General features: G+C 44.4%; 3 protein-coding genes across 3 annotated transcripts; all 3 read right to left on the reverse strand.

The window, feature by feature from the left end:
• Positions 1-26,266: 26,266 nt before the first annotated feature.
• LOC148526764 (F-box only protein 2-like) lies at positions 26,267-85,237 on the reverse strand. Its single transcript, XM_088469827.1, has 6 exons — positions 85,217-85,237; positions 45,940-46,008; positions 44,324-44,450; positions 40,887-40,982; positions 35,166-35,295; positions 26,267-26,416 (listed from the first exon to the last, which is right to left on the reverse strand). Exons 2-6 carry the CDS (start codon positions 45,974-45,976, stop codon positions 26,267-26,269), a joined length of 540 nt encoding a protein of 179 aa, XP_088325953.1. The 5' UTR covers positions 45,977-46,008; positions 85,217-85,237.
• A 6,322-nt stretch (positions 85,238-91,559) lies between these two features.
• Positions 91,560-104,617, reverse strand: LOC148526765 (interferon-inducible GTPase 5-like). Its single transcript, XM_088469856.1, has 2 exons — positions 104,562-104,617; positions 91,560-92,925 (listed from the first exon to the last, which is right to left on the reverse strand). Exon 2 carries the CDS (start codon positions 92,910-92,912, stop codon positions 91,707-91,709), a length of 1,206 nt encoding a protein of 401 aa, XP_088325982.1. The 5' UTR covers positions 92,913-92,925; positions 104,562-104,617; the 3' UTR covers positions 91,560-91,706.
• A 32,665-nt stretch (positions 104,618-137,282) lies between these two features.
• Positions 137,283-138,485, reverse strand: LOC148526766 (interferon-inducible GTPase 5-like). The gene has a single exon (XM_088469857.1). The coding sequence runs from the start codon at positions 138,483-138,485 to the stop codon at positions 137,283-137,285; it is 1,203 nt and encodes a 400-aa protein (XP_088325983.1).
• Between the last annotated feature and the right edge of the window lie 5,694 nt (positions 138,486-144,179).

Here is a 144,179-nt window from a genome sequence, read left to right on the forward strand (position 1 = left end):
AATCTAAAAGTAATTCCTCCTTGCCATTCCATATAAAAAGGATATACCATCCACCCTTCTCAAACCCGTTAAGTGTGCCTTGCTCCATAAGGCCCTATAAGGTACACAGGAACCACGTTCATTCGGGGATCCCTTTATTTTTCTGAAATTTTTTGCTGTTTTTAAATGAGATTTGTTATTAAACTTATACTGGTACTGCACCATATGGGATTTCTATCATCTTTTCTTTGAGGTATTGCCTTATCCAAGAAGCGGCCATAGGTCCTGATTCAGAGGCACTCGCTATTTGAGAGCGCTCGCTCTGAATCAGGGCGGATTTTTTAATAAAAAAATTCATCTCCAGGCCACTCACATAGCTGTGGGTGACCACCTACAACTTGTGCGGGTGGCCTGGCGATGGTGGCGATTATCGCGAACATCGGGCTTGCGACGAGACCCTTGTGGTAGGGTCTCATCCACCGCAAGCCCCAGTGAACTTCCTGCTCTAATAGAGCAGTAAGTTCGCTACTGACATCACGTGTGATGTCAGTAGCGCCCCCCACAAACGGCAGGCATTCCTTTGGGAACGCCTCCGTTTGTGCAGCCACTCCCCCCACCCGCCTACAAATGGGGCGAGCTGTCGATCAACATCGATAGCTGCCCTGTTTTGCTGCGAGCCCCGAGTGAGTGAAGTTCTCACTAGCTCCAGGGTTCGCGTACGCGCAGTGCGCATGCCACGCGTGCTCACTGCCCGACCATCGGCCCGCTTGCGAGCGCTATGCGCTCACAAGCGAGTCTGAATAAGGCCCATAGTGTGTTAACACACCCAGCATCAAGCATTAGAACCAGAAGAACCCCACTATTAAGAATTCAAGACTGTGGTAATAAACATTATATAGTGCCACCACATTCTTTCCTGACAAGGGGCGCGCTTTTCCTGAACTTTCACTCATCTTCTAGAAGGTGTTAGTTAAATGTTAAGTAGAATCCGATTGGTTACTATGGGCAACATCTCTTCTAAAACTCAATTCTAAAAACTCTCACTTTAGTAAATTCCCCCCCCCCCCTTGACTCTATACCAGTGGTTCTCAAACTCGGCCCTCAGGACTCCACACAGGTCACGTTTTCCAGATCACCCAGCAGGTGCACAGGTGCATTCATTACTCACTGACACATTTTAAAAGATCCACAGGTGGAGCTAATTATTTCACTTGTGGAAATGTGAGGAGACCTGGAAAACATGCACTATTTTGGGGTCCTGAGGACCTAGTTTGAGAACCTGTGCTCTAGTGTATATCACTGGAGTTTTCTGTAAGGGATACCCCTCACTGTATTTTATTTATTCCTTTTTATGTACAGTACTGCTAGTTTTGGAATCACTTTGCCAATGCAAATTCTAATCTTTCTATGCTTGTTGAACAATACGTGTATACACAATTTATTATTGCTTAGATTTTCATAGATTGTTATAGCCACTCTTATTCTGTATATACCAGTGTTACTTTATACTCACTTTTTGACTGATTCTTCCATCTAGTGGTATATTCTGGTTACTACGGTGACTTGCAGCCTGTCTGTGCAGAACACCGATAGTGCGTCTAAAGGCAGTAAAGCAGCGTCTCTAGAAGTTGCGAGCAGGCATCTCTGCCTATGAATATTTGGATGCATGCTTGTACACAGGGGAAGGGAATGTTACTGGCATAGGCATAAGTAACAGACTCACAATCAGGCCCATAGAAGAAATAATCTTTGCTTCATCAGGATGGCGGAGTTCATTACAGTCTCTCTATCAATTCATTTCCTTAGTATAGGCCTCCAGCAGCTCTAGGGATTAATGTGACATTTCCCACACCCCAGATTCAGAGGGCACACAATATACACCAACAACAGGTGTGGGGAAAGCCTAAACTATTAATAACTACGTTTTTAGACTACAGGGCTAAGATCCTGCTCCACTCCTGCATGTCTCAAACTCTCTCACTACAGGATCATAGGATTCTGGGGCCTATTCATCATACCTAAAAAATTGATGGAGGTAATTAGATTTAGAACTCGCATGGAGTTCTACCTAATTACTGGAGGAATTCATCATTCCTCCTCCCCGTAACCATTCCGAAAAGCTGTGATTTTTGCGATGACGCTTTTCGGGAACTAGTTTTCCCTCTCTACACTAACTTACTGCAGCTGGAATCTGTGCTGCGCATGCGCTGCTACATTCGTAAAACCAGCGTATGCTCAGCACTGCCTACAGCTGCGGTAATTTTGTGTCCCCCTACCCCCTCCGCAGTGGCGTAACTAGGGTATTTGGAGCCCAGGGCAAATTTGAATAGGGAGCGCCCCTCCCCCCCCACGTGCGCGCGGCGAAGGCGCGTGCGGCAAAAAATGGGCGTGGTCACTTAAAAATGGGGCGTGTCAACATGACACACCCCTTTATTTTCAAACTGAACATTCCTATCCATATGCACCTTAACCCCAGTAGTACCCCCAGTATGCAGTTGTGGTCCCTCTCATGCAGGCCCATAGTAGTGCCCCTTATACAGTATCTCCAGTAGTGGTCCCTCTTATACAGCCCCCAATTAGTTCCCCTTACTCAGTACCCCCAGTAGTGGCCTCTCCCAAATGCAGTGCCCCATGTAGTGTTCCCCCTTATGCAGTGCCCCCAGTAGCAGTCCCCACAATGCAGTGCGCCCAGTAGCGGTATCCACTTATGCAGTGCCCTTTTATATAGTGCCCCCAGCAGTAGTCCCCCCCATGCAGTTTTCCCAGTAGTGGTCCCCTTATGCAGGCACCCTGTAGTGATCCCCCCTATCTAGTGCCCCCTGTTGTGGTCCCCGCAGTGCCCCTAGCAGTAAGCCCCTTATATAGTGCCCCCAGAAGTAGTGTCCCCCCCTCCCATGCAGTGCCCCCAGTAGTGGTCCCCCTGATGCAGGCTCCCAGTAGTGACCCCCCCCCCTATCCAGTGGTCCCTGTAGTGGCCCTTCCTATTATTGCCCCCATTAGTGGTCCCCCGAGTGCAGTGCCTCTAGTAATACTAGGCCCCTTTTAGAATGCCCCCTGTGGTAGTCCACCCTCCAAGTAGTAGTCCCCAGTAGAGTAGCCCCCCAGTAGAGGTCCTCTCAATGGCACCCCCAGTAGATGTCCCCCCCAGATGTCCCCCCCAGTAGTAGCCAACCCCTCCCCCGTTGTGCAGATAGGTAAGGTTTAAAAATAAATAAATATATATAAAAATATACTTACCTGATTCCACGCTGCTCCTGTCCGCGATGCCGATGCCGCTCCCGCCCTCCAGTCCGCCCGGGCTGGCGCGCTCAGCATTATGGGACTGACGTCATGACGTCAGTCCCATTACCCACTGCAGGAGCCGGACGGATGCAGAGTGCCACAGTACCCACCATATACATAATAAAGAGTGCCGCAGTGCCCACCATATAATGCAGAGTGCCGCAGTACCCACCATATACATAATAAAGTGTCACAGGGCCCACCATATAATGCAGAGTGCCGCAGTACCCAGCATATACATAATATAGTGTCACAGTGCCCACCATATAATGCAGAGTGCCATAGTACCCACCATATACATAATATAGTGCCGCAGTGCCCACCATATAATGCAGAGTGCCGCAGTACCCACCATATACATAATAAACAGTGCCGCAGTGCCCACCATATAATGCAGAGTGCCGCAGTGCCCACCAGAGCCGGTCCTAGCCAAATTAGTGCCCTAGGCAAGATTTTGGGTGGTGCCCCCCTCCCCATGGGATCCTGAAAAGGAGTGTGGTCAGCACAGCATGGTTTCAGCACCCACCCTCACCAACCTACACCATCCCAGCAGACCACCCCTTTCCCAGCAGTGAGCACCCCAGCCATCTCCCAGTTCCAAACTTACTTTACTTGAGCGCAGCCTGCAGAGCTGTCCGACTCAAGGTAAATCAAGCTGTGGGCAGCGGACCCGCTTTTCCCATCTCTGACTGGCAGGCCGCAGCTGTGTGTGATGATTGCTGGAGGCGGAACCCAGAGCCGTTAGGTGTGACTACTCCAAGTTCCGCAAAGGCCCATGGTGCAGCAGCCCTCCTACGACAATTTACTGACAGTCCTGAATGAGCCTCTGCCCATGCATAGAAGCTCATTCTGATTGTGTGATGCCTCAGAGCTGGCCCGGCACTAATCACTAGCCGCCGTCCAGGTGCTCCGCCCCCGCAAACTGCTGCCAGCTATTCAGCTGCTGCCCGCTCACTGTTTGCTGCTGCCAGACCCAATCAGATCTGTGAGCTGAGCTCCGATCGTGGATGCTATGCAGCTGCAGTAGCAGCTGCCAGAGTCTCTGCCCAGCCAGCAGCAGGTGCCCTGGCCGTGCCTGCACCAAACTCTGCCGGTCCTAGGCAGGCTTGGATGCCCCTAGGCATTTGCTTAGTTTGTCTATGCCTAGGGCCGGCACTGGTGCCCACCATAAAATACACAGAGTGCCGCAGTGCCCACCATAAAATTCAGAGAGTGTTGCAATGCCCGCCATGTAATAGAGTGCCGCAGTGGCCACCATATAATGCAGAGTGCCACATTGCTCACCATATAATGCAGAGAGTGTTGCAGTGGACATGATATAATACAGAGAGCATCAGTGACCCACATACAATATAACACGAAAATGAATACACCATTTACACATGCAATATTAATTCACCCCACCCTGACACACACATACAACATTAATATACCACCATAGCCAATATTAAATATCCACCCTCTTCATCCCCAAATACCAACCCCCTTAGATAACGCAAACATTTTTGACACCACCAGCCACACTTACCTGCCCAGATGGAGGACATGTCTCTCAGTGATGGATGGACCTGGCTCCTCTGCTCTGTGTTTGTACACTGCAGTGACCGCCTCCAGCAGCCTGGACTCCTCCCCCCACTGGCTGCGCATGATATCACAGGGGAAAATGGTAGGAAGAACCTACTGTACCCAGGAAGTGGGCGGAGCTTCGTTGGCCATAGGCAGGGCTTTGGAAGGCCAGGGTCTGGTGCTTCAATCGCCCATTTTGTTACTCAGGCCCCTGATGGCACCGTACCCCCGTTCGCGGCCCGCTAAGTCCCACCCCCTAACAGAAAGGGGCATGGCCACAATGTACTGGGGCCCACTGGGGAACTACCCGAATCCCTGGCAGCCCAGTCTAAGCCTGACTGTTTGTCATTTATTATTCTGTATTGCACAAGAAGAATCAGAAGAATCCAAATCCAGGCACCAGTGGACCCTTAGTTGCCTGGACCTTTCGTAAATCCGTTTCCAAAGTACTGCAAACAGTGGCCCTGAGAAAGAGCGTTCGCTCTGAATCAGGGCTTTTTTTTTTTGTGCGGCCTCCTGGCTGCTCGCATAGCTGTGGGTGACCACCTACAGCTATAGCGAGCGGCCAGGCTGATGGTTGCGATGGTCAAGACCATCGCAACCATCGGGCTTGCGACGAGACCCTTGTGGTAGGGTCTCGTGGCCGCAAGCCCCAGAGAGATTTTGGCTAATAGAGCCGGAATCTCTCCACTGACATCACTTGTGATGTCAGTGGGGCCGCCCCCAGACGGGGGCGAATTGTCACTCAACATCGACAGCTCGCCCCCTTTGGTGCGAGACCCGGAGCGGCGGATTGCCGTCGCTAGCTGGGTCTCAAGCATGCGCACAACGGATCTGGCTCCATCGTGCGCATGCGCTGTGGGCCACCATCGACCCGGTTGCGAGCGCTCAGCGCTTGCGACCGGGTCTGAATCAGGCCCAGTTTTATTTTGGCTTAGGGTGACTTAGCAGTGCAGGTTTTCCTCCTTACACTAATATCCCTTTCACCAGCTGTTTTAACTGTATTAGTGCTATCTGCAATATTATTAACAGAGTTAATGGGTAACATCCATAGCACTTCTTTCATTTGTATCAGAGCTCTTTATAGCGCTATCTCCATTTATTGTACTGACACCAGCGTCCTTCACAGGGCTTTAATGTATTTACTAGTGATTCACATTCCGGTATCTCTAATGTTATATCAGAGCTATGTAAGATGCTGTGTCCTTATAAATATGGTAGTGTCTGGTTGCCCTTCAAGGAGAGGACCCTGATGTCATCAGCTACTGTCCAACATCATTCCCTACCAACCATCCACGTGGACATAGAGGGGGAATATAAATCTGTGGCAAGCAAAGTCCACCTTCTTAAGGTGGACTTTATTGCATGGAATCGCACTTGCACCCCAACTGCACGTCACTACCAGGTCCTTAGCGCAAAGAAGAAATATTCTCTACCTTATAAATATCTTTCTTTTGCCACTTTAGTCCCATTAGTTGCACTAATACCCAGTTACATCAGCTGACCATGTATCGGCATTGGATATATTCAAAGGTAAATTTGCTTAAGCAGCACCCATTGTTACATTAGCTGTGTGGTGTGTGTAATTCACATTGCCTGATTGGTGCTGTTATACAGACCAGGGCATTTCATGTATTCACACATGCACTTGCTACTGCTGCCCTCGCTTTGTGTGTTATACGGTGTGTTATAAATCACTTCCTCTCGTCAGTGCTGTCATACACAATTACATGAAGCCGGGGCACCTTATGCATTAGTTGGTGCACATATTACCGCGGCCCCGCTCTGTTAGCCATGTGGTCTATGTAAATCACACCGTTTAAATAGCGCTGTTACACAGAACCCCATCGCTTTTATCTTAGACAAAGATTATAAGGTGCATGTTTTATATATCAAACTTAGGACAAGATTATACTGAGACCATATTATTGTATTTAGAACAGACATCGGTAGGTATGGATGATGTCATAGGGGTAGTTTCAATTGCTGTGACCAATCACAGGGAGAGATACTGTAGCAGATAAATTGATATGGAAACGAGGAATTGGGTTAATGCGTTGAAAAAGCCTTTAGGTGAAATGGCCGTTGGCAGAGCTGTGACCGATGTGTTTTTAGGCCTTTTTGTCAGATGTTACTATGGTATACTGAGGTAACATTACAGCATTTCATAAGTGTCAAAGGCTTTTATTGACAATTTAATTAACTTTGTGCAAAGAGTCAATATTTGCAGTGTTGACCCTTCTGTTTCAAGCCCTCTGCAATTCGCCCTGGCATGCTGTCAATCATCTTCTGGGCCACATACTGACTGATGGCCGCCCATTCTTGCCTATTCAATGCTTGGAGTTTGTCAGAATTGGTAGGTTTTTGTTTATCCACCCATCTCTTGAGGATTGGCCACAAGTTCTCAATGGTAATAAGGTCTGGGGAGTTTCCTGGCCATGGACCCAAAATGTCGATGTTTTGTGCCACAAACCACTTAGTTATCACTTTTGCCTTATGGCAAGGTGCTCCATCATGCTGGAAAAGGCATTGTTCATCACCATACTGTTCTTAGATGGTTGGGAGAAGTTGCTCTTGGAGGATGTTTTAGTATCATTCTTTGTCCATGGCTGTGTTCTTAGGCAAAATTGTGAGTGATCCCACTCGCTTGGCTGAGAAGCAACCCCACACCTGAATGGTCTCAGGATACTTTACTGTTGGAAACAGATTTATGAAGGTCCAGGCAACTAGAGGACCATAAGTGTCTGAATTTGAATTATTTTGATTCTTTCACTGCCATACAGAATATTAAATGACAAACAGTTATGAATAATTAAAAGTACTGCATCTAATCAAGGAGACTCTGAAAATATGGGACAGGAGTGACATCTAGTGGCAAAAGGAGAGCTCATAGCATCAAGGCGTATGCAACAATTCTGAAACATTGTATATAGATATTATAGATAGAACAAATGATAACTAGACTTTTTATATCTATGGGAAAAAAACAAACAATGGTGAGACTCAGATAAGAGACATAAGGCCACTGAGCAAAAACCATTGTAATTATAAGAAAGGGCAAATTAAGACAAGAGGCACAGCATTGAATTTAATACATTTTTATTTCTATAAACACAATTTTCTTATCTTTATTTGACACTCTATAAAGGATTTTGAATATTTCACCTTTTTGATATCAAGGTTTTTTTTTAATGCATACTAATAAAGAAATATTATTTTAACTAATTGCTGGTCCTAGTGCTCCCTGACGAATGCTCTTCTTTTTCTTGTTCTCTGTGATGACTCTTCTCTATGAGCTAAGGGTAGCACCTCTTAGACATTAATCTAAAATACTATCAGACTGATTGAATGTGAAATAATAGGAGTATGAGACCAAAGAAACAACATTAGCTCTACTAAAACTGGTGCAAGATTGAATGTTCTAAGTTTGACTGTGTGTAGTTTCTTCCAAAAGTTAAAAAAAACATAAATAATCTTTTTTGAAACAAAAACAAAAACATAAATGTATGTGTGTTCACTGGGCAGTGCGCTATAAATATTATAAAATAACGTATAGTGGGTGCAGTCTACCATTAATATCAGTGCTGTGTGTAGTTGTCATTTCTTCCAAAAATAAAAAAAAAAACATAAAAAATATATTTTTTTGTAAACCGTGTGTGTGTTCAGTGGGCATTGCACAGTAAATGTACTAAAATAACATATAATGTGTACAGTCCATCGTTAATATCAGCTCTGTGTGTGTCATTATGGATCATGATCAGTCGATAGAAGAGCAGGAGCAGCAACAAAGCAACCAAGTACCGCTGCAGCTGCTGCCAGTCATGATGATACTAGTCATTTACCATCTACTAAAGCTGGTGCTCAAGGTCACAGTGGGAATTAAGACAGGGCACCTGAAATCAAAACTATAATTCACAATGCTAAAGAAAAAAAATCACCTCTAATAATAAAAGGAAACTTTTCTGATGAAAAATATAAAATTGCCAACATGCTATACACCACACGCAGTGGCAAGGAAAGGCTCAGGCCTTTATTTGTGAGTGGTGGTTTTGCAACTGCTGTTAGTCAGGCATCTTCTTCTGTAACCTCACATGACAATGCGACACCTTCTCACGCAGAGTCAAGAAGAGATATCAACATTTCAGAAAAAAACACTCAGGCTATAGAATAAACTGCATGTTCAGAAATGTCACAAATCCCTGAAGAGAGCTTAAAGATGTTCACGAGTACTATGTGTGAGTCTGAGATTTCTGTTACTGTATTCATAGAGAAGCCTCCTTCCACTATTTCTGCACCCTCTGCCAATGTGGGTATGAGCAGCACAAGTAAAGATGGTGACATAGAAATTGAGGATGCTATGGAGGAAGTGCAATATGATGAAGGGGATTTGTGTAGCTGATGCTGGTGCTAATGAGGATGTTGATGAGGATGTTGGTTAATGTCTATGATAAGAAAAAGGCCATTGTTAAGCCTGGGCATAAGACTAAAAAATCCTCCTCTTATGTGTGGAATTATTTTTGGTCAAATCCTGACAACAATTGTCAAGCCAAATGTAGCATTTGTAAAACCAAAGTAAGTATAGGTAGGGGCATTAACCATCTAGGAACCTCCTCCCTGTTACATAATTTTTAGTAAGTTTTTGCCAAAATCTGAAAAGTTTTTGGCAAAATTTTAAAATTATGCTAAAGTAATAACAAGTAGTCTAGCATCAGTTAGCTGCCATCTCTCAGCTAGATCCCGGAACTTGCAATCTCCACTGCCAATACCTTCATCATCAATATTCCCATTAATGGTCAGAGGTAGTGCTGCATCCAATTTGCTAAGGCTAACTGATTCTCCTCTCCAGGATTCCTCATAAGAAACCTTGAGTGCTAGGCCTGTTGCTGGTAGGGGTGAATCTTCACCCCAATAGGGGACCAAGAAGACTACTAGCAGTTTCAAAAAACAATTGACTGTGAAACAATCCTTTGCAAGAGGAAGCAGTATGACTGCTGCCATCCAGTTGCACAGTGGATCACTGAAGCCATGACAGCTATGCTAGTATTGGATCTGTGTTCAATATCTGCCAATAATGCATCTGGTTTTAGACATTTACAGTAATTTAGTCCTGTGTCCCCGCTACCAAATTTAATTTGTGTTCCATTTTACCAGAAAAGCAATTCCTCACTTGTACCAGGACGTTAAAGAAAATCTAATTCTTGGACTACAAAATGCCATTGTACAATATGGTGAATTTCAGCAGGGATGAGTTTATATTGTGTGATGATGATTATGTTAACACTGATGAGGATGAGGATGATAATGATGTAATCTTTCCAGTGTAGAGATCATTAATAAAGCTGTTAGCTACCTTAAGCCCATTAGTAGCTTCTTTTGTGGGGGCACAAACACACCAAGAACTTTAACCACAAAAGTGGTAGTCCCTGTTGCTTAAGTGCTTGGTTTGTTAAACTGTGCATGTCCTATTGAATATACAACAATAGAGTGTGTAGAAGGGTCCAAGGAAAATTCCATGGTGCCCCACTTTTTGTTATGGGCTTTGTCAAGATTGTGTGTGTTTCACAGAGAGTGTATTTTACTGTACTTTACAGAGTTGTTTTGTATCTTGCAATGCGATACTTTTTGGGTGTTTGGTTTTTAACAGCATTTTCCATTTTTCTGATTGATTCCTCCATGTCCTCCTCCCTTATGCTGGAGTAGATATGACCACAGAGGAAGCTTCTGTGGTGAACATGTCCAAAGATGTCTATATATTGCCTATACATCAGTATTACACAACAGAGATTCCTCATCTCCATGGACAGTCCTCTTGGGATTATAAATTACAGATGATAGTGAAATATTGGGTGCAGTCCTCTCCCCCTCCTACTATTGCAGCTAAGAATAGAAATACGGTTTATAATTACAGATGAGCAGTTCGGGTTTGCAAAAAAAAAAGCACACAAAAAGTTGGGGTTCTGTGTAGTGGCGGATTTTACCTAAGGCTGTGGGACTGCAGCCCCCCAGTAATATCCACCACCCGTAGGGACTGCCTAGCTGTGGTAGTGACTTCTCATTGGAAGCACTCCCTGCTGATCACAGTCAGACAGGCAGCCCTAGGGGAAGGTGTTTTCTCCCCCTGGGACTTTCAGTCCAGACTGCAATAGTAGAGAGAGTGCTTCCCATTGGGGCTGTAGCTCATGCAGCCCCTAAAAGCCAGTCAATCAGCAGGATGGCAGAGAGAGGAGGGCTGCATTGACTGCAGCCTATGATGGTGTGCAGATCCCCCAGCCAGACAGGTAAGGAACCACTCCTTTATATTCAGTCTAGGGGCAGCTGGGGTTAAAAACACCAATTGTTAAATGCACAAAGTGTGATTACATAACAGTTAATCAAACAGTTACCCTGCATGAATATGGACTAATCATCTGTTTATTTCATTTCATCCCTCAGGTATGTGATATTTCATCTCTCATCCTGCCTACTGCATATATACTCTGCATAGACCTTCATGCAATCATGTGCAGTTTTTAAATGTATGTGATATTTCATCTCTCATCCTGCCTACTGCATATATACTCTGCACAGACCTTCATGCAATCATGTGCAGTTTTTAAATGTATGTGATATTTCATCTCTCATCCTGCCTACTGCATATATACTCTGCATAGACCTTCATGCAATCATGTACAGTTTTTAAATGTATGTGATATTTCATCTCTCATCCTGCCTACTGCATATATACTCTGCATAGACCTTCATGCAATCATGTGCAGTTTTTAAATGTATGTGATATTTCATCTCTCATCCTGCCTACTGCATATATACTCTGCATAGACCTTCATGCAATCATGTGCAGTTTTTAAATGTATGTGATATTTCATCTCTCATCCTGCCTACTGCATATATACTCTGCATAGACCTTCATGCAATCATGTGCAGTTTTTAAATGTATGTGATATTTCATCTCTTGCATAGAATTGTTTTTACATGTATAGTCTATATTGTTCAGTGAAGCATAGTTTATGGTATATATCTGGCCTGGCTTTTGCTCCAACTCAGAGCAAGTTATCTCCTTTGATCAGCAGAGCAATTGAGTCAGTTGTAGCCTGTCTTAATCAAGGATACCACTCCTTTATATTCAGTTTAGGGGCAGCTGGGGTTAAATGCACAAAGTGTGATTACATAACAGTTAATCAAACAGTTGAACAAACATTGACCAACATCTAAGGTAATTTCAGATTAAGAAACTGATTGCTTTAAAATTTGACTAAAAATAACAAACCTAAAACTCACCATGTACTACACATTTCTTTTTATCAACTCTCTCCTTTGTATTTTCTCTAAGGATATAACATCCCTAACTCTCCCTGCATCTCCCCTCTCTGGGCACACTGCCACCCTAATGAGTCACTCACCTCCTCTAAAAACGAATGAGCTTTCTTTTTATCAAAAATTGACAATTACAGCCTCATTGTGTCACTATAAAAAACTTTTACACACCTACAACTATATCTACTTCTCCATCCTTCTGCTTTTATTATCTGGTGACATATCACCAAATCCAGGCCCCTCACACATACAGCGGATTTACTATGGAATATATATCCTGCAAACCTCACATGTCTCCCATCACACTCCAAATCAATAAATGTGCCTTATAGAATTCACACTCGATCACAACTTATTATTTTACATCTGAACATCTCTTTACAATAACTACTTTCACCTATTTTGACATTTACCTGAGACTGCTGGTTCACACGTTAACCACACTCTCTAAATAGCCCCAGATGAAGTGGCTTCTGCCACCCGTCAGACTTCACGTAAACTGATATAACAGCCATGGCTCTCCACAAACACCTACAAAAACTGCCTCTTAAAGTAGAATGTCAGTGGCGTAAATCTTAATTCAAATGACTTCCACACATACTGTAAAATAGGAATCCAGCCATCTGTCATCCTAACCCTCTGTCCCACGCTCACTGTCTACCCCATCTGTGTCACCCCTGTCTGCCCATCCCCTTTAGAATGTAAGCTCTCACGAGCAGGGCCCTCTATCCTCTTGTGCTTATCCTTTCTTTACTTATACTATCTGCTCTATACTCAAAAGCACCTAACCCGTGACTTTTGCCATCCTGCTTCTGTTGCAGCAGTGTTTATATTCCATGTACTTGTCTTGTAGTGTCTTAAACTGTATGACACTGTTTTCTTGTTCTGTTCAACTGTTTATGTACTATGTTTCTGTACTATGTAAGGCGCTGCAGAACCCTTGTGGCGCCATATAAATAAAGGATAATAATAATAATTGTTCTGAGTAAAGATATACTGTTTGTTTTTTTTAAAGACCAAACAAACCAAACTTTAGGGTTCTGATTCAATCCAGTTCCTGGCTCGGTTCACTTTGGGAACTGATCTTGATTCTAAAAAGTGAATTTTGCAAGTTTTTGATGGCTTGTAGATCTATTCCTCATGATTTAAGGTGCCATTTCATACCGGAAATTACTGGAAATGAATGTTATTGATGTTCTTATTACTGTAGGAACTATAACAGGTCCAAAAATGACAGTTTTAGCTGTTTTTATAAATTTGAAATAAATACAAAACCAAAACTGAAATTGAACAAAAACAGTGAAGGGTGATTTTTCAAAACCAAAACACAGGTTTCTGCGCACATCTCCAGGTACAAATCAAAATGAGTCCCAGCTCGGATCACTTTCAGGGTTCCGAGTAGAACCAAGTCCAAGCTTGGGACTACATGTATGTTTGGATGTTCGGATCTAAAAAACGGATCTCGAGATGCATGCAAACAGGTCCAAATTACATGGTTTTAGCTGTTTTTATCAATTTCAAAATCAAACCAAAACCCGGGGGTCTGCGCACATCTCTATTTATAGTAGAAATGGGAAAAACAGTAGCTACAGATGGGCCCAGCTAGTATGTTGCTCCATAATCCATGTAGTGCACCCTGTATCTAGCGCCATACAGTACGCCTTAAGTCACGCCATTCAGTATTGATTGCAACGGAACGTACCGTGGCACTGGAAAAAGTAATAGTGTGTAATACAACTTTTTGTCCACCGGGTGTTGCTTTTCCTAAACTACACGCGCATGCGTCAGATAGCCAATGCATTTTCTGTATCACTGCCCAATGATTGGCTGACAGAACCTGTGATTCGGTACACTATAGGATAGCGTTTATCATCATGGAATTAGAGCTGTAGGCGAATGTGTAATAAAGTTTTAAAGCATTACACTATGTGTGTGAGTCCTGTACTTTATTTTAAATATATTTTCTTTATATCATATTTGTAGTTCAGCCTCCAATTACTGTCTGGACATAAACTACAGTACAGTATGTATTGTATGAGATTCTGAGACAGGCTGGGATTTGTAGTCTCACTGAAAACGGACACAGAACTATTGTATACAGTAATAAGATGCAAGTCTGCGTCTGGTGCAAAGCAGCCAGGGGCATTGATCAATGTGATTTTGTAATGGACATCAATGAATATTATTTTATCTACAATAAACTGTACTGTATTTTTTTTATCTAAGTTTTGCACTGCACTGCCATATTTAACTTGTGCAACTGCTTTAGTGTATAGTGTCTTAGTGGTTAAGGTGCATGCTTCACATAACCTTCACTTGGGGATAGGGTTTGGTCAAAAGGGCCAAACAAAAATGGTCGACATGTGATTATTTTTTATTTTTTTTTTAGATTTTGTGTTTGGTCAAAAGGTCAACAAATAAATGGTCAACACATTATTATTTTTCTATTATTATTATTTAGGTTTAGGGCTTGGTCAAAAGGTCGACACAAAAATGGTCAACACAGAAAATGGTCAACACCAAAATAGGTGACTCATGATGTATTTATTTAGGGTTATGGTTTGGTCAAAAGGTAGACACAAAAATGGTCGAGACAGGAAGTGTTGAACTTTTTTTTAGGATTAGGCTTTGGTCAAAAGTTCGACACCGAACTGGTTGACACATTTTTTGGTGGTGTAGGATTTGTTCAAAAGGTCTATACAAAAATGGTTTACACAAAATTGGTCAACACCTGGTTACTTTATATTTTTTTAGGTTTAGGGTTTGATCAAATGGTCGACACATAAATGGTCGACACATGATTATTTTACATGTCAACCTTTAGTGTGTTGATCTTTTTCCTGTTGACCATTTGTCCCTGTTGACCTATTGACTGTCTACTGAATCTGTTAATCCACACCAGTACCCGAGCATTAGTGAATATTAATCCATCCCATCTCATTGAATGTTGTGACCAGATTTGAGCGCCTACACCCTATAACTAAATGGGTGGGGTGTCATTTCAGGGTGACGGGGAGTTGTGCAGCTATGAAGAGCCTTCGATACAGTCCAGAAACATTATTGAACAGAAAGTCATGTAGTCTTATTGAAAATGAGGCTGCGTTTCAGTCCCTGAACCCCAAAACCTGTGGGTGCATCTGAAATCCGACAGTCAGGGAAGCATAAAAATAATAATAATGATAATAATAATAAAAATGTGTCTTCATTTAGAAAAATAGTACATGTAAATACAGTACCCCCACCATTAGTGAAATTAATGAATCCCGTCTTATTGAAAGCTGTGCGTACGTCTCGTTAATGTATCGGTTATACCATCATAACAACACACCAATTACACTACTGTATAGCACTGTATGTGTACTGATTTGCATCCCGTTCAACCTGCTTCTATGATATTTTTAAAAAGATTGGTTGTGCGAACATGCAACATGCAAATACACTGCAGTAGATTGGCCTGCTTGTCAGTGATCTCCATCCACTTCTATGGTATCGTATTCAGTAGTGTAAATTTCGGGTTTCCGACTATAGATAGACAGTAATTAGTTAGATATTGGGCAAAATTTACTAAGCGGCGGTTTGACAGCGGGTTCTATTCTGCTTTAAACTCCGGGGGTTTGGTGACGGTTTCTATTCTATTCTAAACCGGGGGGTTTGCTGGCGGTTTTGCAGCGGTTTCTAAATGACAGTACTGTTCTATTCTATTCTAAAATTTGTTTTGATGGCAGTTTTGCAGGGGTTTTGGCCTTAGTAAATCTGCAGAAAGCAAAACTGTTGCCAAACCACAGTCAAAACACATTTTAGAATAGAATAGAACAGGGCTGTCATTTAGAAACCGCTGCAAAACCGCCACCAAACCCCCGGGGTTTAGAATAGAATAGAAACCGCCACCAAACCCCCGGGGTTTAGAATAGAATAGAAACCGCCACCAAACCACCCGGGTTTAGAATAGAATAGAAACCACAGTCAAACCGCTGTTTAGTAAATTTTGCCAAATGTCTAGATAGACACCAGGGTGTAAATTTACTAAAGTGAGAGTTTTTAGAAGTGAGTTTTAGAAGAGATGTTGCCCATAGAAACCAATCAGATTCTAGCTGTTATCTTCTAGAAGGTGCTAGTTAAATGATTAATAGAATCTGATTGGTTGCTATGGGCAACATCTTTTCTAAAACTCACTTCTAAAAACTCTCACTTTAGTAAATTTACCCCCAGATGTTAGACAAGGATAAAAGATCGACATGGAATAAAGTTAGGCACACTAAAGTTAGAAATGTAAAAAGTTTGACAGATACAAAAGGTCAACAGGGTCAAAAGTTCGACATGAAAATGATCGACACAAAAATGGTCAACATAAATATATTTTTTTTTTAGGATTTGAGTTAGGTTTAGGGTTAGGCACTTACTGGAGGGTTAGGGTTTGGCACTTACCCTGACGGTTAGGGTTAGGCAATTACCCAGATGGCTAGAGTTAGGTACCAGGAGGGAGTGTTAGGCACCAAAGGGAGGGTTAGGGTTAGGTAGCTATCCAGACGATTAGGGTTAGACACCAGGATGGAGAGTTAGGGTTAGGGTTTTGGTGAAGATTAGGGTGTCCATCATTTTCATGTCGAACTTTTGACCCTGTCGACCTTTTGTACCTTTCAAACTTTTTACGTCTAACTTTAGTGTGTGTAACTTTTTCCCATGTCTAACTATTGACTGTCTAACATCTGGTGTCTATCTAGACATTGGCCTATCCAAATACTGTCTCTCTCTTATACCACACTCGTAAATTTCTTCAGTGGAGCACTCACCACCTACTGGTTAAGTAGTGTATTGCATGCCGTGGACTCTTACGTTGTAGGACGCTACGGTACGCCACAGTAAAGCTATCACACAACTTTCCAAGGTGCGACTTAGAAGCCTGAATGTTGCGCTATGAGCAACAAACTAGCTGGGCCCATCTGTACAAAGGTAACGTCTGTAATAACATTTCTGATCATTGTATTGTACATGATTCTAATTCCACAAGAACCCTTACATTTTCTTTTCTTTGGTTTCTAGTAATATTATCTGCTATAAAGCAATAATGATCATTTTGATACTGTATTACATTACAGTAACCTCCTTCATCCCAGATATTCACCCCTCATCCCCCTCTTTTACTACTCGTCCTTTACCCCTCCTCACTATGATCCTGTTGGAGAGTGTAGTGCTTTCCTGTGCTGTCTCCTTCTCTCCTCTGTGGCAGTGACCCTGGCGGGATGACATCACTGCACATACGTGACCCAGGACAGGCCACTGTATTATTGAGTGTCCCAGTACTGCACGGCTTGCAGTAATTAGCTCCTCAGGTGAGACTTGTATATACCTGCTATTACCACTGTTATGGCCTTTATAGTCACCTCTGCTGTTACTGCTGTGTACCCCTGTTACCAATAAACCTGCAAGCATGGTTAAAGACCCTCTTGTGGAATAACCTCCATTTCACATTCCACTGGTACCTACTGTATCGTAACCACTCAAGTTCTAGACCAGGGGTAGCCAACCTCGGTCCTCGAGAGCTACTAACATTTCACGTTTTCCAGACCGCCTAGCTGGTGCACAGGTGTATTTATTACTCATTAACACATTTGAAAAGATCCACAGGTAGAGCTAATTATTTCACTTGTGATTCTGTGAGGAGACCTGGAAAACATGCACTGTTGGGAGCTCTCGAGGACCAGGGTTGGCCACCCCTGTTCTAGACCAATAGTTCATATTAATAGATCCTCCCTTACCCATTTATATTATTACATACTAGGGGTGAGCGGGTTCGGATTTCTGAAATCCGAACCCCCCCGAGCCCCCCCGATCCGAGTCCGATCCGAGTCAGGCTCGACTTTTCCCGCCTGACTCGGATCTGAAATCGAGGCAAAACGTCATCATACCGCCTTCCGAGTCTCGCGGGTTTTGGATCCTATATAAGGTACCCGCGTCGGCGCCATTTTCTCACTCGGCTGTGGACAGTGAAGAGGGAGGGTGGGAGTTAGGGCTGTGTAGTGTAGTGTAGTGTAGTGTAGTGCTGCTGTTGTCCACTACTTCAAAGTCCATAGGGGCTGGCTGTGTTGTGCTGTGCTGCTGTTGTTAATAGGGGCTGTGTCCACTACTTCAAAGTCCATAGGGGCTGGCTGCACTGTGTTGTGCAGTCAGTTCTCCATAGGGGCTGTGTCCACTCCAAAGTCCTGTGCAGTGTCCCAGACCTAAAGGGGTGCTGTAGTGTTGTCCAGGGGGTGCTCTGTCCATCAGGGGTGCTCCCCCCAAGTGCTAAAAATATAATATATTTTCTGTGTTTGTGAATTGTGTGCGCAGTAGCCGCACGTGCATCAACAAAGTAGTGCCAAGCGTGCGCCTGTGTCATAAGTAAAGGGCCGGCTGGCTTGACCGTTAAAGGGTGCTGTAACCCCCGAAAGTACACTCCAGTCCAAACCAAAAAAAAATTATTTTCTGTGTTTGTTAATTGTGTGCGCAGTAGCCGCACGTGCATCAACAAAGTAGTGCCAAGCGTGCGCCTGTGTCATAAGTAAAGGGCCGGCTGGCTTGACCGTTAAGGGTGCTGTAACCCCCGAAAGTACACTCCAGTCCAAACCCAAAAAAAAATTATTTTCTGTGTTTGTGAATTGTGTGCGCAGTAGCCGCACGTGCATCCACAAAGTAGTGCCAAGCGTGCGCCTGTGTCATAAGTAAAGGGCCGGCTGGCTTGACCATTAAGGGTGCTGTAACCCCCGAAAGTACACTCCAGTCCAAACCAAAAAAAAAATTATTTTCTGTGTTTGTGAATTGTGTGCGCAGTAGCCGCACGTGCATCAACAAAGTAGTGCCAAGCGTGCGCCTGTGTCATAAGTAAAGGGCCGGCTGGCTTGACCGTTAAGGGTGCTGTAACCCCCGAAAGTACACTCCAGTCCAAACCAAAAAAAAAATTATTTTCTGTGTTTGTGAATTGTGTGCGCAGTAGCCGCACGTGCATCAACAAAGTAGTGCCAAGCGTGCGCCTGTGTCATAAGTAAAGGGCCGGCTGGCTTGACCGTTAAGGGTGCTGTAACCCCCGAAAGTACACTCCAGTCCAAACCAAAAAAAAAATTATTTTCTGTGTTTGTGAATTGTGTGCGCAGTAGCCGCACGTGCATCAACAAAGTAGTGCCAAGCGTGCGCCTGTGTCATAAGTAAAGGGCCGGCTGGCTTGACCGTTAAGGGTGCTGTAACCCCCGAAAGTACACTCCAGTCCAAACCAAAAAAAAAATTATTTTCTGTGTTTGTGAATTGTGTGCGCAGTAGCCGCACGTGCATCAACAAAGTAGTGCCAAGCGTGCGCCTGTGTCATAAGTAAAGGGCCGGCTGGCTTGACCGTTAAAGGGTGCTGTAACCCCCGAAAGTACACTCCAGTCCAAACCAAAAAAAAATTATTTTCTGTGTTTGTGAATTGTGTGCGCAGTAGCCGCACGTGCATCAACAAAGTAGTGCCAAGCGTGTGCCTGTGTCATAAGTAAAGGGCCGGCTGGCTTGACCGTTAAAGGGTGCTGTAACCCCCGAAAGTACACTCCAGTCCAAACCAAAAAAAAATTATTTTCTGTGTTTGTGAATTGTGTGCGCAGTAGCCGCACGTGCATCAACAAAGTAGTGCCAAGCGTGCGCCTGTGTCATAAGTAAAGGGCCGGCTGGCTTGACCGTTAAAGGGTGCTGTAACCCCCAAAGTACACTCCAGTCCAAACCAAAAAAAAAATTATTTTCTGTGTTTGTGAATTGTGTGCGCAGTAGCCGCACGTGCATCAACAAAGTAGTGCCAAGCGTGCGCCTGTGTCATAAGTAAAGGGCCGGCTGGCTTGACCGTTAAGGGTGCTGTAACCCCCGAAAGTACACTCCAGTCCAAACCAAAATAAAATTATTTTCTGTGTTTGTGAATTGTGTGCGCAGTAGCCGCACGTGCATCAACAAAGTAGTGCCAAGCGTGCGCCTGTGTCATAAGTAAAGGGCCGGCTGGCTTGACCGTTAAGGGTGCTGTAACCCCCGAAAGTACACTCCAGTCCAAACCAAAAAAAAAATTATTTTCTGTGTTTGTGAATTGTGTGCGCAGTAGCCGCACGTGCATCAACAAAGTAGTGCCAAGCGTGCGCCTGTGTCATAAGTAAAGGGCCGGCTGGCTTGACCGTTAAGGGTGCTGTAACCCCCGAAAGTACACTCCAGTCCAAACCCAAAAAAAAATTATTTTCTGTGTTTGTGAATTGTGTGCGCAGTAGCCGCACGTGCATCAACAAAGTAGTGCCAAGCGTGCGCCTGTGTCATAAGTAAAGGGCCGGCTGGCTTGACCGTTAAGGGTGCTGTAACCCCCGAAAGTACACTCCAGTCCAAACCAAAAAAAAAATTATTTTCTGTGTTTGTGAATTGTGTGCGCAGTAGCCGCACGTGCATCAACAAAGTAGTGCCAAGCGTGCGCCTGTGTCATAAGTAAAGGGCCGGCTGGCTTGACCGTTAAAGGGTGCTGTAACCCCCGAAAGTACACTCCAGTCCAAACCAAAAAAAAATTATTTTCTGTGTTTGTGAATTGTGTGCGCAGTAGCCGCACGTGCATCAACAAAGTAGTGCCAAGCGTGCGCCTGTGTCATAAGTAAAGGGCCGGCTGGCTTGACCGTTAAAGGGTGCTGTAACCCCCGAAAGTACACTCCAGTCCAAACCAAAAAAAAATTATTTTCTGTGTTTGTGAATTGTGTGCGCAGTAGCCGCACGTGCATCAACAAAGTAGTGCCAAGCGTGCGCCTGTGTCATAAGTAAAGGGCCGGCTGGCTTGACCGTTAAAGGGTGCTGTAACCCCCGAAAGTACACTCCAGTCCAAACCAAAAAAAAATTATTTTCTGTGTTTGTGAATTGTGTGCGCAGTAGCCGCACGTGCATCAACAAAGTAGTGCCAAGCGTGCGGCTGTGTCATAAGTAAAGGGCCGGCTGGCTTGACCGTTAAAGGGTGCTGTAACCCCCGAAAGTACACTCCAGTCCAAACCAAAAAAAAATTATTTTCTGTGTTTGTGAATTGTGTGCGCAGTAGCCGCACGTGCATCAACAAAGTAGTGCCAAGCGTGCGCCTGTGTCATAAGTAAAGGGCCGGCTGGCTTGACCGTTAAGGGTGCTGTAACCCCCGAAAGTACACTCCAGTCCAAACCAAAAAAAAAATTATTTTCTGTGTTTAGCCGCACGTATATATCAAATCGATATAACATAAATGGAGGACCAAACTTTCTCCGATAAAAATAAAATAGAGAAAGATCAAGAACCACTTCCTCCTAGTGCTGAAGCTGCTGCCACTAGTCATGACCTAGACGATAACATGCCATCAACGTCGTCTGCCAAGGCTGATGCCCAATGTCATAGTAGAGGGCACATACAATCCCAAATGGCAAAGTTCAGGAAAATGACCTTGAAAAAGACATTTAAATCAGCTGAAGAGAAACGTAAACTTGCCAATATGCCATTTACGACACGGAGTGGCAAGGAACGGCTAAGGTCGATCCCTAGTATGTTCATGACTAGTGGTTCAGCTTCACATGACGATGGAAGCCCTCCTCCCACTAAAAAAATCAAAAGAGTTAAGCTGGCAAAAGCACAGCGAAGAACTGTGCTTTCTAAGAAGATATCACAAATCCCCAAGGAGAGTCCAAGTGTGGTGGTGGTTGCGATGCCTGACCTTCCCAGCACTGGACGGGAAGAGGTGGCTCTTTCCACCATTTGCACGCCCCCTGCAAGTGCTGAAAGGAGCACCCACAGTCCACTTGCTGATATGCAAATTGAAGATGTCACTGTTGAAGTACAACAGGATGAGGATACTGGTGTAGCTGGCGCTGAGGAGGAAGTTGGCGAGGAGGATTCTGATGGTGATGTGGTTTGTTTAAATCAGGCTCCGGGGGAGACAGTTGTTGTCCGTGGGATGAAAAAGCCCATCACGGTCATGCCTGGGCAGAAGACCAAACATTCCACCTCTTTGGTCTGGCAATATTTCTATCCAAATCCGGACAACAACTGTCTTGCCATATGTACCATATGTAAAGGTGAAATAAGTAGGGGTAGGGACGTCAACCACCTAGGAACATCCTCCCTTATACGGCACCTGCAGCGCGTTCATAAAAAGTTACTGTCAAGTTCAGAAACTTTGGCTAAGACCGTAAGCAGTCCAGGGACACCTAAATCCCGTTGTCCTGTTGTATCCAAGCGCCTGCAAACCACACCGTCAACTCCCTCCTCGTCAATTTCCTCCTTAGTCAGGATCGGAAGTAGTCCTGCAGGCCATGTCACTGGCATGACTGACTCTCCTATCCGGGATTCCTCTGGAGGATCCTGCATTGCTACGCCTACTGCTGCCGCTGCTGCTGTTGCTGCTGCTGGGAGTCGTTCATCATCCCAGAGAGGAAGTAGGAACACCACTACTTTTACTAAACAATTGACCCTCCAACAGTCCTTAGCGAGGAGGATGAAGTACGACAGCAGCCATCCTGAAGCAAAACGTATAACTGAGGCCTTGACTGCTATGTTGGTGTTAGACGTGCGTCCGGTATCCGCCATTAGTGCAGTGGGATTTAGACAATTGATGGAGGTAGTGTGTCCCCGGTTCCAAATCCCGTCTAGATTCCACTTCACTAGGCAGGCGATACCGAGACTGTACAGAAACGTCAGAAAAAGTGTCCTCAGTGTCCTGAAAAATGCCGTTGTACACAATGTCCACTTAACCACGGACATGTGGACAAGTGGAACAGGGCAGACTAAGGACTATATGACTGTGACAGCCCACTGGGTAGATGTATCACCTTACGCAGCAACAGCAGCAGCGTCACCAGTAGCAGCATCTCAGAAACGCCAGCTCGTTACAAGGCAGGCTACGCTGTGTATCACCGGTTTCAGTAAGAGGCACACCGCCGACAACCTCTTAGAGAAACTGAGGGAAATCATCGCCCAGTGGCTTACCCCACTTAGACTCTCCTGGGGATTTGTGATATCTGACAACGCCACCAATATTGTGCGGGCATTACATCTGGGCAAATTCCAGCACGTCCCATATTTTGCTCACACAATAAACTTGGTGGTGCAGAATTTTCTGAAAAGCGACAGGGGCGTGCAGGAGACGCTTTGGGTGGCCCGAAAAATTTCTGGCCACTTTCGCCATTCAGCGACTGCGTGCCGAAGACTGGAGTGCCAGCAAACACTCTTGAACCTGCCCCGCCATCACCTGAAGCAAGAGGTTGTGATGGGGTGGAACTCAACCCTCTATATGCTTCAGAGGATGGAGGAGCAGCAAAAGGCCATACAAGCCTATACATCCACCTATGACATAGGCAAAGGAGGGGGTATGCACCTGACTCAAGCGCAGTGGAGAATGATTTCCGTGTTGTGCAAGGTTCTCCAGCCCTTCGAACTTGCCACACGTGAAGTCAGTTCAGACACTGCCAGCTTGAGTCAGGTCATTCCCCTCATCAGGCTTTTGCAGAAGCAGCTGGAGAAAGTGAAGGAGGAGCTAAGACGGAGCGATTCCGCTCGGCATGTGGGACTTGTGGATGAAGCCCTTCATTCGCTTTGCCAGGATTCCAGGGTGGTCAATCTGTTGAAATCAGACCACTACATTTTGGCCACCGTGCTCGATCCTAGGTTTAAAGCCTATGTGGTGTCTCTCTTTCCGGCCGACACAAGCCTGCAGAGGTGCAAAGACCTGCTGGTGAACACACTGTCAGCTGAAGCGGAACGTGACACGTCAACGGCTCCTTCTTCATTTTCTCCCGCAACTGGGGCTGCCAGGAAAAAACTTAGGTATCCTAAGCAACCCGCTGGTGGTGATGCAGGGCAGGCAGGACCAAGTTTGGACATCTGGTCCGGACTGAAGGACCTGGCAACAATTTCTGACATGTCTACTGTCACTGCATATGATACTGTCACCATTGACAGAATGGTGGAGGATTACATCGGTGACAGCATCCAAGTAGGCATGTCAGACAGTCCATACCTGTACTGGCAGGAAAAAGAGGCAATTTGGAGGCCCCTGTACAAAAAAAAAGAGGCAATTTGGAGGCCCCTGTACAAACTGGCTCTAGTTGCCCCCCCTCCAGTGTGTACTCCGAAAGAGTGTTTAGTGCAGCCGGGAACCTTGTCAGCGAAAGGCGTAGGAGGTTGCTTCCACAGAATGTGGAGAAGATGATGTTCATCAAAATGAATTATCAGCTCTTCCAGGGAGACCAGCCTCCAGAAGGTACAGAGGGACCTGTGGTGGTGGATTCAAGTGGGGACGAGTTAATACTTTGTGAGGATGAGGATGTACACACTGAAGAGGGTGAGGAATCGGTGGATGAGGAGGATGAGGATGACATCTTGCCTCCGTAGAGCCAGTTTGTGCAGGGACACATTAATTGCCAGCTTGTTTTGTGGGGGCCCAAACTAACCAATCATTTCAGCCACAGTTGTGTGGCAGACCCTGGCGCTGAAATGATTGATTTGTTAAAGTGTGCATGTCCTGTTTATACAACATAAGGGTGGGTGGGAGGGCCCAAGGACAATTCCATCTTGCACCTCTTTTTTTTCTTTGCATTATGTACAGTTTGGGGCCTAGTTTTTCTAACTGCCATCCTGTCTGCCACTGCAGTGTCACTCCTAGATGGGTCACGTGTTTGTGCCGCCCACTCGTGTTGCTTAGCATAGTCATCCAGCTACCTCGATGCAACCTTTTGGACATAAAAACACTATTGTGAGGTGTGAGGTGTTCAGAATAGACTGGAAATGAGTGGAAATTAAGGTTATTGAGGTTAATAATAGCATAGGAGCAGAAAAACCTACAAATTCTGTGATTTTAGCTGTTTTTATGCTTTTTTTCAAAAAAATACAGATCCAAAACACAAAACCCAGAACCCAAAACACGGAAGGGTGGTTTTGGCAAAACCAATCCAGATCCAAAACACGAAGAAAGATCCAGATCCAAAACCAAAACACAAAACACGAAAAGTGGCCGGTGCACTCCCCTATTACATACACAATTTTACTTAAAGAAATGACACATTCAATACATGTTAACTGCAGATTGTCAAACTGTTCCTTTTTATTTTTGTATTCAGTTTATAAATGCACATGCTGGACATGGTATTTTTATTCCTTGAAATAAAAATGATTGTTTACATTTTTTTTTTTTATTTGTACATTTTCTTTTTGATCTATAATCTATTGTGAAAGGCAGTGTTGTAATTAGCTACACGGTCACCAACTGTCTTTCTGCTACTGTGGTCCAATATCCACCCAATAATCACAAGGTCAACCAACAATACAACAGAGGGCCTGATTCAGACCCGGTCGCAAGCGATGAGCACTCGCAACCGGGTCGATGGTGGCCCAGAGCGCATGTGCACGACGGAGCTGACTCCGTCGTGCGCATGCACGAGACCCGGATAGCGACGGGTAATCAGTTGCTCCAGGTCTTGTACCAAAGGGGGCGTGTCCTGTTGATGTTGAGTGACAGCACGCCCCCTTTGGTGGGCGGGCCGGGGGTGTGGCTGCCCAAACGGAGGCGTTCCCATGTGAACGCCTCCGTTTGGGGGCGGCCCCACTAACATCACGAGTGATATCAGTGGGAGAGATTTTGGCTCTGTTTGAGCCGAAATCTCTCTGGGCTTGCGGCAACGAGACCCTACCACAAGAGACTCGTCGCAAGCTCGATGGTCGCGATGGTCTTGACCAGGAGGCCATTCTAAAAAGAAAATAGCCTGGCCCTGATTCAGAGCGAACGCTCTGTCAGAGCGTCCGGCTCTGAATCAGGGCCAGAGTACATATCTAAGTTTCTTAGTTTTCAAAGTTAAAGCAATGATTTAGGATGCTCAGGGTGCCAACTGTCCATTTCCCAATAGCTCTATGTCAATGCAATTCTTGGATTAGTGTTCTAGCTTTTAGGTGCTTAGTTATTAATCTGTTGCAGCAAATGTCATTCCCTCTGAGAAGTGTAAATTTACCTAGAACCACTGTAGCCTATAGGTTATATATGTAAGGAGATGGTCCCTTATGTAATTATTGTACCATTTCCAGTGTTTGTTTCTTTATTGATTATTTCCCAAGATTCCTACACCCTAACAATCTCAGTGAACCTAAACATCAGTGGGTCAGGCCATTTCTAGGCATGTTTGTTAAAACCTTCAATCTTCACGCTGCTTTTGGTGATCCTCACACCATACCAGCCCTTCCAGGTTTTAGAGTCTTTACCAGAATGCTTGAAACGAATGAAGCGCACCCCAGGGCCATATCTGGAGAAAGTATGGCCGATCTGTAGTCAAGGAAAAAAATCCAGAGAATCAGACCTACAATCACTTTATACTATTCCAGTTATGGTAAATTGCCATTTAGATGAGAAAGATCAAGAATTATCTTATGTCATTGCCAGCTTATACATTTAGTGACTAATTACTAATAACATACAAAAGTGCAATGGCCAATAGTAATTTCTAGGCAAGCATTGTAGGATTATGGTTTAATTATGAACTAATAAAAAAAACTTTGGATCACTAGTGATCAGTTAGAACATTCTGCTACAGCGGACAGACCAGTTTGTAAGAGCACCATCCTGACACAGCTTTCATTTTTATTATGAGTCTTGTGTTAATTAGTAGGGCATGCTGGGTAATGTAGTTTTTCAAAACCAGGTGTATAACTGATTGGTTCGCGAACGGCGCCAAAATCAAATTGCACTGGCACTGGCTTTAGCTGGTGGCCTGGCACCATCTCCACACCAGCTGGCTCCCGCTGGCACACAGGGGGAGGTGAAAGGCTGCTGGAGGGACACGGGGAGAAAAGTTGCTGGGGGAGCATAATGTGTTAGGGGTATAACTGTGTGGCATAAAATGTAAGGGGTACTACTATTGTGTGGAATAATGTGTTATATGGGGCACTGCTGCTGTGGCATAATCTGTAAATTGCATTATTGTATGGTATAATGTGTAAGGGGAATTACTGTATAGTGTAAGGGGCATTACTGTGTGGCATAATGTATAAGAGGCACTATTATTGCATGTCATAGTGTGTATAAGTGATACTACTGTGTGGAATAACCTTAATGGGGTAGGTGTGGAATAACATAAATGTGTTCTGTGTGGGGGCAATTGTATGATTCTTTCTATCTCTGGGGGGCCCTTATAAAATCTTGCTATGTGGCCCGCAAAGTTCTACTTACACCCATGCATGCAAACACAGAGGGCTGACATATATATATATATATATATATATATATGTTTTGACACAGTTGGGTTAGGGGTCCCTCTCCTGGGGTAGATGGACTCCCTCTTTACACAAACAGCAGCTGTAGAAACAGGATACAAGTCAGGGGCTCTCGTACAAACTGGTCGGCGCCAGTCTTTATTGTGCCAAATGAATATAAACATAAACAAAACAAACATAAGTCCTAGCCCGGCTGGGCAATAGCTACACAGCAGATTCCCTCTCTATAATAAAGGTAGAGCCTATTGCCCTCACCATCAACAAAACACGTGCACAGGACATACAAGGATTATCACCAAGTGTCTCTGAACAGGCTAGTCTGCCTGCTCTCCCAGGTGTGAGACACTCAGCCACAAACAATGTGATAGTGAGCCTGTTACCAGGCTGAAAGGCCCAAAACCTGGAGTGGCTTGTGGATGGAGCCCTCCCTCTCCTCACATCCACACCCCCAGGACCCAAACCGGCTTTTCCAAAGCCGACACTCTGGCCTGCTTACAAAACAGACTTCTCCTGGGGTTTTTTAGAACACAGACCAAAAACATAGGACAAATGTACCTGCCATTGACCACTTTACCAGTGCTTCTATCAAAATATTATAATATATATATATATATATATATATATATACACTTTAAAAAGGACTAACTCTGGATTTAATGTGAACTTGCATGAGTCAAAGATTGTTCAGCCTGTGCAGCAGTGGACTGGCCCACAGGGGTACAAGGAAAAACCTTGGTGGGACCCACCCCCCCCTCCTCTAGGGGTGGAGCAGGATCATGGCTGATCTTGGGTGTTTAGTTTGTTTCTATTGAAACTACACCAAGATTAGCCCTCCTGCCAATCAAAGTAGGTAGTCCTGAAAAACCCTGTCCCCTCTATATAAAGGGGCCCTGTTCTTTGCATGTCCTCTCTAGTGGTTGTCCAAGTCCCCCCTGTGGTGACTGGCCACACCAGAGCTGACCATACCCCTTAAGCTTTTACCCTTACCACTGAATTCCCTGTGGGCCCTTCATGACCCAGTCCAACACTAAGCCTGTGAGATAAAAATTTCCACTTGAGCCAGTTCCGGAACCTGTATAATGTAATGGTGCATATACACGGGACGATCATCAGCAAAAATGAAATGATCGCCATGCACCTTCCTGGTGTGCTGGATGATCGATATCAATCATCCAGCACAAAACCAACCCACCAACGATGGGCCAGCGATCCTCGATCGCGGGTCCCTATGCAACCTGGACAAAATCGTCCAGGTTGGCCTGCATGCATGGGCAATGGGCGATATCGTTATCGCCCATCCGTGGCCATGCAATGGTGGTTGTTTGTGGGTTGGAAGGCACCAAAAAATGCACGATATGAATGATAAAGATATGATCGATATCATTATGGTGCATATACATGGTACGATAAAAATGCACAATATGAACAATAAGAGTGTTCCCATTTTTAGAGATTGTGTGTAGTCCTGATGAGGTTCAAACCTAGGCAAAAACCTGATCCTGGTCAAACTGCACCATCATGCCATACTTGGTGTCCGTGCATAAACACAGACAGACAGACACGCTTGCTCACGTATTATATAGCTTATAAAACCACAGACATGTGCTGTTCATTCTGTAACAATTACAGTAAGCGTGTGTCTATGATGCCATGCATCATGCCCCAGTACACACATTGCACTGGGACCCTATTGCATCCTGGGTAATACATGGTGGCCATGGTGTCCTCTCACATCCTGTCCTGCAATTTACAGTACATAATGTCAGAAAGGAGACTTATGTCTTACCTGGTTAAGTCCTTTTCTTTGAACTCAATAGGGGACACAGTCAGAGAGCCCAGTAGACAGCTCAAAGTTCCAGGATGTTGATGGGATCCTAAGCCATTTATCGACCCTGGAAGGACTGCTGGCAGGTCACTGCCCCCACCCATGAAGACTTGCATCCATGGTGAAGAGGATCCATTCCTAAATCCATAAGGGGCAACCCTTGTCTAAATGGGAGTCCTATAGCCACCACGCGAGGGAGAGATGGACCTCCTGAGATAGGATGATTGTTTGCAGCTTGATTTGGTGATGTGATCCATTCCAGTGAATCATACTTTTGACCTGGAAAGGCTGGGATTGAAACTGAGCGCACTCCACCATGTCAAAGATGGAGACCAGTGAACCCAGGATCCACATGCAGGGGTGTATTGACTCCCAGCAATGAAAATACTTTTGTCTGCTGGGAGGAAAAATCTCTGAACCTTGGAATATAACAGGGCCTCCAGGTGGGGCATCTGCTGGGATGGAGTCAAGGAGGACATTTTCCAACTGATGATCCATCCATGCGATTGGAGAAGATCTATTGTCAGACAGGTGCTCCCTGAGCATGTCCAGAGATCTGGCCAGGATAAGAAGATCATTCAGGTAAGGGAGAATTCTGATACCCTTGCGCAGTAAGTGAGTTGCCACAACTGCCATGACTTTCGTGAAAATACAAGGAGCCATGGAAAGACCAAAAGGCAAAACCCAAAACTGGTTGTGTTCCTCCCGGACCACAAACCATAGGATGCCCTGGTGACTGAGCCAGATAGGAACATATAAATTAGCATCCGGGATGTCATAGAGGCCATGAAATCATCCAGGTCCAGCTCCAGAATGATTGAGTGCAAAGACTCCATACAGAGCATGGGGACCTGTAAATACTTGTTAAGGAATTTGAGGTTGGATTGGTTGAAAGGACTCATTCGGCTTCTGAACCAAGAAAAGGCTGGCATAGAAAATGGAGCCCTTCTGAGCCAGGGGGACAGGAAAAATCACTCTGGAGGCTAGCAGAGAGTGAATGGAATCCTGCAGCGCTTTTGCTTTTCCCAAATTGCTAAAGGATGTTTCCAGAAGGACAGAGCAAAGCCCTTTGAGACTACCCCAAGTACCCAGGTATCCTTCATGGTCACCAGCCAGGCTTCAGAGAAAATCTGGCCTCCCACACTGGGGGGCCACAGGTAGCAGCCTGCCCTGTCAATCAGTAGGCTTGTCGGTTGGCTTAGCAGCCAGGCATCTAGTAGGCCAGGATTACTTGCTTCTAGGCTTTGTGGTCTTAGACGAAGAACCCTGGAACCTAGAAAAGGACTGTCCCTTGGCCTTCCCCTGTTGGAGAAAGGAACAAAAGGAAGATGTGCTACTGAAGGCAGAAATGCTGTCTTGAAAGCCGCCACAGTGGCTATGATCTAATCTAATTCTGGATGAAAGAGAACATCGCTGGAGTAAGGAAGAACCTCAAGGGCCTACACAGAGTCTGAGTCAACACACCAAGAGCACAGCCAGAGGGCCATTCTGCCTGACAGATGAAGCTGACATACTGGAGATTAAGATACCAGTGCCAAGGGGAGCTTTATCAGGATAGGAAGTGGCCTGTTTAATATGCGCCACAAGAACCATTAACTGGTTTCCATGGTCCCCCGATGAAATGCTGTCTTTAAGGGCATCTTCCCAAGAGCCAGTAGCCTTGACCACCCAAACAGATGCAAGCACCAGACGGGCTATTACACCTGCATAAGAATAAATGACCTTAAGTAAATTTTCCAACTTCCTATCTATTGGATCTTTAAGAGAGGCTGTATTAGGAATATAAATGGTAGAATTCTTGATAAGGTGGACAATATGTGCATCAACTGGGAGAGAAGATTCCCACTTGCTACGCTTCTCAGCAGGGAGTGGGTACAAAGATGCAATGTGCTTGGAGACCTGAAACCACCTGTTAGGAGCAGCCCAAGCCTCCCCTATCATTTCCTCAAGCTGTTAAGATTTAGGGAATTCTACAGAGACCCTTTTCTGATGCTTGGATACCGAAGCCTTGGATCTAAAGGCTGGCTCTTTGTCCCCAATAGAGAGGACCGATCTAACTGCCCTAACCAAGGTACTCACATCCACCTGAGGGAGATACTCCTCCTGGACAAAAGAGGTCTCTTCCTCTGAGGCACCAGAAAATCCTCCTCCTGGTCTGAGGAGATTTCCAAATCTGAAACATCATCCAGCTGGGGGGTAGTGCTCTCATGCCTGAAAGTTCTGTACCCAGGAGCAAAGTCCTTATCCAGTATCTGCTGACAGGAGATGGACACCTGTGCTAAACCCTGTACTGACTGGGAGAATTTGTTCATCCATGAGGGTTCTAGCGCAGCAGCTGCAGATGAGACTGTATAATAGGGGCAGTGAGCCCCCAAAGCAGGTAGGACAGGAGCTGTATGGTGATCCACCCACTGCAACATTACCTGCAATAGGTTGGTAGCTCATGCCAATTCTTGGCTGGAAGCTGTAGATGAGACTCCCACTGAGTGCCTGTGCAACACTGGATACCAAAACCAACCTGGACCTCGTCCTGTGTGAAAAGATCAGCAGAACAAGTTTTACATGTATGCAACAAAGGACCCTCCACCTCCGTGGGTGCTTTGTTCTTGGGAGACATGGTATTGAATTCCAAGATAAGTTCCACACACCAAGTTATATAAATAGTATAGATGAGAGGATCCGGTTCTGTGTGTGCTGTACCCAACATCATTTGTTTGTTGATATGGAGTTCGATCAGTTGAGAGGAGAGCATGAACCACATACTAGGGCTGGAGCTGCTGCAAGTGCCACCAGTCATGACGATACTAGTCCATCTATATCATCTACTAAAGCTGATGCTAAAGGACATACAGGGCTTAAGTCAGGGCATCTAAAATCAAAGAACCAATCTTTTACATTGGCAAAGAAAAAAACGGAAAGACATAAAATTGGTAATATGCCTTTCACGACATGAAGTGGCAAGGAAAGGCTAAGGCCTTGGCCTCTACTTATGACTGGTGGTTCTGCTTCTTATGATGATGTAAGCCCTTCTCCCTGTAGACATTTCAAACAAATGAAAATCGTTAATGCACAGGAACCAACTGTGCGCTCATAAATGTCACAAATCCCTGAGGAGAGTATAAGCATGTTGGTGGGTGCCATGTGTGGGCCTGACCATTACAAAATGATACTCAAAGAGGAGCCTCCTTCCACATCTTGTGCATCCTCTGCAAATGTGGAGATGAGCAGCACAAGTCAACATGCCGACATAGAAATTGAGGATGTGCACCAGAATGAGGAGGATATTTGTGTAGCTGATGTTAATAAGGAAGTTGACGATGAGGATGCTGATGATGAGGATGTTGTTGATGAGGATGTTGTTTGTGTAAATCAAGCCCCAGTGGGAACAGTTGTTGCCCATGATAAGGAAAAGCCCATTTACATGCCTGGGCATAAAACAAAAAAATCCACTTCTTATGTGTTGAATCATTTCTACACAAATCTGGACAACAATTGTCAAGCCATCTGTACCCATTGTCACATCGAGTAAGTAGAGGTAGGGACCTTATCCATTTACGAACTTCCTCCCTGTTACATCAAATACAGTGCATCCATCAAAAGTGTTTGCAAAATTCAGAAACTTTGTTTACAAAAGTAACAACAAGCAGTCCAGTATCAGCTAGCTCCATTCTCTCTGCTATATCCAAGCACCTGGCATCTTCACCCCCAACACCTTCATCAACAATATCCTCAATCATGATCGTAAGTAGTCCTGCATCCAATTTGATAAGTCCTCCCCTATCCTGGATTCCTCAGAAGAATCCTTGAGCGCTATGCCTGCTGCTGCTGGGAGTGGATCTTCATCCCGGAAGGGGACCAGGAAGGCTACTAGTAGTAGTTCTAAAAACAATTGACTGTTAAACAATCCTTTGTAAGAGGGAAAAAGTATGAAAGCAGTCACCCAGTTGCACAGCGGATTACTGATGCCATAACATCTATGCTGATATAAGATGCACATCTTATATCCACCATTAGTGCAGTGGGTTTTAGACAAGTATTTGAGTTCCTCTGTCCCTGCTATCTAATCCCATATAGGTTCCACTTTACTAGCAAAGCAATTCCCAGTCTCTACAGGGACGTTAAAAAAACTTAATTAATGTTTTTATGATTTTTTAGAAATAAATACAGGTCCAGAACCAAAACAAGGGTGGTTTTGCCAAAACCAAATCCAGATCTAAAACACAAAGGAGATACATATCTAAAACCTAAACCAAAACACGAGGGTCGGCGCACAGCTCTAATAAACAGGTGTGCAATAAGGAACAATGAAACGAATGTAGGGGCAGCACAAATGTAACATTGAGTGGGGCTTTATAGAGGGGGAATTAACCCCTTAAACAGGTACTGTCAGAAAAACAGAACTGAGTTTACAATTGAAAACAAGCTCAGAGTCACATTCAATGCATAAAGATTTAGCAGGCAGATAATGCTCAACAATCCAAACCCCAGTCAGCTGGATGGAACTAGACTGTATAACCTGATCTGAGGGACAGCATACAGTTAGACAAGATACAACCACTCTGGAGACTAACTGTGGCAGAAATGGCCAGTCAGTTTCTGTCTGAATTAGGAGAGAGTATGAGTAACCCGATGGCAGGTAGCCTCCTTGTGGGGAAGGGGCTAATGGGGAGAGCCTATCTCCCCCTGCTGACATAGAGCACCAGGACAATGGCCATTTATTGAGTAGTGTCACTCTCTGCCTGAGTGCTCTGGTGGTGTAGCAGGTAATCCAGCCACCCGTTGTCAGCACCATTGGTGGTCCCACGCAATAAGGGAGCTGCCTTACCTTGCTTTCCCTGGCGTCTGGTTGTTGCTGGGATCCTCCATCTGCAGTGAAGAACCGGCTGAGGTCACTGACCCACTCGCGGGGTGCCGTAGTCACCGGTGTTGGGGGTTGGTGGAGCAGCAGCACAGGCATCCCATGGGACAGCCCCTCTATAATGGTGCCTGCTCCTGTGGCATCAATCTTAGACTGGCCTGCCTGGGGCAGGGTATAGGGGAGGAGGAACCTGGGCTGTTGGACTGTGAAGATTTTAACGGTTTAGTGCCCAGACATCACCTGCCAGCCTATACCCCAGCGTAGTCCCTGTGTCCCCTTTGGGGGGTGCAGAAGAATTATTGTTATCTTATAGCTCATTGTGATATCATGTAGCTGTAAGAATCTGTTACACATTATACCAGGAAGATCTGAGGTGACAATGCATTGATAATACCATACTGGGTAATGACATTATAATATATTAGATAATTTAATTGTCTAAATGGGATACATTCAGCATCCTGGTGCTTACGTAACTGGCAACAGGATTCCAGCTGCCAGGATATCGAAGGTAAGTAGCGGGGTTGGGGGGAGGGCTAGGGTTAGGTTTAGGGGTTAGGGTTAGGCACTAGGGGGAGGGTTAGGGTTAGGCACTAAGGGGTTCCTAACTGTCATGTCACAGGCTGTATTTAAAAAATGACAGTTAAGAGCTGATTGACTGGTACTTTATCTCCATCCAAGGCTTAGTAAATAGACCCCTAAATTCCTAAACCTCTCATTAACTATGACGTAATGTCCTGGATCAATATGTATTTTCCATAAGATAAGATTTATTTTAAAGTCCCTTTTTCTAAATACTAGATTTATGTATATACATAATATATATATAGATAATTGTTTTTCTATAGATCCACCAACAGTTTGGGAACATATTTTTTATTTTTTCCAGAAAAATAGCCCTGATTATTATTATTAATTATTATTATTATATAGTACCACCATATTACCCAGCAGTGTATAGCGAATAATCATCACCCCCTCCCCATCTGTGCTTAGAATGTAAATTCCCTAATACACTGCCATGCACTAGTGTTCATTTTGGTGAACCAGCAGTAACTGTCTGAACATCCAACATGTAAATACCAGTCCCTTGGGATTAGTCCCATGTTTCCCTCTCACCTGCTGCCAGTCATTGTCCTCGGGGATAGTGATATTGCCGCTGTTGTGCTCAGTGATCAGCTCACGTTTATCAGACAGAAGCTCTACATTCAGCTGATACTGACCTCCGCAGTCACTCCGCGTTGAGTACCTGCAATTATCCAATGTACTGTCATTAATGTCTTGTGAACCTTACACAGTAGATTATGGGAGGAGGGCTGGAAAGATAAGTAACCAGAGCATACTATACTACATCTAGGGCATAATGTGATTATGAGAAAGTTGGTGCTGGCATGCAAGAGATCTTTAGATCTGAGACTTCATCTCCAAAACGCATGGATGCCGCTAATACTATAGACCTGAGACACGTGTGTGAGAGACGGCATAGTGAGGACCTGCTGTGGTTACATCCCCGTCCCTTAAAGGGAGCTGCACGCGGCCTTTTACAATTATCCGTATGGATGAATAAATCAATGTTTTCTGCATACATCGGTCCTGGTTTATTGTTATAGAAGTTTGAAGCTGCTACAACTACATGAACTCTCTATACACAGGCCTTGATTCCGAGCCGGTCGCTCTGACAGAGCGCTCGCTCTGAATCAGTGCCGGTCTTTTATTTATTTTTTTTCTGTTAAGAACGCCTCCTGGTCGCTCTGATAGCTGTAGCGAGCGGCCATGATGATGGTCGCGATGGTCAAGACCATCGCGACCATCAGGCTTGCGACGAGACCCTTGTGGTAGGGTCTCGTGGCCGCAAGCCCCAGAGAGCTTTCGGCTTGTGATGTCAGTGGGGCCACCCCCAGACGGTAGGTGTTCTCATGGGAACGCCTCCGTCTGGGCAGCCACCCCCCCCCGGCCCGCCCACCAAAGGGGGCATGCTGTCACTCAACATCGACAGCACGCCCCCTTTGGTGCGAGACCCGGAGCGATGGCTTGCCCGTCGTATCCAGGTCTCGCGCATGCACACGACGGAGCCGGCGCCGTCATGCGCATGCGCTCTGGGCCACCATCGACCCGGTTGCGAGAGCTCAGCGTTTGCAACTGGGTCTGAATCAGGCCCACTGTTTCCAAGCAAGAGAGGAACGATTTACATAGAAACCTTTATATGACCATCTGCTAGAATTACAATGTGTCGTTTCTTGTAAAGTTTAGATCTCAAGTTGCATAGCTGCCAATGAAAGAAACCTTTACGAGTGTGAGGGTGAGAGAGAAAGTGTATGCAAGCACTGGGGGCACTAGGGGGGTGAGGGCCGCACTGGGTTACACCATCCAAGGGGGTGACACCAAAATAGCAGAGCTGCTCTGATATTTTGGTGTCGCACCGTCGGATGGTGTCACCGTGACATGGAGAGAGGAAGGGGACAGATTGTGGGCTGCCCCAGCAGCTGCAGGAGCACTGGGGGAAGTCTACTGTGTGCAGAGAACGGGAGGCATTAACACCTCCCGGATCGGCACACATGGGGGGCGTGGCTTCTCAGGCAAAGCCACGCCCCCTATCACAAAGCCACACCCCATTTCGAGCGCGCGCCTGTGGCGTGCAAAGCATTTCAGTTCTGACGCACCGGGTGTCACAGAGGTAAGTGACGCCTCTGATGTAAGTGTCAGCTTCTGTGTATAAAATAACATTTGGTGACAGCCAACTATAAATGGGGATGTAGTCGGCATCCCGGCATGCGGAATGCCAACGGTCTTAATACGACGCTGAAATCCCGTCAGTTTGGGATCCCGGCACCAGTATCCCGAAGGTAAGTATCGGTGTGCAGGGGGAGGGTAGCGTTAGCTAGCAGCGTTAGGGTTAGGCACTAGGGGGTAGGTTAGGGTTAGGCACTAGGGGGAGGTTAGGATTAGGCACCGGGGGGGTTAGGTTTAGGCACTGTGGAAAGAGTGTTGGGTATAGGGTGCGGGGAGGGGGAGGTTAGGTTTAGGCACAAGGGGAGGGAAGGTTAAAGTTAGGCATCGGGGAGAGGGTGATAGGATTAAGGTGCGGGGAGGGGGAGGTTAGGTTTAAGCACTAGGGGGGGAAGGTTAGAGTTAGGCACTGGGAAGGGTGGGTTAGGGTTAGGGTACGGGTTACAAAACTACTCACCATTCAGTACTATGGGTGTCGGGATGCCGCTGTTGGCGTTAATGATATCGTTCAGCGGCTGTGCTCAATGTCATGAACGACATTGAGCACAGCCTGCCGGGGACAACACTACACGATATCGCTCAGGGAGCATATCGTGTAGTGTGTACCCACCAAGGCCCTGATTCAGACCCACTCGCGAGCGGCTGTCCGCTCGCAAGTGGGTCAATGTTGTGCACTGCGCATGCGCACGACGGCGGGAGCTCCGTCGTGCGCATGCGCCAGACGCGACGAGCGAAGGAATTTCCTTCGCCCGTTGTGTCTGATCAAAGGGGGCGTGCTGTCGATGTTGATTGACAGCACGCCCCCTTTGGTGGGCGTCCCGGGGGCGTGCCTCCCTGACGGGGGCGTTCCCAAGGGAACGCCTACCATCAGAAGCCGGCCCACTGACATCACTAGTGATGTCAGTGGGAGTGATTTTGGCTCTGATAGAGCCAAAATCACTCCGGGCCTTGCGGTTGAAAACCTCAACCGCAGGCTCCGGCTCGCAGTGGCGATGGTCGCGATGGTCAAGAACATCGCGGCCATCAAACTGCACGCTCGTATAGGCTGTGGGTGGTGACCCACAGCTATACGAGCGTCCAGGAGGACTCTCCATAATTATGGAGGGCGGCCCTCATTCAGAGCGTGCGCTCTGCTCAGAGCGTACGGCTCTGAATGAGGGCCCAAAAGGCATTAGAGACTACATAAATGACCTGTATCACCAGGAGAGCACAGTCTTCATCCCTCGTTATAGGAGTATAAAGAACACTTTACAGGAACATGTCTGATCCTGGCTGACTGTGATTTATGATGCATACACACGGTCAGATTTGTCAGATGAACGATTGAACAATTTCTGACTGCATTAAAATGAATGGAGTCATCCAAGTCTGACTGCAAACACATCAGATAACAATATCTGACATCTGACCATCGGGAACGCGCATCGTTCATCGTTCAGACATGTCAGATTATCCTTCAGATATGAACGATTGAACGATTTTTTAAATAGTTATCGTTCAGATCTGAAGAAAAATCTGACCGTGTGTATGCTCCATAAGATATAGCCAGTGAGTCTGTGACATTGCATAAACCCTATGGAGCAAAGCAAAGAAATATCGCGCGCCACCGAGCTCATAATCTGAATTGAACCTTAGAGACATTCAGCGGAAGTGTGTAGTTTATACTGCAGTATAAATATAATTATAGTGAGATAGGGGTTAATGTGTTTAGTGGTGTTATGTAATAGAGTATTAGGCAACGATATGACACAAAACAGTTTATGGTTTTAGATAATTTGTCATTATTGAATTTTTGAAAATGTATTGTGTAACGCGTGTGCCATAAACTATTACTGTAACCAGAGAAGACGTCTGTGCCTCTGTTTCCTGACAAATAAAGAAAAACTATTTGTAACTGTTGTGTTCATTACCTGTGGCTAAGTAACCTAAGGACTTGTAGCGGTACTTGCCTCTCTGAAATGCTGGGGTAATAAAGGGAGGTAGCAGGAGGAAATTGGATTTACCCATCACTTCATTCTAACGGATCTATTAGCCACTATTTATGGTGGGCGGGGGCTTCGGGTCACCACATTATAAATGTTGAGTAGAATTTTTTTGGTTGCTAAGGGCAACATCTCCACTTCTAAAAACCTGCACTTTAGTAAATATATCCCTAAGTGTCAGTTTCATTGGTGTGAATGTTCAAAGAGAAAAATAAATGCATAAATGAAGAAAGCCATTATCACATAGATTTATCTGGATAGAATCCCGACACCCATATCTAAGTATAGTAGCACTAACCCCTACCCTAACCCTTCCTCCCCTGTGCCTAAACCTAACCTCCCCCTCCCGCACCCTAATCCTAACCCTCCCTCCCTGGTGCCTCAACCTAACCTCCCCCTCCCGCACCCTAATCCTAACCTTCCCTCCCTGGTGCCTAAACCTAACCTCCCCCTCCCGCACCCTAATCCTAACCCTCCCTCCCTGGTGCCTCAACCTAACCTCCCCCTCCCGCACCCTAATCCTAACCTTCCCTCCCTGGTGCCTAAACCTAACCTCCCCCTCCCGCACCCTAATTCTAACCTCCCCCTCCCCGCACCCTAATCCTAACCCTCCCTCCCTGGTGCCTAAACCTAACCTCCCCCTCCCCGCACCCTAATCCTAACCCTCCCTCCCTGGTGCCTAAACCTAACATTTCCCTCCCCGCACCCTAATCCTAACCCTCCCCTCCTGCACCCTAAACCTAACCTTCCCCTCCCCGCACCCTAAACCTAACCCTCCCCTCCTGCACCCTAAACCTAACCTTCCCCTCCCCACACCCTAAACCTAACCTTCCCTTCCCCACACCCTAAACCTAACCTCCCCCTCCTGCACCCTAAACCTAACACTCCCTCCCTGGTGCCTAAACCTGTACTTCCCCTCTCCAAACCCTAAACCTAACCCTCCCCCCTTAGTGGCTAATCCTAACCCTCCCCCTAAAGCCTAGCTCCTATCCCTAAACCTAACCCTCCCCTAACTCCCCTTTGGGAAGGCGGCAATCGACATTCTGGAGCTGGGATCCCAATGCTGACGGGAATTCGGCGCTGGTATTTAGACCATCGGTATCCCGCATGCCTGGATGCTGACTCCATCCCGTTATAATATCATGTTATCATTCTAAGACATTTTCAGCTAATGGGGCGCTGGTTTTTTACCTGTCCAGTTGTTGTAGGGAGAGAGCGTGATCCCTTTTAGTTTACCAGCTGTCTCACACATTCAGGGATGCGCAGGTTGGATTATCCTTGTATGGCTGACTATGGGCCTAAAGTGCACTTTAAGAGCTCCATATACCTCCCAAGCCTCCTGATTCCAGCGGGACAGATACACTTTTCGGGCACTGTCCCACCCGCAGCCCACAGTGTCCTTTTGTTGGGTGGAATGTTGGGGGGGATCACTCAATCACTGGCACTACTCTGCAAAGTGATAGGAATGGAGGCGTGCCACAAGGCCATACCCCCTGAGTCACCTCCCTGTGACTCTGTTTGCCCATTAGATAGAGTGAGTTATCCAACCCACACCCCTTACACGGTTTGTTGGTTCATTGCTCTGCCCGATTCTCAGTTACACTATATACTGTACTCCCTTTACAGAGCTATGGACACTAAATGGTGCCTTAAAAATAATAGGTAATAATAATATATATATATATATACGTATATATAGCTATGTCATGATAATCGCTTTCTCCATTTACGTATTCAACAAATGCTTTGGATAGTTTGCATGCAGGTCCTGTGTCAGTTCTTGCCGAGTTACTGGTATATTCAGTGTGAGTGTTACAGGAGATTGGAAGTGACACAGCAGGTTTATTGCTCTGTCAGATTCTCTGTTACACTATACTTTATATGCCCTAGAGTTGTGGACACTATGTGGCGCCTTAAAAATAATAAGTAATAATAATAATCCGTATATAGCTATGTAATGACAAATGCTTTGGATAATTTCCATGCCAGTCTTATGTCAGTTCTTGCTGAGTTACTGTTATATTCAGTGTTACAGGAGAGCGGAAGTGACGCAGCACAATCATGCAAGCTGATATCTGATTGGTTGTTATATTGTACAGCGTTACCATCACTGCAGAGCCTTTCATCTTACCAGTCGCTGATCACAATGCACGGCTGGCTCTTGTCCAGTATCTCCTCTGTATATCCTTCATGAAGGAGATCAATGAGCTGAGATTTAATGCTCCACCTGAAAGTCAGCAATCACATGGAAATGCATCTGTCACCGTGGATGTACAAACTATTGCACGTATCTTATTTTATTTATCCATCTCATACACTAAGGACCTGATTCTGAGTCGCTCGCAGCTGCGTCTGTGTACATATGCTAATACCGTTACAAGCCTTTCCCTGGCGTACATCTGTGTATCTAAATGTACAAGGACTGAGACATCCACCTTAGGGCGCTGATTCTCTGTCTAGGTATGGCCTCCAATGTGAGCGCTTAAACGCCTGTGTACATAAACACTTCAGTGACACGCATACGACCCTCCCAGAGGATGGATCATCTGTGTGCATCTGATTAGCCCAATGTTTTTTCAATACACGATCAGGAGGCTTGTGCGGTAAGACTTAGATGAACGCGCAGCAAAAATAATTAGCTCAACTACTGTATGTCCAACATCAACATTGTGCGTTACTCAGGACCAGGCCATAAGGGTCACTCTTCTTGATCGTTAACGGTCTCCAATTTTTCTGTGGCAATAAATATACTAGAAGGAGATCCCCCCTTTCTCTGATTTCTACCCCCTATGTAACACATAGCAGGAGGCGCTGCCATTACCCAAATGCTGGGAGACCTACTGCGCAGAAACCTGCGGAACATGAGCGCGTCTATGGAAGAGAACTTGCTGTCATCAGCCTCCTGCAAGGTGCAGCGCAATACATCTGCAGAAACAAAAGACATGAAGTGTCTGTCCCAATGAATAGACCGATCCCTATTTTCTATATGGGACTGTTGAGAAAGGGGCTAGGTTTGTACATAAATAGACAACCACTTTATTATATAGGGTCAACTCTAAAACTAGTAATTTAATTTTAGTTTTATATATTATACATACATTTTCATTACTACCCTGACTTCCTTATTTGCTCCACCTCGTGTCATGAATAAGTAAATACAGTGTAATTAAAGGAAAAATTGCATATTCCTTACAAAATGAAATAAAACATTTTACTTAAAAATCAAATGACAATCTTCTTTTCAGTATTTTAAATTGATACAGTACGTATGTCAATTAAGTGTTTTGAATAGATGACAATGACCTCATATAATATAGCTGTAAAGCTAATGATTTATGTACTATTAGCTGAAGGGGTCAATAATCAGCCAATCAGAACAGCTACCTACAGTAGTGCTGCTGATTGTCATCCAACAAACACAAGTCTCCTAGTCCTATTAGGCATATCTGAGGATGCACCCAATTGCTGGACCACTCCCTGTACTTATTCTGGTATACAATCGGGAAACCAGCAGCCAGCTTCCCGACTGTCATATCCCGGCGAGGGTGAAATGCCGGGCGTCTAGATGTAGACGCCTGACATTTCCCCGACGCCGGGAGACCGGTGCCCGGCATCCCGATCGAAGGGATGCCGGGCGCCGCGAGCGGACAGCCGTGCGGGGGGGAGGGTTAGGTTTAGGGCACCCGGGGAGGGGACTTAGGGTTAGGCACCCCCCGGGAGGGTTAGGGTTAGGCTAGGGGGAGGGAGGGTTAGGGTTAGGCACCCCCGGGGGGGACTTAGGGTTAGGCAGCGGGGAAGTGGGGGGGTTAGGGTTAGGATTAGGCACACCTGAGGGGGGTTAGGGTGTTAGGTTAGGTAGTATATACTTACCTTATGACGATTGGGATTTCTAGCGCTGTCGGGCTTCTGCTGCCGGCGGTATTTCATACCGATTCCCTTATTCTGCACTTACTAACCCAGTCCCAGCCCTGATCCACCTCTGCATCAGTAATCACATGCAAATCAAACATATGCAAATGTCTACATATACAGTAGATCTAACTGCAGATACCCAGGACCATACATAGAGTGTTCTCGCTAACGAAGAGACTGAAAGCAAGTGAAGAGACAAGGGAGAGAGCTTTCAGGATGACACATCAAGTATCACAGACTCAGCATGTAGATCAGCAATACATTGGGCCTGATTCAAAGATAGACGGATTTGTAGAGCCACACGCAAACTTGCTGTGCAAATTCGTCCATCTCCAATGCAAATGCAGAAGGTGGTGTCAGACACCTCCTTGCTGCAATTGCAATCCCAGCAATGTAACTGAAGTCGCAGGCTGGGGTCACCAATGGTGGCGATGGCTGCTCCTATGGTCATGCTGCGGGAGCTGAAGCTTCCCGGAGTCTGACTGGGTGCTGGCCAGGTAAGAAGCCAGGAAATTGCATCCATTGATGCAGACCCTGGCATCGTCCCTCCTGGAAAACGGGGTGGGCACAACCCTGTTTCCGTGAATGGTGACCACACATGCCCCTGCTCCACCTCCCACACACACTGCAGCATGTCTATCATGCTTCAGCTTGGTTGATCTTCGAGTGAGATTGCAGGACATGTTCTACACATGTGAAGAACGGATCCTGCACAGGCACAGACCCCCTAACACTCATCGTCGCATGAACATACAGTACATATCTTAATCAGGTCCATAGATTGTGTTTAAATTAGGATGTGCAGCCCCAACCCCCTTTTTTTCTGTGTATGCGTGTATTTAAGGTACACTTGTTGGTGAGACCCCTTCTCCTGGGCTAGGACTCCTCCTACCTGCCCCAGGTGATATTAATTAGTAATGGTCCTGTGCATTGCAGTACACACATGACCTATGATAGATAACCTATGATAGGTAAGTCCTATATAAATTTATACTATGTGTCAATACTATTGATGTTAGGGACCCACCTGATGAGGTTCACCTTGATGTGGTAGGTGGGCAAGCATTTTTGGCCAAATATCTACTAAGAACCTCAATTTAAAACCATGTCTGTTGAGATATATATATATATCTATAGATATCCAGTGTTTTTAGTGCTTAGAGTGTGCATCTGCTTTCCTCCCCTTCCATAGATTTTGATACAAGACCATTGTCGTTCTTATGTCATTACATAAATTAGATTGCGAGATAAAAAAGTAAAGAAGGTGCTATGTACAATAGAGAAGACTTCTTTCTATGGAACCTTTGGCAATAAAACTCATCACAATTCCAGGTGCCATATGATGGGGTGGCACAGTGGTAAGCTTTGCTGTCCTGTATCCCCCAGGGCAATTCTCACCAGGCTGCGTGAAATAAGGATTTCCGCCAGATGCTCTCGTTTCTCCCATTATACCAGGACACAGTGGTAGGTCGATTGGCTTCTATTAAAGTTGACCCTGATGTTCTGTGTCTACAGTAGGGTAATTAGATGGCAAGCTCTACTAAGGCAGTGACTGATGTGCTTAATAGTAAGGAGCTGTTACATAAATAAATGATGATGATGAAATAGTAGATGTATGATTGGTTACTGTTAATGCTTTGTGTGTAATGTACTTACGAACAGGATGTGGCAAAGTATTTCCTGACTGAATCAAATGGAAATTTCACTCCACACTCTCCCAGAAGATCATCAACTTTCCATCCATCTCCACCAGACTGAGTGACCTCCCAATACTGTAACCCAACTGTAAAACACAGGGCATAGTGTTTACTGTATGTCCTAATACCTTGATAAGAATTGAAATTATAATTAGGTTACAGGATCCTTGAGTAAACCTGTGATTGAGGCATAAATTTGTTCACTTATTGCCAAGTTTCCTTGTTAGTTACCTATATCCTCCGGGGGGAATCAGTATGTAATACCACCGGCTGCTAACCCTATTCTCCCCCTAACCCTCCTTTAGGGGTGCCTAACCCTAACCTCCCCCCTAGTGCCTAACCCTAATCCCCCCTTCCCCGCCACCTATACCTAAGTCCCCTGGGGGTGCCTAACCCTAAGTCCCCCCCAGGGGTGAGTAACCCTAACCCTCCTCCCCGTAGCCTAACCCTAACCTCCCAGGGGGTACCTAACCCTAAGTCCCCCCCAGGGGTGAGTAACCCTAACCCTCCTCCCCGTAGCCTAACCCTAACATCCCGGGGGGTGCCTAACCCAAAGTCCCCCCTGGGAACCCTAAACCTAACCCTCCCCCCCACGACTATCCGTACTCGTGGCCCGGCGTCCCTTTCGATCGGGATTCCGGGCGTCGGTCTCCCAGCATTGGTAAAATGACAGGTGTTTAGATTTAGACGCCTGTCATTTAACTCTCACCGGGATTAAGCAGTCGGGAAGCGGCTGTCGGGATTAGGTCCGCCGGCTTCCCAACTGTTTACCGTTGTACCCTCCTTCCGGTCTGGTCACTGTGTCTGCAGATTGCCTCTCTGTCACGGTGTGTCCTACCTCAGCTATGGGGAGATTGGCCACCAAAGCTACTAACCCTAACACTCCTGTAGGGGTGCCTAACCCTAACCTCCCCCCTAGTGCCAACCTAACCCTAACCCCCCCATCCTTGCAGCCTAACCCCAAGTCTCCCGGGGGGGGGGGGACGTGCCTAAGCCTAACTCTAACCCCCCTTCCCCTAGCCTAAACCTCCCCCGGGAGCCCTAAAACCTAACCCTCCCCCCCACGACTGTCCGCACCTTGCACCTGGCTTACCTTTATTCGTTGTGCCGGGCGTTGGGCTCCCGGCATAGATCTAATGAGAGGCGTAGGGATTTCGACGCCTGTCATTAGTACCTTGCCGGGATTTGACAGTCGGGAAGCCGGCGGTCAGCATTTCGACCATCGGCTTCCTGACTGCATGAGTACAGGTGAATACAGTGCTTAGAGTGCCTTAGTTTGCGGGGGGCACTCAGACCACTAGATACACCCCTGCCTCTCAGATATAAGGGAGTGCAAATCAGAGATATGCAAAACTCTAATACTTGGGTGCACATATGAAATACATGCATGCTCATATAAAGTCTTGGTGCAGGAAATGCATATTTCACACACTAAAAAAAAATAGACTTTTGCTGAACTCTATATGATTACTTAATATGCTAGAAATAATAATAATAATATTAATAATAATAATACAACATTATCAAAACTGCAATAAACATGAAACGTCACGTAATAGAAAAGATCTGGTTTACCTTCCCCGCAGCTATTCTTGATGAGATTTCTCGCCATCGTGTTCTAGATGTAGCTGTGATCACTGATGTCTGTTCCAGAAAAGCACCCTGGTTAGCACTTCATCTGACCATTCACCAATATAAGCACAATAATAAATATCCACAATTGTGTCTTATATGCACAGAATGAGTAAATGTACTGTCTGGCTGTGGTTTCTGTTATTTTGGAGCAGCAGATGATGACTTTGCCACATGCAAAGGATCAGGCCAGTGTCTGCAGCCATAACTATACACGGGTGAGATGCATAGTCCTGAGCTTTCGTGCTTTGATGTAGAACTTAGGGCCTGATTCGGACCCGGACAGTATTTGCGGACGGTCGTCCCAAAAAAGGGGCCGGCTACTTAAATTGAGCGCTCGCTCTTTGCGGTTTGTTGACGCCTCTATGTCTGAGCGAGCGAACGAAAAATGCGCTCGCTATTTTGTTAAGACGCCCCTTTGCCGTTCGCAACACACGTCATCTCCAGTATTTATTAGATTAATCGGGAACATCGAAAGGAATCAGAACTGCTCGCAGTGGTTATGGTAGGATTTTCCTACCGCAATCACTGCGAGCAGTTCAGGCTAAAAGACAGCCAAGTGACGTGGTCGATGACGCTCCTTTACTAATTATGCACTCCCATTAAACGCCCTTTTTACCGTTAGGCACTCCTGCGTTCGGATCTCCACTCCCCCGTTTTGAAGCACCTTCCCCTGTTACCACCCACAAACGGTACATTCTGTCAATCAAATTAGCAGCCCCTCGCTGTTTTGCGAGCGCACGATTTCCGACCGCAATGACAGGTTTGCGCATGCGCATTACGACCCATACGCATGCGCAGTTGTGCGAACATCGCTCAGAGCAAACGAGCGGCCGCTTACGAGCGGCTCTGAATCAGGCCCTTAGTTCCCTGTCAGTCCTAAAGTAACTCTCATACTTGTCTGTGCAGGTTATTTACTACCTTCTGTATGTGTTACAGTGTGAACCCACTGAACAGTTCCACTTCTCTAATACCTCTTTTCCACCAAAAACCCAGGTCCGACCTGGGTTTTTGGACATGGTTCGAACCCTGGTCAGACCCAGGTCAGACCCATTTATACTGCACCTTTTATCTGGGTTACTCCCAGGTCAGCCCTGTTCACACTGAACTGAGGTCTGCCCTGCTAAACCTGTGAGGTCATAAAAAGTGGGAGGTGAATGATCCACAACCACCAATACGCTCATTTTAGGCATGATCCAGGTCAGATAACCCGGGTTGCACCGTTTACACTGCACCATTACCTGGGTCCATCCTGGGTCCAACCCTGGTAGCTACCTGGGTTGGATTGCAGGGTCACTTGACCCAGGTTATTTTTCAGGGACCCTTTTACACTGAGCTGCGACCCGGGTAGACCCAGCAAAAACCCAGGTTTTTGCTCTGGTGTAAATGGGGTATTAGTGGCATATTTAATTTGGGGAGTGGTTTAGTGAGGTAAAAAACCTCCCACCACTCATGCCCAAGTTTGGATAGCCGTTGGTATGCGCGCTCCCAATACCTGCGGTATCCAGTAAGGAAAAAGTAGTCACAGGGTTCTCAGAGCTGAAAACCCTGTTGCATGTGAGAAAAAATATACTTACATGTCTGGGGGTCTCTGGTGTTCTCTGTGGCTCCAGGTGGCCTCCACTCTATCTTGTCAATGGGGAGAAGGCTGCTTGGAGTCCTGGGGGCTGTTTGGAGGCACAAGGGCTCCTGAGAGATGTAGTTACAGTGGGAAAATACCCCTACATATGGGGGGAGGGTCACACACACCAGGGGTCACTTATACACACACACACACACACACACACACTCCCTGCTGCTGAAGACCCGGCTTCTGATGCTGGATGTAGAAGACACCGATCGGAAGGTGGTTAATTAAAGACTAATTAAGCTAATTAGAAACTTCCAATTGCTTAATTAGTCCTCAGGGGGGTCCCGCCGGGGTCCCAAAGCAGGTCCCGCTGATTTTTCCTAAAAAGAACAATCTTAGGAAAAATCAGACTTGCTCTGGAGGTGCGGGAAAAAAAAAACCTTCCGGCGCTAAAAAAATGAAAACCCCCACACCTAATTGCGTAGCAGAAATCCTGCAGCTGCAGGAAAATATTCGCAGTTGCCGGATTTTTGCTATTTTCACACCTTATTGAATAATTGAATTTGCCCCTAAGTGTCTCTCCTGTTTTACTATGATATGCAAGAAAATTGTCCTGTACACAGCTCTTATAAGGTTATATCATTTTACTGACCGCTATTATTCTAAACACCAGTTACAAAGCCCTATAGTCATGGACTACCACAGCATATAGATGTAACGCCCACCTATAGGTTATACTCACATAGAGACCAGCAGCTGGTAAATGGTGTAGGACACTGGGCTATCTTCCTGATACTGCAGCTTTCTCCTCTTATAGGGCTGCTTCTAGCAAATTACTCCACCTCCCCCATCACCGTTATCTCTTAAGAAAAACTATTCTATAGAAATTGAATGAATTTTCCATGGAAAACACAAAATATGACGTGTGATGTTTCCAGAGTACTGTTAATTAAATGATATTGCGAAATAAATAAGTGACAATGTAAAATTGTGGGTAAATATAAAGCACTTGCTAATTCTAGGTGTTATAGTTTCAGTGTAACATGGGTCCTTCTCCATGTCACTGATTAATCCAAAAAAATCCAAAACAGTAAATAATATTGCACAGTGTGGAAGCAGAGCCAGATTGGAAGTGGGTTATTGGATGTGAGTACCCCTAGGGCCCCCTGGGTGGAGCTGCTCTGACCCTGCTCTGGCACTGCGTCTGGCCTCTCCGGCTGGAGACAAGCAGAATCTGTCCCAGCGCTCCACCTACTAGGTGTTTACATCTGATCCCAGTACAATAAAAAGGAGCTAATGAGCCAATACAACTTGTTACTTTTTGTCTACACACTGTGGATCACAGATTGTGGATCACAGCCCACATAAGCCCATAGTCAGTGGCATATTAGCTCCCCCCAGCTTTAGACCTGCTTAACATTAGTACTATAGACCTGTGGTACCCCCATAGTTATGGGGTTACCCCTTAGTAAATTAGGGAGACACTCAGGTGTTCTATAGCCACTGTCAGTTGTTTTTTTTTACATAAGACTATACAGCACCATTGGCCCCATAGGCAGGTACATTGAACTCTCACTGACCCTACTCTCCCTGGACCTTACTGAGCATGTGCAAATAGGGGGGGAAGAAAATGCCCCTTGGTCAGTAACCTGTTTTTGTGGGAAAATCCTGCCCCACTCATTGGTAGCCCTGGTGTCCAGGCAGAAAACCCTGAGGGTGGCCTGTTGCTGGGGTTCCTCTGTCCATTCATGGGAGCAGGACAGGCTGGGGCGGAGAAGAGGGGTAGTCCATAAATATGGCATCCCTAGAGAGGAGAGGGGCTGTCTGTAATGAGTTTCTGTGGAGTGCCCTTGGGTCTGTACAATTAGGGAGTGTGCGTTCTCCCCTGTGTTGCCCTGGATTACAAATACTGCACTTGGTGCAGGACAAGAAAACCCCTCTGGATTACAGGTGGAAGCCTCTCCATAGTGACAGGCGTGTATAGCCACCTATCTTCTATCCTGCCAGCGGGATAGTGATTTATGCTGCCGGAAAAGTAAATGCACGGGCAGATTATCTATCACCCTGGAAGTATAACTACACTCCCTTACCTGCTGTGTACCGTGCCCGGGGTTTCCACCTCTGCTTGACGGGAGTGAAGGGGAAGCCCGCTGTCCGCAGCCCGGGTGTCGTCAACGCAGAGAGGATGTCTCCCGCAAAGTGCTGCTGGGAGCAGAAGATTGTCCCGGCAAGAGGACCCCATCTGCGCTCGCCTGGAGGAGACTGCTCTAAGACTGGCTTGGAGGGCAGATTCCGGAGGAAGCCCCCTGGACTTGTGACTTCCCCGCAAAGTGCTCATATACCAGGACACGAGTGCCTACAATGAAGAGGTGCTACCCAGGAAGGAGGACTCATCGCCCCATCGTAGTGTGTGGTACCCCAGCAGAGGACAAGGTCCCGCGAGTGACGAAGAGGTCCATCAGCCCATGTGGCCAGAAGAGAGGACAACCCCGGAAAACACGCGATGACCCTTGGAGCTTAGTTTGCCCTGTCTGACGGAGCCTGGGAAGAAGTGAGATGTGACACACTCTCCTACTTGCCTATCTGGAGTTCAGTGCGCGGAGCTTTGGTGCGGTGCCTTGCATCCCGGAGCTCCAGTGGATATCATGGAGGCTGAACAGCCACTACTAGCGGTGAGACTATACCAACCCCCCTGTACCTGCTCCTTCCCCTGAACTGCTCCTAGCCATACCCCTGGGATTTACTAGTTAATTATTAAAATTTTTTTACCCTCCTGCTTGTCCAGAGCTAGTTTGAGGTCCTGCTTCACTAGCTCTAGTTAAATTGGGGAATAGGAAGTCGTTTTGGGGGTCAGGACAGGTCCCTGGTTTGCATTATCCAGCTGTGTGAAGGAAGTAAGGAATAGGATGCGCCCACACTCTGTCTAGTTTCATTACTTGTTGGGTGTATTATTTTTCCTGTGAACCTCCAGCTCATGCAGGGAGGGGACGTGACTTGGTTAATTGCGTCAGCTCATGTCTGATGCAATTGTGATTAATGTAAATGCTGATTTTTCTTGCCATGAAATGTATATGTATTGCTGGTAGTGGTGTGAATGTAAATATCTTTAACGCACTGCTTGTTTGCCGGTATTTACTGCAGGGACAGTCTATGCTAATGTAATGTATATCCATCCTGGCCTGTTATACATTTTAAATGCTGGGTCTGTAATGCAATGCATATGAATGTAATGTTTCTTTAACCCTGTGTAACCCCAGCTGGCAACTTCTGTGGTAATAGTGTGTGGCATATGCATGTACTGTATGTATTTTTCACAGCAAAGGCTCAAAGACTGTGTTTAAACTGTTGCAAGTTGCTGGTGAACTACTGCTTCTAGCATAGCCTAAGTGTTGTCCCTATTTTTCTCAGCAAAGGCTCAAAGACTGTTTAAATGATTGCAAGTTGCTGGTGAACTACTGCTTCCAGCATAGCCTACGTGTTATTCCTATTTTTCTCAGCAAAGGCTCAAAGACTGTGGGCCTGATTCAGAGCCGAACGCTCTGACCAGAGCGCTCGCTCTGAATCAGGGCCCTCCTCCATTAAAATGGAGCGTCCTCCTGGACGCTCGTATAGCTGTGGGTCACCACCCACAGCATATACGAGCGTCCTAAAAGATGGTTGCGATGGTCTTGACCATCGCGACCATCGGACTTGCGAAGGAGACCCTGCGGTAGGGTCTCCCAGCCGCAAGCCCTGGAGTGATTTTGGCTCTATCAGAGCCCAAATCACTCCCACTGACATCACTAGTGATGTCAGTGGAGCCGGCTTCAGACGGTAGGCGTTCCCATGGGAACGCCTCCGTCTGTGCAGCCACGCCCCCGGCACGCCCACCAAAGGGGGCATGCTGTCAATCAACATCGACAGCACGCCCCCTTTGGTGCGAGACCCGGAGCGATGGAAAGCCCGTCGCTCGTTGGGTCTCGCGCATGCGCACGACGGAGCTCCCTCCGTCGTGCGCATGCGCAGTGGGGAACATCGACCCGCTTGCGAGCGTACTGCCGCTCGCGAGTGGGTCTGAATGACCCCCTGTGTTTAAATTATTGCAAGTTGCAGGTGAACTACTGCTTCCAGCATAGCCTGTGTGTTTATCTATTTTCCCAGCATAGGCTCAAGTATTAGCAAGGACTGTTTTTAATTGCTACATTCTGCTGGTGAACTGCTAGGTCTAGCATAGCTTGTGTTTTTCCTAGGATTGCTCACTTCTTCAAAAAGTTTGGTAACAACTGTGTTCCTGTAGTTGACCTTTACTTGCCAGCTGGGGTCACTGGTAGAGGACAGGGAGGTTTTAAGTAATTACATTGATATTGAAAGCTGTGAGTTTGTATTCTGTCCATGGTACATTTTATACTGCTGTTATTCACTCACTTGTAAAAATAAAACTGCGTTGTACCTTCGTTCTGGTCTGGTCACTGTGTCTGCAGATAGGGGAAATTACTAAGGCTTGCCTCTCTGTCACGGTGTGTCCTACCTCAGCTATGGGGAGATCGGCCACCGAAGCTTACCGAACACACCTGAAGCTGGTGCTGGTGGTGCATCATTATAGAAACTTTCAGAGCATCACAGACCTGCTATAAGACCGCTGATGTAGATTAATAAATATCAGAACAGTACAAAAGGGCAAATTTAACAATAGTCACATTGTAAATGCGATCTGAGTGCAATACTAGTGCCCAAAGGTGTCTAAATATTTGCAGCATATTCCCAGAAAGCACCTGTTTTTGGGGGATTCTCTGAATGCATCACAGGGAGGAGCTTCTTTAGGAGTCCAAGGGCCATTTCTATGTGCAGCCAAACCATACTTAGAGAGTGGGGGAACATGGGTGCATGGATACTATTGAGAATGTCACTCCCAAAATGGCCGCCGCCTCAGAGGAAACAATTAGAACCGGGAGATTCCTATGTACTTCCAATGGATGTTAGAGAAACAGTGGTACCCTATGAATAGGGAAGGGTACATGTGTGAACAACCGTAGTGGGAAGTGCAGGGACCATTGACTGTGGGCAAGAAACAGAGGGGGGTGGGCATGTTGCACATAAAACCCCTGACAACGAGCAGGAAAACAAATCTGCCATTGAGAAATTTTACAGATTGCTGTTGCCTTGACATATACTATGTAGCATAATGTATAAGGGCATTAAGGGCATTACTGTGTGTGGCATAATATGGTATGTTGGTGTTGCATTGACATTAATACTGTGTGGCATAATGGTGATGGGTACAAGATGCCAGCACTTGGGATCCCGCCATTTAAAATCCCAAACTCCAGCATCCCGCCAGGGTTAGGATACCGACATAGGTCGGTCGATATCTGCACAGATACCAACCTTCGGGATGCCGGCACCAGGATTCTGATAGGTGTCGGGATTCTGGCATCGGTATTCTAAGTGCCGGCATCCCCTTTGTAGAGATACTGAACCTATCCCCCATAATGGTGTAAGGGGCGTTACTAGTATAATGATGAGCCTTATGATTCACAGTTTGATTGGAATTGGGTATTAAATAGCTTAATTGACTGGGTGATGTCATCCGTACATTCTCTAATGCGCATAGTGTGGGGCTCGTGCTGAATAGGAAAACAGCAGTTGGCTTTGTTGTCCCTAAACTTATGGTGACGTTGATGTAATTTATCCATAAGTCATAAGGTAGTCTTTTCCTTTGAGGCCATGCCCTTTATTGTGAGATCAAGTACTTTATGTGAGGCCAAACCCCCTTTCCCGCTGACCGCACATGCCTTCAGCGCACAAAAGGTTACTATCTCATGCTTATTCGGGGGGGGGGGGGGTAGCACATCTTGACTGTTTGCACTGGGACCCATATATTCTACAAACTGCCCTGAGGTGCCCCTACCATATGGGTTAACAGTGATACATTCGGTTCATATTACACATACACAACATCAGAGGTGTATCAATAATGGGATGCAAGGTGTGCAGTGTACAGGGCCCCCCCCCCGTGAACCAGACTAAAATATACTTACCTCCTAGCGCTGGCTGCAGAGCTACAGAAATCACCGCAGCAATTTTCCCAGTGATTTCGTATGCGCAGTAGAGATACCCTGGGAACACGGCGTGGACTCCATGTTCCCAGAGACCTGCGCATGCACAATAAACTCTAGCACATTGCCAGAGTCTACTGCACCACCGGAGAGGAGGGGGCCTGATCGGAGCCCTGCACACAGGCCCCCTCCTCTCTTAAAGCGCCTCTGGGCAACATCATTTTAAATGTGAGGCGGCCGTTCAGGATGCAAGCGGTCGTCCTGATTCAGAGCGACCGCTTGCATCTAACGACTGCCTCTGAATGAGGCCCTTTGTCCCCCAAAGAGTTGATTTTAGAAATTGAAACCAAGGGCAAAATGTAATAGGGTGCAAGTTAATGTGAGAGTATGACTTCACATTTACTCACGGTAAGTTTGATACAAGAAGTGTTGCAACTTGCACTATGTGATAGGGTGTGAGATTTCTGGTGCAGACATGCAGATTTCTGACGGGGAAACCTGCTAAAATCCCACAAATTTGGAATACGCGTTACATTATGCGAGTTGCTTATTTTTAAAGAAAGTGGTCCATTGGCCCCCAAAAGTCATCTCAGCCATTTTCTCCTTTGGTTCGGAAGGAGACAGTGTAGGAGTAGTGGCATATTGATAAAACGATACAGAACCTTTTATTACCAAATATAACAATCAGTATAACCAAAAATGTATAAGGTGGCGCTAAAGGACACAAAACATTCAGATAATAAGATATCCTATTTTAATCACGATATCACAATAAATAAAATACAATCTAAAAATGATATAGGACATAAACATATAAAAGAGGAAAGAAAGTCCTCTCTATGACTCAAATAATGTATTGAATTGGCACAAAATTAGACACTAATGTGTCCACATTCTGATAAATGTGTACAAGAAAATAAAACAATATGCCACATAAAAAATTACAATACAATGTTGAAGTAATGCTAATACACAGATATTTTAAGTTCCAATAAAGTGGATTTAAAAATGCATATGTGCATATATTCAGTGTATAAATGGAATTCCATATACTCACACTCCTGGGAAAAAGAGAAAAAAATAGATCTATATGATAAGAGGCATCTCTTTATGGCTGATGTTGAAAGAGTAGGTGAGCTACTGTATCCGTGTAGTCTGCTAATCAGTCCCAATGTACTCCAGCAATGTGCCTATTCGTATGCACTGTATACTCAGCGCTGGCTCTGTGCTGCGGAGCACAGTAAGCTCCAGTAATATGCCAGCGTCTGTAGCAGGTGTAAAGGTAAAGTCCGTGGCAGAGCTTACTCACAGTCACACGTGGGACGAAGGCACAATGACCAGCGCGGGTCGTCTCTGTCTCCACTCCTAGCCGCAGGGATGCGCCGCCTCCAATGCAGCCAAGCACGGCAGTCAGCACCCAGGTGGCATATGGCATGAGCTGAGCCAGTCCAAATGGAATAGCACCTCTGCGTCCTTGGGGTAAATACCCAGCGTATGGCACAAAGCAAATGGTTTCCCAGGTATGTAGAGTAGCTTGATGACAGGCTCCTTCTGTATCCTTCAACGCGTTTTTCCTCACTAGGAGGCTTTTCATAAAGGCAGAAGTATCAGTATAGACAGTTTAAGAGAATCACTAATAAACATTGGAAAATACTGGAAAAGGATGAAATTATAAGCCCTCATTTGAGCAATAAGCCTACATTCATTTATCGCAGAGCCAGTTATTTGAGGAAGGGGTAAATTTACTAAAGTGAGAGTTTTTAGAACTGAGTTTTAAAAGAAATGTTGCCCATAGCAACTAATCAGATTCTACCTAACATTTAACTAGCACCTTCTAGAAGATAACAGCTAGAATCTGATTGGTTGCTATGGGCAACATCTCTTCTAAAACTCATTTCTACAAACTCTCAGTTTAGTAAATTTACCCCTAAATGTGCCTCAGACTGTTCCGGTCAAAGGGATTTTATAGACGTGGGACATGGAGTGCGTGTAAAATGACACAATATACAACCACGGGCCCAGGTAAAACCTATGACATCTCTGATTTTACAGTGAGTATTGAAAAAAGAATATATAGGAATAACTACCTGCATGCTAAAAGAAAGAACTTTGGAGCATGTGAGAAATATTAGGAAGGGTTTGGAGTCACACAGTGTCCTGGCGCATTTTATGTAGGTTCATTAATGTGATACTAGGTCCCTCACATTTTTTTTGTGGCATCCGTTTAACATCTAATAACTGGAGGAAGAAGAATAGGGAACAGGAATTAGCAAAATTAGAGATGAAATGCATTTTTAAACTAGGTACTTTGGAGCTCATTCAGAGTCGGTTGTTGCCCCACAGCGCATGCGCGAGACCCGGCTAATGACGGGTGCTGCTTCGTTAGGGGTCTCGTAGCAGACGGGATAGAGCTGTGCCCGGCCAAATGGAGGCGTTCCAGTCGGATCGCTTGCCGTTTGGGGGGAGCCCCACTGACATCATTGCTGATGTTAATGGGGAACTTCCTGCCTGACTTCACACTTACTCACTGTAAGTTTGATACAAGAATGTGTTGCAACTTGCACTATGTGATAGGGTGTGAGATTTCTGGTGCAGACATGCAGCACCACGCAAGATTCTGATGGGAAAACCTGCTAAAATCCCACAAATGTGGAATATGCATTACATTATGCGAGTTGCCTATTTTTAAAGAAAGTGGTCCATTGGCCCCCAAAAGTCATCTCAGCCATTTTCTCCTTTGGTTTGGAAGGAGACAGTGTAGGTGTAGTGGCATAACCAGGGCAGGTCAGCCGGGTTTGTGCCCTGGGTCCAGGTCCGGTAAAGTCAGTGCAGTGCGGACCGCAGTGAGTGTGATCCACACTACACAGTAACACAAATACCACTGCCGGCGTTGGGTAGTATACTCGTACTACCCGGCAGCGGTGTGTGTTTTTCAGTAGCCAATGAAAGTCAGACAGACTCTCAATGGCTGCTGCACCCATGAGTTCCGCCCTCTTGCTCCCGCAGTATGTGATGGGAGAGATGTCATGACGTCTCCCCCATAGTACCGAGCGGGAGGACAGAGGAGTGGACAGCGGCAGGCACGGCCGTAGCTGGGATTCAGGTGCATCTTCTTAGGTTTGAATGGAGATGCACTTGCGCATTTGGGGTCGCGCCATAGAGTGGCGCATAGCGCAAATTGCGGGCACGTTTGTGCCACGATTGGCAACAAACTAACTGGGCCCATCTATAAGTGCAGAGTGAAATTATTCTGAAAATATGGGGGGAGGGGGCGCCAGAGTACCTTACATACACCCCTTCCTTTCTGGCATAAGGAAAATTCATCCTTGAACATAACTACACGTGGTTTATCAACAATTTTTACATACAAAAGACCGGGACCGCTATGGGGACTAGGGGCTTGATTCAGACCCATTTGTTAAGCTGCATTCGCAAGCAGCCATCAGATGCCTAAGTATGCAAATCCCGCGATCGCACAGCAAGACATTAGTATGCGCACAGTCTTAATGTTCGCAGCCAGTCTTAAGACGCCCATTTTCCCTTCGTAGTACATGTCATCTCCAGGAAGTGCATGTAACAATCGGTAACATCGAGTACCATTGGAGGCATACTCAGCGCTTGTGGTTGACCCTACACTACCGCAAGCTACCCTACTGCTAGTACTTCGAGTGCTGCAGTGTTTTAAACAACCAGTTGATGTGTACAATGATGCTGCATCTTAATAATGCATGCCAATAAACACCGTTTTGATACTCAGGCACACCTGCATTCACACCACCACACCCCTGTTTTCATGGACCTTCCTCTGGTACCACCCACATGAAAGCAGCCTAGCGAGTGGGTCTGAATCGGGCCCTAGATTCGCTCCAAGCTATGCAAACCTCTTCATGAGTAAGTGGGAGGAGGATAAGATCTGGAGAGGGCATAGCTTTGGAGAGAACCTGGTCCTCTGGCGAAGATATATTGATGACATCATATTCATATTCATCTGGAAAGGGCAATCACTTCTCTCCTTCACTGAGCACCTACAAAACAATGAACATAACCTCAAGTACAGTAAAGAAGGGATTAAATTCCTCGATTTAGACATACACATAATCAACAATAGAGACCAAAACATTCCATAAGAGTGTTAATAGTTATAAACTCTCCAATAGTAGCAACTACCTGAACTGGTTGGACAGCATTCCCCTAGGACAATTCATCAGAACTAACAAAAGTTTCAGGAAAAAAAGTACAATAGAGTGAAAATAGACACAGCATTTACAAAACTAGAAACCTTGAACAGAGATGACCTTCTAGAGTACAAACAGAAAACCAATGATAAGGATAATAAGGACATTTTCTTTTTTACACAATTGAACACATCAGCAAATAAAATTAAAACCAGCATCAATAAATATTGGGACGTATTAATGCAGGATGAAACATTAGCCTCAGTTCTTCCAACATGGCCCAAAGTGGTATACAGAAAGTCATCTGACATTAAGACCACACTTGTACATAGCCACATACCACCTACCAACTTTGTACAAACAACACTAGATAACTTGACAAAGAAACATGGATTTCACCACTGGGGCACTTGCACTGGATGTACGACTACAAGTAACACAGGGAAGCAATTAACTACAAAAGTGAAATCAAACATAACAGGACAAACACACACAATCAAACAAGAATTAACCTGCCACACAAAAGGAGTCATATACTTAGTCTCATGTCCATGCAAACTACAGTAGGTAGGCAGGACCATTAGGTCCCTGAAAACCCGGATAGCAGAGCACGTACAAAACATAAAAATTGGATATGATAAACACAGTCTGTCACAACACTACTGAGAAAAACACAGACAAGATCCATCCACTGTTACCTAAACAGCCATTCAACACATCCCGAGAGATTGGACGGGAGGAGACTACATTAAATAAATTAAATTAAGAAGTGGATCTACATGCTGAAAACCTTAACACCAAAGGGGCTTAATATCGACTTCAACATAATATCTGTCTTATAACACACCTACCCACTCCCACATCATTTACATAATTCCTGCTACCAAGACCCCCCACTCTGCCCACATCATCATTATCACCTTACTACCCCAACCCTCCCCCCACCCGCTGTGCCCTGACCCCTGTCCAGCACCATATACACTCCCAGCTCTACTGACCAACAACATAGGATACCACCTGCAATACCCTTCTGGAGTATTTCTCACCCATTACTTCGCTTCTTTTCCACATCACAGCAGAGAGGCAGGGGGTCCCCTATCCCATCACAGTAAAGTGACACAATAAATACAATTATTTTCACTTTATTAAGCGGGAACTCTTTGAGAACCAGAAACCACTTATGCAAGAGTAAAACACTAGCAAATTATACACAGTAACACAGTTTCATAAATGTTATACAACAATCAGAGCAAAATGCTTCTTCCAATTCTGCAACATTTTTCATAAATACGTTGTAACATTTCAATAACCTTTCTCATTACACTTTTTCAGAAGAATTAATTTAGTGACTTTCTATTCCTATGCCTAACAATAAATATACATAATAGTCCACTACACTACTATTATTCTTAAGAATCTTAGTCTAGACTAGATTAATTCCCCTTGTGTCAGGTTGCAGCCTAAGATCGTCCATTACTCACCGCGGTGCCGGCTTCCCCTGATCCCTCGGGTGGTCAGACGCCGGGTGCAGCATTATTCTTAGTGCCTTGTGGACAGCCGTGTGCCACGCCGTGCCTTGGTTACTGCGGTCGCCGTCATGGATACGGCCATGACAGTTCACATCACCTGAATGCCCTTACCCAGTGGTAGCATGGTGGTGGTCAGCTGATGCTGTCCACCTATGATCTGCTACCTTAGGATATAAAGCCTGTCTCCGGATGGAAGGAAGTTGGCTGTGCAATGTTGTCGCTATCCAGTGTTTACTGCTGCTACCTCGTTCCAGGTTCCCTATTCATGATATCCTTGTGTCTACAAACACCAACTCCTTGTGCAACAGAGAGTCATAACATCTTGCCTGTGTGCTGACAAGTGCCAACTCTTTGAGCAACAGTGCATTATATAACATCTCGCCTGTGTGCGGAACCTATGAGACTTCTCTATGCAGAAGTGCATCCTATAACATCTCACCTGTGAGTCGAACAACTGCTAACTCCTTGTGCAACAGTGCGTCCTGAACACCTCGTCTGCGTGCTCTGCAAATGTCTAGCCATTGTGCAACAGAGCATATTTCCATCTTTACCTGTGTATCTATCAAGTGCCTTCTTTGTGCTCAATTGTGCGTCTGGACACCACTCCGGAGTGTATTACCAGCAGCACCCCTTGGTGTCACTCTACGTTATACCACCTTCCTTGTGTATTATTTCAAGTGCCACCTCTCGGTACAATTGTGCGTCAAAAGACTTCTCCAGTGTACGATTTACAATCTTCTCAGTGGTGCAGTCTACTTTTACAGAAGTAGTTCTCCCTGGCCACAGTAGTAAGTTCTCTATTCCCGTGGGTACCAGACACCTGACCAAAGCACCGTGACCTGCCAGCTGGGTGCAGCTAAACCCATATCCCACTTGGAGGGGGTTACTGGTGAGCACCTCCTGGCTGGTTAGACTCCACACCATTTGTCAGGTCTCGCCAACGTCTGGTATTCGTGGGTGAGGAGATCTTACATACAGGCCTCACACCTCTGATTCCTTCCTAAGCCCGGGACCTCAGCTTTCATCCCCTCAGCAGGGGATTCCACAAAGCCAGTCGTGACACCTTGTAGAGTCTACACTTGTTGGCCAATATGCTTTTGTTGGTACAAATACTGTACGATTCTAGGCTTGTTAACTCTGCCACAATAAGTCAGGAGATGATTTTGTAACTTGCTGCTTCCCTGGGCTCCTTTAGTTTGCTAATTCACCTTGAAAGGACCAGTCTGTGCAGTACTGGGTATTCCTTGCTATGGACAATACTGATAACCCTGGTACATATAGGAGGAGGTTTTATATAACTCCCTTCCCTGCAGTCTGTTGGGAAAGGAGTCAGAACATCTCTGCATAATACTCAGTCTGTCCGTGGGTGCTGGGAAACTGTCACTTAAGCCGTCAGGTAATTAGCAGTTACCTCCCTTTCAATTTTGAGGTAAATGTTTCTCCTCTCAGCTGGGTTCACACTGTGACCACCCTCTAGCAGGGGAACTGGGAGACACAGACCCTCCACTTCAGATACCTCACCAGGAAAACGCCATCCTCAGTGCCTCCTCACAGCATCGCTCTGCTCTCCAGATTCCTTACCTCAGCTCTCCCCTGACCAACTGTCACATGTCTGACCACCTGACTGCCCATGTTACCTGCTCCTGGCCTCTTCAAAAGCTGCAGAGGCTCCTGGAAATTGTGCCTTGACAATGTAATGGCACCGCATTTGCTATAGCGTGCTGTAAAGTGTCAAGACATAATACTTCACATAGTGAGGTATTACACCACCCATAGCCATTCCCTCATGAGACCACCCACATAGGATCTGAAACACAGAGAAATGCATTCCTCAGCACCTCATTTATACCCCAGACATGTTAGATAACCTAGCCCTGGCATCAAAGCCCTGCTACACAGACACCATTGACACCAATCATGAGTCAGTTTGACACCACAGCAACCCTGATATGTAGAAGCCATACTGAAACAAGGAGATTACCCTAAAATTGACAATGTGCACACCCACGCACACGATTTATAGCTAGGATTTTCTCATCTGCTCAGTTTAATAACACACACCAGGACACAAAGCTGATACCAATAACACGGACACAACCATAGCAACCAGACTACCTCGTTAGTCCAATAAATCAATCGACACATGCTCTGAGGGCGGTCACCACCTCTCCGCCAATCAACACACACCAGGAAATTATTTGAACACCTCACACAAACACCTGGACATTCTTGACAAAGGCACATAGGGGTCTATTTACTAAGCAGTGTTATGAGACAGAGTGAAAAGTGATGTCAGTGATAAGGTGCCAGCCAATCAGCTCCCAACTGTCATCTCACTGGCTGTGTTTGAAAAATGACAGTTGGGAGCTGATTGGCTGGCACCTTATCACTGACTTATCACTTTTCACTCTGTCTCCTAACACTGCTTAGTAAATAGACCCCGTAGTGCTGAAACACCTTGGACCAGAAACACACAGGCCCACCACCTGTAACACACCTGCACCCCACCTACCATATCACGGTAAACTCACCTCCATCTGGAGTGAGTAAAACATAATCCGAAACTCAGATGCGAGACCCAGGAGCTCGACGTTAGGGCCGCGGGGAACATCATGCCAGAACATTCCCGGCCTGTCACCAGCACTCCCGGAGGCAAGTGCATAAGCGAAGGAGCCTGGGACTGGAAGTTATGGCCATAAGTATGCTGCAACAGCAATCCCCCAGCATATCAACAGAACACCCGGAGGCACCCACAACAGCAAACAGCACCATCTGTGCTACAGACAGTGTGAATCTGCACCTTACAGCAAGACAGAGCATACCTATTCTGGCCAGCATCACCGCTAGTACAGGCAGTCAGCCCATCCAACACCACTCCATGTGAACCTGCTACAGGAGTCAGGACCGAGTGGACACAGAATTACGTGCGTCTCCGGTCTATACCAGCATAGCAGTGAAAGCATCATGAAGGACCAATCAGTCAACTTACATACCTTCAACACTTACCAGTAAGTAACCAAGCCTAAGCAGGATGCCACCTCTAGCACTGGACTATTACTGGACTGAGTCAGCCAGAAGCCCACCGGCTATCCTCACATTGACTTTCACCCTTATATATACAGGGTATGAACATTCCTCTTGAACAGCACCAGGATCACAATATGATTCTGAGTATAGAGGAGACCCGCAGTAGTCAATGAGTGCTGCAAATAACATCAGTTCATCCTTTTCTTATTGTAATGGTCTATATTCACATAATCACTGCACATCATCTGCACACTAATTTAATATTACCTGACAACATCACCCCATCCCCGAGCTGCAACTTTTTTCCCATTCCCCCTTTCTCACCTGTGTAGCGATGCCTACCCTTAAATTTATATGTTCATTTAAGAGACCGGACACCTCTTAGGATAGCTGCGCACAGACCTCCCCTCCCACCTTCCGCCCACCACTCTCCTCCTTACATGCACCAACCCCCCACCGCACCTCCCATGTCTTTGAGCGCAATGTTCATCTAACTTCTAAAGCCAGGTAAATAAATTTTCAGGTTGGTTCTTTGGTAACTGACTAAACACATTGTTGTCTTGCAATTTACACATGCTTCATTTATTTAAGGGCCATCTTCAGCATGCCAGTCAGTCACCACTAATGCCACCTTCTGTTGGGAGTAGGGCGTAACAACAGTCCCAAATTTTGCCAACACCAGATATCTCCCTTTGCGCAGCCATTTGGTGAGTATGAAAAGCATTAACATTTTTTAATTCTGGCAAATGTCTTCCTAAGTACTTTGGAAATGTGAAACATAGGGTTTCATTTCTTGAATTTATGTAAAAAGTGTTGAAGTAGCACAGTAGAAAAGTTTAGTGCTGGAAAAAATCAGCATGTACTGAAAATTTACTCTGCTTGAGAAATGCTTCTGTTAAGCTACATGTTTACTATGCTGTACTCAACAAGTGACCATCTTTTTGACTTTGTAAACAGCATCAAGCATCATCCTGTTTACATTTCATGCACTAAAACAAACATCTGCATATTGGACTGGCAAGCTGACATCTGTTGTTTAGTTGGGGGGGTCTGCCTGATTTTTAAACTTTGTTTATTGGGTCCACAGTCCACAATTGGTAATTCTGCTGTGTGTACCCTTGTATATCATCTATTAACTCATGCTGACCTCATGTCTTCCTTTATATCCACACACTCAAGAGGCCACTTGTTGATATTGAGGAAACACTAGAAGATGGAATGTTCACATTACACATTTCCAGTCACACCACAACAGCCACAAACACCAAGCCCACCCAGACCTGACTTACAAAAGCCACCAACAAGTAAGGGTGCTGAAACTGCCTTCCTCTCCTCATGGCAGTATTCCATGACCATTATGTGGAACTAATAGGCACACAAATGAGACACTTATTAACAGGCATTTGCATATGCGTGACAGCAGGCTTTTAGCCAGTAATGCTAGTTTTTTTGCTCCTAAATGAGAATGTAAGTAGGCTTAATAACAATTTAACTGGGAATTATTGGCACAAACAAATGCAAACATTAGTTTTAATGACATTTTTTAATGCATGTTCCAAACTCCAAACCAATGTTCTTAGGTACATGAACCAAAACATGATGTCATTAGAGTGCACCAGAAACAGTTTAACCCCTCACCTGCACCAACACCACCTAGGCCTGCACCAGAGGTGGTGCTGCATGTCTAGGCTGCTCTTCACCCTCCCCTAGTCAGCCACCTAAAAAGTGCCGATCACAGTAATATTACAATATAAGTTTTATTTCTTTAAGTTATATGTCTATGCAGAAAAAATAACATAAATTGTTATATTTGTATACTGAAAAAAATGTCTTATTATTGTTGTATACAGAAATAAATTACTAATTTCTCTTTATATGTTTATGCTGAAAAATGCAGTTATTTTTGATTTGGTTTATGTCCTGTTTCAGGCATTACTTATTTTTTGATTATACTACTTTAACAAAAAAGAATGAAACAACATTATATAAAGGTCTTGACAGAATAACACATGTTAACAACCTGTTTATTATGTTATTGCTTTTCTATTACACTGCAAAACCTGTTATCATGCAATTAGTTCATTTTAAACATAACACACCTTAAAATAATGGAAAACTGAGTTTGGATATTTTTTATATGAAAAATGTTGTAATACACTGAAATATTAGTGAAAGAGTCCTTGGGGAATATACAGTCAAATACTACACCTCAAGGTGATGTGTTTAATGTTTGCACAAATGGCCATGCAAATTATATGCAGCACATACAGAGGCACCCTGATAGTGTGGTTATTTGAGATATTTCCTATCCAAAACATTGGATGCTGATGTTTTTGGGCCTTTTGAAGTATCATAGGCAGTAATGCTTAATTTTAAAGAGAAAATTACCTTACTTAAGAAAAACTTCAATTTTGCACGACATCACCTGTGTTGAAACACCTTGGCTAAGTAGTTCACCACAGGTGAGATAAACATTCATTTAGAGTGAAAGCAATACACTGAAATAGTTGACAATCCCCAAAGCCCTAACCTGCCTTCCACTCTCTGTGCTCAGAGTCACCAGATGAAACCGAAACCAGTAGCTCTGCCTGCTAAGCTGGCTGTGAATTTCATAATGTGGTGAGGTAAATTGATTAAGGCACAGATTATGCAACGCAGCATCAGAGCTCCTCCAGATTTATTAAGAGTGCGGAACCAAGACTTTAAGAAGCCAAATGTATGTTCTATCACAGATCTAGTGGACGTATGTGCTTCACTCAGGACTACCAGGAAGTGACAATGGAGTCAGAAGTCAGGAGAAGCATCCATACCCTAAATCCCCTGTAAGGTAAATAAATAAGTGTATTTGAATGTTAACATGACCACATTTATAGGTGTGCAGTGTATGTGTATTTACAAATCAGCCCTCTGGCATTTGGCTAACCTCAAATTTAGCACACAGGGATGACTGACTAAGGATACATAAATCATGGCATGAGCCAGGATAGGTGACCACAACACTCATGATTCTTAGATTTGCATCATTTGTGGAATGGCTGTGGCGCCTGTTTAGATAAACATGGGCCTGTTCCCTAGGTGGTCTCAGCTCAATGTGTGTGCAGTCTATAAGACCCAGGACATTGGGCATGCCTGCGATCCTTTTAAAAAGCTAACCTGATATTATGCCACTGTGACTCGTCTAGAGAAGCAGATATATGTGTAGGTAATGGTCTTGAGTATGACAAGAACTTGGCCCAGGTAGTGGGAGAAAGTGGCTTGCCTACCACCCTCCCTGAAACTGAATGAAAGCTCCCAGTAGCAAAGAAGTGCAAAACAGCCAGCAGTTTGCATAGGCATGAAAAGACTCATGACCGTGCATCACTGGCTCAAACTGAGCTTTGATAAGATCATACAGGTACATTATTTTATTGCGGTTGAAGTGGAACATCTGTATGACAGACACTGCATTCAGGTTCAACCATCCACAGAAGAAGCTAGGCCTACTGTGGCACCCCTACCTGCTGGTTCCTCTGCTCTGTTTCTTGCTCCTGTGTCCTTTAAGTCAGCTGGTACAGACCACATGACATAAGTGTCTCTGCGCACAGAACTGAGAATCCTGCCTCAGCCATGCTTGACAGCAGAAAGAGTGCTGCAGCTGACTTTGTTACCTTCTATAAGCATCCGGATTGTGTTTGGGCTAATTAAAATCATTCATACATGTCAACACAATTTTTAAAACATTGATTTCATGCATTGATTTGTGTGCAAGTTCGATCAATTTTGCAAACACAATTTTTAGTAAATTTGTGATCTGCATTAGTACCAATGCTATTTTGACAATGTTTGTTTCGATGATGATATGCCGAAAATTGGTCTGCAAAGTCATGTTTGACATGTGATATCCATGCAAATTGACTATTAGTAAATTTCAGATTTGTAAAATCGGCCCTTTGTCACCGAAAATGCAAAATCAAGCAAACATGACCCTTAGTAAATCTCCCCCATAAATCCTTGTTACTTGGTTGTTAATTGGGCACTTTTTCATCTTTTTCCAAGAATTGATTATTACGGTATATCAGGTGGATTCTCATCTACTGTGACATAGCTCTTCGCTTTTAGTAACGTGTGCATAATAAAGTGTCAAGTACTGACTTGTCCATATTTAGAGTTTCCTGCCTAGAGTCCCCCCTCCCCAGCCCACACCATGACCACAATAGAGATCGTAATACTCTAAAATAGAATTTTACTAGTGCTGCATTTTTTTCTCCGTTCAACAAATGAAATAATTAGCATGACCTGTGGATCTTTTAACATGTATCAGCCAGTAATAAATAACCTGTGCACCAACTAGGAGATCTGGAAAACATGCACTGTTAGGTATGTACTGCAATAGAGCCCAATATGTCCAGGGTAGTGCTAGGTTATTCTGCAGCTCCCCCAGATTCTTGGACTTGCTCTAATGCCCTGTAATGGTGCCCACATCTAGAAAAAAAAACAATCAGCTCAGGCAGGATGGCCCTACTACTGCATTTAATGGCTCACTGTAATCGTTGGTCCTGTAAATGCTGGAATTAAGACACACAATACACTTTGTATGATCCATATTAAAACTGGTTAAGTGCTAATTCTACCCTCTTCATGGACTAAGGATACTGAATTTGAACCTCTAAACGCTCCTACCTATACCTTCTAAAACTTGCCTATAACCCTCTAAAATTGACTCTATTTGCGTACGCAGTCATACCGTAAAATAAAGACTTTAGACCTTGAACATGTGTTTCCAAAGCACAAAGTATTATTCAAGTAAAGTACAGTCAGTTACACGCTGTGATCTAAGAACAATTTAGCGCAAAGAATTATACAGACCCAAGATACAGTTATACATACGCACACACTCTGGACCAGATACCGGCATCATCAAGAAACCTCCGTCAAACAGCAATCAGCAAGAAGACTCCAGATTGTGGTCACAACACACACATTTATACCCTTACAGAAACAGACAACACAATAGAGAGGTTTGTTGCTGATCCCATTGGTTCCCCATCACGGTGCGTTTGTTACAGGACATTTAACAGGTTGATTCAAATAGACACAGGTCAGCCTCCTATAGCCTATTGTCTCCTCTATTCCCCCTGCATGCAAATCTAGGCTGTTGGTTTCACAAAATACATTTTGGTGCTTTATATCTCTACGGTCCATAAGTTGAGAATGCATGTTGTGATCTTCACACTGATGATACTGGAAAGCTGTTGAGAAAGTGCAGATCAGTATAACACCAAACACGGCTTACTTATCACATATTAAACCTTAGATACCAAAATAGCCTTTATTTCACAGCATTTGTAATAAATGAATAAAACTTGGATCTTATACTTTAAAGCTATGGAACCTTTTATGTGAGTGTGCATTATGTAAGTATTAGGGGTTTGGGAAAAGACGCTAGTTAAGTTTATCTGATTTGGGGCAGATGTGCACGCATGCAGCTATTAAACAGCGTTCGCATGCAGGATATTGTGCATTCGCTAATGTGCGTCATGTTAACAGCGCAACTGTGCGTAATGTGCGGTGTTTATGCAAGTGATTTTATTTATGATGGATTTAATATATATATATATAATTTCTTACTAACATTTTTTTAAACTGCAATGCAAATGTATTATGGGCAGTGAGCTTCACTCTCAAACAGGGTGGAGACCCCCAACCGTGCTGGTGCCAGCCTGTCTGACAGTGAGTTTAAAGGAGCAGATTTCTTACCATTGTTCATTCAGTCAAATTCAAGTGTCTGAGCCATATTATAATTGCCACAGCTACACCTGTCCACATGTGGGGTCTCTCCCTTTAAATGCAAAAACACCCAAAGTTCCTGGTGTATTGTTTTTTTCTCTTTCCTTTTCTCAGGAAGCTGTTTTTCTAGTTGCTAACTGATACTGTGTTTGTTTTGGTATTTCTCTATGGTATTTTTCTATGCAAGGTTTTCCCCAGAATGGGCCTGTCATGGCTTCTAAAAGGATTATCAAAAACATTGCCATCTGTACTTAGCTCGTGAGTTGTAACTTAAAATAGCGTCGTGCAGATTCTTATTTTTAAGATGGAGTCTGGTTTCCATTCGCAAGATGGTGTCGCTCCAAGCTAAGTTTACACTGATTCTGTCTCAGCCACTAAACCAGCTTTGACAGTCCACCCTTTGATAGCAAACAACATGCTCTGATTTAAAATTAATTTAGGCATACATTTGTATATTACTTAATGTTATTAGGGGATGGCACAAGGTGGTTCTTAATCCATCAACAATGTGTCTCTAAGAAGGGGCATAAAACTACCATTATACGCACACCGCGGACCTTGGGAGATCATGTGAAAGATGTGGGGATGCACCAGTCCTATAAAGGAAGTTTTGATGGGGAATAGAGACTTACATCATCTAAGATGTTTGAATGAGAAAAATAACATTTTAATAATACTTTTTATGCACATCTGAATATAATACATTATACGACTGTATTTCCTAGTTCAGGGTTGTAATGCAGTTCTACATTTACCTCAGTATTCATATGGGAACTACTAACCACCATCATAATTTCATTCTTCCGATTTACATTTTCCACACTTCAACACATTAGGGACACACTTGACACATATGCCAATTACTATGATGACAACCAGTATAAGGATCAGGAGTTTACCTATGCTTGCGATCATTTCCTGGACCCACTCCCCTAGACCTGAGAACCACTTCACTGGGTTCAACCATGAAACCCATTCCTCTTCCTTCTCCTCTATTTCAGCCGCTGAAGCATTATGGTTCTTCCGAAATTCCTATTTTAGCTGCAGAATTTCATTCATCTTCCAGTCTATCACTTGCTTGGGGTCACTGGTGTTATTAGTAATATATGTGCAGCACTTTACTCCAAACTGGGTGGCCAAAGTTACGCAATACCCTCCCGTGACAGCTGTTAAATAATTTAGCACTAGTCTGTGTAGCACCAGTTCTTTCTTGTACGCTTGCAATTCCCTACCTGTATACCTGAAGGTGTCATCATACATCTCGGTGATATTATCTATCAATTTAGCAAGATCTTGGATAAATCTAAAATTTAGCGTACCCCGAGCGATCCTGGTGGGATCCAATGCAACTAAAACTTGAAAGCCAGTTGTCTCACTAATTAACTGAGTGGCTTTATGCACGTCACCAGGTATCATATTTCTTTGGTCTCTGTGTTCATACTGTGTGTGAAGATATGGTGATGGTGTGTTTTTATGAATACCAAGCATTTCACCATGTGTAAGGGTCATAATTTCTGGAAGTAGTCGTCCCAAATAACATAACAATTACAGTACTAAGATTGGTCAGACACTCCCCTGATTTGGCATAGCACTCCTCCTCCTGACTCCACTCCATCAACACTGCCATCAGCTACCATCTCCTCTATCGGTCCTCCATCACAGAAACTGGGTATCCCCAAACAGATCATCACGACAGAAACTCTGGAAGAAAGAAATAGGATGACCACAGCAGACCACTCCATTGCTGGAAGCAGTGATCTACACATTTCTTTAGCTCAGGTATCTCACCGAACCTTTTAACCCTCCCGGAACAGGCTCGGAATTGACAGGTTCACGTTATCTGCCTCGACTCCATGCCATATCTCCACCGGTTGGTTGACCTTTCTACAGTGAGTGGAATGGACCCAGGTATCTCTCTCGGCCACCTTCAGCAACACCTGATACGGACCTTCCCAACGATCAAACAACCTGAGCTAAAAAGAATCAGATCATAACAAATTCCCCAGGTTTCACATCATGACAGTTTGCACCAGATATGTTAGAAAATAACATTTACAATTTCAGTTGTTCTTACTCATCTTCGTGAGACCCTGCACAGTAACCTCATTATCATATTTTCACATGAGGCTGCCTGTTAAACAGTATCTCAAAGGGGGACAGATAAAAAGACAGTCTGGGATGATCTTGATATTAATACCCATCACCTTACACATGTTCTGGAAGACGTCACCGGTGAAATGAGTACCCCTATCACTTTTAATAATTTTAGGGATATCGTATCTGCATACAAATTCCTGCAATTAAATCCTGTAAATAATAGCTACTGCTCTAGGTAGTGTCTCAGCCCCTGGGTTTGGACAGTTTCCAAGTATTTGACCTTAGTCTGGCATGGCTGCCATTTGTCCTTAGTAACCTTGTGTCCTGTGCATGAGAGATAAAGCACAACAGTTTAATATCATTTAAACGTGACCAAAATACAACAATAAATCGTCCACATTAGAACATATCCATTGGCAGGTTGAAAAGATTGGAAACAGTCATATAAGGCCTGGGAGAAGATACTGGGGTTGTCTATGAACCCATGGGACACTCGTGCCCATGTGTAGTGTACACCTTCCCCTAGGTGGGAAAAGAAAAATACTGACAGTCAGGGTGTTAGGGCACAGGGAAGAAAGCAGAACAGAGATTTGGTATCAGTTACATCAATTACCATTACCAGTTTTTCCCTAGTACTTCCCGTCAACCTGTCTATCTGCAGACCACAAGTATGACCCGACTCCTAGCGTTGGCTCCCACTCTCCAATAAAACATTAGCGGCCACAATTGGAGCTGGTGCCTGTTGGAGGTTTCCTGTTACTATCTGGTTAGGGAGTCCTACATTCTTCACTTTGCAGTACTTACTTAGGTGTCCCACTTGGTTGCAGTTAAAACATTTTTGTGAGCGGGGTGGATGAAAGGATTGTTGTGGGAGTTGAGCAAGAGGGAAAAGGTGGTGGATATGGGTAAGGATATTGAGGGAAAGGATATTGTGGGGGGTATGGAGTTTGTGGGTAGTATGGGACTTGTGGCTGTGTGTGATAAGTGGGGTAGGGCTGTGTTTGCAGTGGTGTGGGATTGGTGAGGATGTGTAACTGTTCAGGTGCAGGTGTGTGTGTGGGTGCAGGTGTGTCTGCTGGCTGTGATATTACCGTCATTCCTTCTAGAGCTTGAATACTTACAGCCATTAGTTTCTCGCTCTGGGTCTCTCTCTTCTTTGAGATGTTTTTGTCATGTTCTATGGCGGATTCTATGATTTGTATCTATTGTGACTCCCCTCCAGCCAGGCTGTGAGGTCTGAACCCGGGTCTTTAGGTCTTCTTTTAGGCCATCCATGAGTATAGTCACAATCATTCCCCTGTGGTGAGTGCTATCTTTAATATCTTCTAACCCAGTGTACTGGGTGATAGTCTGCAGAGCCCGGTCGCAATAGTCTTCTGCAGATTCACTCTCTTTTTGTTTTATAGTGAAAACTTTGTTCCAGTAAACTACTACTGGAAAATATACACCCAATTGAGTTGTAATACGGGATTCACTTCATCTGTTAAGGGAACGTCACCATCCAATACACAATCCGTGATAAATTTTGTCACATCGATATTGCGTGGTAGACAGACCCTTAACACCACACGCCAATCTTTGTTAGTTGGCTCATGAGAACTACCCAAATTCCTCAAAAATCTTTGACATTTGGCTAATTCCTTTTTTGGATCGGGGAAATCATTCATGGAATTTAGGGCCTGATTCAGACCCACTCGCGAGCGGCTGTCCGCTCGCAAGTGGGTCGATGTTATGGACTGAGCATGCGCACGACGGAGGGAGCTCCGACGTGCGCATGCGCCAGCCGCGACGAGCGAAGGAAAGTCCTTTGCTCGTTGTGTCCGATCAAAGGGGGCGTGCTGTCAATGTTGATTGACAGCACGCCCCCTTTGGTGGGTGTGCCGGGGGCGTGCCTCCCTGACGGGGGCGTTCCCACGGGAACGCCTACCGTCAGAAGCCGGCCCACTGGCATCACTAGTGATGTCAGTGGGAGTGATTTTGGCTCTAATAGAGCCAAAATCACTCCGGAGCTTGCAGTTGAAAACCTCAACCGCAGGCTCCGGCTCGCAAATTTGATGGTCGCGATGGTCGAGACCATCGCGACCATCACAATGCACGCTCGTATAGCCTGTGGGTGGTGACCCACAGCTATACGAGCGTCCAGGAGGACGCTCCATGAAAATGGAGCCCGGCCCTCATTCAGAGCGTGCGCTCTGCTCTGAGCGTACGGCTCTGAATGAGGGCCTTAGTTCCACTCTTGTCTTAGGACAATGCATTACCACTTCCCTCATGGGCCCTACTCAATTCACATCTGCATTTCCATTCGGAACAGTTATTGTCTGAATGGTATGCAGACCGGCAGCGCTGCTTCCTTTGACCTTATTACCTGGCTGGGGTTTAGTCTGTTGGTGCAATGTATAGTATTAACAACTTCCTCTACGGGTGTAGAGGGTGTTAGCACTTCCTGTGCTGTTACCAATGGAGATGGCAGCACCACTTGTGATTGTCGTGGTGCAGCATCTAACATGTGTACAGCATGGGAAATGGCAGACATTACAACAGGCTCATCATCCGCATCATAAACATTTTCTTTATTGTTAACTAGGGGTGTGCACCGGCCACTTTTCGTGTTTTGTGTTTTGGTTTTGGATCTGGATCTTTCTTCGTGTTTTGGATCTGGATTGGTTTTGCCAAAACCACCCTTCCGTGTTTTGGGTTCTGGGTTTTGTGTTTTGGATCTGTATTTTTTTGAAAAAAAGCATAAAAACAGCTAAAATCACAGAATTTGTAGGTTTTTCTGCTCCTATGCTATTATTAACCTCAATAACCTTAATTTCCACTCATTTCCAGTCTATTCTGAACACCTCACACCTCACAATAGTGTTTTTATGTCCAAAAGGTTGCACCGAGGTAGCTGGATGACTATGCTAAGCGACACGAGTGGGCGGCACAAACACGTGACCCATCTAGAAGTGACACTGCAGTGGCAGACAGGATGGCAGTTAGAAAAACTAGGCCCCAAACTGTACATAATGCAAAGAAAAAAAAGAGGTGCAAGATGGAATTGTCCTTGGGCCCTCCCACCCACCCTTATGTTGTATAAACAGGACATGCACACTTTAACAAATCAATCATTTCAGCGCCAGGGTCTGCCACACAACTGTGGCTGAAATGATTGGTTCGTTTGGGCCCCCACAAAACAAGCTGGCAATTAATGTGTCCCTGCACAAACTGGCTCTACGGAGGCAAGATGTCATCCTCATCCTCCTCATCCACCGATTCCTCACCCTCTTCAGTGTGTACATCCTCATCCTCACAAAGTATTAACTCGTCCCCACTTGAATCCACCACCACAGGTCCCTCTGTACCTTCTGGAGGCTGGTCTCCCTGGAAGGGCTGATAATTCATTTTGATGAACATCATCTTCTCCACATTCTGTGGAAGCAACCTCCTACGCCTTTCGCTGACAAGGTTCCCGGCTGCACTAAACACTCTTTCGGAGTACACACTGGAGGGGGGGCAACTCAAGTAAAATAGAGCCAGTTTGTACAGGGGCCTCCAAATTGCCTCTTTTTCCTGCCAGTACAGGTATGGACTGTCTGACATGCCTACTTGGATGCTGTCACCGATGTAATCCTCCACCATTCTGTCAATGGTGACAGTATCATATGCAGTGACAGTAGACATGTCAGAAATTGTTGGCAGGTCCTTCAGTCCGGACCAGATGTCCAAACTTGGTCCTGCCTGCCCTGCATCACCGCCAGCGGGTTGCTTAGGATACCTAAGTTTTTTCCTGGCAGCCCCAGTTGCGGGATAAAATGAAGAAGGAGCCGTTGACGTGTCACGTTCCGCTTCAGCTGACAGTGTGTTCACCAGCAGGTCTTTGCACCTCTGCAGGCTTGTGTCGGCCGGAAAGAGAGACACCACATAGGCTTTAAACCTAGGATCGAGCACGGTGGCCAAAATGTAGTGGTCTGATTTCAACAGACTGACCACCCTGGAATACTGGCAAAGCGAATGAAGGGCTTCATCCACAAGTCCCACATGCCGAGCAGAATCGCTCCGTCTTAGCTCCTCCTTCACTTTCTCCAGCTGCTTCTGCAAAAGCCTGATGAGGGGAATGACCTGACTCAAGCTGGCAGTGTCTGAACTGACTTCATGTGTGGCAAGTTCGAAGGGCTGGAGAACCTTGCACAACACGGAAATCATTCTCCACTGCGCTTGAGTCAGGTGCATACCCCCTCCTTTGCCTATGTCATAGGTGGATGTATAGGCTTGTATGGCCTTTTGCTGCTCCTCCATCCTCTGAAGCATATAGAGGGTTGAGTTCCACCGCGTCACAACCTCTTACTTCAGGTGATGGCGGGGCAGGTTCAAGAGTGTTTGCTGGCGCTCCAGTCTTCGGCACGCAGTCGCTGAATGGCAAAAGTGGCCAGAAATTTTTCGGGCCACCCAAAGCATCTCCTGCTCGCCCCTGTCGCTTTTCAGAAAATTCTGCACCACCAAGTTTATTGTGTGAGCAAAACATGGGACGTGCTGGAATTTGCCCAGATGTAATGCCCGCACAATATTGGTGGTGTTGTCAGATATCACAAATCCCCAGGAGAGTCTAAGTGGGGTAAGCCACTGGGCGATGATTTCCCTCAGTTTCTCTAAGAGGTTGTCGGCGGTGTGCCTCTTACTGAAACCGGTGATACACAGCGTAGCCTGCCTTGTAACGAGCTGGCGTTTCTGAGATGCTGCTACTGGTGACGCTGCTGCTGTTGCTGCGTAAGGTGATACATCTACCCAGTGGGCTGTCACAGTCATATAGTCCTTAGTCTGCCCTGTTCCACTTGTCCACATGTCCGTGGTTAAGTGGACATTGTGTACAACGGCATTTTTCAGGACACTGAGGACACTTTTTCTGACGTTTCTGTACAGTCTCGGTATCGCCTGCCTAGTGAAGTGGAATCTAGACGGGATTTGGAACCGGGGACACATTACCTCCATCAATTGTCTAAATCCCACTGCACTAATGGCGGATACCGGACGCACGTCTAACACCAACATAGCAGTCAAGGCCTCAGTTATACGTTTTGCTTCAGGATGACTGCTGTCGTACTTCATCCTCCTCGCTAAGGACTGTTGGAGGGTCAATTGTTTAGTAAAAGTAGTGGTGGTCCTACTTCCTCTCTGGGATGATGAACGACTCCCAGCAGCAGCAACAGCAGCAGCGGCAGCAGTAGGCGTAGCAATGCAGGATCCTCCGGAGGAATCCCGGATAGGAGAGTCAGTCATGCCAGTGACATGGCCTGCAGGACTACTTCCGATCCTGACTAAGGAGGAAATTGACGAGGAGGGAGTTGACGGTGTGGTTTGCAGGTGCTTGGATACAACAGGACAACGGGATTTAGGTGTCCCTGGACTGCTTACGGTCTTAGCCAAAGTTTCTGAACTTGACAGTAACTTTTTATGAACGCGCTGCAGGTGCCGTATAAGGGAGGATGTTCCTAGGTGGTTGACGTCCCTACCCCTACTTATTTCACCTTTTACATATGGTACATATGGCAAGACAGTTGTTGTCCGGATTTGGATAGAAATATTGCCAGACCAAAGAGGTGGAATGTTTGGTCTTCTGCCCAGGCATGACCGTGATGGGCTTTTTCATCCCACGGACAACAACTGTCTCCCCCGGAGCCTGATTTAAACAAACCACATCACCATCAGAATCCTCCTCGCCAACTTCCTCCTCAGCGCCAGCTACACCAGTATCCTCATCCTGTTGTACTTCAACAGTGACATCTTCAATTTGCATATCAGCAAGTGGACTGTGGGTGCTCCTTTCAGCACTTGCAGGGGGCGTGCAAATGGTGGAAAGAGCCACCTCTTCCCGTCCAGTGCTGGGAAGGTCAGGCATCGCAACCACCACCACACTTGGACTCTCCTTGGGGATTTGTGATATCTTCTTAGAAAGCACAGTTCTTCGCTGTGCTTTTGCCAGCTTAACTCTTTTGATTTTTTTAGTGGGAGGAGGGCTTCCATCGTCATGTGAAGCTGAACCACTAGTCATGAACATACTAGGGATTGACCTTAGCCATTCCTTGCCACTCCGTGTCGTAAATGGCATATTGGCAAGTTTACGTTTCTCTTCAGCTGATTTAAATGTCTTTTTCAAGGTCATTTTCCTGAACTTTGCCATTTGGGATTGTATGTGCCCTCTACTATGACATTGGGCATCGGCCTTGGCAGACGACGTTGATGGCATGTTATTGTCTATGTCATGACTAGTGGCAGCAGCTTCAGCACTAGGAGGAAGTGGTTCTTGATCTTTCTCTATTTTATTTTTATCGGAGAAAGTTTGGTCCTCCATTTATGTTATATCAATTTGATATATACGTGCGGCTAAACACAGAAAATAATTTTTTTTTTGGTTTGGACTGGAGTGTACTTTCGGGGGTTACAGCACCCTTAACGGTCAAGCCAGCCGGCCCTTTACTTATGACACAGGCGCACGCTTGGCACTACTTTGTTGATGCACGTGCGGCTACTGCGCACACAATTCACAAACACAGAAAATAATTTTTTTTTTGGTTTGGACTGGAGTGTACTTTGGGGGTTACAGCACCCTTTAACGGTCAAGCCAGCTGGCCCTTTACTTATGACACAGGCGCACGCTTGGCACTACTTTGTTGATGCACGAGCGGCTACTGCGCACACAATTCACAAACACAGAAAATAATTTTTTTTTTGGTTTGGACTGGAGTGTACTTTGGGGGTTACAGCACCCTTTAACGGTCAAGCCAGCCAGCCCTTTACTTATGACACAGGCGCACGCTTGGCACTACTTTGTTGATGCACGTGCGGCTACAGCGCACACAATTCACAAACACAGAAAATAATTTTTTTTTTGGTTTGGACTGGAGTGTACTTTCGGGGGTTACAGCACCCTTTAACGGTCAAACCAGCCGGCCCTTTACTTATGACACAGGCGCACGCTTGGCACTACTTTGTTGATGCACGTGCGGCTACTGCGCACACAATTCACAAACACAGAAAATAATTTTTTTTTTGGTTTGGACTGGAGTGTACTTTGGGGGTTACAGCACCCTTTAACGGTCAAGCCAGCCGGCCCTTTACTTATGACACAGGCGCACGCTTGGCACTACTTTGTTGATGCACGTGCGGCTACTGCGCACACAATTCACAAACACAGAAAATAATTTTTTTTTTGGTTTGGACTGGAGTGTACTTTCGGGGGTTACAGCACCCTTAACGGTCAAGCCAGCTGGCCCTTTACTTATGACACAGGCGCACGCTTGGCACTACTTTGTTGATGCACGTGCAGCTACTGCGCACACAATTCACAAACACAGAAAATAATTTTTTTTTTGGTTTGGACTGGAGTGTACTTTGGGGGTTACAGCACCCTTTAACGGTCAAGCCAACTGGCCCTTTACTTATGACACAGGCGCACGCTTGGCACTACTTTGTTGATGCACGTGCGGCTACTGCGCACACAATTCACAAACACAGAAAATTATTTTTTTTTGGTTTAGACTGGAGTGTACTTTCGGGGGTTACAGCACCCTTAACGGTCAAGCCAGCCGGCCCTTTACTTATGACACAGGCGCACGCTTGGCACTACTTTGTTGATGCACGTGCGGCTACTGCGCACACAATTCACAAACACAGAAAATAATTTTTTTTTTGGTTTGGACTGGAGTGTACTTTCGGGAGTTACAGCACCCTTAACGGTCAAGCCAGCCGGCCCTTTACTTATGACACAGGCGCACGCTTGGCACTACTTTGTTGATGCACGTGCGGCTACTGCGCACACAATTCACAAACACAGAAAATAATTATTTTTTTGGTTTGGACTGGAGTGTACTTTGGGGGTTACAGCACCCTTTAACGGTCAAGCCAGCCGGCCCTTTACTTATGACACAGGCGCACGCTTGGCACTACTTTGTTGATGCACGTGCGGCTACTGCGCACACAATTCACAAACAGAAAATATATTATTTTTTTAGCACTTGGGGGGAGCACCCCTGATGGACAGTGCACCCCCTGGACAACACTACAGCACCCCTTTAGGACTGGGACACTGCACAGGACTTTGGAGTGGACACAGCCCCTATGGAGAACTGACTGCACAACACAGTCCAGCCAGCCCCTATGGACTTTGAAGTAGTGGACACAGCCCCTATTAACAACAGCAGCACAGCACAACACAGCCAGCCCCTATGGACTTTGAAGTAGTGGACAACAGCAGCACTACACTACACTACACTACACAGCCCTAACTCCCACCCTCCCTCTTCACTGTCCACAGCCGAGTGAGAAAATGCGCCGACGCGGGTACCTTATATAGGATCCAAAACCCGCGAGACTCGGAAGGCGGGATGATGACGTTTTGCCTCGATTTCAGATCCGAGTCAGGCGGGAAAAGTCGAGCCTTACTCGGATCGGACTCGGATCGGGGGGGCTCGGGGGGGTTCGGATTTCAGAAATCCGAACCCGCTCACCCCTATTGTTAACTAATAGAGGGTACAAATGACTTGTTACATTTTTATGAGTTTTTTCAATAACTGTACCTGCACCCCCTTCCACATAAGGTGGTGGTGGTGCGCGTGAACTGCTGGCAATACCTTCCGCAACGCTACCTTGCTGCACATGCGTGCTATTTCCTGGCTCGCACGCATTGCAATTTAGCGCTACGGGTGTACTTTCTGGTAACGCATTCGCAATGCTAGTTTGCGTCGATTGCACATTTTTAAACCATGCATCCGCTTCATGCTGCCACAATTTTAAACATTTGTAATATTTTACCTTTTTCACTCGAGAACGCACCAAACAGATGTGAGCTCGGACATTATTCAATATCTCCTTATCAAAACTACCAATTCTAGGAAACGGCCTAACACTCTTCCTCGTCATATTAAACCATAAAACACAATACCTGGTTGCATTGGCACCGTACTTAAAATGCATACTATGTCGTGCCGACCCAAGTGGCGCTTCCAACAGCAGCAAATCATTTAACAACTCTACCGTTTGCTTGGCCCCCATCCTGGGAGAACCTTAAGTTTTTCAATAAAGATTTAAATTGGTGAAAGACAGTCTAGATACTCTCACTTACCTACGGAAGTTATTTCTAGATGCTCCCACTCACCTATTATCTCTCAGTTTACAAGCACAAGTTTCCAGTGCGGCTCAATTACAATGCTCCAGTGACCCAACCTAATTACTAAACACTGCACTCACACTGAGAGCCGGTCCCTACAACAAAGACAACATGTACACCTGCTGATGTGTATAGAACGGTAGCTACTACCGAGCAGCTAGGCTAACACCTGCACCTAGCCCTTAAGGATCATACAATACCCTTAACCTTTAGGTCCCGTATTACACCCTAAACAAATACTCACAATCACACACTCTTTTCCTGTGCAGAAAAATACACGTTAACCCAGTTATTGGCAACAATTGATAAAGTAAACTCAACGGGTTTGTTTAAACACGTGGCAGCACAACCGGAAATACATATACGCTATTGTGCGACCAGTCGCATACACAATAATGCGACTACTACACAACCGTATGACTTACCCTTTAGCTGCGTATGCAAAAGTGCATCTTTACTGCGCGTGCAAAAATGCGACTCAGCCATGTACACAATACTGCGGCACCCTTTTAAACATAAAATACTATCAACAAAGGAAAACAAACTTTTTCCTTTCTTGTCCCTGGATTCTAGTCAGCGTACCTTGACTCACACAATAACGGGTAGCGACTTCTCAGCATCGAGTGATTGCAGGTAAACCCTGCGTGTGGCCACCCCACCCTTTGCTGAGAGATCGATAACCCTATGTTTATCATGTGAATAGGTAAGTAACCTCACACTATGAGCCCCCAAGTAAGGATACTGAATTTGAACCTCTATACGCTCCTACCTATACCTTCTAAAACTTGCCTATAAACCTCTAAAATTGACTCTATTTGCGTACGCAGTCTTACCGTAAAATAAAGACTTTAGACCTTGAACATGTGTTTCCAAAGCACAAAGTATTATTCAAGTAAAGTACAGTCAGTTACACACTGTGATCTAAGTACAATTTAGCGCAAAGAATTATACAGACCCAAGATACAGTTATACATTCGCACACAATCTGGACCAGATACCGGCATCAGCAAGAAACCTCAGTCAATCAGCAATCAGCAAGAAGACTCCAGACTGGGGTCACAACACACACATTTATGCCCTTACAGAAACAGACAACACAATAGAGAGGTTTGTTGCTGATCCCATTGGTTCCCCATTACGGTGCATTTGTTACAGGACATTTAACAGGTTGATTCAAATAGACACAGGTCAGCCTCCTACAGCCTATTGTCTCCTCTATTCCCCCTGCATGCAAATCTAAGCTGTTGGTTTCACAAAATACATTTTGGTGCTTTACATCTCTACGGTCCATAAGTTGAGAATGCATGTTGCGATCTTCACACCAATGATACCGGAAAGCTGTTGCGAAAGTGCAGATCAGTAAAACACCAAACACGGCTTACTTATCACGTATTAAACCTTAGATACCAAAATAGCCTTTATTTCAAAGCATTTGTAACAAATGAATAAAACTTGGATCTTATACTTTAAAGCTATGGAACCTTTTATGTGAGTGTGCATTATGTAAGTATTAGGGATATGGGAAAATACGCTAGTTAGGTTTATCTGATTTGGGGCAGATGTGCACGCATGCAGCTAATAACAGCGGTCGCATGCAGGATATTGTGCATTCGCTAATGTGCGTCATGTTAACAGTGCAACTGTGATGTGCGATGTTTATGCATGTGATTTTATTTATGATGGATTTTATATATATATATATATATATATATATATATATATATAATTTCTTACTAACATTTTTTTAAACTGCAATGCAAATGTGTTATGGGCAGCGAGCTTCACTCTCAAACAGGGTGGAGACCCCCAGCTACACCTGTCCACATGTGGGGTCTCTCCCTTTACATGCAAAAACACCCACAGTTCCTGGTGTATTGTTTTTTTCTAATTCCTTTTCTCAGGAAGCTGTTTTTCTAGTTGCTAATTGATACTGTGTTTGTTTTGGTATTTCTCTATGCAAGGTTGTCCCCAGAATGGGCCTGTCATGGCTTCTAAAAGGATTATCAAAAACATTGCCATCTGTACTTAGCTCGTGAGTTGTAACTTAAAATGGCGTCGTGCAGATTCTTATTTTTAAGATGGAGTCTGGTTTCCATTCGCAAGAAGGCGTCGCTCCAAGCTAATTTTACACTAATTCTGTCTCAGCCACTAAACCAGCTTCGACAGGACTGACCACACTCACTGTGAAATCAAGTATTTGGAAACCCCCCTCTGCATTTGTGACTGCATCTGTCAACCATTTTGTTGATATTGCAAAGTCACGTACTGAGTGGCATCCATCTTATGTTATTTCACCTTAAAGTCTTGTCCTGTCTAGCAGCAGGCATAAGTTGGCTAATTGTCCTGTGCAGAGCACTGTGATATTACTGCTTATCACAATACTGGGTAAAAGTGGAATATCTTTCTGCGTAGACACCATCTTTAAATATGTTTATTGATTGAGAAGTATTAAAGTCTAAGATTAAAGTAAAAATATAAATATTAGTATAATTAAGTGATGTGGTATTATTATGCAGTTTTGCAACAACATTATTTACACAGTTTTCAGTTTTTTTTGCGTCTTCCAAAATATTATTTATCAATGAGCAATTTGCTAATACACTTTGGTGGCTGACTGTGTTAGGTTCTGAGGGAAATGGAAACACATAAGGAAAGACAAGATACTGAGCGGTTATGGTGCATACACATGGTCAGATTTTTCTTCAGAACTGAACGATAACGATTTAAAAAATCGTTCAATCGTTCATATCTGAAGGAAAATCTGACATATCTGACATGCCTGAACGATGGACGATGAACGATGCGCGTTCCCGATGGTCAGATAACAATATCTGACATCTGATGTGTTTGCAGTCAGACTTGGACGATTCCATTCATTTTAATGCAGTCAAAAATCGTTCAATTGTTCAAATCGTTCAAATCTTTAATAAAATCGTTCATCTGACAGATCTGACAGATCTGTGTATGCTCCATTACAGTGATAAGAGCTGGACAAGGGAGATTGCTGACTGAAAGAAGAGATACAAGTATAAATAGGAGAAAATAAAGGGGTTTACTTATTTAATGCACGTATCCCCTAATAAAATACAAGTATATGTCTATCCAATGTGTTGATGTTTTTCAAATAAAACTTAACTTTAATTTAAGTTATTTTGTAAAATATTAGCAAACTATTAAAATAATAACTGTGCAATTAAACATAAATAGTTTTTAAAATCTTCCACTTAGGAGGAGTGCCTCCACGTCACCAATTTGTGATTTTCCTTACATAAGTGTTTCTGCAATCAATTTAATTCTTATGAGATATTTAATTATTTCTCATAGTTTGATTAATAAGGGGTTAAGTATTACCCCTTGTGGGAATGTTGTTATATCCGTGTTTGCTATTTATTGGTCTTTAATTGCCACTGACTTTTAGTTCAAGTCACTAGTTTGGAATTTATTTCTGATTCTCTACTATGATCTCAGGGTTTATAGTTGTTACTTGGGGCTCTATTTATTAACATTATTTTTACTAAAATAATGTGTAAAAGGGTGTTTTCACACCCTTTTCACATTATTTTAGTATCACTTACAGTTACTAAAGGGCAATTGGAGTAGAATTCATAAAATTCTACTCCAACCCCTAAGTATCACTTATTTTTAGTAAGCAGATCGCATTTCCCATAATTCTGATGGGAAATGTGATCCAACCAAAGTTACTAAAAATAAAATGTGAAAAACTACAGGGGAAAGCCCTGTGATAAAAATGCCACCTGTAGGTGGCGTTATGCAGGGTTTCCCCTGGTTACCGGACTCCTGCTCCGCTCTAACGTGCAGAGCAGAGCCCGGAGCCGGCCCCAGTAATCAGCTCTGTGGCCTAGACAGACCACACGCTAATTCACTGTAAAAAAAAAAAAAAATTGAAAAGAAAAAAACAAACTTACCTAAGTCCAGGGACCAGAGTTTGGGGCTCTGGTGATGTCCTCCCTCCAGACAGCTGATCTCCCATGCTGCACTGGGGCCCGGTCATCACCTGGCAGGGTCCCAGTGCAGTATGGGATGTTGGGAGCAACAGAGGACATCACCGGAGGCCTGATAACTGCAGGTAAGTGTAATTAAGGGAGGGGGGGTCACGGAGGGTCCACGATTGCAAGGGGCAGAGCTTAGCGATGGGACGGGGCTTGGCAACAGGGGGGGTAGCAGCGGCGGTCAGTTGGTGCATGCGCGGGGCACTTGTCACGGTATTTTTTGCAAAAATACTGTGATAAGGCTACGGAGGGGATTCGCTGGGACAGAGCTTTACCGCAAGCTCTGTCCCTGCAAGGAATTTGAAGTAAATCCCTGTGATATTGCCTGAATTCGCAATGCGAATTCACTTGGTAATATCACACTACAATCTGCATTACAAATACGGATTGTAGTAAATAGAGCCCTTGGTAACTTAATGATCCAACACAATGTGTCTCTGTTCTCTCTGACACTGCAGAGGTTTCTGCAAGAATGATCGTATCTTATGGAGTCATATAGCAGGTTTATTTATTATTCCAAATCATTTAATGTTTCTGCTATAATATGTTATATATTTTGCTTGTGAGAAAACATGAGCAGTGTTATATTGGTGTAGCAGACCTTAGTGATCTCTTTTCAATCATCACTGGCACACAATCAATTATCCATCCTCATAAAGTAAATGCCTGGTGTAATGCCTATAGTGTAAGGTCAGAGGATTATTTGGACTCAATAGGTCTCTACTCTCCTTGACACGGCAGACGTTTCTGCAATAATGATCGTGTCTTATGGGATCATATAGCAAGTTTGTTTGTTATTCCCAAATCACTTGATGTTTGTGCTTAAATAATTTACATCATAATCACTGTGATTGCTCAGTAAATACGTGGAAAATCAAATAGGGTGACTTAATCATATCACTGGGTATATTGAGTAATCAAAAAATCATGGTGAAAATATAGAAACAATGCATATAATTAAGGGTTGATTCCTCTATATCATATGTGACCATATGCCGACCGCCTGCATGTGCCTTCTAAATCATCCGTCTCACAAATGAAGCAATGCACATAAATCCTGGTTAACGAAAGATGGTATATATTCTTGTATTTATAGCATATAGGATCTTGAATAATGTGATATTAAATCAAGAAACCATCTAAGTGTGATCAGATATATGAGCTGTCAAAGTACACAAATACAGGAAACATGAAAATTCTATAGTGCGTAAATCCAGTGACACTCATATATCAATAAATCATTAGATCCATGTAGTTGGAAAATGTATCAGTAATTCACAGGGAATTGTCCACTAACTGTCACTAAGAACAGCGTGGTGAACTTATACAAAAACAGCAGGTTATAATGTGATCACAGGGTAAATATGTGCTGAATTGCAGGTACAATAAAACTGAAGAAAAAGTATAGTAAAGATACCACTCACTAACAGCAAGGGGAAAGGTGAAAATGCTGTGTCCCATTTACATGAGCGGACCCTCCGCATATACTATGAGGGTATGAGATAGGTAGGTGGAACCTACTATAGTCCCCCCATTACTCACCCTGGTTCTGACAAATCAGCAGGGTACCAGGTGAGTCAGTGGAGAAAACGAGAGTGCCAGATAGAAGTACTGTATAATAGTATAGAGAGAAAGATAGGGGATATCAGGATTGCTGCAGTTAGGCATTTAAGGTGACCCTTAGTGAATGCCCAGTGCGCTGTCAGCGGTACCCAAATCCTTCTTGTGAAGGATAGATATACAAATGTGTAGCGGTAGTCAGCCTGCTGCAATGGACACTCTCACCCTGCTGATGTAATGCAACAGTGCAATGGGAACAGTACATGAGGTGGCGCGAGTAGCGTGTCCCAGAAAAAGAATGAGTACCTGAGAAGAGAAGGCGTGAGGCTTTTGGCAGTGTCACAGTGGAGTCTCCTCGTGTGCACCGGAGGCTCCCGTCATCAAAATGCGCGTTTCACCAAATGGCTTTTTTTTCTGCAGAGGTTTCAACTGCTATCAATAAAATGTATATATTTTTTTTTACATAATAGGTAGAACCCCAAAACCAATAGAGTACTTGCTTTCCCTTTTTTCTTTCCTATATTATTACTCTCCTGGGCGTACCTCCACTTCTTGATTTATCCAATTGTTGGTTATATGACAATTTATATTCATCAGCAATTTGTGGAGTATTTCAACCACCCTGCAATTTCCATTTTCCATTGGTACCAGCGCTTGCTGGTTTTTCCCTTCCCTATATGTGCCTTGGATCCTTAATATTGTCAGGACCCCCCAAAATATTAATTTCTAAATAGGGGTTAGATACGATATCCTGCAGTCAGAATCCTGATGGTCACAATGCTGGCTCCAGAATACCAATGCCTGTTGGTGAGTATTCTAACCCTAACCCACCCCTCCTGCAACCTAACCCTAACCATCCAATTCTGCAGCCTAACTCGAACCATCCTATGCCACAGTCTAACCCACCCTCCTGCAGCCTAACCCTAACCATCCAATTCAGCAGTCTAACTCTAACCACCCTATCCCACAGTCTAATCCTAACCATCCAGTTCAGCAGCCTAACCCTAACCATCCAGTTCAGCAGCCTAACTCTAACCATGCTATCCCACAGTCTAACCCACCCCTCCCATACCCTAACCCTGACTGTCCCCTTCCGCAGCCTAGCCTTAACCAGTGTTGGACTGGGGCATAAAGGACCAACCAGGTCAATTAGTGGTAGGGGCCCATGCTTAAGGGGTGTGGTTATCCACTAGAGGGGGTGTGGCCATCCACCACAGACATTTGACTAACCATTAGGCAAATATTGGTGTAGTTTCTATAGAATGGAACCAAGCCCCCATGCTGATCATTGATCCTGATACACCAGATAACTGACTGTCTAATATAGTAACAATCTATACTTTGAGGTCTGAAACCTGACACGTAGAGGAGGGGGGTGGGCCACCAGACAGTTGGGCCCACCAGGGATTCCCCCTGTACCCCTGTGAGCCAATCCAACCCTGTCCATAACACTCCCCCTTGTGCCTAACCCTTACCCTAACCCTAAAACTCACCTTTGGGATTCCTAAGCCAGTATTGTGACCGCTGGGATCTTGACTACATCCCATAAATAGGCCCTTTAATCATATAGTATAACATTTCTTAACAGAAAAATGCTTTTTCATCCGACCGCAAACCGCTTTGTGATTTTTTTTCAAAGAAGACAATATCGAACATATATATGTTCAAAATATTTAATGATTTTTTTAAATCAAGTATTTTTTATTAGTGTTTCAAGTAAACACAAAACAAAGAAATACAAACAAAATATTACACTTCCGTCATTATGATAAGACATTACAAAAATCAATACACTAAAAAAAAAATAAGAGAGTAAATACAATTTAAGAAAGAGAAGAATACACCTTAACCTTTGTCATAAGTATACACAAAAGTAAAATTGGAGCAATTGCATATTATAGCTAAGATGTGTATAGTGGAATTTATAAACATATAGGTAACACTTGCAAGACCATGAATAGTCTAAACGACAAAAAAACATCTGAAAATATAAACTTGGTACTTGGTACTAGACTGTCAGACCTTTCACCCAGCCTGGATTGGCACCACCTATACAATTTTTTAATGGTATTGTTACATAGCATTGAGACTTCTAAGCAGATATTGTTCATGTTTAATGACAACATTAAACTAGCACTCTCCATTTAAAAACATCAGGAGGGTCGGCTGCAAACCAGACTCTGGCTATTATAACTTCGCCAGGGTAGGAAGGCATAGAGTATACTTATAAAGCATAAATGAGTGTGATTCCTCCAAATTCAATCCAAATAAACATATCCTTGGGTCTAACTGGGGAAGTGAAGGGGCCATGGTCCTAATATCATCCAGCCTTTTGACCAGAATGAAAACATAGCTAGTGCCAAAGATGTGAGTCAGTTGACCCACATCTTGGGCAATTAGCATCGGGATGCACACCAGACCGCTGTAAGGAAAGCAGGGTATAATACACCCTATGCATAAAAAATAAATAAATCCTGCTGGTACCACACACATGGGGTGGTGAAATTAATCGAGCCTAGAATTTGTGACCATTGTTTAGAACCCAGGTCAACTTCCCTTTTAAGTTTGAGGGGATCTAACAGTTAGTTATTAAGAAAAGCATATATAGAGGAGGTTTGAACCCTAGACCCAAACCGCCTGACAGTAGTTTTAACCAGAGTGGGAGATATTATTGGAGGGGTGCAACCAGTGGGTTAAATAATTTATTTCTACATAGGCATATAAGTTGTAACACATATAACCTGTGCTAGGCCCCATTGAGGCTTGAAAAATGATTTTAGTTGCAGTCTATCCATAGACTTGTCAGATTCACCTTTTGAGGTCAAACAAGCCATATATTGAGGCCCAACTTGTACCTGTCACTATCAGAGATGTATAATGAGCCATTCATAGCTTATATGGTGTCATCAGTAGACAGTTAGCCACATTCCAGTGGGGTAACCATTGAAAGATGTGTAGAGACGCTAAGCATTATGGGTTATCGACAGTGATGCCCATTTTCTCTAGACAAAGGGGCTTTGAGAGTTTATCTCCAGACATTCTAGAATGTCATAACTGTATTTCTTTGTCAGAGTATATCTTAGTGCTTACAGAGCATGTGCAAGATATAAGAATGGTCCATGCTATGTTGTACCAATCAGTGCTTGGTACCCAGTATTTACTGTAACTAATATGGGCTTAAGATCCGTAACGCCAACACCCATACTAGGGTATATATATCAAGACCAAGACAAAGGCTTTTTGGCTCATGCATGGACCTGAGACTGCAGTACGGTGCCTGCAATGTGAATTGAACTGCCTGGGCATTGTGAAACGAGGGCTCCCATGATGAAGTAAATCTTATGTTGAAGAGGATAAATTACTGGTGTCATCTGAATATATAGACAAAAGTTGAGTATACTGTATACTTTGTATGTTGTTTGTTACTTGTAAATAAAGTGTGTTCATTTGTACTCACTCAAATGGTCACATGTGTGTACTTTTAATTTCAATCAGAACGAAACCCACCTTTATGCACTTGGTGTCGAGAAGTGGGATCGAAAGGGTTAAATAGTTTGTGACCAATCGACTGATTCTGTAAAGGCAATATGATATTTTGCTTTTTCTCTTGCTGTCCTGTACACTGTGTCTTTTAAAAAAAGAATAGAAAAAAATGCTTTGCAAATTGTTAAAACATGTGAAAATTGCAAAAGGTAGATTACAGAAAAAGTTGATGAATTTCAGAAATGTGTTAAGAAATCTCAATTTAATCCAATGAGTTTGGGGATACCTTTACAGAGTTGTAATTTGAGATTTTTAAAAGCAAATGATTTTGAATCAGAAGATGAAATTTTGCCATTGTGTGTTTCTGAGATTTCTGGGGGAGTGAGCTTTTAGAAGTAAAAGTTGAAATGTCAGGTGCTCATTTACACACAGCAGTCGGTACAGAAATGAGTGAGTTAGAGATACACAGAGAAGTGTGTGAAGTTACACAGATAGAATTTCAGCAGATATTGAGCAATGTAATCACACTACATAAAATGTGATTGACCAGAGAAGTGATTGTGTGATGAAAATGTCTGATGATTTGACAAAATGTAAACAAATATAGAAACCTATGAATTCATGGAATATGTCAAAATTGAATGCAAATGAGGTTTCTAACAAAATGCCAATGGTTTGTTGTACTCCTGAGGTGAGTGATGGTATTCCTGAATTACCAGTCACTGTCCCGCTTGCCATGCACTGTGTAATGAATGAAAACCAGGAAGTGTCTAAGTACCCATTAAAAGGGGTGTCGCTAAGTGAAGGGGTGGTGATGATGCCTTGCCTTGCCCAATGAGACATGGGTGTTACCCAAAGCCAGAGGGTGGAATATAGGCAGGATTTCAGTAAATGTCCAGGCCCCTGAGACTGAAGACTCCCCCCGTGACAACATTACTTTTACATGGCATGATCAGTGTGTCATTGTTGAGTTTAAAAATCCAAAAAATGAACAAGATGTGTTTTCTAATGAAACATCCATTGCAAATTATGTTTATAGTTTACTTGCTAATATCATGGCAAAGTAATGAAATGTCCACCTGTAATTGCCCAGTTTTATTTGTAACACGCTGCTCAGATGTAGTGATTGCCTGCAAAAATGTGTTGGGTGGATTGAGGAGCACTCTCAGAGGAGTGTGGAGGTGAACAGGGATCAGGCACCAGGGGATTTGTTGGAGAAGTAGCTTGAGATGATTAGGCAAACTTCTCTAATCTTGCTGCAGCACCAGCCACCTGACCTGACTTCCCCATAGACAGGGTGGTTTGTCATACTGTAGAAACCATAATTTAAAAGGCAGAAGCACACCAACACAGATAATATGCACAAGTCCCCGGTTACTTAGTCACAAAATTCCAGCCGTGGGGTAGCGAGTACTAGGGTATACAATTGCAAATATAGTGAGTAGTTATATGCACAAATCACAAGTTAAATAGTCGCACAGTTCCAGTTGGAGTTTGTAGACTGCCAATATATGCTACTCCAGGCACAGTGAGTGGTTAGATACATAAATCACAGGCTAATAAGCCAAAGGGTTCCAGCAGAAGAATATAAAATTCCAGGATATATTGCTGCAGGTACAGTGTGTATTTATATGTAGATGTAACAACCTACTCAGCCACAAGATGGCAGCAGGAGTATGTAGAAAGTCAGGACACACTAACAGTTAATACAGAGATCTGTGCAGCCTACAAAGGCACTACAGTGGTCAAATTCTGCCAGCTGCAGGGGTCAACAGAAGGGAAAGGGACCAGGAGAGGAGACATAGCCCAGACAACCAGCACTGCAGTAGGCTGCCCACAACAACGGAGCCAATGAGAACCCCTCCTGGGCACCGATCATGACCAACCCACTCCCGGAGGTACAGGCAGGGATAAGTCACCTTTGGTGAAAATTTCAAGCTGGGAACACCAGGAAAACAAGAGAAATGCAGGATTAATGGCAGGAGCTGCTGCCTGCTCCATACTTAGCCGAACCACTCCCCTCCCCAAAATATTTATTGATTATTGAATTTGTGTCTTCCTCCCGGTGCCGTCATGTCAGGCAGACAAATTTTGTGTTTTTATAACCTCGCTCAAAGCTGCTGACGAGTGCATGCATAAGTGGGACTCTTTCTCTGCAGCAAAGGGTTAATTTCTTATTATTTACTGCCCTTTCTCTGCTTTTATACTTGTTTCATCTGTGAGATAGTCTATCTTGTACCATTCTGCCGTTCTCAAAATCCTTTTATTTTCTATTTAACCACCCCAAGAAAACTCACACAATTTAATATCAAAGAGCCTTCTCCAGATTTTTCCACTGACTTACAACACTGAAACACCGTCCTAATTATTATTTATACCGTAAAGAGACATTTCTCACATCACACTATACATCATTCTTACTGCCTAATCATTTCATTTAAACATCTATCCTATTCACTCTAATCATCAACATCTATCTTCACCTACGAATCCCATACCTTTCAGTCTATGATAAGCTGAAAATTATATTTATTGAGGTTATTAATAATATAAAAAAATAATAGAGTACAACCTTTTTCTGGAGCTTCAATAACACACAGATTGAATGATCAAAGAGTCCCCATACAGTTCAAGGTCCGTACTGGTCACTGCTTATCACGTTCTCCGGTTGAAATTTGTTATGCCTCCAAAAGGGAAAGAATAAACACATAAATAAGGACAATATATAGATAGAAAGTTAATCATAAAGTGGATGAAAACACTTCAAAAAGTGATATCATGGGTCACGCTGTTAGTGAGTGGGAAATCCCTTTTCCTTAATCCACACAAAATAAATAACCAGGAACCACATTGTACATGTACACTTACTGGATTTCATGTAGAATAGACAGAGTATCAATAACTTTGTTCCTTCAGTAGTCCTTCTAGTTACAGATGTACGTGGACCCCCTTGATATGGTTTTGGCAAAACCACCTGTGTTTTGGTTTTCTTTAAAATTGATAATTGATGTTTACATGCAATCCAAAACCAGAGACCTGGTTTTAAGATCATAGATCCAAACTTATGGGTAAACCCGAGCTGAGACTTTTGTTCTACTCAGAAAGCTCAAAAATTGTCTGAACTGGGACTGTTTGATTTGGCACCCCAGTGTCCAGGTTTGTTCGGTTTTCAGCAAAACTGAACTGCTCATCTCTAATGCGCTGTTAACATATGCTACACAATGTTTACACAGTGAACCCCTTTAAATAACCCTCATCAAATTATTTACTATTTACTATATTGTTTTTCTATCTAGAGGAAAGAAAAAAAAGTCTACACAGGAGAATCTATGGCTTTCCTGATAACCCGCACTGCATCCTCCGCAATTTCTTCTAGAGAACTAAAGAGCCACCAATAAGTGGTACCGAATGAGATGGCTCCTGCTGCCATAGTGCCAATCACTGGGATATTGCTGAGTGCATATTCAACACACATGAGTAATGCAACTGATCCTCTAGTTAAGAGATTGGTGACAAGCTCTTTATTTATTTCTTTAATTACTAAAGATGACTTTATCACAGACTTCAACTCGCGAACATCTTTGCCAAATTTGTTGGCCAGTTTTTGGAGAGAACTTTGATCCAGGCCAAAAGCTTTCAGATATTTTTTAATTTGTTTAACTAGGATCCCAACATCACACACTACAGAGAGGCCTGGAACAGGAACTGTAGCAACTGCACATGACAATAAGGCCCATCTCCAGATCTCCTTCTTCAATGCCTTTCTTTTTCTTTCTAGGATTGGTAAAGATATGTTGGGCAGACACAGCAGGAATATATGTCTCTTATGACTTGGAAGCTCCTGTTGTAGAGTTTCTTGCATACGGTTAAAGTCATACTTGTCTAGTTCCAGGAGGGAGAGGAGGAAGACGTGTGGATCATCGATTCCTCCATCATGGAGACTGTCAATGCAGTTCTGCCGAATCTCTTCCAATATGTTCTCCTCATTGTATGTCTTCTTCCTACGTATTTTAGAGGCATTCAAGTCAGAGTCAACCTTTGATCTCACAAAGTAGAACTTCTTCCCAATGGCCTGGATCTCCTTTGCCAGCTGCATGTCATTGTGTCTGAAGCGTTCCGATGATATGATAATGAAAAAGTCATATCGACTGAACTCAACTGACTGAAGATAAATGCTTGGATTAAAATTTGGAGACCCTATCCCGGGAAGATCCCAAAAGGTCACGTTTTTATACTGTGGATGTGAATAAGCTATTGGCTCTTTCGTGATCTCCACCACACCTGTTTTAGCAGCCCCTTCTTCTTCATCATCATCTATTCCACGGATGGCATTAACAAAAGTTGATTTTCCTGATCCCGTTTCTCCTGTTATTGCAATGTTTAATGGGGCATTCTCTATTTCATTTAATGATTCACTGAGTTTTTCAGCCGCTTTACAGAGATCACCTTCTTCTAGTGCAGAGTTAATTTCCTGCACTTCCTCATCTGAGATCATATGAAAACGTTCAGAAGGATCCATTTGAAATTGTTACCTAAACGAAAGTAAAAGAATTTCTGTGTGAGAATTCAGGAACTGTTTTTAAAAACCATAATGGAGAATTGTATCTTGCATATCTATATGACATGAGTAGCTTATTTATGCAATATTCAGTCATATAGTTGACTTTCACTATGTTAACGGGATACAATTCAATTACCAGCGTCTGGAATGCTGACTGATGGAATCCCAACCTGCCACTAAAGATAGGCATCTACATCCCGAGATGCCTTCCTTTGGCCAGACACCGAAATCCAGATGGCTGGCATTCCAAACGAAGGTAAGTGGGGAATTGTGGCATGTAGCCATGGGGGTGGGGTTAAGTTTAGGAAACCCCGGGGGGACTTAGGGTTAAGCACCCCACCTGGGGAGGGTTAGGGTTAGGCACCACCAGGGTGGAGGTTAGGGATAGGCACCTCCCCGGGAGGCTTAGGGTGCAGGAGGGGGGTTAGGTTTATGCACCCTTGGGTGGTCTTAGAGTTAGGCACCACCCTGGAAGTTTTAGCACCACTAAGGGAGGGTTAGGGTTAGGAGGGTGAGAGTGGATCTATGCTGCCAGACATAGATAAGGTGGCATTACATACCGATTCCATGTTAAAAATCATAGTGAAAGTCAACTATATGACATCTGGAAAATGTTGACATTGACAGAATATCAAGGGTTAGGCTTAGGTTTTGGGGATAGGTGTAGGGTTAGAGTTAATTTTAGGGTTAGGGTTTGGCTTATCTGAAAAGACAGTGCGAACATTCTAACCATGTCCACATCTCATCAGTATTGATATACTGAATGTCAACATGATGAACATATCAACATTTTAACTTTCGACATTATGGCCATAAAGGGAGGTTTCCATATATGTGCTATTGCACTTGACAAAGGGCTATTGTGTTGCCTGAAATGTTGGTGTATCTGCTGCTTCTAAGCTTAAAATAAACACGTTGGTATTTGACTTTACTTGTGGACTGCCATGCTTTCTACAGATACAGATATTATACAAAAATCAGAAATTCTGGTAATTACTCTGACATTCTGATATACAGTAATTTGTCCTAGTGCCACTGAAACAGATAAGAAATGCAAAATTGTATACTAGATATAAATGATAAAAATGATACTCAGAGACTCCACAAAAGTTTAAATTACAATCCAAACCTTTCTTCCAATATTTCAGTGCTTTGTACTCACTTTCATAAGGGACAATGTGTACATAACAAACATTTAAGTAAATACCGAACAGCAGACCTCTAACACATAAACTGGCAATCACAATCATTTGTCAGGGTGCAGCTGTCAGCATTAGTCAAACCACAGGTGGGTGCCTAACCCTAACCTCCCCCCAGTGGCACCTAACCCTAACTTCCCTTTCCCTAGCCTCCCCGGTGGTGCCTAACCCTAAGTACTGTGTGGCATAATTTAAACTGGTGGTACCAGTGGCGTATCTATAATGGGTGCAGTGTGTGCGGGGCACATGGGACGCTCGGGTCCAGGGGGCCCCACACACCCTGCACCCATATTATTTTAAACTCACCTGTCTGTGGTCCCATTGGGTGTCAGCGCTGCTCAGAACACCGGCAAAAGGCCGCCACGGCCATTTTTTCAGGGGTTTCTACGCATGTGCAGTAGACTCCAGGCACACTCTAGTGCCCAGAGTATTCTACGCATGCACAGAACGCCGGAAAATGGCCGCCACTGCCATTTTGCCGGCGTTCTGCACTTGCTCAGTAGACTCCGGGCACACTCTAGTGCCCGGAGTCTACTAATTCTCCGGTGGCTGGCCAGCCGCATCAGTCTGCCACCGGGGAGAGTGGAGGGGGGCCCTCATGGGGAGTGCACACGGGCCCCCTCCTCTCTTGAGACACCCCTGGGTGGTACTATAGTGTGGCCACACCCTTTCCCGGCAAGACCATACTACTTCTTTTGCCCGCGCACACTGTCACTGTCTACGTTAGGGGGGTTTCCAAAGCTATTTCTGGAACAATACACTAAAATGTCTGGTTACAGCTCTTTTTCTAATAATTTCCTCTTTAGCGGATATGGAGAGCATTTATTCTGATTCATATTGACCAGATTTAGTTAACCACTCATCTATCTGTAATCTTATCTGCCACAGGGGTTACCCCTTTTAGGGATTCATTAACCCAGACCAAACAACAGATGCAGCATTAAAATTAAAATACATTGATATATGTGCACCTAGCACTCTCATGGACTGCCAATTGGTACATGACCAACAGCAGAAACCTTGCACACTGGAGGAAATATATCTTTTCCACCTATACTATAAAAGAGGATTTTGATATACTTACCTTTAGCAAAACTACTTTCAAAACCCTAGCGAGTCTTATTATATTATATGTGGATATCACTATTCTGTGTGTTATATTTTAAACTAGCTGGAGTACCCGGCGTTGCCTGGGATTTTAAGAATGTTTGTTTACACATCATCCTCCAACAAACCTCTCCTTAGGCAGGCCTCATGAAAAGTGTGACAAACTTCCCCATCAACAGTCCTACGGTTTTCAAAGGAAGTAGGACCTGTAACAGTGCAAAGCAAACTTCGGAGATAGAAGCATTCAAAATTTGTTGGATGTACAGTGTAAACACGGCCAAGAGCTTCTGTTGCTCTGATACCAGGATGACTGTGTACTTCCTGGTTGCTGGATCGCACTATGAAATGCACAGCAACTACTTCCAGTTCCTTGTGCAGCTGTTTCCAGCATTCAGTGTCTCCACGGTGTATAAGATTCGTCCAATCGGTTTTACCCTTCAGGGGCTGACAAAGGAATGAACCGGAAGTAGCCTCTGTGTGTTCCATAGTGCGGTCCAGCAACCAAGGAGGTAGACAAAAGAGTTTGGTCACCACTATTGACACCATCTAGTTGTGTAAGCTGATGCATGAGCAAGTATAAATAAAAAATTGTGCTGCAGAGCTGCATTTTTGCATCCCAGTATAGTTGCCATCTTTATGGGCCTAATTGTAAATCATATGGATCTCTTCTCTTGGATGCAGATAGCAATTTTTACAATATTCAGACCAGTGATGTAACTATAATTTTGCTCCCCCCTGCCAAAAATTTCTGACCCCCCCCTCTCCCCATGCCATTTTGGTAAAATTAATACAGGTCCATTGATACGCAATTTGGCTCCCAGTGCAAAAGTAAAAAATGTGCCCCCACCCCCATAGACAGTTTACAGTATTTGTAATTTTTCCTTGTTATAGTAATGCCCCTTACACATTATGCCACACACCATAATGCCCCTTACACATTATGCCACACACTGTAATGCCTATTACCCCCAAAGGGTTGCTGCTAGATCCTATGTGGAGAAAGGACCTCTGTGTCACGTGACCACTGCAGGAGGGCCAGATCGCTCCTGTGTTACCATTCACATGGGCAAAGAGGGGGAATACATTCTTGTGGCGAGCAGAGCGAGCCACTGTGCCCAAAGCGCGGTGAGCATAGCGAGCCCACGAGGGGACAGTTTTGGACCCCCGTTATCATCCTTGCACCTCCCCCTTTGATGACAGGTCACGTGGGTGTGACATCACTGGTCCCTTGGAGCTGTGTAGTCTAGACCTAACCATTACCAAAGTGCCACTTACATATTTGACCCACAGTAAGGCTTCGAAATACTTTTAAATTATCTGCCCATTGTCAGAGGTCTAATGCTCATTTCCAGGGGATTCATGCTTGTTGCCAGGGGATTCATACTCGTTGCTAGGGGTTCCATACTCGTTGCCAGGGGTTCCATACTCGTTGCCAGGGGTTTCACACTCATTGCCAGGGGTTCTATGCTCGTTCAGTTGGGAAAGGGGGATAGGGACACTTCTGCACCAGTTAATGTACTATTTATTTTTGCTCATATATAAGCCCCAAAGTTTAAATTCACCAATTATATTATTAATGCAGTGGTTGGGGGTGCTGCCTGAGGACAATATTGAATAAATGTTAAAAGGAAATAGAGAAAGGAATGTCCTCTTTGTTGGCGGACTATTGAATCAATGGAAAATATAACTTTTAATATTAATGTTTAAAATGGAAAAACTCACACAAAGTGAAATATGCTACAAACAAAAAATTGTGAATTAAAAAAATATTAAATGAATATTGCTTGTGTGTTGTGTCTCTATATAAATTATCAGAAAATTAAGTAATTAGTCATCTTATGTCCACCTTCATATGCACCATCAAATGAATCCTCTGGAGCTAAAATAAGTTCCAATAAGAGGATAGTATGTACCACTAACGTAAAGTTTAGCGCAGCTGGTTACAGTTCTCACTGCTACAATAATATCTGTTTAATAACAGTTTTTCTATAAAGAAACAAAGTAGCTAAATGAGTCACAGCAAAGTTATCAGTGTGAATCTGTATATACCACTAGATGGCACTGTTGTTGTAATTAGCTGTATAGTTCAGGTATGTTCATAAACGTGCTAGGCAAAAAGCAGCAAATTACTTAGAGTAACTGGATTCCGCTTAGTGCTGCTTAGACTATGGTACAGACGCTATGTTAGAAAATACAGTTTATTGGTGTGTATATATCACCCATAACTATTTACATAAAGTTTGTTTAGTGTTGCGCTCAGCACTGCACTTATCATAAAAATTAACTAATCAGTGGTTGGGTGGTATCAATTTCCTAGTGCCCAAACATGTTGCTAGGTTATAACATTTTTAACTATATCAACATCGTGGATCACTGCTGTGTCGGTGTTAGCAGCATAAATAGTATGTAGGAATATATGCAACCTATTAAGGGCACAAAGGGGAATAGCACACATTGGGGTAGATGTATGAAGCCCAGAAATGGTTTCAGCGCACGTTATGTGTGCTGATACCGCTTCTCCCCGATGTATGATCGGGGGTCTGGGCAGTAAATGACAGGGGCGCTATATGCCCCTGGGGAAGATGTATGAAGCCCAGAAACGGAATCAGCGCACGTCATGTGCGCTGATACCGCTTCTCCCCGATGTATGATCGGGGGTCTGGGCGGTAAATGACAGGGGCGCTATGTGCCCCTGTCATTATCGGCGCTGCTATCTACAAGATAGCAGCGCTGATAGCCTGGGCTATGTACGAACGGTCAGATCGTCTGACCGTTCGGCCGGCTGTAGCTGACGTTATAGACAGCTACAGCCTGGCGCTAGCCTATCCCCACAGCAGGGACAGCGCTGTCCCTGCTGCCGGCTCCAGGCTGCATGCGGGGATCTCGCGATACTTGCGAGATCCAGCGCATGCTCAGTGGAGCCGGCCGGGACAGAGACACAGCGCATGAGCACTAGGCTGATGCGCTGCTGTCTCTAGCTGGTAGCGCCGGAGGGGGGAGTTAACGTTCCCCCTCTCAGGCCGATGAGATGTTTATATAGCAAATACGAGTAGTCATTTTTTGCGGTCTAACAATGGATGCTTCAAGTGCCTGAATTGTCTGACGTGCCGTTATCTCACTGCTACTGACAGTTTTTGTCACCCTTTCAGTGGCAAAAAAATTTCTATCCGACACCGAGTCACATGTACTACTAGATTTATCGTGTACCTCTTGACATGTCCATGTGGTCTTGCCTATGTAGGCAAGACGGATAGGACACTTAGAGAACGAATGGCCTTACACCGGTCTGCCATACGTGCAGCCTTATCTACAGGTGGTAGTGACCAACCGGTGGCGCGCCATTATGTACAAGCGGGGCATAGTGTAGCTACTATGAAGTATGTCATCATTGATCACATACCTAAATTGATTAGAGGGGGTGATAGATCTATGAAACTATTGCAGTGCGAAACACGGTGGATTCACCGTTTGGGCACTATGTCGCCTAAGGGCTTAAATGAAACTCTGGGCTTGCATTGTTTTTTGTGAGTAGAACATAAGCAGTGGAGAAGTTGATATAGCCTGATATAGTATGCAATGTTTATCATCAATTTTGTGATATGTATTATGCTAACAGACTTCATTTAATTGATATTAGTAGGATGGATATATTTCTGTATTGAGATAGAATGTACTAGTATACAATGATTTTCTACAAATAGAGTTATTTTATTATAACATGGAACATGATATGCTTACTATATGGATTAAAATAAAATATCTTAATGGAGTGCGGGAACACACTGTATTTAATGTAGGCCCTCAGGTTATAGACAGTAAGCTAAGTATTAATGTTTTTGGACTACTGGATAACTTTCTTGTATGTATATACCCTTTCTGGAGATTTGTATGCACGATCATTATGATTTGTGTTTAGCGGTTACCATGGTTACGGTCCCTCACTGATGACGCCGATTGTAGGCGCTGTCGGATTGGGAGTTACCGGAAGCCAGGAGCCGCGTTACACGTGGTGGGGTGTTGGATGTATAAAGTAAGTGTCTTTATGTATTGTATGTTATTGTACCTTGAAAACGGAGGAATAAAGTACTCCGAAACGTTGGTGGTTCTATACCTGCCTACAAGCGCTTTATTTGTGACCCGAGTCCCGCCTCCTACATTGCATATATATATATATATATATATATATATATATACATACATACAAGAGCCCCCTCCGCCCCTCAGAAAATCTTGCGTTTGCCTCTGCCCTTGTTCATTCATTTTTTTCCCTTTGGAGTCGGCGCACATGACGTTATGACATCATGCCACCCTGCTGGAGGTCAGAGGAGCTGCGGCGTGTGGGGAGCAGCACCAGCAAGACCTGGAGGAGAAGCCAGAAGGAAGGAGCATTCTTCGAGACGATAAGGTAAGTCTTGACACATGAGACTTAGCGGTAGCAGGGGAAGGGGGAGGGGGGGCCCTGCCTATTTTGTAAGTCCTGGGCCCCACAATTTCTAATGGCAGCCCTGTATACAGCTAATTACAACAACAGTGCCATCTAGTGGTTTATACAGATTCACACTGATAACTTTGCTGTGACTAATTTAGCTACTTTGTCCCTCATTCAGAGCCGTACGCTCTGAGCAGAGCGCACGCTCTGAATGAGGGCCGCCCTCCATAAAAATGGAGCGTCCTCCTGGACGCTCGTATAGCAGTGGGTCACCACCCACAGCCTATACGAGCGTGCATTTTGATGGCTGCGATGGTCGTGACCATCGCGACCATCGAAACTGCGAGCCGGAGCCACTGATAGAGTTATCAGTGTGAATCTCACACTGATAGAGTTATCAGTTATCAGTGTGAATCTCACACTGATAGAGTTATCAGTGTGAATCTCTATCAGAGCCAAAATCACTCCCACTGACATCACTAGTGATGTCAGTGGGCCGGCTTCTGACGGGAGGCATTCCCGTGGGAACGCCCCCGTCAGGGAGGCACGCCCCCGGCACGCCCACCAAAGGGGGCGTGCTGTCAATCAACATCGACAGCACGCCCCCTTTGATCAGACACAATGAGCGAAGGACTTTCCTTCGCTCGTCGCGTCTGGCGCATGCGCACGACGGAGCTCCCTCCATCGTGCGCATGCTCAGTGCAGAACATCGACCCCACTTGCGAGCGGACAGCCGCTCGCGAGTGGGTCTGAATCAGGGCCTTTGTTTCTATATAGAAGAACTGTTATTAAACGGATATTATTGTAGCAGTGAGAAGTGTAACCAGCTGCGCTAAAGTTTACGTTAGTAGTACATACTATCCTCTTATTGAAACTTATTTTAGCTCCAGAGGATTCATTTGATGGTGCATGTTAAGGTGGACATAAGATGGGTAATTATTTATTTTTCTGATAATTTATATAGAGACACAACACACAAGCAATATTCATTTAATATTTTTTTAATTCACAATTTTTTGTTTGCAAGCATATTTCACTTTGTGTGTTTTTCCATTTTAAGCATTAATATTAAAAGTTATATTTTATATTGATTCAATAGTGCGCCAACAAAGAGGACATTCCTTTCTCTATTTCCTTTTAACATTTATTCAATATTGTCCTCAGGCAGCACCCCCCAACCACTGCATTAATAATATAATTGGTGAATTTATACTTTGGGGCTTATATAAGAACAAAAATAAATTGTACATTAATAGTACATTGATTCAATAGTGCGCCAACAAAGAGGACATTCCTTTCTCTCTTTCCTTTTAACGTTCTATGCTCATTGCCAGGGGTTTCATGCTCATTGCCAAGGGTTTCATGCTTGTTGCCAGGAGTTTTATGGGAGAAGATGCAGCTTTCGGCATCTTCTCCTGGCAGCGCCAGCATTCCCGGCGCTATGCGCTTGCCTAACAGATGCTATAGGTCCAGTAGGACCTCTAGCATCTATCTCCTCCTAGGCGGCGGGAGGCCATTTTCAGCAGATTCCAATACAGTTGGCTAGTCTTCATGGAATCTGCAGCCCCCAAGCCACCTTGCCCCAGAAGACTCCGCGCCCCCAAGCCACAGCAGGTTCTGCGGGGGCAGTAGTTACGCCACTGATTCAGACTCATAATAAGCCTAGCTTAATATCAATAGTGGTTATAAATTCATACAGCATTTAAAAGGTACTGTAAACTCCACGTGAGAGCCATAGTAAATGATGTTTAGAGACTTAGATTATAGGTTACAGAATAAATGTTCATAATTCCTTAGTATGTAGCAAAATGCATGTTATAATATAAAATTATGAATTAAACAAAAATAAAATTTTAATATTTTTATTATTGACCTTGCAGATGGCCCAAGAAGAATGGTGTCCAAATCTGCATATAACAATAAACCAAACAGGACAGTGCTTTTATTCTTCTTTGGTGTTTTAGGTGTAGTACCATGAGAGATCAAGCTAAATCTTTTTCTAATTCCGTACCTGACGTGTAGAGGGCGAATGCTATGCAAAAATTGTGTTTTTTAATTAATTAAAAATGAACAGTAATTAATTTAAAAAAATTTTTAGTTGCCTACGCCGTGTTTTAATACACTCGAATGTAAAATTTCACAAACTTGGCTTGTAAACTGTGGATTTATATAGAAAGACAGAAGGACAAATTTTCGCTTTTATATTGTAGATTAATCGGTATACAGTATGTTAGTGTTTATTTTGTTCACTTTGACCTATGTATTAGGTATTTGAATAAAAGTTAAGTTTAAAGACTTTGACAAGAGTGCCCCAACCAAATAGTTATATCCCCTAATTGAAATTCAAACTGTTTCCATAACTCTTGGGTGAACCACCGGTTATATATAATTTTCTCATGACATTATTAGTGACACAGCTATTTACATTCACATACATACGGTCAGGGCTGTAGCTAGGGTAGTGCGCCCAGTGCCATCACACAGGGCACCACAGGGCAGGGGGCGCTGTTTGGGCCTGTCAAATTTATGTTTATTATCATTCTTGCTTGTAGCTTCCTTTTATTCATCCCCAGCATCTCCTGGCCTCTCCTATCTCTTCCCTGGCCCTTCCCCTTGAGGCCATGGCCCTTTTTTGGGTGCATTATGTCCCTTTGAAAAATTAGGGGGGCGCTAATGCTCTTTCTGGCACAGGGCTCCAAAAAGTCTAGTTATGGCTCTGCATACGGTATACCGGTCTATACACCTGGTGCACTAGTGGCACCAGCCCATCCCTTTCTATTAAGTTTCAATAGAGGGACAGATTGGATTCCTAATGACTAATGCACCCACAGGATGCTATAAATGTGGTAAAGTTGTCTGCAATACCAATTGAGATTAAAATCATTGAGGGTCCTTCAGATAATAAAAACAAGCAAACGGTGAAAGGCTTTGGGAAAAACAAATAACATTATTTATATGTAGCTGTAACTATGTAACACATCAGCAGAACTACAGACATGTGCTCATACAGCTAGCCTCAAATTGTGCCAAATAGCCCTGTTTGGCACACTACAGACATTACGACAATGCTGCGCCATGTGTCTCGTCCAGGCGCGCCGATAACGGTGCTGGGCCTGGGTAAAGGGGGCGTGGCCTAATTCCAGGAGGCGTGGTCATGCTCCATTAGGAGAATTTTTTATTTTTTTTTGCAGCACCGTGATGCGGCGCTGCACGCTGGGGAGGGGGGCACAGTGAGCCCCTCAGCCCGACACATAGCCAGTGGGGGGGCACGATCAGTGTGAACACTCCCCCCACATGCATAGGAGACTACTGTGGCTGCTGCTTAGCTGCCACAAGCAGTCTCCCAGTGCAGCCCAGAACAAAGCAGCATGTGCTGGGCTGCTGTGATGTACAACGGGGGGGGGGGGGCGGCACCGGGCCCGAGCCCTTGCTGGGCTCATCCAGCAAACTCTAGCCCAGCCAATTAATACCCACTCCCCCCCCCCCCCTCTCGGCACCCCTGGTCCCGCCACACACTTTTTTTTTTGCAAAATAAGCAATTTATTTCCGTTTTTAAGGTGAATAAAGTACAATGCCTGGGTACCCTAGATGCTTGTATAGACATTGCATGCAGCTGCTACTGTATGTGCGACTCATATGCTAACCTGGGTAAAAAAACAAAAAAAACGAGGGCCGCAATGAGTGAGTCCGCCATACCTCATGCCACGCATCATTGTGCTTCATTTGTGACTTCATATACCAAGTCCTTTACAGCAACAAATATTAATACTAATGCTGGGCATACATTATACAATTATCTGTCAGATATCTGTCCAATCTGGCTGGTTGGAATGAAAATCTGGTAATGTATGGGAGCAAATTACATACTATACATAATTTGCTCACAAACACTGGTAAACAGACAAAAATGGTTGTTCAGACAAATTCGTTAAAACTTAAAACACACATTTAACCAATTTGAACAATTGTTTTTTGTCCGTTTTCCAGTATTTAAAACCATATGATCGACTGTCATTTGCTCCCATACATTACCAGGTTTTCATTCCAACCGGCCAGATTGGACAGATATCTGACAGATAATTGTATAGTGGATGCCCAGCTTTACCAATATGAGTGATGCTGTTCCCAATTGCAATCCCAACTTCTCTGGTTAACTGGTGATTGCCCCCTTTTCCTCCCCACTGTTTACCACTTCTCACTCCTGTCTCCAATACTTCTCCCATGCTGCCCCTAACCCATGGAATCCTCTCCCTCATTCTATAAGTCTCTTCCAATGCATACATTGCTTCAAATGCTCCCTCTAAACCAACTTATTTGTACTTACCTACCAGATCTCTGCCTGAACTGGTATTTCCCAAATACCTAAACTCTTATTAGCATAGCAGTCCATCTTGCCTATTGCTATATCCCTTCCCTTTGTTCCACTAGATCAGCCATGTAATATGTTACTACTAAAACAGCACTTTTACATTTTCAAATGTATTTTGTTATTCTGTTACTTTGTTTACCCTGTTTTGCATCTGAAAAAAAACCTGAACAAAGGCTAATCGTCATCATTATCATCATCCGCTTATTATAATTAGATAATGAGGTGTAGAAGGTACATGTTAGTGGTATTCCCTGCTTTGCTGGTAGAAATCCCTTTCTTTAATTATGTGATACATTTTGCACATTCTAGTTACATTTCAGCAGAGATGGGCATTGCCAGGTCTATAGTAACCTAATGTTATTAGTCACCAGGTGTTTCTCTGGTAATTAAATAAAAGTATATCTTTGTGAGATATCAGTTTTTACTTCCCTGTAACCCTCCTGACTCCCACCTCACTAACATTTCCCACTTTATAAGAAATAAATCACGTAGAAAGATTTTACCTTTCTGGATCTTATAATCTGGCTGTGTCCGTCTGTATCTCTTCCAAACTCTCCTACAGCCTGAAAGAAGTTTCGTTTTCACTGAGAGGAAAGTTTTAGTTAATGATTACATCGTTTGCAGGATTGGAACAAGTCCAAGAGGTAAATATAATAGGCTGCGCCGTTCTGACATTAGCGAGTCCTGTGCAAGACTACCCGATGTTTTAAAGTAGTAGTGATTTAACAGGCAAAACCAGTTTGAGTTTGTCTGTTAAATAATTGCTATTTTAAAACATCTCACACAGGGCTCACCAAATTCAGAACTCAGCACCCTATTACATACACCAAAGTGCTCTATTTATTAAATAAAGACCTATTCTCCTGAGTTTTAGCAGGAAATACTGTAAAGGTGCCTACACACTTGGCAATATTTTACACGATTTGCCCGATTCCAACGAATCGTGACTACAAATCGTGTAAAATATCCCCAAATCATGAGTATCCACTCACAATCACGATACCGATGCACGTACCCGCTGGTCGTACATCACATCTTCAGATCTGCCATGCTGTAGGGCAGATCTGACAATCTCAGTCACGATGCACTGGAATAGTTAGGAGGCACGATAGATCGTTTGTCACATTGGACACCAAATCATGCCCATGACTGCCGGGGAGCTGCTGGGGAGAGTTCAAGGGGAAATCGGACACATCGTTGGATCGTGAGAACATCACCAAGTGTGTAGGCACCTTTAAGCTGGCCTTACACTAGACCAACTTTCATCCAATCATCCAACTACTTGGTTGGTTGGAATGAAAATCTAGAAATTTATGGGAGCAAATGTCCACTTCTCCTTTCAGTACCCATGTGTACTATGCAACTAATAAAGAATAGCCAGTCAGGAAGCCTGCCAGAAAAATATAGCAGCTAGTCAGCCTGCAACATGGGGAATCTCAACCCTCATATAGTATACTGACCAGTAATTGATGTGATTGGCAAGTTAATAATCCCCTATGCACTAATATCAAGGGATGCAGCTAGCCACTATAAAGCACCAGAGAAATAACGTAAACTATGCTAGCTAATTAGAAAGTGGTCATTTTGTCTAAAGTACAGGGAATCTAAATGGCTGTCTGCAATTACTGACAAACATATGCTTGTTTAATACAGAATTAAAAAAATCGCCTGTATGTGAATGTTGGAAAGAAAAGAAAAAAAAAAAAGATAATTCTGGCTATCCTAGATACATTGTGACCTCCTTAAATAGTAGCATCATAAGAACAGGAAACAGTGTGCCTGATTCAGACCCGCTGCGCTCGCAAGCGGGTCGATGGTGGGCCAGTGCGCATGCGCACTATGGAGCCGGCTCCGTTGTGCGCATGCGTGAGACCCAGATAGGGAAATCCGTTGCTCCGGGTCTCGTACCAAAGGGAGCGTGCTGTCTATGTTGAGTGACAGCACGCCCCCTTTGGTGGGCGGGCCGGGGGCGTGGCTGCCGAGATGGAGGCATACCCAAGTGATGTCAGTGGGAGTGCTTTCGGCTCTGTCAGAGCCGAAAGCACTCTGGGGCTTGTGGCAACGAGACTCTACCACAAGGGTCTCGTCGCAAGCCCAATGGTTGCGATGGTCTTGACCATCGCGACCATCATCTTGGCCGCTCACTATAGCTGTGGGAGGACACCCACAGCTATGCGAGCGGCCAGGAGGCCGTTCTGAAAAAAACAAAGCCCAGCCCTGACAAGTGATGTCAGTGGGGCCAGCCCCAAGCGGTAGGCGTTCTCATGGGAACATGTCCGTTTGGGCAGCCACCCCCCCGGCCCACCCACCAAAGGGGGCGTGCTGTCACTCAACATCGACAGCACATCCCCTGTGGTGCGAGACCCGGAGCGACGGATTGCTCGTCGCTATCCGGGTCTCACACATGGGCACTCTGGGCCACCATCGAACCGGTTGCGAGTGCTCAATGCTTGCGACCGGTCAGAATCAGGCCCAGAGCTTGCTATATAGCTCTTTCCCTGCAAATCCACTTCACACACACTTCACTGTATTTTCTGCAAAAAAACCAGGGCCTGATTCAGACCCGGTCGCAAGCACTGAGCGCTCGCAACCGGGTCGATGTTTGCCCACTGGGCTTGTGCACGACGGAGCCAGCTCCGTCGTGTACATGCGCGAGACCTGGCTAGCAACAGGTGCTCCGTCGCTCTGGGTCTCGCACCAAAGGGGATGAGCTGTGGATGGTGATTGACCGCTCGCCCCGCTTGGTAGGCGGGCAGGGGGGGTGGCTAGCCAAACAGAGGCGTTCCCGAAGGAACACCTGCCGTTTGGGGGTGGCCCCACTGACATCACCAGTGAGAAGCTTTCTGGGGCTTGTGGCCATGAGACCCTACCACAAGGGTCTCATCGCAAGCACGATGGTCGCGATGGTCTTGACCTTCGCGACCATCAACCTGGCCGCTCGCAATAGCTGTGGGTGGTCATAAAACGCCCCGTTTCAAAGCTAGTGCTCGTTCAGAGCGTCCAGCTCTGAATCAGGCCCACAGTGAGAAGCCGTCAGCTCACCAACCCATGTGATCACCCCCCCGTGACCCTCCCACAATTCCCCCTCCTTTCCAGCTTATTAATATATATGCTCCTAGGACTTAATAAAAACTTTTAACTCACATAATTTTTCCTGACTCAAACACTTGCAACTCTGGCCCTGATTCAGAGCCGGATGCTCTGACAGAGCGCTCGCTCTGAATCAAGGCCGTCCTTCTCTATTTTTAGAGTGGCCTCCTGAACGCTCGCATAGCTGTGGGTGACCACAGCTATAGCGAGTGGCCAGGAAGACGGTCGCGATGGTCAAGACCATCGCGACCATCGGGCTTGCGACGAGACAGAGCCGAAAGCACTCCCACTGACATCACACTGACTTGTGATGTCAGTGGGGCTGGCCCTAGACGGTAGGCATTCCCATGGAAATGCCTCTGTCTGGGCAGCCACGCCCCCGGCCCGCCCACCAAAGGGGGCGTGCTGTCACTCAACATTCGCAGCATGCCCCCTTTGTAGCGAGACCCGGAGCGACGGCTTGGCCATCGTTACCCGGGTCTCGTGCATGCACACGACGGAGCCGGCTCCGTTGTGCGCATGCGCACTGGGCCAACATCAACCCGCTTGCGAGTGCATAGCGCTTGCGAGTGGGTCTGAATCAGGCCCTCTGTTTTATACATAGCCATATAGCCAAACATAGCCAAATTTAATATATGGGGCCAGGACCCCATGACTCGCAGCACGCCCCCGTGAGGTGAGGCCACACCCATTTTGAGGGGAGGTCACGACCCTTTTGTGGGCGAGCGCGCGCCTTTGCGTGTGCACAGGGGGACTGCCATCGACTTTACATCTTGTTCAAGAATAATTTATCTCCCTTAAGGACAGTAGGGGGTAAATTTACTAAGATAATAGCGACCAATCAGATTCCAGGTATTATCTTCTAGAAAGTGCTAGATTAATGAGAAGTAGATTCTGATTGGTTGCTATGGGCAACATCACTTCTTAAATAGAACTCCCATCTTAGTAAATTTACCCCTAGGTCTTAGACTCAAGGATAATTTGTTACATGCATGCCAATTGAATATTTGTGCACTGTATATGTTTTACATATTTTGCCAATTGCCTGGTGCTATATACATTTATGGGTGAAAAGTTATACATATTGTAAATGGATACTTGTCTGTCACATAAAATGTAAGAGAAAGTGTAGCTATATTGCGTTTTACTTACCTAAGGTGTGTCAAGTTCCATCCGGACCTAAGGATGAAAGAGAAACAGGTGGTTAAGTGTAAAAATAAATTGAAATGTACCACACTACTGTATGTACAGTAAATTTTATTACACTGTATACATTAGAAAAAGTCACCAATTAACAGTGTAAATAGGCTTACCCAAGCAAGCCTAGAAACTCATATCTACAAAGTGTTTAGCTTAGGTGGAGGCACATTTGATAACTTTAGGGGAGTGATACATACAAATGGGTGTATATATATATATATACAGTATATATAATTATATATATATATATATATATATATATATATATATATTAGAGATGTGCGCTGACCCCCGTGTTTTGGTTTTGGATCTGGATCTACCCTGGTTTTGGATTTGGATTGGTTTTGCCAAAACCTCACCTCCGTGTTTTGGTTTTGGATCTGACTTTTCTTCTTAAAAAAATCATAAAAACAGCTAATATCACATAAAATGGGCCTGTTTTTGTTCCTACAGTATAATTAACCTCAATAACATTTATTTCCAGTAATTTCCAATCAATTTTGACCACCTCACAATATTATTTGCTTAATCTAGTTAAGGCCAAAAGGTTGCATCCAGCTAGCAAGCTGACTAAGCTAAGTGACACAGTGGGCGGCACTAACATGTGGCAGTTCAGTTTCTAATTTCCAACACAGATACAGTGTGTTATACAGTGTGGGTTGGATACACTAATAGTGCACTTACTGTGACAGCAGTCTCGGCAGAGCGTGGTTGCTGACGGTGTCCTCAGTACAGGGAATGGCAGTACTGCAGTGCTGGCAGTGTCCTCAGTGAAGGGTACCGATGATGTCAGCAGTGCGGGGATGCCAGGCGGTGTCTTTAATGCAGGTTTGCTGGCTGTGTCAGCAGTGCGGGGATGCAGCGGTGTGTTAGTGCAGGTTTGCTGGCTGTGTCGGCAGCGCGGGGTGCCAGCGGTGTCTTAGTGTAGGTTTGCTGGCTGTGTTGGCAGTGCGGGGGGTGCCAGCGGTGTCCTCATTGCAGGTTTGCTGACTGTGGGCCTGATTCAGAGCCGGACGCTCTGAATGAGCGCCCTCTCTGAATCAGGGCTTTTTTTTTTTTTTTTTTGTGCGTCCTCCTGGATGCTTGCATAGCTGTAGGTTACCACCCACAGCTTAGGTGAGCATCCATGATGATGGTCTCGATGGTCAGGACCATCGCGACCATCAGGATTGCGACGAGACCTTGCGGTAGGGTCTCGGTGGCCGCAAGCCCTGGAGTGATTTTGGCTCTATCAGAGCCAAAATCACTCCCACTGACATCACTAGTGATGTCAGTGGGGCCAGATGCAGACGGTAGGCGTTCCCATGGGAACGCCTCCATCTGGCAGCCACGCCCCCGGCACGCCCACCAAAGGTGGCGTGCTGTCACTCACCATGGACAGCACACCCCCTTTGGTGCGAGACCCGAAGCGACAGCTTGGCTGTCGCTGTCCGGGTCTCGCGCATGCGTGCGACGGAGCTCCCTCCGTCGTGCGCAAGCGCACTAGGGCACCATAGACCCACTTGCGAGTGCTCAGCGCTCGCGAGCAGGTCTGAATCAGGCCCTGTGTCAGCAGTGTGGGGGTTGCTGGCACGGTCCTCTGTACATGGAATGGCAGTGCTGGCAGTGTTCTCAGTGAAGGGTACCTGCAGTTTCAGAATAGCTGGGGTGCCAGCAGTGTCCTCATTGCTGACTGTGTCGGCATTGCAGGGGTGTTCTCAATGCAGGGTGCCAGCGGTGTCGGCAGAGCGGGGGTGCCAGCGGTGTCCTCAGTGCAGGTTTACTGACTGTCAGCAGTGCAGGGGTGCTGGTGGTGTCCTCACTGTGGGAGTGCCAGCAGTGTTGGCAGTGTGGGGGTCGCTGATGGTGTCCTCAGTACGTTGGGCAACAGTGCAGGACTATTGGCAGTGGTGGTGTCGGCAGTGGGGGATGCTGCCAGTGGGGGTGCCGGCGGTGTTGGCAGCGGGGGATGCCGGTGGTATCAGGTGGCGGGGGATGGCGGGTGCCATCTTTTTTTCCACATTTGTAGTGCTTTCAATGGGCTTAATGCCGATTGGCTGAGAGCCGTGACAGATGGCTCTCTCAGCCATTCAGCGTTAAGCCCACTGAAAACAAAACCTCGCGACTCGACAGAGGGGTCACAAGGTTTTGCCTCAGGTCAGTGATACGGGGCAGGCAGGGGGATCCGAGCTGCGCTTGGATCGCCCCGGATCCCCGAAATTCGGGTGGGTCCGGTTCTCAGGAAACCGGACCCTCTCATCTCTAATACATATATATATTAGGGGTGTGCACCGGACACTTTTCGTGTTTTGTGTTTTGGTTTTGGATCTGGATCTTTCTTCGTGTTTTGGATCTGGATTGGTTTTGCCAAAACCACCCTTCCGTGTTTTGGGTTCTGGGTTTTGTGTTTTGGATCTGGATTTTTTCTTAAAAAATAAAAAAAAAACGCTAAAATCACATAAATGGGCCTTTTTTTGTTCCTACGCTATTAATAACCCCAATAACATTAATTTCCACTCATTTCCACTCTATTCTGAACACCTCACACCTCACAATATTGTTTTTAGGCCAAAAGGTTGTACCGAGGAAGCTGGATGACTATGCTAAGCGACACAAGGGGGCGGCACAAACACGTGGCCCATCTAGGAGTGGCACTGCAGTGGCAGACAGGAAGCCAATCAGCGTTATGGTGCCCATTTGCATGTAGCACGAACCCGGGAGATCCGTGCTACATGCATCTGTGTGATTGGCACAGAGCAATGACAGGTCCGTGAGACCCGTCTGTGCTGCTGTGGTAAAAAAAAAAAAAAAAAACCTGTGTAAAAAAAGAAAAAAATGGCGTGCACCCCCCCAAAAAAGAGCAACCAGCCCCGGGCATTAGTAACCCAGTGCTGGGTGTGCTTAAATACAGGGGACAAATGACGTAGGGGTCCCCTGTACTTAAGCACAACCAGCACCGGGCTAGTCAGAACCAGCGCTGGTTGCCAAAATACGGGGGACAAACGACGTAGGGGTCCCCTGTATTCTGCGCAACCAGCTCTGGGCTCTGATCCGGTCCTGGTTCTGGAAATATAGGGGACAAAAAATGAGTAGGGTTCCCCTGTATGTTCCAGAACCAGCACTGGACTTTTTCTAGCGGGGGGCTGATGCCACAGCCAGGGGAGCCCTTTCACCGGGCCCCCCAGCCGCAGCATCAACCCTGACCGCTAGTCAGCCCAGGCCGGGGATCCCTGGAGAGCTGGGGACCCCCCCAATAAAGGGGTCACCCTCTCCAGGGCACCCCAGGCCCAGGCTGATAGCCCGGGGCTATCCCCGCCACCCCTGGTGGCGGTGGGTGGCGGGTTGATTGTGTGGTGTGGTGTAAATAAAGAATATCAAACATTGTCTTTACAAGTAGAACTGCAAGTCCCAGCTAGCCTGCCCCGCATGCTGGTACTTGGAGAACCACAAGTACCAGCATGCAGGGCATTAAGGGCCCACTAGTACCTGTAGTTCACCTGTAAAAAAAATGTTTAAAAAAACACAGGACACACACCGTGACAGTATAAGTTTATTAAACATACATACACACACACACATGTACACATACTCACCTATGTAACCTGTAGCATCGGTCCACTTGTCCGGTAAAGTATCCCTAGGGGACCTGTGAAAAAAAACATACTCACCATCTCCTATGCGAGGTTCTGTCCTCTTCGTTCCAAAGTAGGCATCCCCGGACTTGGCAAAAAAAAAAAACGAAAACGCGATCCACGAACTTAGTACCGTTCTATAGAACGGTACTTCCCGAATGAGAGCTTAGCGGCGGGGTATCACCATGGAAACCCCGCTGCTAAGCGTTCATTGGCTGAGAGAGGTCATCTCCCGTCTCTCAGCCAATGAACGGCTCCCTCCATTGTAGTCAATGGTGGGAACCGCAGGGTAAACTTTAATAACCTTGCGGCTCCCAGCATTGACTACAATGGAGGGAGCCGTTCATTGGCTGAGAGAGACGGGAGATGGCCTCTCTCAGCCAATGAACGCTTAGCAGCGGGGTTTCCATGGTGATACCCCGCCGCTAAGCTCTCATTCGGGAAGTACCGTTCTATAGAACGGTACTAAGTTCGTGGATCGCGTTTTCGTTTTTTTTTTTTGCCAAGTCCGGGGATGCCTACTTTGGAACGAAGAGGACAGAACCTCGCATAGGAGATGGTGAGTATGTTTTTTTTCACAGGTCCCCTATGGATACTTTACCGGACAAGTGGACCGATGCTACAGGGTTACATAGGTGAGTATGTGTACATGTGTGTGTGTGTATGTATGTTTAATAAACTTATACTGTCACGGTGTGTGTGTCCTGTGTTTTTTTTAAACATTTTTTTACAGGTGAACTACAGGTACTAGTGGGCCCTTAATGCCCTGCATGCTGGTACTTGTGGTTCTCCAAGTACCAGCATGCGGGGCAGGCTTGCTGGGACTTGCAGTTCTACTTGTAAAGACAATGTTTGATATTCTTTATTTACACCACACCACACAATCAACCCGCCACCCACCGCCACCAGGGGTGGCGGGGATAGCCCCGGGCTATCAGCCTGGGCCTGGGGTGCCCTGGAGAGGGTGACCCCTTTATTGGGGGGGTCCCCAGCTCTCCAGGGATCCCCGGCCTGGGCTGACTAGCGGTCAGGGCTGATGCTGCGGCTGGGGGGCCCGGTGAAAGGGCTCCCCTGGCTGTGGCATCAGCCCCCCGCTAGAAAAAGTCCAGTGCTGGTTCTGGAACATACAGGGGAACCCTACTCATTTTTTTCCCCTGTATTTCCAGAACCAGGACCGGATCAGAGCCCAGAGCTGGTTGCGCAGAATACAGGGGACCCCTACGTCGTTTGTCCCCCGTATTTTGGCAACCAGCTCTGGTTCTGACTAGCCCGGTGCTGGTTGTGTTTAAGTACAGGGGACCCCTATGTCGTTTGTCCCCTGTATTTAAGCACACCCAGCACTGGGTCACTAATGCCCGGGGCTGGTTGCTCTTTTTTTGGGGGGGGGGGCACGCCATTTTTTTCTCTTTTTACACAGGTTTTTTTTTTTTTATTTACCACAGCAGCACAGACGGGTCTCACGGACCCGTTAGTGCTCTGTGTCAATGACACAGATGCAAGTAGCACGGATCTCCTGGTCCGTGCGTGCATCTGTGTCATTGAAATACACAGCAGCACAGACGGGTCTCACTGACCCATCTGTGCTCTGTGTCACTGTCAATCACACAGATGCATGTAGCACGGATCTCACGAGTCCGTGCTACATGCAAATGAGCACCATAATGCTGATTGGCTGAGAGCCGTGACAGACGGCTCTGTCAGCCAATCAGCACTTTGCCCATTAAAGGCAAAGGCATTTTTTTTTAAATGGCCGCTCGAGGCAAAACCTCGAGATCCGACAGCAGATCTCGAGGTTTTGCCTCGGGAGAGGGATCCGGGGCAGACAGGGAGATCCGAGCTTGGGCTCGGATCGCCCCGGATCCCCGAAGTTCGGGTGGGTTCGGTTCTCAGGGAACCGAACCCGCTCATCCCTAATATATATATATATATATATATATATATATATATATGGAAAAGAGGTTTAAGAAGACTTGCGCCTGATAGTGTAGTATTTAAAGTCAAATAATAATGGGTGCTCGTAAAAATAAGTGTGCGTACCAAAAATAAAATCTTTTAGGCTTATCTGAACTCCAGGGATGGGTGGTTCACACTGGATGGGTTTAAATGGGATGTTGTCAGCTGGATCACCTTACAAAGAGCTTATATAAGCTCATGGTAGAAAGAGTATATATAGTGTAGTATGTTAGAAATAACACAATAGTTACATACAGAGGCTGTGTACTGGATATGGCTACTTTAATAGCCTGTAGTGTGTCCTCCTCCAGAAATCGCCTAACACCCTTTAGGGATCCCTCATGGGGGTATGAATATTCAGTGTGTACGAGCTGGATATATACAATATCTCGTCAGTACATTCAAAACAGGGGTTTTGATTGGATTACAAGGTATGGGGAGACATGGTACAAAGATAAAATAAAAAATTAGAAAATATGCTTATCTCTTAAAAGGGTACCCAGTCCTCTTAGGTAGATATCCAAAGAAACAGAGGGCCTGATTCAGAGCCGGACGCTCTGACCAGAGCGCTCGCTCTGAATCAGGGCCAGTCTTTTTTTTTTTCAGAACGGCCTCCTGGCCGGTCGCATAGCTGTGGGTGACCACCTACAGCTATAGCGAGCGGCCATGATGATGGTCGCGATGGTCAAGACCATCGCGGTCATCGGGCTTGCGATGAGACCCTTGTGGTAGGGTCTCGTTGCCGCAAGCTCCAGAGAGATTTCGGCTCTAACAGAGCCGGAATCTCTCCACTGACATCACTAGTGATGTCAGTGGGGCCAGCCCCAAGCGGTAGGCGTTCTCATGGGAACAAGTCCGTTTGGGCAGCCAACCCCCCGGCCCACCCACCAAAGGGGGCGTGCTGTCACTCAACATCGACAGCACATCCCCTGTGGTGCGAGACCTGGAGCGACGGATTGCTCGTCGCTATCCGGGTCTCGCGCATGGGCACGACGAGGCCGGCTCCGTCGTGCGCATGCGCTCTGGGCCACCATCGACCCGGTTGCGAGCGCTCAATGCTTGCGACCGGTCCTACCTAAACTTGGAGCGGCCTCTTGGACGCTCGCATAGCTGTGGGTTACCACCCACAGCTTATGCGAGCGTCCATGATGATGGGGCTTGCAACGGGCTTGCAACGAGACCCAGTAGTATACTTAAATGTTTAAATGTATTTAAACATGGATTGCAAGCCTTGAAAAAGGTCTGTTTCTAGACCGAAACGTTGGATTTACTTGAATGCAACCTGGAATGATTTGTTTGCACTGATGGGAAATAAACTCATGAACACGGTTTTTGAAGAAATCTGGTGAGTGCCCTTGTGTCTATGCACTTTGGTATGTAGCACAATTGAATGTATATATATATATATATATATATATATATATATGTATCCTAGCAGCCATCTTGTTGGTAGGACAAAAAACTTTGGGCCTCATGCAGACCCACTCGCAAGCGGCTGTCCGCTCGCAAGTGGGTCGATGGTGTGCACTGCGCATGTGCACGACGGAGGGAGCTCCGTCGTGCGCATGTGGACAATGACCCGAAGCATACTGCAAAAGCAACCAAAGAGTTTCTTAAGGCTAAAAAGCGGAATGTTATGCAATGGCCAAGTCAATCCCCTGACCTGAATCCGATTGAGCATGCATTTCACTTGATGAAGACAAAACTGAAGGGAAAATGCCCCAAGAACAAGCAGGAACTGAAGACATTTGCAGTAGAGGCCTGGCAGAGCATCACCAGAGATGAAACCCAGCGTCTGATGATGTCTATGCATTCCAGACTTCAGGCTGTAATTGCCTGCAAAGGATATGCAACAAAGTATTAAAAAGTGAAAGTTAGATTTAGAATTGTTTATTTTGTCCCATTACTTTTGGCCCCTTAGAAAGTGGGAGGCACATATAGAAACCGTTGTAATTCCTACACCGTTCACCTGATTTGGATGTAATTACCTTCAAATTAAATCTGAAAGTCTGCAGTTAAAGCACATCTTGTTTATTTCATTTCAAAGCCATTGTGGTGGTGAATAGAGGCCAAAATATGAAAATTCTGTCAATGTCCCAATATTTATGCACCTGACTGTAGGTTTTATAAACTTTGTGAGTGGCTTATATGATGTCCAAACTTAACCTGATACTTGTATTACGAATACAGTTATATATTTTTTTTCTTTTGCAACACTATATGTCCCAATATTTATGCACCTGACTGTATATATTCGTGTGTCTTGCATTCACACCATCTTTAGTCAGCCAACGTGGGGGTGCCACTAGGATTTTTTTGAAATCCACATAGAAATAGAGATTATCACAGTACATGTAGACAAGGGCACTCTACAAAGGTATAATGCAGATAACTTTTTATTTAGGCTTTAAATAGCCATCCTCAATGGAAAAGCAGTACGTCTTCAGGTTATATGTCAACATTTCGGTCCAATATGGACCTTCCTCAGGACATTACATCACAAAGGCGAATTAGACATAGTTTGTCATTTATCACAATATTATCTGTGAAAACAAAGAACACAAACAAGGATGCACAGGCTTAGTCTCTCAGGCTTCAAACACCGTGGCACTCATAATGTCACAATCACTTAATTTAGATAGATATGTAAACACAACACTACAGAACACATCACTATGTATGAAACTGTACAATGGAAGGACTGGTACCCACAATCACCAACATGGTAACACCCTTATAATAGCGGCACTATTACATAGCTAAAAGTTCAGGGTCAGAAGAAACACTCAGGTCACCAGCTTCATAAACCCCAACAGTGGCGCACAATGCAGTTTACCTGTATCATACAAATTACAAGCCACCAAGTCGATGCTGCCTAATAGCTGTTTCATACAGATTCCCTGTACACAAACGGAGCTGTACATGACAGTCACACATGGTCTGGCCAAGCTAAACGGGGGAGATGCATATTATAACCTGGTCAATAAATAACCGTGGTGCCCTCCGGAGCACATGGTATCCCATGCTCCAGGTACACAGTCAATCATATCTTACCCGCTGGGAAATAAAATGAAGCCTGTGATACTCGACCTCCTTATGGTGACAGCAACCATGTTCCGCCTGTGAGTATGCGGCCAGTAAGATGCGCCAGCCTCTTGAACCCAGCTAAGCCGGAACTACGTCACAAGAGCGGGTTACAATCAACACAGCGCAGCTGCTTCACGAGGTGCCATAGTGACGGGGAATCTTGCATTCCAAGTTGGCTCTAATAGCGTGTCACTCGGAATAAAACACATAAACATGCTGGCAATGGAAGTGGCGATCTCACGATCTACCGCAATATAACCTGGTGGTGACAAGCACCATACAGGCAGTAAAGCTATTACTGAAAAGAACAGATCCTATCATAGTGATGTTCATATACAGTTGTACCTATACCACGCTCTGAAGCCTGAGACTAGACATCGGAACTAGCACTATCCAATAATAGCCGGCGCCGTCGTGCACATGCTCTGTGGGGGGCCATCGACCCGGTCCGAGCGCATCGGCGCTAACGACCGGGTCTGAATGACCCCCATACACCATAATACACAGGCACTTATACAAATATTATATGCTATAGACAATTAGACTCAACCCATCAATAGAGGACATCACTAAATGTGGAATAAAATGAGTGAAGTCCACATAGTGAATGAACAGAAAAAATTAAAAAGTTACATACATATGAAAAATTATAAAAGGAAATGGAGTGAATCAAACAAAAAATAAATAAACCAAATAAATGATGCTCTTTACACTTACATAATGAAATAAATATGTTAATAATAAAAAAAATTAACATGTTAAATAATATTTAATGATGCAAATAAATATAAACAGTACTGAAAGTATAAATAAAAGCAGACAAAAACCACTGGTAATGCATGAGAATAATAATAATGAAAATAATAATAATAATAATAATAAAGACTAAAATAGGCAAAACATATAAACAAGAAATGCAGAGAGACCATTAGCATTGAAGATCCTGAGAAAACAGATAAAACATGGAAAACCAACATAGCGTGATTGAATAGGTCATAGAAATCCCAATAGAAAAAAAGGAAAATAGAAAAAAAGAAAAAAACGTAAAGAGTGAAACACAATCCTTCAGAGGATAATAACGAGACAAAAAAACATTACCAAACATAGAGACTGACAAGAAAGAACATTAACAAACATAAAAAAAAAAAAAAAAAAAGAAAACACAACCATTGAGGGTGAAGAGCCATAGACCCCATCAAAGTTCCAAGTATCATGCATAAATGCAAAATCAATGTATTAAAGAAATACATTAAGTGGATTATACTCATTAAGGCCCTTCGGGGCCACAGTGCCCAATCGGTGTATCCAATAACTTTTGCATTGTTTCAGTGCCTGTAGTCTCTCCCCACCAAGCCTTGGGGAGGGGGGGGGGGAATCCAATCAGCATTTAGACAAAACTGCACATGCTCAAAATACAAAAATGGAATGCAATGCACATAATCATGTTGCAGCAGGAAAAAATGAGCCAGCACATCCGAGGTTAAATATCTGACAATTTTTTTCCAATGTGCAAAACAATGAGGGTAGCCAATTATAACATAACATCAAAGCTCAAGCAAGGCATATCATTTGTAGTGACAAAGAAAACTGATACTTATCAGCAACATGTTCCCCTCAAAGAGATAGGATCAGCTCGACAGCTGAGTTCACCGTCGTTAGTAGCACAACTGACCCACTATCCGAGACCTCTATATGCAGTGTCGGACTGCAGCATGAAAGGCCCACCGGGGGACAGCAGTGGCAGGAGCCCACACTTTGGGGTTTGGTCAGTTATCACAGGGATGAGGCCAGGCTTGGACAGACATTAGAGACCATGTAACTGACCCTCTAATAACCCTTTTCCACCAAAATTCCAGGTCTGACCCGGAGTTGGAACAGAGTTCCTATCCGGATCAGACCCAGAATTTAGCCAGTGCCGACTCGGGATATTCCCAAGTCAGCGCCGCTCACCGCGGAGTCGGGTCTGCATAGACCCGGCTTACCCAGCGTGAAAGTGGACGCTTGGAGATGACGTCATCTCCAAGCGCCACTGAAGCCGGACCAATCGGCCGGCTAGCAGCGCACTCCAGGTCATCGTGACCCGGAGTGCGCTGTTCTCACAGCAGGGTGTCATGGTCTACGCTCATGTTTAACCCTGCTAGTTACCTGGGTTGGATTGTCGGGTCACTCGACCCGGCAATCCAACCCTCTCCCCTTTTACACCAAGGAGCTGCCCGAGTTAACCCTGCAATAACCCGGGTTTTAGCTCCTTTTTAAAAGGGGTATAATAGAGTAACAATGTATAATTCAAGTGCACAGTTTGGAACATGACATTAGAGAAAGTGGTGGGGCCCTCATGCACTGGGGCCCACCAGGGATTTCCCCTGTACCCCTGTGAGCCAGTCCAACCCTGTCTATATGTACCAACCCCCATAAACAAACAATCAGCTCACCTGCAAAGAATCATGTGTATAATCAGTCACATTTACGATATACCGATGTCTCATAGACACCAGCAGACACCAGAAATGACATTGTGCTTCTCCAGGCTAACAGCCTAAAAGGAGGGCGCGTGTAAGCAATAGTCATTTAGTAATCCAGTGTCAAACACATTAATAAAGAATAACAATGATAATCCATAATCAATGCAAAATATACAGCAATGCACCTGATACATTGAACAAATAACCGGAAGTGGTTTCTTGTTGCTAAGGCAACGAAAATGTCACAATAACAGCAAAAACCAGAGATGATGACACACTATCCCAGGCAAACAGTCCAGGAGATTGCAGCAGTAAACATTTAACGGAACAACAATCCGGTAGGTATAACTAGGTAAATATCAGACATGCTGATAGAAAGAACTAGTTATCATCACGTAACATAGAAAATATACGTCCATTGCACCAGAGAGTGCCCCCCCCCGTCGTCAGGGCAACAAAAAATGCCTCAACAACTGTTGGCCTCCGAGGCAATCGCCGACCATAGACGCACACTATCTCAAAAACACATTGATAGAGATACAGCACTGCTATAGATGTAACATTAAGTGACAATGTGCAACATCATAACTATTTCAAAAGTAAAAATGTATATCATAATCGCCACATTGGGACCAATATCAGCAAGCACAATAACATTTCACACAACATAATGCACATACTCACATTGTAGAATAGTAGGCTTAGTCAATCTATGGGATCAGTACATATAAACAAGAATTAATATATAAGCAGTTTGACTCTGCACTGTCAGTGGCAAAAAAAGTTAAAAAAGGCAATAAAAAGTAAAATAAATGTAAAAAAAAGTATAAAAAGGATGCTGAGAATTCCCACTGGGGAGAGGTAAGTACCCTAGCCTTCCCTCCTTAACCCCTAACCCTAACTCTCCTGTTGTGCACCCTATCCCTCCCTACCCCACACCATAGCCCTCCCCGTTAGTGCCTAAACCTAACCTTACCCCCTTGGTGCCAAAACTTAATCCCCCTTTATTACTCAACCCTAACTCCCCTGTTGGTGCCTAACCGTAACCACCCCTGTCCATAGCCTAACCCTAACCATCCCCCTTCCGTAGCCTAACCATAAACCCGCCCGGGATGCCTAAAGCTAACCCTCTGTCCTGTAGATAAGACCTAAGGGCTCCTGCTGTACTTACCATTGGCATGGCGGCTACCGGGATCCTGGCGTCCGCATCTCCTCTTGTTGGGATTATGGCGCCGGTGTCTTGTCCCTGGTTCGGGATTCCAGCACCGGGATTTTGTCACCCGGCATGCCGATGGTCGGCATTTTAACTACATCCCCAGTGCAATTGTTCATGTTTATATAAAATCCCTTTGAATACCCACAGTGTAAGCTGAGCTGCAAAATTTTAAAAATTAAAAAAATATATTTTCTTGTATTGTTTGACTTTCAATGTGCTGCATTGCCCAGTGCACTTGTTCATATATATATATATATATATATATATATATATATATTATCAATACCTAATGATCTATACATCCTATTTAGCTATTTAGCATTATAAGTCGCACCAAAAATAATTGCTTTCCAGACTTTGATTGTGGTTCCAAAGCACAAAAAGATATTATTCACCACAAAGCAGATAATTACACGCTGTGATCTAAACACAATTAGCGCAAACAAATTATTAAGGATATTGACTTTGAACCTCTAAATACCCCTGCCTATACCTTCTGATATCCTGCCTATAAACCTCTAAGTATGACGCTGTTTTGCATACGAGGTCATACAGTAAATAAAGACTCCAGACCTAGAACCTGTGGTTCCAAAGCACAAAGTATTATTCAAGTAAAAGTACAGTCAGTTACACGCTGTGATCCTCATATAATCTTAGCGCAAAGAATTATACAGACCCAAGTACAGTTATACATACGCAGCGCCCTCTGGTCCTGATGTAGGCTTCAGCAAGAAACCCCCGTCTATCAGCATTCAGCAAGAAGACAGACTGGGGTCACAACACACACGTTTATACTCTCACAGAAACAGACAACACAATAGAGAGGCTTGTCACTGATGCCATTGGTTCCCAGGAGGATGCATCTGTTGCAGAGCATTTAACAGGTTGATTCAAATAGACACAGTCCAGCCTCTAACAACTGGTGGTCTCTAGTTTCCTGTTCATGCACATCCTAACAGTTGGTCATATAATGTACATTTCGGTGCTTTAAGTCTCTGTGGTCCATAAGTTGAGAATGCATGTTGATATCTTATCACTGATGATATCAAAATGCTGTTGAAAGAGTGCAGATAAGTAAAATATCAAACATGACTTACTTATCATGTATTCAACCTTAGCTACTAAATAACCTTTATTTCACAGCAATTATAATAAATGAACAAACTTTAATCTTATACTTTAAACCTTATGAGACCTTTTATGTGAATATGTACTGTAAAAGTATGTGGGGTTTGATAGAAAGACGCTAGTTAACTTGGGCAGATGCGTGCGCATGAAGCTAATAAACAGCGTTTTCATACAGGATCTTATGCATTCGCTAATATGCGACTAGTTAACAGCGCAATTGTTCGTATTAATGTGTGTATGAGAAATGGTGAAAGATGCAATCTCATGATGCTAATAGTAATGTCGCCATATGTACTTAAGCGTGAGTTTACCTAAAATGGCGCTTGGGCACCCATTCGCAAAATGGCGTCTTGCGATCTCATTTTCTAAAATGGCATCTTGCGGCCAGTCACAAGATGGCGTCTTTACGATCTAATTTTAAGCTGATCTTGTCTCAGCCAATTATCCGGCTTCGACAGTCCACCCTTTGATAGCGAACAACATGCTATCACAATCTGATTTAAAAAAAATAATTTAGGCTTACATTTATATATTATTTAGTGTTATTATGGGATGGCACAAGATGGTTCTTAATCCATCAATAATGTGTCTCTGAGTGGGGACATAAAACTACTATTATACGCACACCGCGGATCTTGGAAGATCATGTGAAAGGTGTGGGGATACACCAGTCCTATAAAGGCAGTCTTGAAGGGGAATTTGAGACTTTACATTATCTGAGGTGTTTTAAAAATAACATTTCAATAATACATTATATGCATGTCTAAATATAATACATTATATGATGGTATTTCCTAGTTCAGGGTTGTAATGCAGTTCTATATTTACCTCAGTATTCATATTGCCATTATTGACGACCATCATAATTTTGTTCTTTCGTTTTACTCTATTTTTACATTTTCCAAACTTCAACACAATAGGAACACACCGGACACATATGCCAATTATTATGATGACAATCAGTATAAGGATTAAGAATTTGCCTATGCTGGCGATCACTTCCTGGACCCATTCCCCTAGACCTGAGAAAATTTTTTACTGGGATCAGCCATGAAACCCATCCTTCTATCTTCTCCCCTACTCCAGCCACTGAAGCATTATGGTTCTTACTAAATTCCCATTTTAGCTGTAGAATTTCATCCATCTTTCCGTCTATCACCTCCTTGGGGTCGCTGGTATCATTGGTGACATAGGTGCTACATTTTACTCCACATTGGGTGGCCTACTTTACGCAATACCCTCCAGTAACAGCAGTTAAATAATTTAACACTAGCCTGTGTTGCACCAGTTCTTTCTTGTACGTTTGCAATTCTCTCCCTGTATACCTGAATGTGTCATTGGTGATATTATCTATTAATTTAGCAAGTTCCTGAATATATCTAAAATTTAATGTACCCTGAGCGATCCTGGTGGGATCCAATGCATCTAAAACTTGAAAGCCAGTTCTCTCACTAATTAACTGAGTGGCTTTATGCACATCACCAGGTATCATATTTCGTTTGCCTCTGTGTTCATATTGCGTGTGAAGATATGGTGATGGTGTGTTTTTATGTATACCAAGCATTTCAACATGTGTGGGGGTCATAACTAGGATCCGGAATAACAGCTCTCTTAACAATAACAGTACTAAGATTGGTCAGACACTCCCCTGATTGGCACTGCACTCTTTCTGACTCCACTCCATCAGCACTGCCACCAACTCCTCTCTCCACAATCGGTCCCCCTTCACAGAAACCGGACATTCCCGAACCAACCAGGATGGTGAACACTCTAAAAGAGACCATGAAAATGAACACAGTAGGCCAATCCGTTACCACAACAAGACCTGCAGATTTCTTTTAGTTCAGGTATCTCACTACAACCTTTTCAATCCTCCCGGAACAAGTTCGCGAGCGACAGGTCTACGCTATCAGCCTTGTTTCCGACTTGTTTCTTCACCGGTTGATTGACCTTTTTACAGTGAGTGGAATGGACCCAGGTATTTCTCTCAGCCACTTTCAAAGATGTAGTACTTGTCAGCAGCACCACTTTCAAAGATGTAGTACTTGTCAGCAGCACCTGGTAAGGACCTTCCCACCGATCAGTCAAACAACCTGAACGCATGAAATTTCTGATCATAACATATTCTCCTGGTTCAACATCATGACAGTTAGCTTCAGGCATATCATTGGACAACAATTTCAGTTTCTGCTGCTGTTGTTTTAACTGCTTACTCATTGATATAAGATACTTTACAGTTATCTCGTTGTTACTCTTCTAGTCTTCCTGTCTACTTATAATCAAATGAGGTTGTCTACCAAACAATATTTCAAATGGGGACAGATTTAGAGGGGGTCTAGGAGTGGTCCTTATACTATGTAGGACCAAAGGTAACGCTTCTGGCCATCCTAGTCCAGTCTCTGCCATGATTTTACTCAACTTATTTTTAATAGTCCCGTTCATCCTCTCTACCTTGGCACTGGCTTGTGGTCGGTAGGGAGTGTGAAGTCGACTATTAATACCCATCAGCTTACACATATTTTGAAAAACATCACCTGTGAAATGAGTACCCCTGTCACTCTCAATGATTTTAGGGATACCGTACCTGCATACAAATTCTTGAACTATTTTCTTGGCAGTAAATGCAGCAGTATTAGTGGCCGCTGGGTAGGCCTCAACTCAATTAGAAAATACATCAGTGCACACTAATACATACTTAAGATTCCTGCAGGGTGGTAATTGGAAGAAATCCATTTGTATCACCTGGAAAGGTCCATCAGTCGGTGGAATGTGGGACGGTTCAGTAGGGATCGCTTTCCCTATGTTCTTCCTCAAGCAGGTCAGGCAGGACATTGCTATCTTTTCTGCTTGTGAAGAAAAACCTGGTGCACGCCAGTATGCTCTCACCAACTTGCACATACCTTGCTTTCCCAGATGAGTCAGACCGTGTGCTGCCTCAGCCAGGCTGGGGTAATATGCCTTGGGGGCTACTGGCTTACCTTGTCCGTCCCTCCAGAGCCCGGAGGACTCTTGCCCACATCCCTTAAACTTCCAGATGGACTTTTCCTGCATTCAACACAAATTTTGCATCTCAATTAATTTCAGCATATCAATTGTTTGAAAAGACATAATTTGGTCAGCTGGAGAAAACATTTTTAACCCTGCTGCCCATTTTGCAGCTTCATCGGCTCTGTTGTTGCCCTGTGACACCGGTTCATCCTCACATGTATGGGCTTTACACTTAATTACTGCCACCGCTTTGGGCAGTTGGATTGCTTCTAAAAGATGTTTTATGTGACGGGAATGTGCAACTGGTGTGCCTGCTGCTGTCATAAAATTTCCCAGACGTCATAGAGCCCCGAAATCATGCACCACCCCGAACGCATACCTCGAGTCAGTGTAAATGTTAGCAGACTTGCCTGCTGCCAGTTCACACGCTCTAGTTAGTGCTACTAACTCTGCCACCTGGGCTGAGTGAGGAGGACCAAGAGGTTTAGCTTCTATGATGTCTGTGTCATTTGCAACAGCATAACCTGTATACAACTCACCTGTGTCTGTTTGTCTATGACAACTCCCATCCATGTAAAAAGTCACATCTACCTTCTCTAATGCTGTGTCGTGTATGTCAGGTCTAGCAGTAAAGGTCTGATACAGATATTCCATACAATCGTGTGTATCATTATGTCCGCTGAACTCACCCTCCGCCAGCAACTCGTCTCCTTCCACCCTTTGTACATCATGTTGTACATATGGTAAATACGTTGCTGGATTCAGCAAGCTGCAATGTTTAACAGTGATGTTTGCAGGTGCGATTAGAGCTATTTCCCATTTGGTAAACCTAGCCGAAGAGACGTGTCTGGTTTGAGCAGAGTTCAGCAGAGCAGATACAGCATGGGGAGTGTATACAATCATATCATGACCGAATAGTACGTCCTCACTTTTACTCACCAATAAAGCGGTAGCTGCTACACTTCTCAAACAGGTGGGGAGTGATCTCACCACAGTGTCCAATTGGGCACTGTAGTATGCTACAGGCCTACTGGCATCACCATGTTTTTGTGTAAGGACACCTGCAGCACAACCATCGGCTTCCGTACAATACAAATCAAAAGGTTTTTCATAATCAGGTATTCCCAATGCAGGTGCTTTTGTCAGACTATCCTTAAGATTAAGGAAAGCCTGCTCTGATTCCTCTGTGTGTATGACACGATCGGGCTTTGAGGAAGAGACTAAGGGCCTAATTCGGAGGATGCAAGCGGTCGCTCAGAAACTGGGCGGCCACTTGCATCCTGACCACCCGCCTCTGTTGTGGTTGTTAGGCTGTGGGTTAACACCCACAGCTCTAACAACCACTCGGGTGATGGTCGCGATGGTCATTGACCATCGCGACCATCGGGGCTTATGACAAGACCCTAGGGTAGGGTCTTACTTGTCGTAAGCCTCGGAGAGCTTCTGGTTCTGTCTGAGCTGGAAGCTCTCCACTGACATCACTAGTGATGTCAGTGGGGCCTCCCCCAAATGGCAGGCGTTCCCATGGGAAAGCCTCTGTTTGGGCTGCCACCCCCCCCGGCCCGCCTTCCAAACGGGGTGAGCTGTCAATCAACATCAACAGCTCGCCCCCTTTGGAAAGAGACCCGCTACGACCAGCACTGTCAGTTGAAGTGGGTCTCATGCATGCACACGAGGGAGCCGGCAAAACATCGAGGCGGCCGTGCGGTCGTAGACCGTATGGCCGCCTCTGAATAAGGTCCTAAGTCCTGCAAAGGCAAGGCCAAAATAGAAAAACCTGGGATCCACATTCTACAGTGTCCATACATTCCCAAGAAAGTACGAATTTGCTTTTGATTCTGCGGCAGTGTCATGTTCTGTATGACCTGGATTCTATCATTTGTGAGATGTCGTAACCCCTGGGTTAGGCAGTGTCCCAAATATTTTACTCTGGATTGGCATGGCTGTAGTTTGTCCTTAGCAACCTTGTGTCCTGTATGCGAGAGATGAAGCAACAAAAGTTTAGTATCATTCAAACATGACATAAACGAATCAGAACATAGCAATAAATCGTCCACATATTGAATTAGAACAGATCCATTGGCAGGTTGAAAAGATTGTAAACAGACGTGCAAGGCCTGGGAGAAGATACTGGGGCTGTCTATGAAACCTTGGGGCAACCGTGTCCATGTATATTGTACACCTATGTATGTAAAAGCGAATAAATACTGACAGTCAGGGTGGAGAGGCACAGAGAAGAAAGCAGAACAGAGGTCAATGACAGTGAAATGGGTTGCATTTGATGGGATCTGCATAAGAATGACAGCTGGATTTGGCACTACGGGGAATTGTCTCTCTACTACCTTATTAACACCTCTAAGGTCTTGTACCAGCCTATAACCCCTCCCACCACTCTTCTTCACCGGAAAGATGGGACTGTTGGCTACACTAGCTGTATGAACTAAAATTCCCTGTTGCAATAATCACTCAATTATTGGAAAAACCCCTAATTCTACCTCCTGTTTTAGTGGGTACAGGGGAATTTTTGGAGCTTGCCTACCACCTTTTAAATTTACCATTACGGGGCTTATGTTTGCCATTAATCCAGTGTCCTGTCCATCCTTAGTCCAAAGGGAATCTGGAATTTGGGACAACATTTGATCTAACTGGGAAGGATTTTCATTTAAACTGGTAGAGTGATACATTATCCTTTGGGGAGTGTCTAACATATCCCGCACCTCGTGCGCAACTCTCTCAGGGATATCTAAAAATACACCATCAGGGGTGCAATATATAACACATCCCATCTTACATAACAGGTCTCTGCCCAGCAGGTTAGTAGGAGCCGCATCAGCCAAAAGAAAAGAATGCCTTGTATGCAACGGCCCAATAGTAACCTCTGTGGACTTTGTTAAAGGATAATGTTCCACTTTACCTGTTACACCCATTGTTGGTACTGTCTCGTTGGTCACCTGTAAATTAACGGGAGATTTTATCACTGACCTGGTTGCCCCTGTGTCTAAAAGAAAAGGATATTCAGTACCAGCTACATCAACCATCATGACCGGTTCTTCCCTAGTACTTCCCATTAACCTGTAGACTACAGGTATGTATGACTATCTGTAGACTACAGGTATGACCTGACCCCTAGCGTTGGCTACCATTCTCCAATAAACCATTAATGGCCACAATTGGAGCTGGTGCTTGCTGGATATTTGCTGGCCTCTGTGCATATCCCTTATGGGGATATGCAGGTTTTACCTGATTTGAGTGTCCTACCCTTTTTACTCTGCAGTTTCTAATTAAATGTCCTTGCTGGTTACAATTAAAACATGTTCGTGGATCGGATGAAGACACAGGTTGTTGTGAGGTTTGAGCAGGGGGAAAAGGTGATGGATATGGGTAGGGATATGGAGGATAAGGGTATTGTGGGGGGTATGAAGTTTGTGAGTAGTATGGGACCTGTGGATGTGTAGGATTAGTAGAATAGAGCTGTGTTTGCTGTTGCGTGGGATTAGTGAGGGCATATAACTGTTCAGGTGTAAGTGTGTGTGTGTAGATGCAAGTGTGTCTGCTGGCTGTGATGTTACCGTCTATCCTTCCAGAGCCTGGATACTGACAGCCATTAGTTTTTCGCTCTGGGTCTCTCTCTTCTTTGAGATGCTCTTATCATGTTCTATGGCAGATTCTATGAGGGTATCTATTGTGACTCCCCACCAGCCAGGTTGTGAGGTCTGAACCCAAGTCTTTAAGTTTTCTTTAAGACCGTCCATGAGTACCGTGACTATCATTCCCCTGTGGTGAGTGCTATCTTTAATATCTTCTATCCCAGTGTACTGGGTGATAGCCTGCAGAGCCCGGTCGCAATAATCTTCTGCAGATTCACTCTCCTTTTGCTTTATGGTGAAAATTTTGATCCAGTTAGCTACTACCGGAAAATATATACCCAATTGAGTTACAATGCGGGAAATGTTACCTTGGTTTACTTGGTCTGTTAAGGGAATGTCACCATCTAATTCACAATCCATGATAAATTTTGTCACGTTGATATTGCGTGGTAGACAGGCCCTTAACACCACACGCCAATCTTTATTAGATAGCTCATGAGAACTACCCAAATTCCTAAAAAATCTTTGACATTTGGCTAGTTCCTTTTTGGGATTGGGGAAATCATTTATGATGGAATTTAGTTCTGCTCTTGTCCAAGGACAATGCATTACCACTTACCTCGTGGGCACTACACCGTTCGCATCTGCATTTCCATTCAGAATAGCTATTGTCCGAATGGGATGCAGACCGGTAGCGCTGCTACCTTTGACCTTGTTACCTGGTTGGGGGTTTAATCTGCTGCTGCTACGTATGGTATTAACAACTTCCTCTACGGGTGCAGAGGGTGTTAGCACTTCCCTTGCTGTTACCGATGAAGATGGCGGCACCACTCATGATTGTCGTGGCGTAGCATCTATCATTTGTACAGCATGGGAAATGGCAGACATTACAATAGGCTCATCATCCACATCATGAACATTTTCTTTATAGTTGCTTAAGAAAGGGTACAAATTGCTTGATACATTTTTATGGGTATTTTTGATAACTGTACTTGCACCTCCATCCACATAAGGTAGAGGTGGTGCGCGTGAACTGCTGGCAATACCTTCCATAACGCTACCTTGCCGCACGAGCGTGCCATTTTGCGGCTCGCACGCATTGCAATTTAGCGCCTCGGGTGTATTTTCTGGCAATGCCCTCGCAACACTAGTTTGCGTCGCTTGCGCATTTTTAAGCCACGCATCCCCTTCATGCTGCCACAACTTTAAACATTCATAATATTTGACCTTTTTCTCTCGGAAGCGCATCAGACTGATGTTATCCCGGACATTATCTAATACATCTTTATCAAAACTACCAATTCTGGGAAACGGTCTAACACTCTTCATCGTTATTTTAAACCATACATCACAATACCTTATTGCATAAGTACCGTACTTAGTATGCATAATACGAGGGGCCGATCCAAACGGCGCATCCATTAGCAGCACATCATTGTCTAACATCTCTACTGTTTGCGTGGCTCCCATTCTGAGACAACTCCTACGTTTTTCAATAAAGATTTAAACTGGTGAAAGACAGTCAAGATACTTTCACTTACCTGCGAACGTCTTGGAAAAAAGGCGTATTCGCAAACCTTATGGAGGACCTCTAGACGCCTCCACTCACCTACGGAAGCAAATGCCACTTCCGCTCAGCAATCCCTTTTTGACTACTTCTCAACTGCTAGGGGGCATCAAAGTACCCTGTTTGTTACAGTTGATTTCGTCCACTCTCCCACCAGCTCACAATCACAATCTAGCCAAGATTATGTGGTTCAATTATAGTGTTCAAATAAGCCGACAGATCACACACATTGATTACTGAATGCTATAATCACGCTGGGGGCCGAACCCTAACAAAAATAACAAACCATACACCTGCCTTGTGTAAAGTAAACGGTAAGCTGCTACCGAGTCACTAGACCAACTCCTGCGCCTAGCACTTAAGGGTCCTACGGTACCCTTAACATTTAGGTCCCGTGTTACACCCTAAACAAATACTCACAGTTACACACTTTTTTCCTGCGCAGAAAAATACACGTTAACCCAGATATTTAGCAACAACTGATAATGTAAACTTAATGGCTTTGTTTAAACATGTGGCAGCACAACCGGAAGTACGTATACGCTATTGTGCGACCAGTCGCATACACAATAATGCGACTACCACTCCAAAACCGTATGACAACCTTTAGCTGCGTACACAAAAGTGCGTCTTGACTGTGTGCACAACTGCGACTCAGCCGCGTGCTCAATACTGCGGCACCCCTCTAAACATAAGGTTCTATCAACAAAGGAAAACAAACTTTTTTCTCTCTTGTCCCTAGATTCTAGTCAGCATCCCTGGCTCACACGAAAATGGGTAGCGATCTCTCAGCACCGAGCGGTTGCAGGTAAACCCTGCATGTGGCCACTCCACCCTTTGGTGAGCTATCAATAACCGTATGTATCATGTGAGTAGGTAAGTGACTTCACTATGATCCCCCAACTAAGGATATTGACTTTGAACCTCTAAATACCCCTGCCTATACCTTCTAATGTCCTGCCTATACCTTCTGATATCCTGCCTATAATCCTCTAAGGATGACTCTAATTTGTGTACGCAGTCATACAGTAAATAAAGACTCCAGATCTAGAATCTGTGGTTCCAAAGCACAAAGTACAGTCAGTTACACGCTGTGATCCTCATATAATCTTAGCGCAAAGAATTATACAGACCCAAGTACAGTTATACATACGCAGCGCCCTCTGGTCCTGATGCAGGCTTCAGCAAGAAGCCCCCCGTCTATCAGCATTCAGCAAGAAGACTCAGACTGGGGTCACAACACACACGTTTATACTCTCACAGAAACAGACAACACAATAGAGAGGCTTGTCGCTGATGCCATTGGTTCCCAGGAGGATGCATCTGTTGCAGAGCATTTAACAAGTTGATTCAAATAGACACAGTCCAGCCTCTAACAACTGGTGGTCTCTGGTTTCCTGTTCATGCACATGCTAACAGTTGGTCATATAATGTACATTTCGGTGCTTTAAGTCTCTGCGGTCCATAAGTTGAGAATGCATGTTGCGATCTTCACACTGACGATACCAGAATGCTGTTGAAAGAGTGCAGATAAGTAAAATATCAAACATGACTTATCATGTATTAAACCTTAGCTACCAAATAACCTTTATTTCACAGCAATTATAATAAATGAACAAACTTGAATCATACTTTAAAGCTTATGAGACCTTTTATGTGAATATGTACTGTATAAGTATGTGGGGTTTGATAGAAAGACGCTAGTTAACTTTGGGCAGATGCGTGTGCATGAAGCTAATAAACAGCGTTTTCATACAGGATCTTATGCATTCACTAATGTGTGACTAGTTAACAGCGCAATTGTTCGTATTAATGTGTGTATGAGAAATGGTGAAAGATGCAATCGCATGATGCTAATAGTAATGTCGCCATATGTACTTAAGTGTGAGTTTACCTAAAATGGCGCTTGGGCGGCCATTCGCAAAATGGCATCTTGCAATCTCATTTTCTAAAATGGTGTCTTGCGGCCAGTCGCAAGATGGCGCCTTTATGATCTAATTTTAAGCTGATCTTGTCTCAGCCAATTATCTAGCTTCAGCATTATACAATCACAAAGTACAGTCGAATACATACGCATGCGCTCTGGATCCAGATCCCCGGCATCAACTATGAAACCTCCGTCAACAGAAAACAAAGATGACTGACTACTAGATCCAGGGTGCTTGCATATAAACCCTTGCAGAGATAGGCAATACAATAGAACAAGATGGCATAATCCCATTGGTTCTTCCTCCTGGTTCTTCTGTTACAATACAGTTCATAGGTCAGTTTGTATTGTAATAGTTCAGCCTCCAACAGTTCTTTTTGTTCGTTTTCCTGCCGAAGAACAAGTCTAAACTGGCTGCATTACAGAGTACATTTCAATGCCTAACCCTCTATAATCCATAATTCACAGATGCATGTTGCGATTTTCTTGCCAATGGAATCGGAAGTCTGCAAATAAACAGTGGTTCAGAAATAGCACCAAACACGGTCTGCTTATCATGTACTAAACCCGAGATCTTAAATACAGACACTTTATTACATAATTAATAATGAATAAAACCTTGAATATTAACCTTAATGCTAGGGAACCTTTCTATGTTGGTGTGCAATGTGTAAGTGTAAGGATATTAAGAAAAGACACTAGTTAGCGTTGTATGTCTACGTGTTTGTGGAGTACACCGTGGTACGTGTTTTGCAGGATTGTTCTTATTATATGTTTTAGTAAATGTATGTATTTATATAATGAGGACTTTTAATAGTGTTCTATTGTGTGGGAATCGCACGATGCTAAATAATAACATTGCTGTATGTACTGATACTGTGTGAGATTCGCTAAAATGGCGCTGGGCGGCCATTCGCAAAACTACGTCTTGTTGCCATTCGCAAATATGGCGTCATGCAGATTGATTTTTAACTGATTCTGTCTCAGCCAAATATCCGGCTTTGACTATATATATATATATATATATATATATATACAATCCAAAATGACAGACGGCACTCAGAGACTTGTAAATCCATAATCCCTCACCCTCATTAAGTGCAAGTGCTGGTCGACGTTTTGGGGTCTTACACCCCTTCCTCGGGACAACAAGCATTGGAAACGGGGTGCGGTAAGAGGCCCGTAGGCATCTTGTGTCAGGCTGGTGGGCGTCTAAATACATACCGCAATTGCACGGCAAAACATAGTGGGCATGCTAATACTTTCTAGCGATCGTGGGATTTGCATACTTTGAATGCGGATGACTGCGTGCGAACACAGCCTTGCGACCAGGTTTGAATTGGGCCCTGAGTTCCTGCTTGTTATTACCAAAAATAATATAGGCTGATTTGGAGTTAGCTGCTCTGCAGTGCAACTATTTTGTTTCTTGGCTTCTCTTTTTCACCCTTGTGAGGAGACCTTGTCGACTGACAATGTAATCTTTTATGTCCTTAACATAAGTTGTTTTAATTAATCAATCAATTTACCACTTTCATCCATTTCGCGTGCTTGGTTTTTTAATAGCATTTTCCACTTCTCTGCTTTGATTTTTATAATAATGATTAATCAATCAATTAAGTAATCAATCAATCTCTCTTCCACTACCTACTCGAACTCCAATTTACTGTATTGCCCTCGGGTCCCTGATCTAGTTCTTGATTAGTGAAAACATTCTATAGCATTATATAGTTTATATTAAACTGCCATCCTGTCAGCCACTGTAGTGCTACTCTGTTTCCTTGGTGTGTCATGTTTGAAGCTTACTTTAGAAGGGCCTCTGATTGACTGGCAGCCTGGCAAGTGCATGAAACCTTGTGGGTTCTGTCACTTCCCGGGGAAATGTATATGGAAACACATACATCTCTCTAGTGTCCGAAATGGTGCGGGTTACTCGTTTTTTGTATCATCAGGATCTCTACTGGAGAATAGGACCAAAATGTGCCGAGAGGTAGGCGATTGTTTTTTTATGGATAATTGGGGATGCTACTAGACAAGGGAACCAAACACTGGGGACAAGGTGAGTGTGTTTGTGTGTAATAAATTTTAACTTTCTATAGTGTGTGTGTCCTATGGTTTTTTTACAGTGGGGGTACCGGTGCCAGCCTCTTGTAGATCTACAAATGCCAAAGGGCAAGCATGCTGGCACCTGTAGACCCATTGTAAAAAACAATAGCAGACTTTTATTATGATGACTATTACCCCTGCACCTACCATCCAGGGGTACAGGGAAGAACCCCAGCTTCAGCTCTGGCCTGGGGTACTCAGAAGAGAGGGACCCCTTTATTGTAGGGGTCCCTAGCTTCCCTGGGATCCCTGGCCTGGGCTGGCTAGTTTTGGGTGTTAATGCTTTGGCCAGGAGACCAGGTGAAAGGGTTCCCTGGCTGTGGCATTATACTCCGACTAGTTTGAGACTAGTGCTGGTTTTAAAAATACAAGGACCCTCACACAATTTTTCCCTGTATTTTTAAAACTAGGACCAGCCCACAGAACCTAGTGCTGGTTAATAAAATATGGGGGACCCCTACAAATTTTGTCCCCCATATTGTTAGAACCAGGACTGGCTCACAGAGCATGGGGCTAGTTATGCTTTTGGGGGGATCCCCATGCCTTTTTTTTGTTTAATTTAACACTCCATTTGATTCATTAAATTCAGAAACATACAAGGATCACACTGAACTGTCTATGTTTCTGCAAGACATGCGGGTCAGGAGGTAGTCTTTTTCAAATTTCTATTTTTAACTGAGTTTGCTTTTTTATTTGTGTTTTTGGGTGCATTTTAACTTTGGTTTTGGTCGTGTTCACCTCTGAAAATATGGAAAACACCAGTGTTTGTCTTAGTAAATCTCTGTGTTTGAAAAAATGGCAAAATACACCAGTGTTTGCAAACTCCAACACAGAGCTCAGATAACTTACCCCATGTCTCAATTTTGTTTAATTAATTACTCAATCAATCAATCTTGTATTTTTGTGGCCTTTTCTCTTCTCAATTGCTGCAAAATAGAATGTTAATTTATATATAGACTGCATCTCAATTTTATTTTTTTTAAATTAATTAAACAATCAATCAATCTTGCCTTTTTCATGGCCTTTTCTCTTCTCTATTGCTGCAAAAGAGAAAGTCAATTTATATACTGTATAGTCCACATCTCAATTTTTTTCTTTAAATTAATCTATCAATCAATATTGTATTGTTTATACTTTATATTTATACTTTATACTGTTTTTACTATACAATGTATAATACAAATTTTTGGGGGTGCATTTGTGATGGTCATCTGTCTCACACCAGGCCATTTGAATCTTTTGTATTGTCTTTACTCCTAAGGCCTGTGATTAGCTGCATGGATCAGTTTGCAATTGCATTAAATGAAAAGTAAACGACCATTTGGATGCTTTGTTTTTAAAAGTTTGCTCTACATCTCAAATTTAATCTACTTAATCAATCAATTGTTTTGATCAATCAATCCTTTACCTGCCTTCCACTGTATATGCCATCTCCTTTTCCCTGTACTGTCCTCGGGGCCCTGATCTAGTTTTTGATTAAAGAAAAGATTCTTGGTTTCTATGGGGTAGTATAGGTTATTAATGTCAGGTCTGGATTATTTTTTGAACCCGGGGTGGATGCAGGAGAAGAAACAGGAATGGGTGTGTAGTATTGGAATGCAGCAGGTTTAATAAGAGTATTATTATTCATGACGTGGTAATAAATATATAAACCTTCAGAAAATAAACAAGTTCAAGTGAAGTGAGGCTTAAAACAAATGTCTGGCAGGGAAACAAAGTCCAATTAGTGAGGCTGGGAGCAGGTGTCAGACAGAAAAGCAAAAGTCCAATGGAGGTGTGACTGAGGAACAGAGGTCTGAAGTACTGGAGTGGGTTCTAAGTCTGGAGTGCTGGAGTGTACACAAACCATGGGGTGAGTAACTGGGTATAGCAGGGTAGATGCGAGTATCCAGGAACAGCCTGTGATGGAGACAGAGCAGGAAACGGAGCACTGCTGGAACTGCTATTTTCATACCGAGCTAAGGAGCACAGAGAACTCTCACACAGCTTGTGCTGTGTATATGTTGTACTGGCAACTTGAGGGCATGATGAGCACCTTTAAGTACCATGGGAAAGTGCATGATAGGCTGCTTAGCGTAAACACAAGATGCTCCAACCTGATTGGCCCATTCAGGTCACATGCCCAAAACCCAAGATGGTGGCACCCAGCAATCCCCAGCGTGGCAGCGCTGCCAGTCTTACCTATAACCACATGGCTTGTATCCTTCAGACATCCACGTACACCTCACGCCAACCTCCAGGCACCAACACCCCCACCGGTAGGACCGCGCCAAAGCACCCGCACAGACAGAGACTGTGACTCACCAGGTACAACAACTCTGGTCGTGACAATTAAACTGCCATCTTGTTTGCCACTGCTGTGTTGCAATGTTTCAAATATGTCATATATTCTTTTAAACTGCCGTGCATTTATGCTGCTGCTTGGACGCTTAATTTAACCAGCCAGCATTTGGCCAATATTGGTGAAAACAAGCTGTGAGGTGGTCAAAATTGACTGGAATTTATGTAATAGGGGTTAATAATACTGTAGAGACAAAAACAGGCTCAAATTATGTGATTTTACTGTAGCTATTATTATTAATTTTTTTTAAATTACAGATCCAAAACCAAAACATGCTGATGAATTAGAACCAAAACACGGCAGTAAGCACACATCACTACATTAAATATTTATTGTAAAAATTAAACACAACAAATACACACACATTTTTATTGATTATTATGTACTATATGTATTATAATATTGTCACTGCAAAATATACTGTATGACTTAAAAGTCTCATAATATGTTACATACAAATGTTGTCTCATACTACTAGCATCTATACACCATTTGGTGCTACTGAGCCACTGCGAGAAGTATTGCGCACTCTTTTCTATAAATTTTGCTTCTTATTCGCAGTAATGTTGGATTACTAGTAAAGCTGCTATATTGTAATTTATACATTTCTGTGATAACAAAGTGCACATTGGTTAGAGGAAGAAACATTTTTAAAAATATGGCTGCTGATTATAGAAGTATAATATAGCAATCTGTATAATAATTAGAATGTAGAAAATATACCTACAGATGGAGCAGGCACTGACAGGCATTTATTCATATTACTGGTCAAAATAGAACGTGCTCCAGCTGTAGCTATATAGTGTACATATAAGATGTATATTAGCAACTGCGTAGTAAATGGATTAATGCACAAAATCAAATTTTAATCTTTAAGATTTAATATTTGACTTCAATTATTATACATTATCTTTACAAGTAAATGTATAGATATATTATTATCTATAAAGTATTGTGCATGTGTTTAAACAAAATCCTCTAAAGCTTTGGCAAGAACTCTGGCTGCATCATCTGCAGTCTCTTTAAGAAAGTTATTTAACATCCAATAAGTGGTGCCAAATGATATGCCTGCTGCAGCCAGACTGCCAACCCCTGGCACCAAACTGAGAAAACACTCAACTACCATCCCTGCTGCCACTAAACCAGACATTAGAAGTTTAATGACTAACTCCCTATTTATTTCTTGATTGAAAAATTGGGATTTAATTACAGATTTTAGATCATTAACATCCTTTTTATAGGTCTTGGCCATTTTTCTTAGGCCACTCTCAGTAAGACCAAAATCTGTCAAAAATCCTTTTAAAGCTGCTACCAGGATAGTAATATCACAAACAAATGATAGACCTGGAACTGGAATGGCGGCAATTCCAGCTGAAGCCAATGATAGCTGCCATATACGTTGTTTAAGCGCTTCCCTTTTCTTTTCCAGCACCTGGAAGGATATATTGGGCAGGCAACGTATAAACATCTGTTTCTTAATATCTGGAAGATAATTTTCTAGAGCCTCCTGGAGCTGGGGAAAGTCATACAGGTGAGGGTAATGGGAAGAGATAAGGAATATATGCTCTTCTCGAACTCCTCTACCTCTGAGGCCATTACTGCAGTCTTCCCGAATTTTTTTCATTATGTTCTCTTCATTGTATGATTTTGGTTTGCTCCGTTTACTTGCACTCAAATCTGTATCAGTTTTGGAACGGGCGAAATAATAATGTTTTCCCTGGGAATGAATGGCTTCCGCCAGAAGAACGTCATTTTCTGTAAATCGCAAATGGGAAATTATAATAAAGAAATCATATTTTCCAAAGTCAACTTTCTTCAGATATTCATTTGCCTTGAAATCAGTAGTTCCAATACCCGGGAGATCCCAATAAATTACATTTTTATGCTGTGGGTGAGGATAAGGAGTTGGCACCTTTGTGCTCTGTATCACATCAGTTTCTGCAGCACCTTCATCTTCATCACCAAGACCACGCATGACATTGATAAATGTGGACTTTCCAGATCCAGATTGTCCAGTTACAGCAATGTTCAGTGGGACATTATCTGCTTTCTCTAGAGCTTCCTTTATCTTGTCAGCAGCATCTGCAATGTTACCGTCCTTTACAGCATCTTTAATTTTCTGCATCTCTTCTTCACAAATCATTTGAGATATTTTTTCCGACTCCATCTCTGAAGCTGTGTCTCTGTTATTGGACATAAAATATAGATAGGTCACCTGGAACTTATCTCATAATAGAGGCAACAGTTACAGTATTATATTACACATACACTTGTTATACAAATGGAGCTGGCAGAGTTATAGTCTTATCATTTCCCATTCACAGTGTATAAATGATTAAGAATGAAATCATACAAAAGGTCACAAAAAAGCCCCAAATTTGTAACCATCCCCAGTGCTAGACAGCATGGGTCTGTTATCACTACAACAAGGAGACCCCAATTCGGAGGCCATACCTGCCATAGAATAAAACAGTCTGATCAGTCCATGAGCTGTAAATAGTGTTGCAAAAGAAAGAAAAAATATAACTATATTCATAAAGCAAGTATCAGGCTTAATTTGGACATCATATAAGCCACTCACAAAGTTTGTAAAACTTATGTGGAATCCCTCTGCAATTGGACTAAAGGTGATCGAAAAGGACTTAATTTCAGCATACCTATGACGTGGTGTGAGCCAAAAGATCACTTGAGTGACTGCTATTTTTGTGCTTTAAAGGTGAGGGGTATGAATCGATTTAAGAAACGCAAATGGGAATACCCAAGTATGAATTCTGCAAAACAACCGATACCACATAACGAAAATTTACCTGTACCATCATTCAGTTCTTAGTGCAAAGTTGAATGTGATGATGTGGAAATGTTAATTTCATCTAGTGAAAAGTGACAACACAGATGAAAGTGAGTTTGAAGAAAGTTATTCAAATCCAAACAAATTTTCTCCAAAGGAACTAAATGATTTAATTTGTGACTTGAATTTATCAAAAAAAGGAGTTGAGCTTTTAGCATCCAGACTTTAAGAAAAGCACTGTCTTGATCCAGATGTTACGAAATAGAGAGCAAGCCACACTGCCATTTTTTAGTCAAGATAACAATCTTGTGTATTGCATCAACATTTTGGAACTTCTCCAGATGATGGGCTTACTAGAATATCGAGCAGAAGACTGGTGGCTCTTTTTGGGATAAGGGATAAGCCCAGATCTGATTCCCAAGCCCGTTCATGTGCTTCAAGTGGGGGAGACTCCAACGCCAGCGTAGAATGGTATAAATATGAGAGAGCCCCCTTGTCATTAGGTCTGTAAATACATAATCTTTCTAAGGGGGTGGGATTGGATAAGCTGAGGGTGGGGGAGGTTGATGTATCAGAATGGCAATTTTTTAAATATTAATAATGGAGTGAGTTGGGAATGCCGTGTTTTTCTTGAATATCCACAAAAGACATAGGATAGAATGTCCCGACAACATGATGAAACCTTGTAATGCCGACCGAGATCCAAGGGTGAGCCATTGCATGGGATAGGCCTGGGGGAAATGCAGAGTTATTCCAAATGGGGATTAGGGGGGAAGGATGTGAGGAAAGATTTTGTTTTTTATTGAGTGATCTCACTTATTACATGTCATGGGTCTATGCTTACGGGGCAACCATGGCAGATAAGAGATCAAATGTACATCCACCAGGTAATTTTCCAAGTTGACCCATCTCTTAATGTGACAGAAGGAGTGCCAAGTGGTCATCTGCCTTAATTGGGATGCATTATAGTATCGATGTAGATCGGGTAACCCCAGCCTTCCATTTCAAGAATGTTTGGCAAGATTATCTCATCGGATTCAGGTTGTTTTGTCGTTCCAAACAAATTTGCAAAGTGTAGATTGAAGAGTGTTAAGAGTGTGAGAAGGGACAGATACTGGGAATGTCTAAAAAAGGTAGAGCAGTTTGGGGAGAATTTTCATTCTCATGGCGTTGATGCGACCCACCCATGAGAGGAAATATTTTTGCCATTGTTGTAGATATCTATTGATTGATCTGATAAGGGGGGTAGTTAGTTTTATAGAGGGAATCAAAAGATTGTGTAATGAAAACCCCAAGGTATTTTAGTGAATCTCTCTTCCATATCAAATTTAAATTTGATTGTAACAGCGTCCTCATACTTCCAGGGAGATGGAGACCTTCGGATTTAGTGTGGTTGACTTTATAACCCGATAAATTGTCATAGAAAGAGTTCATGAAATAGGTTGGGGAGGAATGTGAGTGGTCTTGTCAGCGTGAGGAGTATATCATCGGCGAATAGAGATAAGGTATATTGAGAGTGCTTAACCTTTACACCGGCAATGTCAGGGTTGGACCGTATGCGGCTTGTGAGTGGCTCTATAAAGAAGGCAAATATGAGGGGTGACAGGGGACACCCCTGTTTGGTCCCATTGGTGATTGGGAATGAATCAGAAAGTAAAACACCTGCTGAGAGTGTGGCAGAAGAGTTATAGTAGAAGGCTTGAATGCCCTCAAACAACTTTCCTTGAAACCCAAAATGGCGTAGTGTTTGGAATATAAATGGCCAAGAGACCCTATCAAAGGCCTTCTTTGCATCCAGAGCAAGCACCAGAGGGAAGTTTGTGGACATTAACATAGTGATTTATATCAATGTTGCGTCTAGTGTTGTCTAGAGCCTGTTTGGATGGGACAAATCACAACTGATTAGGGTGGATCAGGGAAGGGAGGATTGGGTTCATTCTGTTTGTGAGTATTTTGGTGAAAAGCTTTAAATCAGTATTAAGCAGTGAAATGGGACAGTAATTGGACACTAATAGAGGGTCCTTATTAGGTTTTTGGAGGACTGTAGCTTGAGTTTTGTCTTAGTGAAACGGAGCTCCTTCAAGGATATGATTAAAGACTGGGAGGATTGAAAAGTTTCATAGTAGGACATTGGAAACCCATTGGGGCCTGGTGGTTTTTGCATTGTGAGGGCTGAGATAATTTCTTCATCAAAAATAGGATCATTTAGGGCAGAGGAAGTTGCAGGGTCTATATGGGGAAGATTGCAAGAAGCCAGGTAATCTGCTATCAAGGTGTTAGTAGTAGAAGACAAGAGAGATGGTTCAGAGAGATTATAAAAGGCGTTTGTAATACGTCTTGAAAGGTCAATTAATGGAGGTTGGATTATAGTAATGAGTGTTGTGATTATCTTTTAACACTGAGATAGCGGTCCTGGCCTTCCGAGCTTTAAATCTGTTGGCTACTAGGATGCCTGCTTTATCAATTTTTTCATAAAATTTGTAGTATTCAAAGAAAAATAATCCTTGAGGGCAAGTTTTAGTTTCTCTTGAAATTTTGGGATTTTCAATAAAGTATTGTTTAAGTGCCAAGGAGGTCGAGACAGTGGCACATAAAAAAAAATCAAATGACGCAGTAATAATAGAATGATCAGACCAAAGATTAGTGATGATAGAGGAGTCAAAAAGGTTTTTGGATGCTGAAGTACAACAAAGAAAAACATCTATCCTCGAGTAAGATTGTGTTCTGATTCCTGGAGGGAATCAATGGTATTAATGTAGAGCAAACAAACTGATGACAGCCTTGAGGGCTTGAATGTATTGTACTAGTCGTGGCCAAGGGTTAAGTATTTGGTTGCAGCCGTTGGACTGTTCAAGCAGCCTTTTGGGGCTTATTGTGACCTTTATAGTCGTGGCCAAGGGACTGATGGTGTGAAGCAGCCTTTGGGCTGTTGGAGCAGCCTTGGGGTCTGGTTGTGGCCTTTATAGTCATGACTAAGGGACTGATGGTGTGAAGCAGCCTTTGGGCTGTTGGAGCAGCCTTGGGGTCTGGTTGTGGCCTTTATAGTCGTGGATAAGGGACTGATGGTGTGAAGCAGCCTTTGGGCTGTTGGAGCAGCCTTGGGGGCTGATAACACTCACTTGAGGTATGCAGCAAGAATGTGGGGCTGCTACCAGTGTCGCTGGGATGACACTGGTGACGGTGTGCTAATTTGCGCACCTGGAATGCAGAGTAGCTACCAGTGTTGCCGGGATGACACTGGCGATGGTATGCTAGTTTGTGCACCTGGAACGCAGAGCTGCTACCAGTGACGTCGGGATGACACTGGCGATGGTGTGCTAAGTTGCACACCTGAAATGCAGAGCTGCTACCAGTGCCGCCAGGATTACACTGGCAACGGTGTGTGAGGTTGCGCACCTGGAACGCAGAACTGCTACCAGTGCCGCCAGGATGACACCAGCCACCGGACTGTGACAGACGCTTCTGGGATAGGAAGCGCTCGGTGCTGCCCAGATGGTACAAGCAGCATGTGTGGATGGGATGCAGGTGGAGAAAACTGCACACACGAAACACAGCTAGACTGACTCAGGAACTTGACTTCCATGCAGGAGACAGGAACCGGAAGTATGAAAAAACTTCTATCACCTGCATGGAGTGATGGACTGGCTGAAATTTAACAGGAACAAGGTCCAAACAGAGCAAGTATCCCTTAATGAGAGACCAGTGTGCAGCTGTGCACAAACAGGAGAATAAATTAGCATGCACCTGACACTGCACACAGACAGGCAGTAATTAATGCAGTGCTTTAGGCTGGAAGCTGTAGATCCTGACAGATTGATGGGGTATCGAGAAAAAAGTAAAATCTCGGGACGTAGGGTTGAGAGAATGCCAAGCATTGAAGAGATCCACCTCCCGTAGATATTTATTCAAAGAGCAAGTTAGTGGGCAAGGTCATGTGTTGGAAGGCGCAGGAGATTTACTGAGTTCATAATTAAGGATTGCATTGAAGTCTCCATCCACAATGAGATAGCCCATAATATATTTATTTAATTTTGAAAAAAAGGATTTGAAGAATGAGATCTTACCTGAGTTGGGAGCATACACATTTGCTATTTTACATTCTAGATTTCCTTATGTACTGGTTAAAATAAAATACCACCTGTCGGGGTTTGTTTGGCCAAGTGTTCGACAAATGGAGCTTTACTGTTAATTAGTATCACCACCCCATTGTGCTTTGATTGGCTAGAAGAGTAGTATACAGTAGGAAAATGCATAGAATGTAAAGAGGGGTGCAATTGAGCTTTAAAGTGGATTTATTGTATCAAAATAATCCAACCCTTGAGATTATGAATGGATCGAAAAAGCAAGGAGCGCTTCCAGGTGGTATTTAGACTTTTAGCATTCAAAAATGCGAAGATCAGCGACATTATGATGTGAATCAGTAGAGAACATTATGTTAGGTAAGAATAAGGTGCTCCAACTCTCAGGGGGACAGGAATGAGGTAGTAAGTCAGAGAGGAGGGGACAATGTGGAAGAATTAAGGTGGAAGTTCCTAGTGTCCAACAGAGGAAGACACACACAGAAGTTGGGACCACAAAGTCCAGAAAGGTACTAGGAAAGAAAGCTAGTGCTACCTTTGGGGATACTAGAAAAAGTAAACTATAGAGAGAAGGAGAATGGCTTAATTGGGGAAGTGTGTGAAATTAAACAAGAGTAGAAGGTGGGAGTCAGAGTCATGACCCTCCAGTGGTGGTCTCATAGCAGGGGGAGAAAAATAGAAAGGTCTAGCAGCAATAGCAGGCTTGTCACTGTGGATAATCAGGAGGGAGGGAGGAAGATGGGGAGAGTGAAAAGGCCCAGAAAGAGTTGAACATGTGAGATGCACATATAATCATTGAAGGCATGTATAACATAACACAAATTACATGAACAAACTTAAGAAATTCATTGGAGGTTCCAAAGGAAGCATTAACAGTGGGTTAGAAGAACAGTGAGAATGGCCAATTTAGAACCCATGCATGGAATGGGGTACCAGGGACCACAAGAAGACACAAACTATTGAGGACATACAGTAGCCCTAACAATTGAAGACA

This window comes from Taudactylus pleione, unplaced genomic scaffold, assembly GCF_031769625.1.
Source record: "Taudactylus pleione unplaced genomic scaffold, aTauple2 ptg000094l, whole genome shotgun sequence".
In the NCBI taxonomy this organism is placed as follows: domain Eukaryota; kingdom Metazoa; phylum Chordata; class Amphibia; order Anura; family Myobatrachidae; genus Taudactylus; species Taudactylus pleione.

Excerpts from the sequence above, each read along its gene's own strand:
- LOC148526765 (XM_088469856.1), bottom strand. The coding sequence starts at position 92,912 with ATGGATCCTTCTGAACGTTTTCATATGATCTCAGATGAGGAAGTGCAG.
- LOC148526766 (XM_088469857.1), bottom strand. The coding sequence starts at position 138,485 with ATGGAGTCGGAAAAAATATCTCAAATGATTTGTGAAGAAGAGATGCAG.
- LOC148526764 (XM_088469827.1), bottom strand. The coding sequence starts at position 45,976 with ATGGCGAGAAATCTCATCAAGAATAGCTGCGGGGAAG. Across the intron at positions 44,451-45,939 it reads CAAGAATAGCTGCGGGGAAG|TTGGGTTACAGTATTGGGAG; the intron begins GTAAACCAGATC and ends TGTGTTTTACAG. Across the intron at positions 40,983-44,323 it reads TACTTTGCCACATCCTGTTC|GTGGAGCATTAAATCTCAGC; the intron begins GTAAGTACATTA and ends GCTGACTTTCAG.